This window comes from Martes martes, assembly GCF_963455335.1.
Source record: "Martes martes genome assembly, chromosome: 16".
NCBI lineage: Eukaryota > Metazoa > Chordata > Mammalia > Carnivora > Mustelidae > Martes > Martes martes.
The window spans coordinates 6,503,150-6,647,328 of NC_137904.1; the positions used below are offsets into that span (position 1 = coordinate 6,503,150).

The following is a 144,179-nucleotide window of genomic DNA, read 5'->3' on the forward strand; positions in this document are numbered from 1 at the left end:
TCTTTTAGTTTAATTTTCATTCCTCCAAACCAGCCTTTGTATTGAATAGTTATTTTCATGTCTTCAAAGCCTCTGTTTTCCTATATTTCCATATCTACATCATAATAATCGGGCTTCTTGGGCACCTGGGTAGCCCAGTCATTAGGCGTCTGCCTTCAGCTAGGGTCATGATCCCAGGTCCCTGGGATCGAGCCCTGCATTGGTGGGAAAACTGCTTCTCTCTCTCCCACTCCCCCTGCTTGTGCTCTCTTTCACTGTATCTTTCTCTATCAAATAAATAAAATCCTTTTTTTTTTAAAAAGTAATAATCAGGCTTCTTCACTTTAGAGAATTTGAAATTTTGATATTTGTCAATGATATGTCCATTTTGCCTCAGATAGGATTCTCTTCAATGATGATTTCTCCTTAATATTTATGATTAAATAAACTAGGGTAAATTTATTGAATAGTCATAGTGATTGTAAAGTCTTATTTTTCAGAAAGGAAATAGGAACAAGTATGTGCTTTTACTTTCTTGTTTGCATGTTTGTATAATAAAGTCAGCACTTTCATACTTGTAAAGATAATATTCGTAATTCAATACTCTTGTCATAAAATAAATCAAGCCTTCTCTCTCAAGTTTTTTCCTGCTGCAACTTATATTAAACCTCTGTTCTACCTAGGTGAGCCTCCTGAATCATTTAAAACTTCAAATGCCTTTCTCACTTGGGTCTTTAACTCAAACATTCTCTCTCATTACAAAGTAACCTCCTCCCCTCTCCTTCTAGCTTCCTTTAACACTTCGAGTTTACAAACGCCTACTAACACACTACTAATCTTCCATATTGACACTGCCTCTTCCAAAATGTGTTTTTCATTTTTTTAAAAGATTTCATTTATTTATTTGATAGGCAGATCACAAGTAGGCAGAGAGGCAGGCAGAGAGAGAGAGGAGGAAGCAGGCTCCCTGCTGAGCAGAGAGACCGATGCAGAGCTCGATCCCAGGACTCCAGGATCATGACCTGAGCCGAAGGCAGAGGCTTTAACCCACTGAGCCACCCAGGCACCTCATGTTTTTCATTTTTTAACTGTTTACTGAGACTAGTTTTAAAACACTTCGAGGTCATGGAACTGATGCCTAATGGGATGATTTGTAAATATGTATTTGTTGATTTTTTTAAATTTGTTTTTTCTTCAAATGCCAATTTAAATTTGTATATGCTTTTTTGAAGAGTTATCTATGCAAAGGCATGCTTCATATTTCAAATTTCACAAGAGAATCACAATTAAAAGTTTCCATGTGTATCTTATTATGAAGAAAAAAAAACTATGCTAAGCTTTTGGGCAGAGAAATGATAGATGATAAATATATAAATAATCACTCCATGTACTTTAAACCCTACAATTTCATTGTATTCACAGAGGAGTTTGTGCGCATATCACTTCATGTTGTATGCATGTGTGTGTATTTGGTGTGTGTTAATGAATATATACACGTGATTTTTTCTTATGAACAACATAAAGGAGTGTATGGAAGAGTTAAAATGATAGTTACACTCATTTCAAGACTGAATCAGAGGAATTAACTATTATAGTGCTGCCGTGTCTTATAAATAATTCTGAGAAGTATAAAATGAGTTGCATTAAGAAGAATATAAGAATTCTTTAAAGTCAGAAGAGAGGAGGAGGTTTCAGCAAAGAAAAACAGTTTTAGCTCATGACCCAAGACAGAGGTAAACAAGGTGTGCCCTCAGTGAGCAAAACACTGTGTGGCTCACACACAGAGTTTAAAGAATAAATGATGGTTGGGAAGCATATTAACATAAGACCAAGGTGGACCATACATTGTATGCTACAGTTTTGTTTAGGGCAATGGCAGCAAAGTACTGATGTTTTAGGAAGACGTATTTTCTTTGCAATGTGGATTGTATGATGAATCCTTGAAAGCAGGAGGACCACTTGAGAAGCTCTTGCAATAACCTCTCATGGAACAAAATAAGAAAAATGGACTGGAAAGGATGACCCTAACATATCTTATTAAAAATCGATAACATGTGTGCAGATATTTAGAGACAAGTATAAACCTTATAAGCCATAGTTATATTATTTTTCCTTATTATTATTATTGTTTTATACCTCTTAAGATTAGCCTTCTTAAATATATATGTATATGTATCAGGCTCTAAGATTCCTCAGTACATTTGTTTAAAGTGCATAAATTTAAATAATTGTGATGAAATTCATTTCTTTGGATTTCTAGTCAGTCATCAGTCAGTTGGAAGGGAAATATCTTTGTAAATATTCAGGAATAAGAACTCATCCAGGCAACTTAACTATAGATTTTTATTTATTTATTATTTATGAGAGAGGGAGAGAGACCACAATCACAAACACACACCTGTGTGTGTGCACTGGTGGGAGGGGAAGAACAGAGGGAGAGAGAATCTCAAGCAGACTCCCTGCTGTGTGCAGGGCCTCATGCTGGGCTCGATCCCAGGATCCCAAGATCATGACCTGAACCTAAACCAAGAGCCAAAGGCTTGACCAGCTGAGCCACCCAGGTGCCCCTGGGCAACTTAATTATAATGATAAAAAGAAAACCTCATAAAAATAAATTATTTGCTGCCAGAACCTACTCTGGAAGGTCATTTTGGTTCTTTTACTCAGAATTTAAGATGTAGTTATCTGCTGGCCAGAGAGTTATTTTGAGGTGTTTCTTGGCAATTATAATTAATATATGAGTAGAGATTACATAAAAGTATAATTAGATAAGATCAACCTTATAATATTCTTTCAATAAGGTATTTTCACTTGGAAATCAAGTGACAATGTAGAGGCAAATACTGTCAGATGAAACTTTCTTTTCTTGTAGTCACATATTTATCTAATTCTCTGTTTCTATCATCAAGGGCAGCAGTTTCATTCAGGCCTCTGACCCTGAAAATGTGGACTCCACTCACATTTCTGTTCCTTATCATCACTCAGATAATCAGTCTGCATGGCATTTTTTGAAATTTATCTCCTTAAACACCTGTGCTTTCTATGCTAAACCCCACTTGTGGACACCATAATTGAGTTGGGACTTTCTTGCCAAGTGCCATGATTCCGGCATTTTATCTGGCTTTCAGTGATTTTTCTTTTAAACTCCTTTTTTTCTAGGCCACTACTGTTTTTAAATTTGTGACAGTATGAAATAAAAATCATTTTACTTACTATTTAAGGATGTCCCTGTGCTGTGTTCACTCTAAATAACCCAAAATCGACCCTAAGTCACCAGTTCCTTCTTTATTCTCTGGATAATATTTTCTTCTTCCCCATGACAGTGCACATGCCTCTCTCTTTGTTGGCTATACCCTTTCTCTAACTTATTATTTTTAAGATTTTATTTACCGAGATAGAGAGATACAGAGAAAGAGCATAAGCAGGGGGAGAGGCAGAGGAGGAAGGAGAAGACTCCCCACTGAGCGGGAAGCCTGATGTGGGTCTCCATCCCAGGAACTAGAGATCATGAATTGAGCTGAAGGTAGATGCTTAATCACCTGAGACACCCAGCACCCCAGCTCCAACTTATTTAAAATAACATTTTAGCAAGGTGCACATGAAGAACAATTCAATTCAGTATATCTCCCCACATTCTTTGCATCCTATAGACCATCTTACAAAATAAAACTCTTAATTGACCTTGAAATCATGGTATGAAAAAATCTTTAAATACTGAAAAGGGGATAGTACAATAGAAACATATTCCATAAATTGTTTGTTCATGTAAAAAAAAATCAAAACGGGGGGCCCGCGTGGCTCAGTTGGTTAACTGTGTGCCTTCAGCTCAGGTCATCATCTCGAGGCCCTGGATGGAGCCCCACATCTGGCTCCCTGTTCATCAGTGAGCCTGCTTCTCCCTCCCATCCCTGTTCATGCTCTCTCTCGCTATCTCCATCTCTCTCTCTCTTGAATAAATAAATAAAATCTTTTAAAAACCAATTCAAGGTTAATTGTTTCAAGTGTAGCCTCACATGCTTGGTTTGCTGCTGCATCATTTTGAGATGTGCTGCTTTTTTGGATCCATAAATATCCCAGTAGATCTGGTAGGTGAAAACATTCTTTCTTTAAAGAAGTATTAGGTGTATGATTTTTAATTATTTTGTATTCCCTGGGATTTAAGACTCATTATTTAAAGTTTTCTGTCAGGCTGGATTTAGCACTGTGTAAAAACACTGCTAATGACCAATTTGAAGAGTCCTGTTTCTTTACTTATTTTGTCAAGTTTTTATTTGAAGTCTAGTTAACATACAATGTAATATCAGTCTCAGGTGCACAATTTAGTGATTCCACACTTACATACCACACCCAGTGCTCATCACAAGTCCCCTCCTCAATACCCATCACCCATCTAGCCCATCGCCCACTCATCTCCCTCCAGCAGCCCTCAGTTTATTCTTCATTAAGACTCTGTTTTATGGTTTGCCTTGAAGAGTCCTGTCTCAAACTTGAACCAGTGAAACACATCATCCAAATCATTCTTCAGTTTCACTAAGTCATCAAAAATCTCAACACAAACAGCATGTGAACACATTACAGAAGTACTAGTGAGAATCACTGGAGATCCATGAGGACTTGTGTAACTTACCTACTTAAATGAGAGTTATATTGGTAATCACATCATGTTTAATTAAAAGATGAAGGGGCGCCTGAGCAGCTCATTGTTTAAGCATCCGACTCGATTTCAGCTCAGGTCATGATCTCAGGGTTGTGAGATCAAGCTGGGCTCTGTGCTGGGTGTGGAACCTTCTTAGGATTCTCCCTCTCCCCCTCCCCCCGCCCCTGCTCATGCTCTCTCGCTCTCTTTCTCTCTCTGCCTCTCTATTAAAAAAAAAAAATAGAAGATGAAGATTATGGAACTGAAGTCACTAAAATATGATATAAAAATGAATAGCCAGCCTCAGGTTTAAGGAAAGACTATAAAGAAAACACCTGCAATAAAACCCCTCTCATGACTAAAATGAGGGGGGAAATGCCAGTTTTCAACCTGAGTTAGAAAAATGACAGAAACATTGATTCAAGCTTCATTTTTTTTTTACAAGTTATGAACAGAAGTAGGGTAAAACTCCAAAAGTTAAATAGTTACATATCACAATGTTAAAATAATAAAATAAATCTGAACACAGAAAAGTTTCTCAGGTCCTCTGTTTCCTTTAAAAACAAAGGCTAATGGGGTGCCTGGGTGGCTCAGTGGGTTAAGGCCTCTGCCTTCGGCCCCAGTCGTGATCCCAGGGTCCTGGGATCAAGCCCCGCATCGGGCTCTCTGCTCCGCAGGGAGCCTGCTTCCCTTCCTCTCTCTGCCAACTTGTGATCTTTGTCTGTCAAATTAAAAACAAAAAATCTAAAAACAAAGGCTAATGGTGTAGGCAGCGTGAATGTTTGGGGACATGGAGTGTGGATGGGGAAGAGTCAAACAATGTGCCCCCCTGTCATTGTTTTCTAAGGAAGCACCTGGTAAAGGGGAGCCCTGAACAGAGTTTGAACAAAAAAGGCATGCACAGCTCTTCCTTACAAAGCTGTTGAAAATAAATTTTTAAAGAGCAAATGTACTCAAAAATATTTTCCCTGATATGCTGAGGTCAAAGTACTTATTACATTAAGCTAATAACTTTGTAAAAGAAGTATTCTTATATTCATAAGAATAAGATTATAACATGATTCTACAGGATACTGAATCAAAAAGGGAGCAATATCTGAGCAAGTTATCCCATGAGATGTACATAGGAGTTACAGGCTAACAGTTAATAAGATCAGGAAGTAAGGGAGGAAATAACTGAATAGGGAAGATATGTTTCACAGAAATATATTGCTTGAATATGTTGAAATTATGAATAACAAGTGCATTCTGGTGGACAAACACGAATGAAACAAGATTTAGAAAGTTTACAAAGTTTATTGGAAAATATGCTCAGCATTATCACAGAAGAGATAAAGAAGGAAGCTTCATGTCAATAACACAACAGGAGCAAAGAGAGTTAGCCTGGGTGGTGAATTCTGGATCGGGGAAATCGATCATTGCAGATGAACAGCGTTTTCAGTAAAATCCACAGGACCAGGATCTTCCATAGAAATAGGGACAAGTAGCCACAGCCATAACCATAGCCACCAAGGCCATGGTTGGAACCATAACCAAGACCATAGCCAAGACCACAGTAGTTGCCGTAGTAGAAACTCATTGTGTCAGGACTTGAGGATTTGGTTGAAGGTTGAAGGTGACTTTCCAGAGAATGAATATCACCACCTGTGCCTGGACTTTTATACTCCCTCAGTGTGGGTGTGGTAAACCATAATACATGAGCTTCATTCTCTTTAAAAGCCCATCTTTGGTGAAAAACTGTATGATTAAGCCAAACCTTTCTTATAAGGGGTAGCTTCAAAAATGCATGGAATGTTTTATTTTTTCCCCTGAAAATATTTCAGTGTTCATTTTCCTTTCATCAGAATTTAAAATTACACATATTTCTACAGTTAAAATATAATTATTAAGCTCCCTTGCAACACATGGGCCATTTCTGGCATTTTTCTAAGATTTTTGTCATTGCCAGATATCTTCTTCATGTTTCCTTAAACTCAATTTCTGTCTATTTTAAGTATTATATTTTCTGTCTCTCTTCCTCTTTGACTTTTAAAAAACCAGGGTACTGAATATTAAATAATCATCAATGATTGAATTAATCCAAATTAATCCAAAAATTAAAGACAGCTTATTCAGAAAAAAAAAGTAGAAAATATTTACCAGTCTTTGTTGTTTGTATTTTCTCTGTGATCACATTTCAATCTCTTTAATTTATAAAGACAAACTCTATAGGAGGATATCAAAGTCACAATATAAGTAATACTTCTTGTATTAGTTTCTTAGGACTGCTGTAAAAAATTACCACAAATTGGGTGTCTTAAAACAAGAGAAATTTATGTTTTCACAGTTCTAGAGGTTAGAGGTCCAAAACCAAGATATTGGCAGTGCCATGCTCGATAAGAAGGCTCTAAGAGAGATCATCCCTTGCCTCTGCCCAGCTTCTCATGGTGCTGTCAGTTCTCGTCTTGCTGCTACATCACTTGATCTCTGCCTAGATCATCACATGCCTTTCATCCTCGTGTGTGTGTGTGTGTGTGTGTGTGTGTGTGTGTGTACATCTCTGTCCTCTTATAAGGACACCACACACTGAATTCTAACCTGAATTCCTGATTCTAATCCTAATCCAGTATGACCTCATGTTAACTTCATTATGTCTATAAAAACCCTATTTCCAAATTAATTCCCATATACAGGCACCCAAGGTTAAGACTTCAAGGTTACATTTTAGCGGATGTAACTCAATCCTTCAACACTGCCTTTCCTATGAAACACGCCTCTTCCATCAGAAGGTATTCTAACAATTTAGGTAAATTGAGTTTTTAAGAAGTGCCCTTCCTGTATAGTTCTAGGTTAGTCCTAGGTTTGAAAGAAATATTTTGCATTAGATTTGGAAGACAGAAATTTAACAAAAGCTTAACTTCTCAGCCCTACCTCTTGTGAGGCAGGAAAGCCAGAGGTTGTTCAGTAAGAGGAATCCCCTTCCCCCAGGGCTCTGGTAGTCCCTTGCCCTTGGTCTAGATGTCTACCTTTAAGGGGAAGGCTCTGGATGTATTTCACAAGGATTACTCTTCTTCTTCTCCCCCAGTCAGAGGAAAGAGTGTACCTTTCTCAAATGTTCATTGGAATTACCATAGATAAAGTCCATAAAAGTGTGGTTCCCTCTGAGACTGAAGCCCCTAGGAATTTCTCACTTTTACACTAACCCACACGTAACCTCCAGCCATTTATCACAATCACAGTTTAAGTATTTACACCAGTTTATTACTTCTGTTGGTAAGCAGATCTCAGCTGTAACTCTGGATTCTCTCATCTCTCTGGATTTTTAGGGGTGGTTTGTCCTGCAAACTCAGTTCTCTGTTAGATTCTAGAAAAGTCATTGCTTTTCGGTATGGCCAGCCATTTCTTGTTGTAAGGATTAGAGTGACAAGTTCCAGGCTCTTGCTAGTCAGAGCTAAAATGGGAAGTTACAAATGTTTATTTACAGAAAATAGAGGAGTGAGTTATAGTTATTTATAGAATGGAAGACACAAGGAAAGGATTACAAGCGAAATGAAGATTCAGTCAAACGGTAAATTATATTCAATATATGGAATATGAAAGTTATTTCACTCGGCTTTGGAAAAAGTAGATAATAAAAGGGAAAGATATAAATGACCATTCGTGGTCTTAGAAAGCCTGCCTTTTGGCTGTGATCTCAAAATATGTCCGTCTGGGGTGCCCACGGTTTTCTGAGTATTTTAGGCTGGATGGAGGGCGTGGGTGGTGTGGGGTGGAGATTGAGTCACAGGAGTAAGTCTGGAGAAATGGAGATAGAGACCCCTATTTCAAAAGCAGTTGAAAAGAGCTTAAGATTTCCACAGGCTAGCTTCACTCATCGGAGAATTCTATAGAAGGTGGGATACACTGAATAAGAAGGATGTGAAAGACTCAACAAAACATCAAAGGGAGGCGGAGAAACCAGAAGGAGGCAGTGACTTCAGCTAATGGTCTGAGGCAAGATTAGGCTCTGTGTAGCCTCCATGAGCGAGGAGCAAAGCTGATATAAACACTATTAAATGTGTTTAATGTTAAATATGTAAACAGGTTCCCATACAAGAAGGGAGTGGGCAGCGAAAGACAAATAATGATCTCATCTGTATGTAGAATCATGGACCAGAGAATAGAACGGTGGTTACTAGGAGCTTCTGGCTAGGGAAAATGGGGAGATGTTGGTTAGAGGCCATAAAGTTCCAGTTATAAGATGAATAAGTTCTGGGATCTAATGTACACCACGGATGCAGTTACAGTACTGTATACTTAGACGTCTCTAAGACAGTAGGTCTTAAATGTTCTCACCCCACACCCCCAGCACACACGCACACTCAAGGTAATTATATGTGGTGATATAAGTGTTAATGAACCCCATTGTGGTATTGTTCCTCCATATGTAGTGTATTAAATCAGCATGTTGTTCACCTCAAACTTACACATTATTATATGTCAATTATTTCAATAAAGCTGGGAAAAATATAAATGAAATGGTAAAAAAAAAAAAAGGTTGGGTTAGGATTTGGGGTTGGAAAATTTGCTGTTTATGGAAAATCATCCATTAACTTTTGTTCAAATATATGTTCACCTTTTTTATGTGTGAAATTGATGACCACTACCAATACCTTGTGGCAATATACTCCAAATGTTTGAAGTGATTATATTTTTTGCTAGAAGTATTACCTATTAGATAAATAGCACATTTGGAGCAATGAAGTAATGATGTCTCAGGCAGTGTCACCAAGTCCTGAAGGTCATGTATCTTCAATATATCAAGTAATTGAAAACTGTGGATATCATTTTTACAAAGAAAATTATACACAACATTTTAAATACGATCTAAAAAAGGGCATCTGGTGCACCTGGGTGGCTCAGTGGGTTAAGCCTCTGCTTTCGGCTCGGGTCATGATCTTGGGGTCCTGGGATTGAGTCCCACATCGGGCTCTCTGCTTGGCAGGGAGCCTGCTTCCTCTTCTCTCTCTCTCTCTGCCTGCCTCTCTTCCTACTTGTGATCTTTGTCTGTCAAATAAATAAATAAATAAATCTTTAAAGAGGGGCATCTGGGTGGTTCCATTGGTTAAGGATCTGCCCCTTACTTTCAGCTCAGGTCATGATCTCAGTCAGGGTCCTCAAATTGAGCCCTGTTTAGGGTTCCACACGGAGTGGGGTGTCTGCTTCCCCCCTCTCCCCTTCCCCTTGACTCATGCACCCTTTCCTTTTCCCAATAAATATGATCTGAAGAGATGTATGGACAGCCAGTAGTTCAAGGCACATGAATTTAGATGATTTCATAAGCCAGGCACCTTGGATCCTAGTGCAGGGCACTCAAATTACTGAAGTATTGAGATACTGCAGTATTTCTTTTCAAATGACAAAAAGCATTAATCTTGCTATTTCTAATTTCCCTTCACTCATAGACCTAGGAAGATAGTCATTCTCCTACACATTTGTTACAAATGTTTAAATTATGTAATTACTTTCAGAAAGGGCTAACTAGATCAACCACTTGAAAACCAAAGTTATGGTTTTAGAAGGGAAATTTATCTCATTTTTTGAAGAAGTTAGTCCTAGAGTCGTATTCTAGTAATAACTACGTTTTTCCTCCACGGCACACTTCTTTGGACCAGACATGACCCTAACATGTCTGGAAATTTATTCCACTCACCAGGTACGAAGACTGAAACTGGAGCGACTTCCAGCTCTTTTTCTAAAGTCATCATGTGGGAGCGCCTGGGTGGCTCAGTCATTAAGCGTCTGCCTTCAGCTCAGGTCATGATCTCAGGGTTCTGGGATCGAGCCCCACATCAGGCTCCCTGCTCAGCGGGAAGCCTGGTTCTCCCTCTCTCACTTGCCCTGCTTGTGTTCGCTCTCTCGCTGTGTCTCTCTCTCTGTCAAGTAAATAAATAAGTAAATCTTAAAAAATAAAAATAAAGTCATCATGTGAAGGCACACTAAAAGTCACCTTTAAAAAAGGATGTACCACTCTAAGCATGAATAAACAAGCAAGCTGACCAGCCATAAATACGAGACCCACTGCTTGGTCTTTCAGATCTTCTCCAAATGAGCTGAGGAACAATAGCCAAAGAAATCAAAGTAGAAAAAGTAGATTATGGTCATCACAAAGCTCAACATTAAGAAGTGCAGCAGAACTGCAGACTGATAGAAAAGATCCAAAGGCCGAGAACCCAGGTGTATGAAGGAGAACAGAGCTTCTGTTTTGGACAATAGCATTGGTTTTGCTATGACTAGATGAGACTGAAAGCTCGTCATGATTAGAAATAATTAATGTCAATCATTGCAGTGCCATGCAGAACCTGGTTCTTAATGCATCTTCTGTGGAAAACAACTTTTGCGCATTCACTGTTATTTTTAGCTGCATCATCATCATTTACGTATATAAAAATAAAAATTATATTTTGTATTTTAAAATCTTGTGTATAAACTATATATATAATATATAATTTACATTGACTTGTTAATTCACTTATTCATCTGGAAGTCAAATTTCTGTTACAGAAACTCAGCTAAGTGCTGAGAACACAAAAATCAAGAAGGCAAGACAAATTAAAGAATTTATAGTTACTCCGTATCTCTTGAAAAACAGTGTTGTTTAGTAAATACATGCCTTTCTATATGCTGTGCCCTCTACCTGGAATAACCTCCTGCCTTGTTATCTGAGGACCATCGCTGTCATAGAAAACTCAGGCCATGTGTTGCTACTTTTTAGATGGTTCACCTGCCCATCAGTCTAGCGTCTCTTTCTAATGCCCCGTGATAATCCTCATGGCTACCTCTCTCTGAGCACTTCCCTGTAGTGCACTCACCTGTCCGTTTAACTCACTTGGCTGTAAGCTCCTAAAGGATTATGTCTTATTTCTCTTTTCATGATAGGTGTTCAGTTTACATTATGTGTGTGAATTACTGAATGAATTTATTAATGAATTAATTAATCCTTTGAAGTAGACCTAAAATAAGCAACTATAATACAAATGTTAAGTTCTGTCGTAAAGGAAGTTTAGGGTTTTGTGGATGATGGCTGAAGAAATTAACTGGGTCTACTGATGTGACTAAGTCGATTATGGGTGAGGCAGACAAAAAAATCTCCCTCAGATGATGTGATGCTCAAGCTGAGACTTACCAGTTGATTCAGATATCGGCCGGCAGACAGATGGGAAGAGGCATTACCCCAGATGGCATGTTATCCATAGACAGGAAGGTCTATGAATGCTGTCACGATCAGCAAATTCTAAGTAGGAGAAACAGGATGAAACAGGTATTGGCATATGAAGGAGTAGTTGGGAATGACATTAGATACTAACCCAGGGGCTGCAGCAAAATGGAATTTACGTCCTGCTTATGATATTGCATTTTGTATATTTAGTGATGGAACCATGGCCCAAGAGTAGACCTCCAGCTGACAGAGGAAGAACAGCAAGTAAGTAGATTGGTAAGAAACATTATAAAAGCAAGAGAATGAAATTAGAAAAAAGCATAAAATAGAAGCCAAGGAAAGAAGTGGCCATCAGCACCAAATGCCACAAAACAAAGAGGACAAACATTGAGATGAGTCAAGGAGACGGAGTACTCAATAGGCTGTTGGTGACCCAAGGGAGAACAATGCTTGGGTTATAGAGGGCAGGTGAGGATGCAGTTTCTGCATCGGCGGAAACTATTAAAACCCTTGGATAAAAAAGAAGTTGAGGACAAGCTAGCCAGGGGTGATCTGGCGTTGAGACGGGCTTTTTACTATCAAAAGACTTGAGCATGTTTATAGACTAAAGGGAAGGTGTCAGTGGGAAAAAAAGAGCTGGAAATATAGTAGATGGAGAGGATAATTTATCAAGCAATGCGCTGAAGGAGATGGCATTTAAAGCAAAGTGGGAGAATGATTTTTTGGACAGGAGGGAGGATATGCTTTCCTCTGAGACTAAGATAAAAGGCTAAGACATAGGTGCAAATGTAGAGAAGTGTGTGGGAAGAGAGTTGATAGAGGTTTCCCCTGATAGATTCTCTTTTCTCCATGAAATATGAACCGAGAGTTACAGACGGAGGAGGGTGGAGGCAGAAGTGAGCATTGAACAAGAGGCTTTAGGGATAATGGTGAAGGGCAGAATAGCTTCAGGGGAGGAAAGAAAGAAGGAAGCCTGAGAAAAGGTGAAAAGACGATCGAGCAGCACTGTGGACTCAGCCAAAAAGAAGAATGCTGTGAAGGCACATGGCGTCCCTCCGTGTGGGACTGGGGTTACCTCCAGCAGCAGATGGGAGCCCGAGTTGGGAATAGAGAAGACTTGCATTAGTGCACAGGTGAAAGTTTACAAGGCAGGGGAACAGAAGGAGCAGAGAGCTTGCTGAAAGAAGAGTAATTGATGAAACAAACTGTAGGTAGAAGACCATATGGCTTATCCTCCAAACTAGTACACTTGAATATGAAAGATGGCATTATTAATAATCACCTCGGGATGATAGATGTAAACCATAGCACATATAAGGCATTATGTGAAAAACATAACATTAAAAAGAGGCGATTCAGGAAAACAATTATACTGATAGTGTAGATACAATGGCATGGCCATAAGCCAGGTGTGAAGAATTAGAAAAATAAGTGATTCAGGAATACTGGCCTCACTTCTAGAAAAGGAGCACCTTGAGATATTGACAAGAGGGGATCTGGGAGTGGTTTGCTAGTAGAGCAAATGTGAGAGGGGATCAAGGAATTTTGAGGCAAGAGTGCTTAAATGGGTGTCTGTATAAACACGTAATTTGATGCATTAAGTGTAAGAAAAGGACTCAGTGCCAGGTGCCATGGTCTTCCAAGCTTTCGAGATAGAGATTGTGATGGTGGTGAATGACAAATATCAGAAAGTGTGATAAGACGCTGGATCAAGAAAAGTAAGGAGTCAGGGACATAGAAGAGAAGTCTGATGGTACCCAACAGGAGAAAAGTCATCTCTATTATCCTCCAGGAGATGCAGGCAGAGATGCCAGCTATAACCATCTGCTAAGCACAGAGAACACAAAGGCACCCAGACGGATAAAATCATTCTATCCTCTTATGCTCTTCCTTCCCTACCCTTTGATTCAGTATGGGGGGTGAAAAGGCAGCAGGTACTAAGGGACTAAAGAGGTTAGCTTTAAATACTGCAGAGAGAAAACCATCACGTTCCATCTCCTTTTCCTACCATGGGTTACTCATCTTCTTCAACTGGACTTTTGTTTTGTACACTTGCATCTTGGCTTTTTCTTATCTATAAAATGAAAATGACATTTGAAATTGCTTCATAAGGTTATATAAAGTATGAAATGAATTTATGTATTTCAAACACTTAGAGAGATTTGCATAGCACTAATGGGGGTTAACATTCATCATCATCATGATCATCACCATGCCATTAGAAGTTGAATGTGGAGCCTAAAAGCCTTTCCCTCTCACTAAACTACAATTTGGCATTGGAATTCTGCATGCTACTCACTTAGGGGATTGTATTCGAATGTGCTGTGAAAACTGAAAGTCAACGTAGAAAGGGCTAGAAGAAAGGGCAGCCACAGGAGAATACACATTAGAGGGAAAGAAGCAGAGAACAGACTGACAAGCACTAGGGGCTCACCCAACTGGAAGGTTTCTTGTTTAAGCGGACACTAATGAAGCTTCTACATAAACGGCTCAGCACAGTGCAAGTGCTTCTGGTCAAAACTTTCACCAGAGTGACATCTGTAACAGCAAAGGTACGGTGTTGTCAACTGTATTATTGTTCCCATTAAAATATCCCTATTCTTCTTGGTAAAGTGATTATATGCTCCTAATTCCACTAACGCTGGGTTTGGTATGTGATACATCTGGTTGAGGACTATGAGCCACTATGATTGGATCACATATGAACACACCCTTTCAGAATCATCACAAGTTTTGCCAATAATCCCACTTTTCCTCTTTGCAACAAAAGTGTCCTTAAGGGAGCTGTTCCTTCTGCATAGAACCCAGAATGAGAAAGCATGAGGATCAGACCAGTAGCAATTGATCCAAACTTGTAGCATGAATGAGAAACATTCTGTTTTGGTAATCTGCTGTGAAGAAATTGCCACCTCCATGACACTGGCTAAAACAGAACTTGTTCTAAGAAGGGAAATGTTAATGTATGAGAAAAGAAACCACATGTCAGAGTTTTCAGGTTTTGGTTTTGGACAAATGGAAAAGCTCTTAACAGAGGATGGAAAAACTAACCCACATTACGTTGTGCAAAATATTTGGTTAAATTATTATTTGTGACCACTTGGAAAACAGAAAATAAATCTTTGGCTTCAGATGATGTTGTGAAACGGAATGCATTATGGTGCCTTGTTTTGTTTCTGTTTTCTTTTCAAATTAATTAACTTCTTTTTAATGTGTCAGAGGTAAATATGCTATAACTTTCTAGAAATGCCATAAGTAAGAATTACTAAGAATTAAATTTTTTAAAACTTCACATAATTAATTTCATTTTTAGCTCATCAAATAAAATTTCTTATTTTCTCCATTATTTTCATATGAAATAGGGAAGGAAAAAGAATAAATAGAATATATATATTTTAGTATCTAAATTTATAGAACTTAAAATTCCAAAGGAACATGATTTTAAGAAAAATAAATGAGTAAAAGCTGACATCCATTTTGCTCAGGTTGGATTATGCAGGGTTAGAAATAGATGCAAGATCAATATTATCTTATTGAGGTAATAAGACCATAGTTCTTCTTTCTCATATGGACTGTTTTATTTGTAGTTCAAATAAACATTTAAGGTTGATTTACAACTTACTTGTTTTAAATAGATAAAGTATACAATTAATAAAATACTAGATTTTTTTTAGAAAAATTCTAAACACAAAGGAAGTAAAACCTTTACACATTTACATCACCTTATAAGAATCAATGCTGCTGTTATTATGTATATCCTTCCTATAGTTTTCTATTTTTAACATTTTTTGGAAATTATGATATTTTGAAAAATATTACACACATTTTTTTAAAATTTCTTTCAGCGTAACAGTATTCATTGTTTTTGCACCACACCCAGTGCTCCATGCAATACGTGCCTCCTTAATACCCATCACCTGGCTCTCCCAACCTCCCACCCCCCACCCCTTCAAAACCCTCAGGTTGTTTTTCAGAGTCCATAGTCTCTCATGGTTCACCTCCCCTTCCAATTTCCCTCAATTCCCTTCTCCTCTCCATCTCCCCATGTCCTCCATGTTATTTGTTATGCTCCACAAATAAGTGAAACCATATGATAATTGACTCTCTCTGCTTGACTTATTTCACTCAGCATAATCTCTTCCAGTCCTGTCCATGTTGATACAAAAGTTGGGTATTCATCCTTTCTGATGGAGGCATAATACTCCATAGTGTATATGCACACATTTTTAGGCTGGCTTTCCACTTGGTATTATTTAGGTAATATTTTCTGATGGCATCAATATTTTCCAAATGTTCATTTAAATGACTGTATACGATTTCCAAAATATTTCATGATTTTCAGAACAATTCTATATTGTAGAGTATCTTTATGTCTCAGACCATAGGGAATATCCCTCTGGAAACAAAGACTTACTGTCATCACATTGAACCATGTTTTTCGGCTTCATTTAAATAGATGAACATCTGTGACAATTTTGTGTTGATTAGCATGCTGCTCCAAGATGGGTATGTCCTTCTCCCAGAAGACAGATAAGTTAACACTTATCAATTAACTGTTTTTGTTCTATTAGAGAATATTTAAAAAAAATTTTTTTTTTTTTTTTTTTAGAATGCCACATGTAACAAAAGTGTTGAAATTGGATGTCAACTAGGGCACAAAACATCTGTTCTGAGAGAAGTTGTAATGAAGAGGATCTGACAAATGCCCCTCTATAGGACATGCACTCACTTAACTTACAAAGACTTACAGACAAGTGGATGATAAATCCTGCTTCTGCTCTAGACACATTTGGAAAAGCCAATCTTCATGCAGAGTTCTGGATATAAAGACAAAACAGGCTGAATATTGATAAGAAATTACATATTAAAGAAAAACTTTTTTTTTTTTTACTTTCCCATTTTTGTTTTAGGAATTGCATCTCATTTCCGCTGAAGAAATCAATCATATCATATTTCTGTCTCAATAAATGCCACATTTTACATATTTTTCTTGATGGTATCATGGTACCATTGGATATATTACTATTCAATTTGCTTTTTCACTTAAAGCATAATGTTATTTTTTAAAAAATATTATAAGTTTATCTCACTCTTTTGAAATGTGCATTGAAGAGAAACAATTACTTTCAGTGATGTCAGAGTAGCTAATACTGCACTTGTACTCCCCTCATGTTAAACTGGACACAACAAATGAAATAAATAACTGTTTTTGGAAATTGCCCAACTGGGACCTCAGAACTACAATGCTTTTCCAAAGGGAAACAAACTATTTAAACCCTGCTATCACTTTAGCTTTCTGCCTGTAATTCTCTCAGGCCCACATTTCAAGAAGGGGAACCCAAGAAGAGCATGATGTTAATATCGAAGAAAGATCAAATTTCAGGAGTGATTGTAAGTTTTGAATAATCATTGTAAAGAAATGAGAGCTACACAGAAAAAGGAGTTTAGATACTCACATAGGGGCCTCTTCTGCCTGCTCTGTTGAATGCTAAGACACTCAAATGTATGGCTTAATTCCATAAGAAAGGTAAAAAATTTTTTTAAAAACCACACCACACGTCTATTAGCTAACTAATCCTGAGATCATGCAGAACGGAGAAAGACTTGAGATCCATCAGCCATAGCAAAGAGACTTTACTAAAAAGTAGATCCAAAAGAGAGATACCTGAGTACTTGGGCAAACTAGCACTAGTGGTTGCATTAGATCCAACAAATTGTGCAGAGTTTAAGGGATGTACAAGTAACTTGGCTCAAAACCAACTTCCACACTATTTAGAGAAAGACAACAATATCCACATTGTAAACAACATATTAACATTCTCTGGTATCTTTTTAAAGATTACTAGACAAGCAAAGAAGCAGAAAAAAACTGTCACTATAAAACAAAATCAGTTACAAAATCAGTTTGGTTTACAACAAACCAAAGAATCAAAGACGTAATGAAAACCACACATCATGATCTTAAAAGAAGTGTTATAAATGTGCTCAAGAATATTTTAAAAAAAAGAATATGTGAAGGTAAATGAAAGATAAAAAATTGAAAATATACATCTCAAAATACAATGTCTGAAATAAAAAAAAAATGGGTGGTATTCAAATCAAATATAAGGGATGCCTGGGTGGCTCACTTGGTTAAGTGTCCAACTCTTGATTTCGGCTCCATTCATGATCTCAGGGTCATGAGACTGAGCTCTGCCTAAGGCTCCATACTCAGCTTGGAGTCAGCTTGCAATTCTCTCTCTATGCCCTTCCTTCCACTACAGCTCCCTCTCTCTCTTTCCCGAAAAAAAAAAAAAAAAAAAAAAAAAAAAAAAAAAAAAAAAAGATAAATAAAATACTTAAAAAAAAATTAACTCTAACCATGAGAATGAGGGGGGGAAAGCCATTACTGGGAGAAGATATTCGCAAAAGACACACTTGATACACTAAATCAGATCTTCTTTGCCTCACCTGACTCTTGCTTCAGCCACCACTACTGTGGCCATTCTACCTGGACTTCATCCAGTCCACCATCTTGCATTATAACGTAAGAAAGCTTCACCTTATGTCCCTGCTGTTTGCTTCCCCCTACCAGCCCAGGTGCTTTCTTGTTGATATTGCAACTCCTGGTGCCCACACAGGTGTACCTGATGTACATGAGAATTAATGCTCCCTGGAATGAAAACCTGAATTAGGTTTAATTACATCCTATAAGACATGTTCAATGTGGGGCGCCTGGGTGGCTCAGTGGATTAAGCCTCCGCCCCCAGCTCGGGTCATGATCTCAGGGTCCTGGGATTGAGCCCCACATCGGGATCTCTGCTCAGCGGGGAGCCTGCTTCCCCCTCTCTCTCTGCCTCTCTGCCAACTTGTGGTCTCTGTCTGTCAAGTAAATAAATAAAATCTTTGAAAAAAAAAAAGACATGTTCAATGTATAGATTATGTCTGTTTCCTTATAATTCTCTGGACTAGCTAGGGGGAAATCTTGGACATGGCCACCTGAAAAAAATTATTGTCCTTAGAATGTTGAGGGTTTTCTCTTTTGTTTTAATGAAAATTGCTGTGGTAATGAGACCAGTGAGTCTATGTTGTGTGTTTCACCCACATTGGTAGTATATAAAGGTCTCAGGATGGGACATGACATTCAGACTCCAAAAACCTCTACCTGCTTCACTACTGAACTACTGAACCCCAATTTCTAGACACCGTGTGTTACAACTACAACAGAAACTCGTGTAGCTGTTGCAATGGCTGTGGCTATGACTGTGGCTATGGTTCTAGATATGGCTATGGATTTGGCTCTGAATACAGTTCTGGATATCACTGTCTTTGTGGTTATGGATATAGGTCTGGCTATGCCTGTCTGCCTGGCTGTCAGCCATTTTTCTATAGAAGATATTATACTCCTGGGTTAAAGAATTTGACCACAGTGCACCATTTCCTCTAAAGTGATCATTCCAAGATCATTTCTGTTTCAATGTCTTATAATCACATTAGAGCACACTGAAGAAATAGTAGTCAGAACCAGCATCTTCTTAAAAGTCCCATTTGCTATTGATGGGGCTGGCAGGCAGAAAACCTTATTTTGATCATACTCCAAGGATAAACCCTCTATCCTCTTATTCTGTTTTTCTGTGTTGTGACAGTTTCCAAATAACTGTTTTATTGTCCCTAACAAGCTTGTATGCCTTTTATAACTGACATGTTACTGACTTCAGAAATAGGCAGGGCTAATGCTCAGCTGTTTATTTTAATTGTGTATGTCTGGCTTTCATGTTAACAGGCCAATATCCATGTCATATTAATGTTACGTATCTTGAATTTTGTCCCTGAAGAAAAAAGCTTTTCATTGGCTGAGCCTTGTGTTCTTAATTCATTGTACTCAAGGGTTTGTCTTAAATGTTTGTGTTTTGTGATCCTACGTCTACCCATTTCTTTCTTCCCCTATTAATAAACACTTAGCCACTCATCAACACATGCACACATATACACACACATGAACAAAGGCCACAGAAAACCTATTTTGGAAAATGCTAATGATGAAAAGCAAGTTGGAAGAAGAGACACAAGACTCAATAATTGGTGGGGCGCCTGGGTGGCTCAGTGGGTTAAAGCCGCTGCCTTCGGCTCAGGTCATGATCCCAGCGTCCTGGGATCGAGCCCCACGTCGGGCTCTCTGCTCAGCAGGGAGCCTGCTTCCTCCCTTCTCTCTCTGCCTGCCTCTCTGCCTACTTGTGATCTGTCTGTTAAATAAATAAAATCTTTAAAAAAAATAATTGGTATATAAATGACCTAGAGATTGGCTGGATTTGGATGGTGGCATAGATAATAAAAGGGAATAGATGAGCATCAGGAACTCTCTGAAGGTAGAACCTATAAGATTTCAAACATCAACAATGAAGGAGAAGGAAGAAAAACCTAGAAAAGTTAAGTACTAAAAAAGTGTATATTTCTTCTTAGCACTTAGAATTGTGGGGCATTTAGGGTGGTTTACACAGATAAATATCTGAAAGATTGGTATTGCAAAATTATTGAACTATTATTACAGATGTGCCCTGTGTCTTTCTAGAGACACTGAACTGGCTAAGGTGATGATCATGATGATCATGACATACAAATTTCTTGACATGAGAGTTTTTTTCTAATATCTGACACCATCTGAAACAAGAGTGACTTCTCATTAGGAGCTCTATCACTGGACAGGTCTACACCCAGGCAGGATCAGCCATTGTGACAGTTAATTCAGGATAAAATTATAAATTCAGGAAGAGGGATGGAATTAGATGATCTTACACATCCATTTTCTATCCTCTTCCTACTCTAAAATACTATAAGTTAGGAGTAAATTTGAACTTTGAAGACTGATTATGAAAATAGTGATGCTGATACCTGGAAAATACAAAAAGAAAACCCTTTATGTCACCATATACAAAAGGAGAAGCCAAATATAATATAGTTTGGCTTTACAAATCCTATCTTTATTTGGGATGTAGAAAGACCGTCAGAATGGGAGTCTGACACTCATGTTAAGTAAACTTGACCACTCATGTTAATTAAATTCAGTGTTCCTAATATCCCTTGAAGCCTGAAAGAAACTGCAGGCTTAAGCAGAGGAAAGGCCAAAAAACGACAAATGGGTAGATTGCTATTCTTGAAAAAATACAAATCTAAACATTGGAATAAGCTTGTCAATATCTATAAATATATTCTGCTGATATTTTTATTGAGATTGAGTTAGATCTATACATCAATTTTGAGAAGATGGGAATCGTAACAATACTGAGCCTTCTAATTCATGAACATGGTATATCACTGCATATATTTAGGTCTTATTTGATTTCTTTTGTGGTGAATGATAATGTAATATAGATCAATAATGATTACCTTTGTACTCACAGAGGGCATATTCTAGTAAGATAGACAAAAATTTAAAGAACAACCAGCCATCTAAGTGACTGAATAAAAGTATTAAATTACAGAATTATAAAGTTTTTATAGTGATTAGTAAAATAAATAGTGACTTGCTATAAAAAGTATCATATGGCCTGCCAAAACTCATACAAGAAGAAACAGACAATCTTAATAGGCCTATGTCTATGAAAGAAATTGAGTCAATAATTATCAATCTTCTAAAAGAGAAACACTAGACCCAAATGGGTCACTGGAAAATTCTACAAAACATTTAAAGAATGATATATACCAGTTACCTACAATTACTTCCAGAAGATACAGGGGAAATAGTTGATAACTCATTCTATGGGGCCAGTATTATTACCTTAATATCAAAACCAAATAAATACATTATAAGAAAAGAAAACTACAGATCAACACCTAAATGAACATAGATGCAAAGATTTTCAATGAAATATTAGTTTATGAATCTAGCATTGTATAAAAAGAATTATACCCCATGACCAAGTTGTATTATCTCAATTATGCAAGACAGGTTCAATACTCAAAAATGAATTAATATAACCCATCACACCAACAGCCTAGAGAAGTGAAATCACATGATTATCTCAAAAGATTTAGGAAAAAACATGTGACAAAATCCAATAACCTTTCATTTTTAGTAACCAGGGATAGGGGAGAACTTCCTTGACTTGATAAAGAATGTCTGAAAATATATATGTATATGCAATAAGCAAGAAAAGAAGATTTACACTGATAAGAAAAGAAAAATATGAAAGTGTCTTTTCCACAGATGACACAGTTGTTTAGAAATACTGTAGAAAATCTAAACAAAATTATTAAAAAAAACCCTCCTGGAACTAATTTATAGTAAGCTTGCAGGTTAACATGTGAAAGTCAATTGTTTTTTACAGATCAACAATGAACAAGTGAAATTTGAAATTAAAAATGTAATACCACTGACATTAGCAGTTTATATATATGTACAAAACTCTGATGAAAAAAATCAAGGCACAACTAAATTAAAAGAAGAGATATTCCATGTTCATGGATAAAATGTTGCCATTGTCAAGATGTCAGTTCTTCCCAACTTGATCTACAGATTCAGTGGAACCTCAGACAAGATCCCAGCATGTTCTTTTGTGGATATCAACAAACTGATTATAAAGTTTATATGGAGAGGCAAAAGACCCAGAAGAGCCAACACATTATTGAAGGAAAAGACCAAAGTTAGAGGATGGACACTCTCTAACTTTGAGGCTTACTGTAAAGCTTCATCAAAACAGTGCAGTATTGGTGAAATAATAGACAAATGAAATAGATCAATGAAACAGAATAGAGAGACCATAAATAGGCTCACGTAAATATAGTCAACTGATGTTTGAGGAAAAAATACAGAGGAAATAGGATGAAGAAAAGATAGTCTTTTCAACAAGTAATAGTGGAACAACCATCAGATGGAAAAAAAAAATCTAGAAACAGACCTTGTACTATTCAAAATAATTAACTTAAAATGGATCATAAAACTAAACCTAAAATGCAAGAATATGAAACTTCTAAAATATAACATAGGAGAAAATCTAGATAAACTTCATATGGTCATGATTTAGATATAACACCAAAGGAAAAATCCATGAAAGAATTGATAAGCTGGATTACATTAATATTAAAATTAATATTCAAAATTTTTGTTCTATGAAAGACAATGTCAAGAGAATGAGAGGACAATCTACAAACTGGGAAAACATATGTAAATGACATATCTGATAAAGAACAATTATTCAAAATATACAAAGAATTCTTAAAACTCAGTGATAAGAAAAACAATAACCCAACTAAAGATGGGCCAAAGATCTTATCAAAAACCTCACTAAAGATGACATATAAATGACAAATTGGCATAGGAAAGATGCTTCACATCGTATGTCCTCAGGGAAATGCAAATCACATAACAGTGTGTTACCACTACACACCTATTAGAATGGCCAAAATCTGGAACACTGACAACACCAATGGCTGACAAGGATGTAAGGCAATACACTCATTCATGGCTGGTAGAAATATAAAATGGTACAGCCAGTTGGGGAAGACATTTTGGTGGTTTCTTACAAAGCTAAACATACTTTTACATGATTTAATGTATCCACTTATGTACACACAAAAGGCTGCACAGGGATTTTTACAGCAGCTATATTCATAACTGCCAAAACTTAGAAGCAAACAAGATTTTTTTTAGTGAAAGAATGGGTAAATAAACTGTGGTGCATTTAGACAGTGCAATATTATTCCCTGATACAATGAAATGAGCTCTCCTGCCACTAGAAGACATGGAGGAACCTTAAACACACGTTGCTAAGTGAAAGAAAGCAATCTGAAAAAGTCACATTCTGTATGATCCCAAATATATGACATTCTGAAAAAGGCAAAACTGAACACAGTAAAAACATCACCGGCTGCCAGGAGTTAGTGGTAGCCAAGGGATGGAGGAGTTTGTAACAGTATAATAAAGTCTATATATCATTATACATCTGTCTAAACCCATAGAGTAGACAATACCAAGAGTGCACCCTAGTTGACCCCAATGTAAACTATGGGCTTTGGATGATTATGGCATATCCATGTAGCTTCCTTAATTATAACAAATATTAGAGAGTACTGGTAATGAGGGAGGCAATGTATGTCAGGGGACAGAGAGTATATGGGAAATCTTTATTCACTCCTTTTAAATTTCTATGTGAACTTAAAACTTCTCCAAAAAATTGTCTTAAAAAATCAAGTATTTCTAAGAAAGGATCAGTGAGTTTGAAGATAGAACAATAGCAACAACTAAAACCTAAATACAAAGGAAAAAAAAAACTTAAAAGATGAACAGATGCTTTGTTATCTGTGGTACAGAATTGAGTGATCTGATATACATATACATACACATGTAGAAATGCACACAGTCTGGATACTTCTATATCCAGAGAGGGCTCAGAAGAAGTATTTGAATAATGAATGGATGAAATATTTCTAAGATTGGGGCACCTGGGTGGCTCAGTGGGTTAAACCCTCTGCCTTCGGCTCAGGTCATGATCCCAGGGTCCTGGTCCTGCATCGGGCTCTCTGCTCAGCAGGAAGCCTGCTTCCTCCCTCTCTCTCTGCCTACCTCTCTGCCTACTTGTGATCTCTCTCTGTCAAATAAATTTAAAAAAATTAAAAAAAATTAAAAAAAAATATTTCTAAAATTAATTTTTAAGAAAAGATAATTTAAACAAAGACTGAAGAAATCAACAAGCACCAAGTAATAAGAACAAAAAGAAAATGAGGACAGTTATTATCATAATCAATATTTGGGTAAACTGAAATATTTTTTCATTTTTTTAATGATGATTAACCTTAAACATAATAAACATGATCAGTGAGTTTATGGCATATATAAAATTAAAATTTATAATAACAAAAGGTGGGAGGAAGGAAGTAAACTGCTATAAGGTCAGTATATATGCATAAAATGGTATAATATAACTTTAGCACAGGGCACCTGGGTGACTCAGTAAGCACCTGTGTTTGGCTCAGGTCATGAATCCAGGATCCTGGGATCCATTCCAGCACTGGGCTCCCTGCTCAGCAGAGAGTCTGCTTCTCCCTCTTCCCGCTCCCCCACCGCTACTTGCACTCATCCTCTCCCTCTCTCGCTCTCTTTCTCTCTCTCTCTCCTCCTCACACATAAAAACAATTAAATAAAATCGTTAAAAAATATATTACTTCCGGCACACTGTGGCAAATTAAGATACATACTGTAATCCTTAGAACAGCCATTAAAATCATAAATATATCAAGTAAATCTATGAAGGAATAAAATGGAACACTAAAAAAGTGCAAAAGAAGGCAAGAAAATAAGGTAAGAACAGGAAATAACAGCCGTAGCAAGCAGAAAACAAATAACAAGATATAGACTCTTGTACAACCATGACAGCAATTACATTAATTGAAATGGTCTGAACATTGTCATTAAAAATAAGACCCACATCTATGCTTCAAAAGAAACCCGCAACAAATATACAAATGCGGAGGAGTTAAAAAGAAAAGAATAAATAAATAAATATATACTATGCACGCAAATTAATATATAATAAACACTAGTTTAAGAAAGGTAGAATGGTGATATTAATATCAAAGTAAGCTTCAAAACAAAAAATAATATGAAAACTAAATTCCTCAATTAAACATAAAATCTCTAAAAAGCCTGGCAATAGCATTAAGAATGGGATGAAAGAAAAATGTGTGCTGCTCTCAGTTGAATTTATGTGAAGTGGTATAATATTATTTGAAAAAAAACTGATAAATTAAGATTGTAATATTTGTAGCAACCAATAAATAACAATATATCTAATAAGCCAAAAGAGAAGATAAAATGGAATTAAAAAAATAAAATAAACCAATAAAATGTAAAATTATGGGGGGAAAGGACAGGTTAGGAAATAGAAAACAAATAATGAGATGATATAGAGTTAAATAAAACTGTGTCAAAAGGACATTGAACTTGAAAGTCAAAATAGATTCATTATAAATAAGAATATTTATTTATTGTGGCTTATCCATAATAAACCTACATTAAAGGTAAAGACACAGACAGACTAAATAATAATAAAGCTGGAGTGGATCTATCATGATCAATCAAGCAAACCTCAGACACTGTGTGTCAGTCACTTGGGAAATGAACAGTTTAGGGGTCAAATTCCTACTGTGTAATAAATATACAATCTAATAAAGGGGAAAGAGTGATACCGATATGTTTTTTGCATTGGAAACTGGAAAGTGGCTCATTTAGAGGAAGAGTGCTCTGCAATCAGCGTGGGAAAGATTCATCTGACTGAGGGGGTTAGATGCACCTTTATGGAGGATGATTACTTTGAAGTGGGCAGGGTTGTGTTTTAGGGGCAGCGAGGAGAAAGGTGTTGAATATAGAGAAAACAGTATGGCAAAAGCAAAAAGCTTGGAGATGAGAGTTTAATTTCTGTGATTGCCCTAAGAAATGATGAATAAGCCAGCATTCATATAGAGCAGGATTCCTGAAGGTAAATAGAGAATCAGTTGCTTCCATGATGAATTAGGGCCATGTTGGCAAAGGCCTCAAATGATTATCTAAAATATTTGGTCCTATTTGGCCACTGGTAATTTTCCTTTGAGGCAAGTGACACCCTCAGTGTTACAATCGGTAAAATTGCTCTGACTGCAATATATAGTATAGGCTGTTGGCATGAAGCTTGGGTTCAAATACGCAGGGGAGACACACTAGTGTAGACATTGTGAATAACAAGGTGGGCCTGAGTGAGGCAGTATCAGTATGTTAAAAATTTTGTGACAATTTATCCAAACTTGTAGCTAGTTAATATCTGGGAGGAGGTAGAAGGAAGAATTTAAGATGATGCTATGGTTTTTAGCTTGGAAATAGGACAGTCAGAAGAGTGCATGGGTCCAGCATGATAATTTGTGTTTTATGTTGTTTGCAATGCTAGTATGAAAACTATAAATCTAACAGTTGATGGTTGATTTTAGAGCTCAAGGGAATTCTGTGGCAGAGAAAGACATAGGGGACTTCCAGATATAAATGATATTTGATACCCTGGGTATGGAAGAAAAGCAGTAATTAAGAACTCATTCTGTCCTGGTCTGTTTAAAACTTATGCGACAAGCCTAATATCATAAAATATACTTTTTTATGGGCAGGATTTCTTTTGAAACTAACTTCGAATTCTATAAGAATCACCATAAAATGTCAGGTATATAATCCTGTGTATTAAATAGCTCTTGTCCAGTAAACCAACATGTTTACCTCTATCTTTGAGTGAAGACTGACTATTAATATTCAACCTATCAAGATGTGTTTTGAATGAAAGGAAAGAAATTTGCAAAAAGTATTACCTTTCCTGTGTTGCAGGTTAAAGCTCGAGCTACTACTAGAGAAGTGATGGTTAGTTACACCATTGAGGACATAGTTATTGAACTTATAATACAGCTGCCTTCCAATTACCCCTTGGGTTCAATAACCGTGGAGAGTGGGAAGAGAGTAGGTGTGGCTGTTCAGCAGTGGCGGAACTGGATGTGCAGTTAAGCACTTACCTCACCCATCAGGTAAGTTTCTGTGTGTACATTCGGCTTTCCAGATAGCCCTACCAACCTCCTCTTTGAAAGGGCAGTAAGACTTAAAATATATCACTTCTGATTGAGGTTGAGTTACTGTATTTCCTTGGGTCAACACAGATGTATGCCTGAATGACCTGAACCTACTTACTGAGCCGTTTTCCTTTTTAAAGTTCTGTATTTCTGTCTTTCTTTCTTTCTTTTTTTTTCTTTTTTTTTTTTTTTTGGTGTTTGACAGGAGTTGACTTTACTCCACTGACATTGTGGATGACACAGAACTATACATGGTGTTAAAGAAATTGTTTGAGAGGGAATCTTTTTGTAAGATACTGGATCGATGAATATCTTTGGAGCTACTTTTAGTCTAACATTTCAACTCTCCTTTTGTGATTAGAGAAATCCCAGTACTCTCAAAGTTCTTTGACTTTTAAACATACTGTAGTTGTTTGCACATTGAAACTATAAAACTTGATGTATTGGTGCAAAACCTTTCTTTCAGGTCTTTCTTTAGTGGAGAAAAATTGTATCTGGTTTCTAAAACTTAGCAGGTCATTTTAAAAACCAACATTCAGAAAACTTAGGAGATGTGAATATAGCCAGGCAGATTCTCTCTTTCTAAATTAAAATTTAGGGGCACCTGTGTGGCTCAGTTGGTTAAGTGTCTGCCTTCAGCTCAAGTCATGATCTCAGGATCCTGGGATCGAGCCCCACGTCGTCGGACTCACTCTCTCTCTTGTGCTCACTCTCCTTCTCTCTGTGTCAAATAAATAAATAAAATCTTTTAAAAAATTAATTAGTTAATTAAAATTCAACTTTAACATTTATGAAATTGAATAAAAATAACTTTGGTCTTCAGAGTATATTTACTCTATTTTTTTCCTTTTTGTTAACAGAATGGAAGTATTATGGAAGACCTAGCTTTACGGAAAAATAATGTAGGCAAACGTTTTGAGGGTGTTGAAGATTGCATGATATGTTTCCCAGTCATTTGTGGTTTCTCTTCCCAAAAAAGCCTGTAGAACATGCAAGAAAAAGTTCCATTCAGCCTGCTTGGTAAGCCCAAAGAGAAATTAACTTATTTATATTTTATGTATATTTATATGTATGATATCTAAAAAACGAAATGATGTTAAACTCGTAATTGTAGTTAATAAAAGGCATATTAAAATGATTTTTCAAAATCTGTAAAAAATAATTATTAATTTACGGAGACTGGTAGCATCAAAGCACTTTAATAAGTGGGTGTTTTATTATAGCTCTCTCAAACAGTAGATGTTCCTGTAAGATCTAGACCATAAAGGAGGCTAAAAAAACTAGGGGCCATCTGGCCTTAGAGCTCTTTACTCGTTTTAAACATCATAGTGAAAAGCAAGCTGCCCAGTATACAGTCGCTTCATAAGGAGGTCTTCCTGACATGTCTTAGTGGTTGGGTGGTGTGGGAGCCTAGGGAGAAAGAGTCGTACTGTAGCCTTTGGAAGTAATACTGAGTTGTGTTGATTTTGGAGATGAATGGGGGAAGCTAAAATGTTGGTATTCTCCCTTTTCCACTTAATCATTGTTAAGCTTACCTTGGATGCATATTTAAACTGACAGCTTTAAAAGGTTCTTTTAACATTTAAAAAAGCATTTTTTTTCCCAGTACAAATGGTTTACGTCTAGCAACAAATCCACTTGTCCACTCTGTCGTAAGACCTTTTTCTGAAAATTTTTCCTTCCATTGGAAGTGATCCCTGAAGAAAATCAAACAAGGACTGTGGATCTGGAGCCATCTTAAAGTGTTGATGGGAGGAGGCCAGTGAGCATTACTTTTAAATAGGACCTTCTCTGGAAAATTATTTTGGTTAATGTAATGATCCTAAAATCAGGTTTACTTATCTTTAGGTTGCTTTGTAAATGTTTGGAAACCTTTTCTTTTACATAAGGATATTACATATTTGAGAGAAAATATTTATATTAATAGTTTAATCTTTTTGTATATTTTTAAAAATAAATATGGAAATACCCTAAATTACAGAATTGGAATTTGTGAAAGCACTGTACAACTATGTTATACTAAAAAGCCCATTAGGTTTGTTGACCTATGTTCTAGAAGAGTCCAAGTGAGGCAAATGAATTGAGAGGGTTGATTTATATCTACAGATATTTTAAGATTTATTTATTAGTTATTACAACAAAATTAATTAGTATTCTGATATTTGTAGGTTATTTTAATGGTAAAAATGAGGCTAAGCTATTAATATAGCTTATCATAAGCTATTTGAAGCATGCTCTGAAATCCTATGTAAAAGAGTGTAAACTGAAATTTAAGGTGTCTCCATTAATCAAGGGTTATGAAATTCAGAAAATTAAATTCATGGCACTGACCTTTTGCTGTGGAAGAATTTCCGTTTGTTAGTGAAATTTGCATTGCAGTCTTGTCAGTGAGCTTATTACTCCATTTGAGTGAGTCTCTAGAGGGTATGAAGTTGAGAGAAACAGAATTAGATTATCTCGTGCATGAAGCAGAGTGGTAGTTATCCCTCTATTGAGAGGGAAGGAATAAGTATTTCTGAAACTTAAGACTGGTGGAAAAAATAAAAATTTTAAAATGTTGTAGGAGGCTTTCAACTTTGTAAGCAAATTTTGCTATTCTTCCTGGCCAAAGTTACACTAAATTAGAGATTTGGGGGAGCTTATTTTTTCCAGCCTTTAGAAGTATAAGTTAATAATTTTAGTACTAAGTAAAATTCAGTATAATGGGCTGAAGTGGAATAGGTGAATACGTTCCGTTTGCCACAGCACTGTTACCTTTAAAAAACTGTATCCAAGTTCTAAAAGTATGGAAGTTTGGAACTTGGAATAATTTTATTGCAGTCTTCCACTACATGGGAAATATTAGCATATCTGACAGCAAGTTTACTTGAAAGATCAGCTGATCATCTCTGTTGCAAATGTTTAATTGGCAAAAAGAAGTCATATTAAATAAAAATCACTGCTTACCATCACCTGGGTAAAACGGTTATTACTGAAATAGGATGAATGTGGTCCGAGTATCATAGTCGAGAGTGAAGTATTATGTGTGAATTATAGATCTCTTGAGTTGAATATGTAGAGCAGTGTCCTACCCAGTTTTGTCTGTCTCTTGGATTTTTCTCCCTAATATTTATTATCTTATAGCCTTGAGACTCAAGGAGTCAGTGAGAACAGATAGCAAAATTCTACCACCTCTTCTTAACCCCTTTCTTAAAATATTCTCTGTGTCTCTCTCTGACATAGTAATCCCAAAGATTGTGTTACTCCTCTGTGAAAGTTGCACACTTTTCCTTTAAAAATGGTTTTAAAATAAGACCTTGTTTATATCTTTTCCAATAGTGGTACTTCTTGGCTTCTGACCCAAACCTCAAGTAGAACAGAAAAGGGAATAATGGAGCATTGTTTTTCCATGTTAGCATCTAGGGCATCAGGTTCTTGGTGAAACACTATAATTCAGTGGAATACTTACTCTTCATACTTAGGACTCTTAACACATTTCTTTGAGACTTGTAAATATAAGTGTAAAGTTTGTTACTGTTTATATGCTTAAGAAAAAACTTTCCAGAATAAGACTGAAATTCATATCATTGATTAAAGTTTTATTTATATAGCTTTAACAACTGCAGAGCATCCCTTACAATTTTAGCATAAGGACATTAAAAATTGCATGAGATTCAAAGCCCATTAGCAAAATTATTAACTTAAAATCCTAATGTAAATTGCAAAGTTTAGAATTTATTTTTAACTCTTATTTATCCCATGTTCTAATGTATGTCCATAAGTTTCTGTGGCTTAAACAATGTTATTATTTGATAAGTTTTTGTGGTGTGGATGATTGTTATTATTTGATTGTTATACCATATGTGCCCATTAAGATTCTATTTAATTATAAAATATTTCAAATATACAGAGTAATAATAACAATAATATAAATGCCCTTGTACTCCTCACAAACTATTTTGCCATATTTGCTTCGGATTTTTAAGTAGGCTCCATGCCCCATATGGGCCTTGAACTCACCACCCTGAGATCAAGAGTTGGATGCTCTACTGACTGAGCCACCCAGGTGCTCTGCTTCGGATTTTTAAAGAAATAAAATCTTCCTCTTTTGTACTTCTCCCTGATGCCATCTCCTCTTTCCCTCCCTAGAGCCAACCTACTCCCTCCCAGATGTAATCAAAATGGCTGAAGGAGGTTTAGAGAGGAAAGAGCTTTTACATCATGTGATTCAAAGTTATTTAACACTCAGTCATACCATCTCAATACTGGGCACATCACTGGGCTATTTACACACAGTGTGAAACACTGCCTTACAACTTCCATTTTATCCCGGTTTCTAAAAGCATTTCTGTTTGTCGTCTTAATAGGCCTGTTAACTGGGGTGCCTGGGGGGCTCAGTGGGTTAAAGCCTCTGCCTTCAGCTCAAGTCATGATCCCAGGGTCCTGGGATCGAGCCCCCCTCTCTCTGCCTGCCTCTCTGCCTACTTGTGATCTCTGTCTGTCAAATAAGTGAATAAAATCTTTAAAAAAAAATGGGCCTGTTAACTATAAAGTTCAAAGAGAACACATGAATAGTATCTTTGAGGAGGTGTTACAGAGGTACCTCTTCTTTCTCTACTCATTTAAAAAGTGAAAAGTAACATTTTTGAGGGAAGTGATTCAGGAATACCTTTGTCTGCAAGTAGGAAGATGACTAGTTATCTGCTGTTCCTTTCGGTAGTGATACTGCAGAATGAGGAAATACATTTGAAATAACCAATTTTCAATTACATAAAGAAATTTTCTCACATTGTTAAAAAAAAAAAAAAAGTCCAGAAGGTAATTTTCCAGAAATGTTGAGAAGGGAAACTAAAAAAGAATTTGCTTTGTAATTGTTTATAATGGCTCTGAGGTGGGGATGCCTGGGTGGCTCAGTCATTATGCAGCTGCCTTGGACTCAGGTCATGATCCCAGGGTCCTGGGAATGAGCCCCACGTCGGGCTCCCTGCTCAACAGAGAGCCTGCTTCTCCTTCTCCCTCTGCCTGCTGCTCTGCCTACTTGTGCTCTCTATCTCTCTGTCAAATAAATAAATAAAATCTTTTAAAAAATGGTTCTGAGTTACTATATATTAATAATCATTTCAGTATGGGTTTTAAATAAAGGAAAAATTGATCTTAAAATACAGAAAATTATGTAGTTTAAAAAGGAAATGGATTTAAATGAGAAAGTCACCGTAGACTGGATATAAGGTCTAATCACACACACTCCTCACCCATCCACATTCAGCTTTTGGGTGGTCTCAGAACATTAGAACAGATCTAAAAATGGGGAAGGAAGCAAAAAAGGCCTCTGACAAGAAGTTTTAAATTCAAATAGCAAAATGTACTTTATTTATACGAGAGGCTCTTATTTAGAACCCCTGAACTCTTAGCTTAAATACAAGTTTAACTAAATCACTTGTTTGGTATTCTAGCAAACAGCACATGGAAAGAGAGAGTGGAAATGCCACTAACAGGTAACAGCAAAATAAGACAACGTAAAGCAAGAGAAAAGAGACAGAGAGGAGAGGAAATGAAAACTCAAAATCACTGCAGGCTCTAGCTACTCAGTATAAGGCAGAAAGCCCTGAGTAATCCTCATCACAGCTAGCACAGAATAGTAACTAATGCTCATTTTAATGACCCTGAATCAATCAAAGATAAAGTTATTATTATTATTATTAGTTTACTTTAGGAATGTAAGGAAAGCCATATGACATATCTGAAAAAAGTCTTTTTTCTAAAACTAAAAAAGAAGCAAAATAAAAGTACTACTTTGTAAACAGGTAAGCTTAGTTATCTAAAACAATGATTTTGATCAAGGCTGTGATAATCTATGCCTAGTGTTCTGAATATTAAACAAACACAGAGTTTTCTAAGTGGATCATAATACCTATGCTAATGCCTCCTTCTTCCTTCTTTCTTTGTCAGCATTCAGAGTCACCATCACCTCGAACCCCCAAAAGAGCTGACTGGCATGGACTACCATGAGCCATGTCCTGAAACAGCCGTGAGACTTCTAGATTTAGACTCAATGGTCTGGGCTTAAATTCTGTATTTATCACTCTATTAGCTACATGACTTTAAAAAATGAACCTCACCTCAGTTTCTACCTCTGTTAAAAAAAAGATATTCTGAATTTCTTATTTATCTAAAGTTTTATTACTATACCAAAACCATATATTTAACACTAATCATGGACACAATAAAGAAATAAGTTAAAAATTTAAAGGGCAAAACCTTCACAGTGAACCCATGTAAATCACATGAGTACCTTTCTGGATAATCTAGTTTTTAATAGCAGTAACAAGTCCTAATAGGTAAGAATTTCTTACATCTTTGGCTTAATTCCTTCTAAGCTGAAAAATCACTTCTGAGTTTAAAAAAGCAGAAAAGCTAAATACTCTTAACACTAAGAATACACGTCAAGAAGCACGGAAAACATTTTTATTTCTTATCCCTATCTGGTGTTAAGACTTTTTGCTTACAAAAAAGCACTTAAAACAACAACAAATATCCAAAATTACCCAAGTCTTACCAATTAAAATAGTAAAGGAACACTGCGACTGGGAAATAGATGTGTAAGTTAAAATGATGGTTCTGTAATTGTGACATGTTTTTTTACCTGTCAAGGTCTCATTCCCCTCTTTCTTTTGATTTCATCTCCTTGATCTCTAATGGGTAAATTCTCTATCCTCTCATTTTCAATCCATTTAGCTCGGGTAGGGCTTATCCCAATGCAGCTGTCCTGGGTGAGACTATTACTCAAGCCTAAACCCCTTTGGCCACAGTGAGAGATTTTGAGATGGCATATGATCCAAGATGATCCAAGCAATACTCATTCTGGGGCTTGTAAGACTAACTAAATAGAAAGAGTTTCTTTCCATGGAAGGATAAGGGAGATGTTTGCTGAGAAGTGCGAAATAGACATGCACGTATCTTCTTACCAAGAAGAAAAAGACTACCTAGAAATAGAGCCAACAGAGAAGTTCAGAGCTAAGAAAAAGATGCCTGTTATAGCATTTGAGTTCCTGGAGCCAGCTATGCCTGAAGCCACACACTTTACTTAAGCCAGTTTAAACTGGATTCTCCGTCACTTCTGACCCAAAGATGACTGATCCTTCCAAGACAGTAGAAATTTCCTTTGAATTTTGGACAAGATGAATTACATCAGTTAAGAATTTACTTCGTGGGGCACCTGGGTGGCTCAGTGGATTGGGCCTTTGCATTCAGCTCAGGTCATGATCTCAGGGTCCTGGGATCAAGCCCCACATCGGGCTCTCTGCTCAGCGGGAAGCCTGCTTCTCCCTCTCTCTCTGCCTGCCTCTCTGCCTACTTGTGATCTCTGTCTGTCAAATAAATAAATAAAATCTTTAAAAAAAAAAAAAAAAAAGAATTTACTTCGTAGGGGCGCCTGGGTGGCTCAGTGGGTTAAAGCCTCTGCCTTCGGCTCAGGTCATGATCCCAGGGTCCTGGGATCGAGCCCCACATCGGGCTGTCTGCTCCACAGAGAGCCTGCTTCCTCTTCTCTCTCTCTCTCTGCCTGCCTCTCTGCCTACTTGTGATCTCTGTCTGTCAAATAAATAAATAAAATCTTAAAAAATAATAATAAAAAAAAGAATTTACTTCATAAATTATGGGGTATACTATTTAGTGGATTAAAAGTTAATTAATTTATCACTCAAGCTTCTTTGACCTAATCATCTTAACCTTAACTTATTTGAAAAGGAAATTAACTATTATTGGACAAGGATGAATAGCTCACCAAGTCTGTAATTACTGGCTGAATGTGGACTTTGTCACAGTGTGCTGTCTCCAGAGTGCAAGCTGCTGCTTCAGGGTTGGTATCAGTGCACCTAGAAACAGAAGAGAAAGAAAACTGTATTTTACGACCATGAGGCAACCTATTACTGAAAAAATTTTAAATGTTCCACTGCTTTTTTACAAAGCAGATTTAGAAAAAAATGAAAATGCTTTAATAATGGTGAAGGAAAAAGCAATAAATGTTATATTAATGAAAAAGATTGTTATATTGATATAATGTGCAAGAGTAGAAACTACACATACATGCATACACATCTGAAGGAATTAAATTATGAATCTAATGAAGACTATGCCACCACAAAAATGAAATTTAAAAGGAATTTTTGAAAAATAGTCATGATACAATATTAAAAACATAGGAAGTGGGGAAAAAAAGAAAGAAACACACTTGGACCATGTGTGGTAGAATTGGAAGTGATTTTTATTTTCTTCTTTAAACTTTCCACATTCTCAAATTTTCTTAAAAATTTAATTTTCAATTTTTTCTGGTAATCAGACTATTTGCCTAAAAAATTTCAAATTTAGAAATACCCTAAAATCATTTTGTTGCTTCTATAATTATGTAGTATGATGGAACGGTTTTGGACATGCAGTTAAAATGTTTAGGGAAGAATAATTTATAATCTGAGTCCTTCCTACACTTAGGTAGACCCTTTCATTTCATTTACAAAAATGATTTCATTCAGGCAGTCATACCCCTAGTGAATTTCTTAGTGGAAGATGTGGATGAATTTGATATACTTATACTTACATGTACAAAGCTTGAGGACCCATCATAGAGGCTAGGAATGCAGACACCACTCCAGACCCTGATCCTACTTCAAGGCATATTTCCACTCTAAAAAAGCAAAATAAAATAAATGAGTATAGTAGGATAAAAATATACATCACAGAAAATGACGCTCAATCTAGTTTTAATGTGTATTTCTCCAGCATCACTCATCTGCAAATACATGGAAATACAAAAGAAATTTATAAACACACTATAAACCACTTTGTGCTCATTTAATACTGTTTAATTACACACTGGGGTGTGTAATTAAAGTTCATAAAATAGATAGCTTCCAATTCATTACTATAAAACATTACATAAAACTATGGAATTAGGTTGAGGGTTGAAAATATTAATATGAAAAACATCACCCCTTCTCACAAGGGTTTAGTAGTTTAGTACTTCCCTAAAATGATAGGGTTAGTTATTATACTATTTATTTATGATGTTTTCTCTATCATCTAAAAGTACATAACATTCACAAATCCATTAGTATATCCTAGAGAAAAAAAATTCCCCCTTTCTCTTAATAGATTTAGAGCAGGAAAAGAAATTCGTTATTTGTACAGCTGTACACTGAACTGAGAAAATCTCACAGAATCTGATCTTACAATATTAGTATAACTTTAAAATGCTTTTGAATAAATTCTTTATTACACTCTATTTTATCCTTCAATTAAATTTACTTCCCTGCCTATAGTCTACATATGCATCAAAAGCACCAGTTTTCTCCATCACAGAAATGGGTTTAATGGGATTTAGGTCTTGCTGGCTACTAGCCTCAAACTCTAGCAGCTTCTAACTTTTGGAATCAACCCACATTATCTGACAAAACTTTATTATTCTGTGGGAAGGTCTGTTGAACCTTACCAGGAGGCTTTTATTTGAAAATAACTATCATGCTTTCATAAACAGAATCCCAAGAACAGAAATAATCTGACTTTATAACAAAATCAGCTCCTTTCACAGCATACTTTGCAATGCAATTGGTGCTTGTAAATCTTTCTGGGGTCTCTTGAGACTAAAAGACAAATTACAAAAAGAAATATAGGGTTCTACATTCCAGTAAATCCCAAAGTTCCATCATTTACAATGAAAAGCTGGCTTCATAAGCGTTGGGGCATTTTATATATGGAAAAATCTGACCAGGTTTAAGAGAGAGAAACACAATACAGAAATACAGATCTATGAAGCCTGACTGCTATTTTATCTTGAGATAACCAATTTCAAGTCTTGATCTTTAAATAAATCTAATTACTCAAATTCCTCTCATTAAAACAATAACAATACAGGTATTCATTCTTTTAATGTCATTTAAAATTTAGGAGGGGGGCACTTCAACAAGTCAGTTTTATTACTTACAAAGTGCTAGGGAAAATTCCACAGGCTGCTAGCTCTGTAGCTATTTAAAATTTTAAGTTAAATGAAAAATTACGCTCTGCAGTCGCACTAGCCACGTTTCAAGGGCTGGGTAGCCACACGCGGCTAACTGGCTTGTTGTTCAGGGCAGAGTATGCTGTTCAGTGGGTTTCAAAATACTTCTCCGCGCCATGATCTCACAACCTCACTTCATTTTTGTGCCCCTCCCTTACCATAGGGTGCCTTTATATACTGAGTAAATTAAATGCCACGCAACTTTTAATATTTTATATTAAAATATTAATATATTTCGGAATATTTGGTTTTTGAACGTGTTAGCACATCACTGCTCTCGGGGGCTGTGGAAAAGATACACGCTGGCGTAGTAAGGAGCTGTGGAGCTCCCGAGACCAAAGCAACACCTTGGCAAAAGTAAAGAGATCCCTGGCCCGCCCATTACAGGTATCTAAAGGAGGATCGTCGGTGACGGCGTTCTGGTATCCACGGTCGCCGAGTCTGCGGACACCGCCTCCTCTCGGGGCAGACAGCATCCCCTCTTTCCCGGGCTCTCCCTCGCCGCCGCCTCTCCAGGACGCCCGAGCCCTCTCCCGCCGGGACCCTCGTCCTCCTCGCACCCTGTCAGCTCGGCCGCTGCTGCCTGGAGCGCGTCCAGCAGCAGGAACGTATCCTCCGCGGGCTCGTACACGTTGGTGAAGGCGCCGCGGCCCGCGCCCAGGCAGCGGTGCGGGGAAGCTCGGAGCTGCCATCTTTCTTCCCTCCGTCCCACGCGCAGACGCCAAAATTCCGCGCGCGCAGGCCGGGCAGTGGAGGGCGGGGCAATGGGGGCAGAGCAGTAGGGCCGGGGCGCCGGAGGCGGAGAGAGGAATCCGGGCTTGTTATTTCTAACAGTTTGTAAGTAAATGTTCTTGGAATTTCTAAGTAAACGGTTCTGTAGTCTGCAAATGCTGACCTTTGCTTTCTTATTTAGAATATTTAAATTTATTTTATTTTATAGATTAGCCCTTGATGCAGGGCATCCTCGATTGTTTTTGACTAAGGGCAGTGTTTTTCCTTTATATTCAAAAGTTTTCTTCTATTTCTTGTTTGCAAAGAATCGAAAAAATACATATGGTCACTAAATTTTACGTTTTTAAATATCAATTGAACTTCAAGTTTTGAGCTTTGAGATTTAAACTTTTTCTCACTTTATTTTTTACTGTAGTATATTATAAAAATTACCTTCCTTATGTTGAATCATGAAGGCACTTTTTATAAGTCTCACTCAAGCAAGATGATTTTTCTTTTAATATCCTGCTGAATTTGGAGTGCTGATAATCTAGCTCTGTTTTGATTATGCTGTCATTACAGGATGAGTTAGGACATTGTTTCTGGCACATCTGGTAGAACTCACACATAAAATTGGATGGATTTAGTGCTTTTTTTTTTAGTGGATGATTCTCTGCTGTTTTGGGGCATCTTCTATAGATTGTTAGATTCTTCAGGCACTTGCACTCTTTTCGAGTCCATTTTTGTACTTTTGCAATAAAACATTTTTACATCTAGTTTTTAAAATTTGAGTAATAAAAATACAGGTAAATACCTAGATACCATTTTTTAAAAACCTGAGTACCTATCACCCAGAATTGATAATTAATAGTACTTTCTCATATTTCCTTAAGAGTATTTATTTTATTTTTAAAATACATATTATACTACATATTACTATTTAATAATTGTGTTAAATGTAATATTTATTTTTTAAAAAAGATTTTATTTATCTGACAGACAGAGATCACAAGTAGGCAGAGAGGCAGGCAGAGAGAGAGAGGGGGATGCAGGCTCCCCGCTGAGCAAAGAGCCCAATGTGGGGCTTGATCCTAGGACCCTGGGGTCATGACCTGAGCCGAAGGCAGAGGCTTTAACCCACTGAGCCACCCAGGTGCCCCAAATGTAATATTTATTATAACGAATTATCTCACATGGTTATGGAGACTCACAGACCCAAAATCTGTAGAACCAATTTCCTATCCTTAAGAGTTTTTAAATATAAGAACTAACATAAGACAGATGAAGTGGATGTTTTTTCTGTATTCACCCTCAGTTGCATTCTGTAAACCTCTCTCCAACCCGACTTCTCTCATGAAGTTAGTGTGTATCCCTCCAATCACTGTTTTTATGTTTTTACATTCAGATATTCATGACAGTGAATGGCTAGTATGTTTTCAAATTTGTTTCGCTGGTAATAGGTTGGACAAACTGTTCTTCCCATTTCTTTTTCACTGAAAATTCTCACTCCGTGTCTTCGTATATATAGTTAGTTTACTCCTTTTCATTGCCAGATAGCATTATATGTAAATATAAAATATCCTATCTGGAATGGTTAAATATCTATTGGTAAACATTTAATCCTCTCCGGATTTTCATTATTTTAAACAATACTGTGATTAACTTTCTCAAACAAGCTTTTTTCTGATCCTGTACAAAAGTTCCTTGGGATCCAAGCCAGAATGGATTAGCAGTGTTGTATACACATTTTCAATTTTACTAAACATTTTCAAATTTCTTTCCAAACTAATTGTGCTTAGTTGGTGGGAGGCTTAATATTTGATTTATTATTATTAGACTTATTTTTAAAATTTATTTTAAACTGAATTGGCCTGGTGGTCATTGAGTTTAGGCACGTGTTCATATGTTCTTCATTTGAAGTTCTTCCTTTGTGAACTGTCTGTTCATTTTTGCCTATTTATTCCTTTTGAATTTTGTTTTTATTTCCATTAAAGTTGATACATGCATAATTTAATAGGCCAAATAGTGCTACATGAGTTATGAAAAGCAATCCAGTCTAGTACACCAAGATCTAATTTCTCATGTCTCATTCTCCAGAAATGACCATTTTCAACTTTTATCTGCTTCTTTGGCCATTTATCCATATCTCTATATACGAAGCTTATAACAATATTACTTCATTTCTCAATTTTCACATAATCTATGAGTTCTTATGATAGAAGGTAAATTACGTTCATGTGATAGAAGGCAAGAATTTGATTCTCCTGCCGCCCATAAACAAATGTAATTGCCAGGCCCCCTCTCCCTCTAGTCCCTATACGGTTATATTGTGATTGATTGATTGACTTTTACATAATTCTGTCTATAGAAATGGTATCTGGACCTGATTTCTGTATTATACCTGTTACTTCCTTGCACAACTCTTTGCTTTTCCTTAAAGTTAATAATCATCTGTTGTTTTATTTTCCTAGGTCTGCCATAACAAATTATTTCAAACTAGATGGCTTAAAAGAACAGAAGTTTATCCTCTCTGTTTTGGAAGTCTGAAGTCAAGGTGGTAGAAGGGCCATGGCTCCCTATGAAGGCTATAGGGAAGAATCCTTCCTTGCCTCTTCTAACCTCTGCTGGTTGACAGCAATCTCTGGCCTTCCTTGTCTTGCATCAGCAGCGTAACTCCCATTTCTGCCCTGGTCTTCATGTGGACTTCTTTCCAGTGTATCTTTTCTTCCTCCAAACCTCTTTCCTTATAAGGACACCAGTCATGGGGTTTGGGGCCCACCTTAATCCAGTATGACCTCATTTTAACTTGATTATATTTCCAAAGACACTTTGTAAATAAAGATACATGTATATGTGTGGGTGTGTTTGTATGTGCACATATATATGTATGTATATGTACATATGTACATACATATATACATATACATATATGTATATTCAGAATTTCAGCATATCGTTTTGGAGAATGTGATTGAACCCACAACACCTAGTAATAATTGCCCTTTCATTTGCATAGTTATCTATATATCACAGTTCAGCCTCAAAGTCTTTTCTAGTTGTTTACCCCCTGCCTGACTCTACCCCATCCCAATACATTTAAAGACATTGAGCATCCTGGTTATTTCTGTCTAATCTATTTAGGCACCACTGTATGTCTCTGGGACTCATTCCTGGGCTCTGTTTCTTCAGCTCTGCCTCAGGCTAGCCCTCGCTCTGATGCCAGGATGGCTGCATCTTATAGCTTCACTCCCTAAATTCAGTGGCAGAGTCTTTTTCAGTCACTTGCACTCAAGTCCTGTCATTCACTCCTTCTTACTGGCCCCAAATGGGTCCTATGCTCATGCTTGAATTGATCCTGTGGCCAGGTATGTGGTGAATTGATTTCCTCACACCTGTCTTGGGGCCTGGAGGGAGGTCTCATCACCACCAGATAGCCAGAATGGTACCCTAAGAGCAAAACCATAGTGCTGATATAGGCGCTGGGCAAAAACACAAAACACACTGAAGCGTGTTGGTGATTACTTTACTCTGGCTTGCTATTGTCTTTTGTTTTGTTTATAATATCTCTTACTCTGCAGATATTTAAAAATGATTAAATCTGTTTTGTTTTTTTTTTTAGTTTCTGATTTATGTGTTGTGCTAAGAAAATACTCTGTAAGAAAAGTTCATTTTCTCATTTCAAAGTATAGATGTCACTATATTAATTGGATCTACCTTATTAACTAGGTCGTTAGATTTTTTTTTAAGGTTTTATTTATTCACTTGTCAGAGACACAAGCTGGGGCAGCTGCAGGCAGAGGGAGAAGCAGGCTCCCCACTGAGCAAGGAGTCTGATGCAGGACCCCATCCCAGGACCCTTGGATCATGACCTGAGCCGAAGGCAGATGCTTAACTGACTGAGCCACCAAGGTGGCCCCAGGCAAGTCAACATATATAATATATAACATATATTTTATATATATAAATTTTCTTTTCATCTTGTTGGTGGACTTTTTCAATATGATCGGTATCTTTCTTTCATCAATTCTGGGAAATCTATTTATATGTTCTTTGTTTTTTTCTTCCCTTCCATTCTCTGTTCTTGTCTGCTGGAATTGCAATCATATAGATGGAGATGCACTCGATGTCTTCAGGTCTCTTTGTTTTTGTTCTTTCTATCTGCCTTAGATGGGGCTACCTGGAAATGGATGCTGGGATGGAGATCTGCAGATAGGAGGCTTATTGCTTAAGTTCCCTCGGAGACAATGTCTGGGAGGGAAAGATAAGGAGGGTAGGGTGAAAGGAGAGTTGAACTGTGCTGCAGTTGTAAGAAAGGCCTCGCCTGACTGTTCAGGGAGCTTCAGGGCTGGGATGACCCTTCAGATTGTCCTGAATCCAAGCAAGGGGGCCTGTGTGCCTTTGGGGAAAGGACATAAACGGGCAAAGCAATTCTTTCCCAAGGGTAATTCCTGGAGAGGGACTTGGCTGTGAGCTGCCAGCCGCCAGCAGGTGGCAGAACGTGTGGGTCCCTGGCAGGGATCTGGGTGGTGGACCACAGCACCTATGACACCATCTCTGTCATTCTGAGCACAATTTAGGCTTCCAGCGAGCATGAATATATTCTGCTTTTTGGCTTACTATTAAGATTTTTATTTGGTAAGCATTTTCTCTTTTTCTAATCTGGGGTTCTTAAAAACAGTATTTTGTTTCATGGATACAGTGTCCATTCTCATCTCTCTGTGGTTTTCAGTTGTACTATTTTCAAAGTTTCCATTTGTTTGCTGCATAAATTCTCCCTTAGTGACATTCCTTAGCTTGTATGTTTTTCATGGTGTTTGCTTACTTTAGACGTTTACTTTCTGCTTGCATGGCTATCTTTGTAGTTCAGGTTGGGTCAGCCTGCCTGTGAAGGTATTATGTACACCAGAGTCAGCAACAGGGATTGTAGAAGACGGGGTGTTTAGCTGCCAGACAGGGCATCCCAGTAAGCTTCTCTTAGGGAAGTAGAGCTCCCTCCTCCTCCTGAGCTTGGCTTCTGGCCCAACATTTAGAGCATATCTGTGTTTTCTACTCCAGATGGCAATCAACCGCTCTGGTGGTTGCTCCATGATTCTTTCCAATAAACTGTGTCCGTAGCCTCGACACTTATTCTTCTGGAATTGCCCCGGTTTTCCTTGAACAATTATATGCTTTCTACTCTCTTTTCAGGATGGGTGGGATGGTGTATCACCTGAGTATCCTTTCCATCTTTCTTCTAGAAGGCCTTCTTGAAATACTGAGGCTGGAACCCTCCAAACTACATTTTTTTAAAAAAGATTTTATTTATTTATTTGACACAGAGAGAGAGATCACAAGTAGGCAGAGAGGCAGGCAGAGAGAGAGAAAGAGAAGCAGGCTCCCTGCCAAGCAGAGAGCCCGATGCGGGACTCGATCCCATGACCCTGGGATCATGACCTGAGCCGAAGGCAGAGGCCTTAACCCGCTGAGCCACCCGGGCACCCCAAAACTACATTTTTTAGACTCCTTTGATGCTCTAGTGTTGGATGGGATCTAGGTTCCACTGATACACTTAAACACGTGAGCTTTAGAAGGCGCAAGTGGTACAGTCTGAAGCAGAGGCTGACTTCTCTTGTCTGTTACTTCGGCAGGCAAGCTGAGTTGTAGGGGAGCTTGATTTCCTGCAACAATTGTGGTGAGGGTCTCAGCATTAGGGCTGTAGCTTTGTAGGTGTTGAGAGGCAGGGCACATCTTTATTTTGCTGCTGTGGGTGGTGGCGTGAGTGGTCTGGGTCTGGAGCCAGCAACAGCAGCCAATTCCTTCTGGCAGGTCCAGAAGTTCAGTTCTGTAATGTGGCTTTATGACGTGTTCCCAGAAGTCCAGCCCAGAGCTGATCTTCTTCAGCCCTCCCAACTGCTCTGATACCCATTAGCCATCCTGTAATGGATCCCCTTTAGCTGACCCAAACTAGAGTGAGTTTCGTATGCAGTAAAACTGTCACTGATCCATGGGGATTCCAGGCATTTTCTGGTATATTACAGTACTGCTCTCTTATTTCAGAGGTGTTTTAGATTTGTTATTTTAGGGGTAGTGCTAGTGGTTTTGCTGGTATGGTAGTAGGATCAAATGCTTTGATATTTTGATTTCATCTTCCTAGTGAGAATTAATTTTTCTCAGAGACAACAGATTTAATAGCACATTGTAACAAGAGATATATTTAATCTTAAAAAGGCTTTGGTCCGGGGCGCCTGGGTGGCTCAGTGGGTTAAAGCCTCTGCCTTTGGCTCAGGTCATGATCCCAGGGTCCTGGGGTCGAGCCCCGCATCGGGCTCTCTGCTCAGCAGGGAGCCTGCTTCCTCCTCTCTCTCTGCCTGCCTCTCTGCCTACTTGCGATCTCTGTCAAATAAATAAATAAAATCTTATTTTTTTAAAAAAAGGCTTTGGTCCAAGTCTCTTGCACTATAAAAGATAATATCCTTGCTTTTTTTTGTTTGTTTGTTTTCTTTTTGGAAAGTTATTTTAACAGGTTCTTGTCCCATCTAAGCCTGGGTGCATTTTAACAGAAACCACAAGTTGCTGCTGGCGTTCTCCATGAATCCAAGACTGGCACCAATCTTAACTAGATTCCAATCTCCTCTGGATATAAGGGGACTCTTTGGGAGATTTCAGTTAATTCCACCATAGTTTAGTAGTCAGTGAGATAGCCCATAAACCTAACATAGTCCATTTTCAGTGCATCTTTAAAAATGAGTCTAAATTTTTAAAAAAATTTTTTAAAGATTTTATTTATTTATTTCACAGACAGAGATCACAAGTCACACAGAGATTACAAGTAGGCAGAGAGGCAGGCAGAGAGAGAGGAGGAAGCAGGCTCCCTGCCGAGCAGAGAGCCCGATGCGGGGCTCGATCCCAGGACCCTGGGATCATGACCTGAGCCGAAGGCAGAGGCTTTAACCCACTGAGCCACCCAGGCGCCCCATAAATGAGTCTAAATTTTTACAACCAAAGAATTCTTTCTAAATTTTTGTTTGTTTGTTTGTTTCCATAAAGCATCCATCCTTCAGGGTTGATCATTACACTTAAAATACTATGACACAAGCTGGGAGAGAGTATTTGAAAAAGACAAATCTGATAAAGGATTGTTACCCAACACATATAAAGAACTCTTAAAACTCAAAAAAAGAAAATAAAAAAACAGATTTAAATATTCGGCAAAAGTTCCGAACAGACATCTCACCAAATAAATAATACAGATTGCAAATAAGGATATGAAAATACGCTCAACATTATATGTCATTAGGAAATCTCAAAACAATACGATGCAATGGTTTACCTATTAGAATGGCCCAAATCCAGAACACTGACAACACCAAATGTTGGTGAGCATGTAGACAATAGGAACCTCATAGACTGCCTGGAAATGCAAAGTGGAATCGCCATTGGGGAAGACAGGTTGGTGATGTCTTACAAAATTAAATACACTCTTGCCATACAACCCAATAATTATGCTCCGTGGTATTTACTTAAATGAGTTGAAAAGCAGTGACAGATGCTGGCGACACTGTTGGTGGGAATGCAAGCTGGTGCAACCACTCTGGAAAACAATGTGGAGGTTCCTCAAAAAACTGAAAATAGAGCTACCCTATGACCCAGCGATTGCACTACTGGGTATATATCCTAAAGATACAAACGTGGTGCTCCGAAGGGGCACGTGCACCCAAATGTTTAAAGCAGCAATGTCCACAACAGCCAAACTATGGAAAGAGCCTAGATGTCCATCAACAGATGAATGGACAAAGAAGATGTGGTATATATACACAATGGAATACTATGCAGCCATCAAAAGACATGAAATCTTGCCATTTGCGACGATGTGGATGGAACTAGAGGGTATTATGCTTAGCGAAATAAGTCAATCGGAGAAAGACAATCATATGATCTCTTTGATATGAGGAAGTGGAGATGCAATGTGGGGGGGTTGGGGGCAGGTAGGAAAAGAAAAAATGAAAGAAGATGGGATTGCGAGGGAGACAAACCATAAAAGACTCAATCTCAAAAAACAGACTGTGGGTTGCTGGGGGGAGGGGGGACGGGAGAGGGTGGTGGGGATATGGACATTGGGGAGGGTATGTGCTATGATGAGTGCTGTGAAATGTGTAAACCTGGCGATTCACAGACCTGTACCCCTGGGGATATAAATACATTATATGTTTATTAAAATAAATAAATAAATTTTTAAAAAATGAGTTGAAAAGCTATATCCATGTAAAAACCTGCACAAAGATGTTTGTAGCAGCTTTTTTCATAATTGCCAAAACTTGGAAGCAACCAAGATTATTGGGTCCTTCAGTAGGTGAATGGATAAATAAAACAGTGACACATCCAGACAATAGATTTTCTTTTAAAGATTTTATTAATTTATTTGAGGGAGAGAGAGAGAAAAAATGAGTGAGGGAAGGGGCAGAGGGAGAAGCAGACTCCCCACTGAGCAGGGAGCCCAGTGTGGGGCTTGATCTCAGAACCCTGAGATTATGACCTGAGCCCAAGGCAGATGCTTTAACTAACTGAGCCACACAGGTGCCCCCAGATAATAGAATATTTTTGAGCCCTAAAAAGAAATGAACTATCAAGCCATGAAAAGATATGGAGGAAACTTACATATATATTATTAAGTGAAAGAAGCCAACCTGAAAAGGCTATGTATGTTATGATTCTAATTATATGACATTGTTGAAAATGAAAAACTATAGAGACAGGAAAAAGATCAGTAGCTGCCAGGGGTTAGTGAGAAGGAAGGGATGAATAGGTGAAGCACAGAAGATTTATAGGGCAGTGAAATTATCCCATATAATACTGCTATGGTGGAGAATATGAAATATATACATGAGAAATATATATATATGAAAAAAGTATATATTTTTCATATATATTTACTTATACATATATAATATGTATCTATATATATATTTGTTAGTTTTTTACAAAATCTAGAACGCACAACACCAAGGGTGAGCCTTAATGTAACCAAAGGACTTCAGGTGATAATAATGTGTCACTATAGGTTCTCTGATAGTAACAAACGTATGTCTTTGGTGTGTGTGTAATGTTGATAGTGGAAGAAGCTTGGTGTGCGTATGTGTTAGGAGGTATATGAGAACTTCTCACTTTCCACTCAGTTTTGCTGTAAATCAAAAACTGCTTCAAAAAATAAAGTCTATTTAAAAGAAACTTTATGTGGGGCGCCTGGGTGGCTCCGTCGGTCATGTGTCTACCTTTGGCTCAGGTCACAATCTCAGGGTCCTGGGATCAAGCCCCACATCAGGTTCCTTGCTCAGCAGGGAGCCTTCTTCTCCCTCTGCCCCTTATGACACATTAATAAACAATATTTTTAGGGACACCTGGCTCATTCAGGAGTGCATGCAACTATTGATCTTGGGGTTGTGAGCTCAAGCCCCACATTGGGTATAGAGGTTACTTAAAAATAAAATCTTTAAAAATTATATATTTTTATTATTTGTTTAGACTTAGAAGGTAATTTTAAGTACTTTTACTAAAGTAGAGTTAAAAGATAAGCATGTTTTAGTTAACAAAATGCCTCCTGTTATTATCGTCATAATCATTATTATTTGACTTCCAAAATCCTCAATAGGCTTTAGAAATTTAGTGATCAGTGATGTTCATGTTGAGAAAAAACATATCTACACAATATTGCTTTTGTACTTCTGATGTTGCTATTGCTTTTTTTTTTTTTTTTTTTTTAGATTTTATTTGTTTATTTGACAGAGAGCGTGAGCGAGCACAAGCAGGGCAGCACAGGGAGAGGGAGAAGCAGGCTCCCTGCTGAGCGAGTGCCCCCCCCCATCCCCCGGTGTGGGGCTTGATCCCGGGACTCTGAGATCATGACCTGAGCCTAAGGCAGATGCTGAACTGACTGAGCCACCCAGGCGCCCAAGATGTTGCTATTGTTAATATTCTTATGCTATAATGATCTCAGTTAAAAGCATAGGAAAGATTCCCTCTAATACAGCATGGTCAGTACAGTAAGCGGGATGCTTCCTAACCGGACACCTTTGCTTGCCTCAGCCAGTTGAACTGTCAGGATGGTTACTCATCCACTGGATGATTTCACAACCCTCTTCTTAAATGTGGTTGCTTTTGGACACATTTTATCCTGGAAACAAAATCTGGGCTCCATAATACATTCAGAAATAGGAGATTCTTGTCTTTTTTCCAGCTGGTACTGGTAGGGTTTACACATTTACTCCTGTACCACAGGAACAGCTGTTCGAGAAGCCGAGGGAGGGTGCGTTCAATTCCATTACTTTGGCACGATAGAAGGTCACCTGAAAGAGGGAGACTCTCCCAGCTTGTCCATAGTTGGAAAATTAACTCTTTTAAGTGCTCTAAAAAAAATCTCTATAGGTGGTCAGATCTTATGAACTTAGGACCAGCAATGACCTCATCACCTTCAGCTGGTTTAAAAGTTACCTTTGGCTGCTGAGCACTTTATGAGATCTTGTTAATTATGATTGTTTTTCCTAGTTATAAGTCCTTCTGAATAAATTTTTACAAAACATTTGTTTTTATTGCTTACATAACTACATAAAATATTTTCATTGGTGTCAAAATGCCATGTTATTGCCAAAGTTCCATTTTAATTTCTAGAAATTGTTGGAAAGTTAATATTCACATTTTCATGGCACCCTTGCTGTAGTATTAAATCATGTTTACTGAAATTTACAACAGAAGTCATAATTACATTGCATTTTATACAGAATAAAGCACAGAACAGACAACCTTTCCAGTTAATCTCTATGGTTAATAATTATATTTTCCTTTCTTTAAAGGATAAATCATGAATGAAATTCAGTGTCTTTCTGAAACTGAGTTTTCACAGAAATGATTTGCCTGGATACTCATAATTCACTTCTCTTTTCAACACAGTAGGGTTTTAGTTTAGAAAACAGTCAAATCATAAGAACAGTCAAATCATAAGAACCACAGGCTTAAATGAACTTATTGTCATAGTAAAGAAAGCACCAAAATGGCCTCGAGACCCACAACGATCTTCGAACATCTATAAAATGAAGATAATAAGACTATTGATCCCAGACACAGTCTTGCAGGCAAAGAACTATACATTTCTCAAGATACTACTAGTACTGTTTTTAATATCAACAACAAAAATTCATGGCATATTCCCTGAGATACATTAATTCCCATAACCTAGTATAATGGGTACTCCATTTTTTATTGTTTCTATTTTAAAGGTTATATTTTTCTGTTTACTGAGCTTATAAGTAGGCTTAATAAGTTCCAGTTAAGCTGATTATTCTGCACAAGAAGATATGATACAATTTCCCGAATAAACAGATATCAATCAACAAATATTTACTGAGCATCTTCCATGTTCCAGGAATCTTGCCATGTACCGAAAGAAAATATTTTTAAGTATGGTCAAATCATTCCCTAGATCATATACGAGACAAGGAATTTATTCCCCCAAATTTAGTCTAGTAATGACTACTGAATATTTATAAGTATGAATAATTAGCTAACCCTTATAAAATTCTCGTTAGTTTATTCTCTAACTGGAACCATTTTATTACTTTATAATACCATTTTAGTAAGTTTTGCTTTTGTTATTGTAAAATATACATAACATAAAAATTTACCTTTTTGCCATTTTTAGATATACAGTTCAGTTGTGTTAAATACATTCACATTATTGTACTACCACTACCACGATCCATCTCCAGAACTTTTTGATCTTCTCAAACCAAAATTCTGTACCATTAAACAATTATTCCCTATTCTCTGCCCCCATCCCACCCAGCTCTTGGCAACTACTATTCTATTTTCTGTTTCTATGAATCTGACCACCTAAATACCTCATGTAAGTGAAATCATACAACAGTTGTCCTCTTATGTCTGGCTACTTTCAGTTAGCAAAATGTCTTCAGTGTTAATCCATGCTGCAGCATGTGTCAGAATTTCATTTCTTTTATTACAGTGAGTAATATGCATTGCACGTATACATCTCACTTTATCCATTTATCCATCAATGGGCATTTGGGTTATTTCCACATTTTGACTATTGCAAATAATGCTGTTATGTACACTGGTGTACAAGTAACTATTCAAGTCCCTGATTTCAAATCCTTTGAGAATATACACAGAAGTGGAATTGCTAGATAAGTTTTGCTTTCAAAAATTCCAACTTGCAATAACATATCTTTTTATTTTTTTCTAAAGATTTTATTTATTTCTAAAGATTTTATTTAAGATTTTATTTAAGATTTTATTTAAGAGAGCGGGGGTGGGGGGCAGGGAGCAAAAGGTGAGGGAGAGGGAGGGGGCGGAGATTCCACACTGCGCAGGGAGCCTGAGGCAGGGCTGGATCCCAGAACCCTGAGATCATGACCTCAGCCGAAACCAAGAGAGGGAGGCTTGAACAACTGAGCCACCCAGGGGCCCCTATCTTTTGACTTAAAAAAAAAAAAGTGTCATCAAATTCAGTCTCTAGACTGATTTTCTTTTTTTTAAAGTAGGCTCCACACTGGGCCTGATCGCCCTGATCTCCCTGAGATCAAGACCTGATCTGGGTCAGAGTCAGACACTTAGCTGACTGAACCACCCAGATGCCCCTCTATACTGAATTTTAAACTGCAAAATAGCTATTTTATTCTCTTCTATTCTCTTTCATGGTATAACTTAAAAACCCAGATTAAAATAAAAGTACTTTTCATACTTAGGACTTAAAGGTAAATCTCCTGATAATACCAATGTTAGCCAACTTTTCTCCAGCAAAATGCATCGTGCTTTGGTGATATCATCCATAAAGACCCTTCCTACTGCCCCACACCTTGTATCCTCTGCCTTTCGGTGTCAACCATCCGTGTACTTAAGCACCAAGCCTTTCTGTTCTTGTAGCTGATATGTTCCCCTCCAACTCTTAACACATTCTTATCTCCTACTTCCAAATAACACATACATTTTTTTAAAGATATTTGAAAAACTAATGATGTTCTGTATGTTGGCTACCTGAACATATTTTTTTAAAAAAAGACTTTATTTATTTGAGAGAGAGCACGCACCTAAGAGAAAGAAAGCAGGAGCAGTGGGGAATGGCAGAGGGAGAGGGAGACACAGACTCCCCTCAAAGCAGGGAGCCCAATGGAAGACTTGATCCCAGGACCCCGGGATCATGACCTGAGTTGAAGGCAAACCCTAACCAACTGAGCCACGCAGGTACCCCTAACACATATGTATTTTAATAATGCCACCACAATGCTCACAGTTTTGCTGTTAAACTTAGAGTTACTTAATGGGAAGAATTCCAGCCAAATGGAGTAAGAACAAAATAGTATGTTTCAGATCAAATTGTGATTCTCCCTCAACACAGTATTTCATTTCATACCACCATAAAAACCAGATGTACCACAGCTGGTCCATAATACAAATATTACTATCTGTTATTCAGTGGTGTTACAGAAGGATTCCACGACACTTTAAAAAATTAATAGGCAAGAATTCTATTCACATTATTATGTGAGTAGTTTTTAAAACTATGAAAATATAAGTAAGGCATTTCATCACTATTGTGAGTGGAAATATAACTTAGAGATACGAAGCCATTTTCGAATTCCTGTGAATTACTGACCACTTGAGAAGAGAAATGTAGTTTCTATCAAAAAGAAAGAGAGTTATTATGCCTTGCATACAATCCATAATTTTAAGACACTGGTGGCATGATGAAGTTATCAAAGTCTTTCTGACAAGGTAAAGACCATCATAACTCACTGCCACCTTCATCAAAGTTGGTGAATTATGGAGTACATGAAGGGTAATTACCCTTCAAGTAAAGTAGGTGGGCAGTTTCTTATTATAAATTTTTATCTTTAATACATAAATTGTCATACTTTGTTAACAAACAATTTGAAGCAAGCTGAATTATGTGATTAAGTTATAAAAGAAAATTACTTCTTATCTGCTCATTTCTCATCCAAGACATCAAATACATGATTTTTGTTACTAAAGTCCAGTGATTGGTACCGAAACCAGTCAGAGCTGTGGAAATACAAATTAACTGAATAGGATAAGACTTTCCTCAATTATTTTTATAGCAAGGAAGGACAAAATATTTTCAAAGATGTGATACAATTTTAATTCTTAAATCAACAATTAAAGAATCTATTTTGCCAATCAGTCAACAATGATAGTAATAACCTTGAAATATCTATAATATATCCATCATTTAATAAACCCAACTACGCACTATGCATGCTAAATCATGACTTGGAGAACTCTAATTCCTTAGATAGATATATAAATACAGGAAATAACAAATATATCCTGAGAATATCCAACTAGTTTTTACTGCAAAGCTCTATATGTTTCCACCCATTCACCAAAGAATCCACACTTCCACTAGCCCCTCAAGAATACCATGAATTTGGATTTCCTTGCTTAGAGTTGCACAAGAGTTTCCTCCCAGAAGTAAAGGTGACTGGGATCTTGTCCAGTCTGACTTTAGGCGCTCAGACCATAACATGGCATATTTCCCATATCTTTAACTGAGCCCAGGAAGTTTGTCCAACCACAGGCCACTCCCAGAACACAAGAACTCCAAGTAGCACAGGATGGTGAGAGCTATATTTAGAGCCTGCCCGGGCATATGGCCAAGTTACAAAAGCCCTGTGGGTCTGACAGGGCCTGGACATACAAATCCCCAGAACTATATCTAGTCCTCTTCTACCAGCTTCCCACCTCAAATGGAATGGGTTGAAAAATGTGGATTGTCGGGGCACCTGGGTGGCTCAGTGGATTAAAGCCTCTGCCTTCGGCTCAGGTCATGATCCCAGGGTCCTGGGATCGAGCCCCACATCGGGCTCTCTGCTCAGCGGGGAGCCTGCTTCTCCCTCTCTCTCTGCCTGCCTCTCTGCCTACTTGTGATCGCTCTCTGTCAAATAAATAAATAAAATCTTTAAAAAAAAAAGAAAAGAAAAATGTGGATTGTAAAACTATTTTTGAGGAAGATAAGTACAATGTTAAAGATAAAGCATTTCTCCCTGGCCTTTACATCAGCATAATGATTTCCAAACTAAGGGATGACTTTAAGTGAAATTCAGATCATTATATTTCAAGAGTGGTGATGAACAGCCTTAATTTACAAATCTCAGATGGAAGAGTAAAATGATTTTCTACTTCCAGAGGTGCTACCTTCTTCTCACTGCACCGTAAGGGTCAAATGTTGAGGCTGGAATTATCATTATTATACCTAATTATAATCACACTTTGCTTGGTAGTTTTCTTTCACATAACTTTTGATGTAGAAATTGTTATGATATATTCTTGACCTTCATATTATGCATCAAAAGAGTAGTCATTTACTTATTCCTGTTTAGAGTAAATTATTGATTTGCTACTGACTACTCAGAATGAAGATCAACGAAACAGATTTAAAATTGTAAAGAATGTGGAGCCTAGTTCCATCTGACCCTCAACTTTTTGCTAACAAACTTGAGATGTGTCTGAACTGAAAGGCACGTTTTAGTTTCCATATATATAGAAACTGGGAAGCTTCTACATTTTCTCCATGAATGATTCAAAATTTAATTGCTAGAAATCTGTCAGTTTGTAATCATTTTCCTTCAATGTTCAGAAGTTCATAAAACTGACAGAAATAAGACTCAGAAACTGTTCATAGCAACAATCTAGAAAGACTAAGTAGAAAGTGAGAAAATTTGCTTCCAAGATTAGTAAGAGCTTATATTGAATGGTTGCTAGCTAAGTGCTAGGCACTTTCCAAAGTACTTTTAGAAGTACGAACTCATTAAGTGCTTACAATAACCCTATAAAATGGGTACTATCAACCAACTAAGCCATTTGTAGATGAGGACACTGAAGCACAGGGAAGTTTAAGTCATGTGTCCTCCTGTCAGTGGTAGAACTCGGTCTGGCTCCGGAATCTATGGGCACAATCAAAACACAAACTACCTCCTTTAATTAGGAGCTGGAATAAGAATTTTGTTTTCCTATCATCTCAGTTCCTTTTCTGAAAATGAATGTGTTTCGGACCATCTGGGTGGCTCAGTTGTTAAGCGTCTGCCTTCAGCTCAGGTCACGATCCCAGGGTCCTAGAATCGAGCCTCACATCGGGCTCTCTGTTCGGCAGGGAGCCTGCTTCTCCCTCTCCCACTCCCCCTGCTTGTGTTCTCTCTCTCACTGTGTCTCTCTCTGTCAAAGAAATAAACAAAATCTTTAAAAAAAGTGAAGGAAGGAAGGAAGGAAAGAAGGAAGGAGTGAAGAAAATGAATGTGTTTTGTGTATGCTTGGCCCAAGAATGGAACAATGTAAACTTACAAAAATTAACTTTTGTTTTACTATGATCTGGCAATGTACCTACAGATTCATTTTTTTAAGGATTGTTTATGTATTTAGAGAAAGAGCACATGTGTGATGGGGGGAGGGGGTGTGCAGAGGGAGAGAATCTCAAGCAGACTACCTGCTGAGTGCAGAGCCCAACACAGGGCTGAATCCCAGGACCCTGATATCATGACCTGAGCAGAAATCTAGAGCCAGACCCTTAATGACTGAACCACCCAGGTGCCCCTGTATTCTAAATCATTAAAAACAACTTCATATAAATGATCCAAATACAAGAGTTTGTAGATGTGTTTAAAGCTTATCATCTTTGGTTCAATATGAAATGAAATGGACATGTTTAAAAATAATTTAGTATGTATCTAACCATTTCAAGGAATGATTTCAAAAATGTAAATACCATGGTAAAAACTCCCAATGCCACCCTAATCCCCATTGGCTTTCAGTGTTCTGGAGTCAAATTTTCAGCCAGGCAAGACATCTCTTGGATGGTTAAGGTCCCCTCATATTCAACAGTTTCATCTCTTCCCCCAAGCTTACATTTCTAAACACATTTCTACCTTGTTTACTTACACCATGTAATCAACACAAAAAGAAACTTCATTTTTCACTCTATATTTGCCTTCAGTCCCCTCAGTGCAATAATTCATCACAAAACTCCACTAATTCTGTCCCTGACACGTCTCCTGAATCTGTCACCTGCCTTCATTCCTATATTCACTACTCCAGTTCTTAGCCCCATTTTCTTACCCCATGAACCTGTAAAGGTAACAGTTTCTAACAGGCTGCCCCATCCTCTGGTTTGTTCTTCAATCAGTCCTTCATAAATATGTACCAGATTTCTCTTCTAAAATAAAAAATAAAAATAAAAATAAAAAATAAAATTAAAAATTTATTTTCTTCTAAAATTAAAAAAAAAAAAAGTTAAGCTTTTAAGTTTCCGATTGTTTACAGCAGAAGAGTATATTACACTCACCTGAAGGGCTTGCTAAACTAGATTGCCAAAGGGCCCCCTCTGCCTTTACGATTCAAAAGGACTGGGAGAGGACCTAAGAACCTGCATTTCCTACAAGTCCCTAGGTGGTGCTAATGCTGCTGGGCCAGAGACCACACTAGTTTTTCAACCTAGTGCTGTGCACTAAAACTACATGGGAAGTCTTACAAAATACCCTTCCTTGCACACCCTAAACCAAATAGATACAGGACTTGATTGTGTTGGGTTATTTTTTAATCCTCCAGGTGATTCTGATTTGCAGAGTACTGTGACCTGTACTGTATACATGAAACTTGCTGAGAGGATAGATCTTAAGTGTTCTCGCCACACACACACACACACACACAAATGGCAACTATATGACCTGATAGATACCTTAATTAGCTTGATTGTGGTAATCATTTCACAATGTATACATATAGTAAAACTTCAGTTTGTACATTTTAAACTTGAAATTTTCCAAACGTTTAGCTCCTAAGAATACCAATTTCACAAGCAGGATGTAACAGTCATCTATCCTTCACCGGTTCAATGTTTAAGGCTTGCCCCAAGCCGACTGGAGTGGGTAGTGACAAGAGCACGGACGCGGGCAGCAGACTGCCTGGCTTCAGATCCCAGCTCTGCCTCTTATGAACCGTCTGACCTTGTGCAGGCTTCTTGGGCCCTTGGTGCCTCACTCACATAATGGGGGTGATAATAGCGCTATCTATTTCATAGGGCTGCTGTAAGCATCAAAAGGTATAGTTCTTGGAAGAAGCCCTTGTCCACAAAATCATCTCCGAAGTGTTACTAACATTAGTATTAAAAATCTTTCTGTTCAGTCTAGGAAAACAAGTCCCTTGTATATAATAGCTAACCTTCTTATTTTTCCTGGCATGCATGATGGATATATCGAGGTTTTAAAGAAAAGTACTGTTTTGTCTTTTATTTTTGAAGAGTCAGACCTTGCAAAGAGCTGAAACTGTTTTACAAATATCTCCTGGTTGAGAGACACTGTAATGTACAAAGAGCAGCGGGGAGACACCCAAGAGATTTATTAAAGTCCTGGTTCAACTTAAACTGTGACTGCACTTTAGCTTTTAGTCCTTTTCTTGTCTGTAAAATGAGTAGGTACCCATACAATTTCTAATATTTCTTGCAGAACTAAAATTCTAGTTTTGCAACCTTTAACATCAATGTCAAACTTGTCAGAAAGGAATTCCGTGAACTCCTACTTATCAAAGGGCCTTTTCCGGAAGGCTTTTCTTGAGATTTTCATTCTCTCATACTGTGAAATTGATCATTCTATCCTGCTCATTCTTCCCACCCTTCCAAAGCCCGGTAACAAAATAATCCCACTGTTAAGTGACCCGAAAAACAAGAATGAGAAATTGGTAAAAGCCTCCCTTACTACCTGAACCTGACAGAAAAATCAATAATACCTATTAGTGTGGTATGCAATGTTTTTTATCCATATTAATGTATATTATGTTATTCTAATGGCAGATTTTAGAGTAGTGCTTCTCAGTGTGGAGGAGTTTCACCCCTCAAGAGACATCTGGCAACGTCAGAAGTCATTTTTGGTTATCACGACTAGCGGAGTGCACTGGCATCAAGTGGGTAGAAGCCAGGGATGTTGCTAAACACCCTCTGATACAAAGACAGCCCCGCACAACAAATAATTACCTGACCCAAATGTTGAAGTGTGAAGGTTAAGAAACTGGGTCCTTGAGCAATGATTTTCCATGTGTCCCCTAGAGGGCGATGCAGATACCTGGTCATCGGGTTAGGGTGACAAGAGGGCTTCCTAGCATTGGGGGGGAGGGGGGAAGGGGGGTCTCCAGAAATACATTATGCAATGTGCAAGACAGTCCTTTTTTTTTTTTAAGATTTTATTTATTTGACAGAGAGAGAGATCACAAGTAGGCACAAAGGCAGGCAAAGAGAGGAGGGAAGGAGGCTCCCTGCTGAGCAGAGAGCCCGATGTGGGGCTCGATCCCAGGACCCTGAGATCATGACCTGAGCTGAAGGCAGAGGCTTAACCCACTGAGTCACCCAGGCGCCCGCAAGACTTTCCTTCTTAATGAAGTACTGTACCATATCCTCCTCAGCTTTCAAATGTCTCATGAACCGCAATGGTGATAAATTTGTTGATGATTATCTGAGCCTAGAATCTGATTCCATTTTACACACAATCACACAAAATTTTTTGTATGGCTTAAAAACTTCTATGTTTAGAAATGAAACTACATAAACCAAGAGAAGACAACGTTTTGTTTGATTTGGAACTCTGCCAAGAGTTGCTCATCATTCTGGAAAAATAACATCACCAACAACATCATTCATAGTATCTGAGTGGCCCATACAACAAAAACAATCTTTGTGTATAGCTGCCACATACCCTGTTATTCTACATATAGGCACAAGCTTCTGAATACTTCATACTTCTTCCTATGTAACTGAAACTAAGCATTTACATATTAAAATATATATTATTTCATTATAAATCACTTCATTTGCATTGTTGTTTCATAGTCGTTAGGGATTACATACATATACATATATATGCTATATAGTTTTTAATTATGCATGCAGTCAGGTTATATTATATATGAATTTCATTTCATGGTACTAAAGAGGGTACGATAAAGCGTATGTTATAAAAAAAGAGGCATTAGATATTACAGGGTTCAGGATCTCTGCTTTATAGATGACCTCATTCAACTCCTTCATTTTCTTATTTTTTTTATTAAGATATAATGTCTTATTTGTTTCAGGGGTACAGGTCTGTGAATCATCAATTTTACACAATTCACAGCACTCACCATAGCACATCCCCTCCCCAATGTCCATAACCCAGCCACCCTGTCCCTCCCCACCCCAACCCCCAGCAACCCTCAGTTTGTTTCGTAAGATTAAGAGTCTCTACGGTTCGTCTCCCTCCCTGGCCTGGAAGTCAAGCTGGAGGCCCAGAAAGGAGCCCAGGTTCTTTTCATGGCAAGTCCACAACACGTCGTTCTGGTCTTAGATCCACGCTATCAAAAGATCTCTGAGTAGTAGGGACTGCCTGATTCAAACTCACACAAACTACTCCTTCCAAATATACAACATAAACTTGACCGACCTCTACAGCATCCACATGTAAAATATTACCATGGGAACCAGCACAAGGACAAACTGTGAAAACGGTCAATGCCGACCCATCAGAAAGCAAAGCTGCCTTCCGTTGGTTGGTTGTGCGATCGTCCATGTAAAAACAAAGTGAATGAAAGTGAGAATGACTCATTTCAGGGGTTTATCATTTGGCAAGATTAAATCACCACAGGTCTAGAATTTCCTCTGGAACAAAATGCCACAGACCAGGATTTGGGAGGAAACAATAACAGTGATCTACTTGAGCAGTCCCCAAGCTCATTGTATCCATTCAAGTGGAGTCCAGTTTTCATCTCACTCTAAATGCCAGAGAGACCAAATGCCTGTTTTGATTACTGTGACTCCTTAATATAATTTTTGGTAATATTACAATCTCCTTCCTGAAACCTTAATTTTCCCTCTTGTTTACTTGTGAGGCAAACATTAATTGAGTGCTTCTTGTTTAAAACACTGTACAGAATGCTCTAGGGAATTATAAAGAAGACAAACTGTCTGCCACTGACAATGTTCCACCTAAAAGAGGAGACAGAACAAACATAAACATATAAACACAAGTATAGGGCAAAACCAAGGAGACTGCAGAAGAGGGATATGCAAATATTAAAGGGGAAGACAAATCGAATCTTAAAAAACAAACAATCATAAACACATGTGGGGAGCTGAAAGGCGATCCTCCCGAGTCTCCTTTCTCATTTTCTGTGATGCACACTTTCTCCCTTGAACTTCTTCTATCTAGTGGGGAGTCCAAGAGGTGCTTCTGAATGCTTGATGAAATCTTCTTGCTTAATTGTAACTGAGCATTTATATACTAAAATGTTACTTTATTATAAACCACTTTATTTGTATTGCCATTTTTTAAAAGATTTTATTTATTTGACAGGCAGAGATCACAAGTAGGCAGACGGGGGGGGAGCAGGCCCCCTGCTGAGCAGAGAGCCCGATGTGGGGCTCGATCCCAAAACGTTGGGATCATGACCTGAGCCGAAGGCAGAGGCTTTAATCCCACTGAGCCACCCAGTCGCCCGTTGCCATTTTATATTACCGTGAGTGATCACACACACACACACACACACACACACAGAGCAGATATCCAGTTTGCTTACCCAAAGATGGCACGGTGCACAATGCCATTGAAGTGTTAAGTCAAAATTAACACAGTTCCTCCTACAGAAGAAAGAACTGCAGGTCTCTCAAGGGCAGAGAGAAATTTGACAGAAGACTTTTCATTTGTAGCACCACAGAAGACATAAATGGAACTATCCCATATTAATCTCTATTCTAGCAAAACAACTTATCTCTCTCATTTTTATTTTCACCTTTAAAAATGGAGGAAGGTAACTTCAATGACCTCTCTTTTGTAGGGGAAATAAAAGAGCTAAGCCAGTTTGCAGTTTCTGCAAGAAAAAGGCCTCCACATAGTCAACAGGGCCCTGGGCGTGAACAGCAACATCTCCTGTTCCTCACATACTCAAATATAAATCACTGACCTCTTAGCTGAAAGGCTGCTTTCTTAATGCATATTTTACCTACAGATTCCTTTGGCAATGAAAAAGCCTCATTGGGCTAATTTTTAAACTCCCTAGCAGAACAGATTTCTCACCCTTACTCAGACAACGAGGTCACTATTTTCAGAAACCCTTACTTAAATTCTCGATTTTACTCCAACTAAAACTGTATTCATTCAGCTAAAATTTATGGAACGTTTGCCATGTTCCAGGCACTGTTCTAAAAATCCCAACGCAATGAAGCTTCAGCTCTGGTGGGGACAGACAATAAGGGGAAAACATTTAAGTAAATAATATAAAGTGTTAGACAATAACAAGTTCTATGGGGGAAAAAAGAGCAGGGCAAAGGATCAAGAATTATAGGTGAAGATCTGCAAATTTAGACAGCGAAGTCAAGGCAGGTTTCAATGAGAAAGTAACTTGAACAGTCTTCAATTCGCAGAAAAATCCCCTTTCTCTCTACATTTCAAGTCAATTCATATGTTGCCTCACTTTTTCCATTTTCGTATTACTGTTTTTTATTGCTACATGGTGATTTTGAAAAAGATCCATTTCAACTAAGATAAATTTCTGGAAACTTTGTAAAGAACACCGCCCTACCGTTTAAACATTCCCTCCCTCTCCCTGACAAAAACTTTTCTGTATGCCCACAAAAACAAATAAAATATGAGGGAGTAAAAAGGAAGCCACACGCATTCACAAAGCAAAAGAAAACAACCCTAAATAAGTAGGGATAATTCTAATAAAAAAATGTGTAGGATCGGGGCGCCTGGGTGGCTCAGTGGGTTAAAGGCTCTGCCTTCAGCTCGGGTCATGATCCCAGGGTCTTGGGATCGAGCCCCGCGTCGGGCTCTCTACTCAGCAGGGAGACTGCTTCCCTTCCTCTCTCTCTGCCTGCCTCTCTGCCTACTTGTGATCTCTGTCAAATAAATAAATAAAATCTTTTTTAAAAAAATGTGTAGGATCCACAGGGTTAATGGGAATCTAAATTGTACAGCCACTGTGGAAACCAGTATGGTGATTCCTCAAAAAATTAATGATAGAACTACCATATAATCTAGCTATTCCACTTCTGGATATTTATCCAAAAAACACAAAAATGCTGATTCAAAAAGATGTATGTACCCCTATGTTCACTGCAGCATTATTTATGATAACCAAGAAATGGAAATAACCTAAAACCCCACAGATGGATAAATGGATAAAGAAGATGTGGGACGCCTGGGTGGCTCCGTTGGTTAAGCAGCTGCCTTTGGCTCAGGTAATGATCCCAGCGTCCTGGGATGGAGTCCCACATTGGGCTCCTTGCTCCGCAGGGAGCCTGCTTCTCCCTCTGCCACTCTGTCTGCCTGTGCTCTCTCTCTCTCTCTCTCTCTCTCTGACAAATAAATAAATAAAATCTAAAAAAAAAAAAAGAAGAAGATGTTGTATGTACACACAATGAAATACCACTCAGTCTTAAAAAAAAGAGGGAAATTTCGCCATTTGCAACAACATGGATGGACCTTGAAGGTATCATGCAAAGTGAAATAAATCAAAGACAAATATCATGTAATTTCACTAATATATTGAATCTCTAAAAACAAAACAAACGAACAAACGTAAGAAAACATAAACAAAGCTACAGATGCAAAGAACAAATGTGTATAAGAGGGGAAGGGGTGGTAAGAGGCAGGCGAAATGGATACCTGCAAAGAAAGGACGGTAACTAGACTTTTAGTGGTGATCACTTTGTAGTATAGACAGAGATTAAATTACAATGTACATCTGGACAAAAAATTTAAATTATTTTAACCATACCAAACTGAACCAAATACCCTAAAGCTGGGGGATGGGAGAGAGTAAAATAAATTAATTGGAAAAGAAAAAAGAAGAAAATTTAGATCATTTTTACTGCATCACTTGAAAGGAAGAAAAAGGCACAAAAGACTGATCCACAAGTTAGATCAGAATACAAAGAATGATAAACAGATAAGAGGTTACAAAACAGTAAGCAGAGTATAATTCTATTCTGTATTTACCAACACATATATTTGTAAGGCTATCTACTCATAAGTTAATAGTAGTTGACTCTGGCTGATTTTTTTCCCTTTTAGTTTCAGTTTCTTAATGTTATACCATGTTCACTTTCTTAATGTTATACAATGAATTTCTATGTTTTAATTTTTTTTAAATGTTACCTATTTTTAAAAGCTATGAGTTAATATGCTCACTGATTTTTTTTTTCATATAATGCAAACTGGGCACATAAGAAGATAGGTTTAAAACTCTTTATGTGTTTTTAAATGTTTTGCTTGTCTTAAAAAGTGTTTTGTCCTTCAGCGCCGGGGTGGCTCAGTCGTTAGATGTCTGCCTTTGGCTCAGGTCATGATCCCAGGGTCTTGGGATGGAGCCCCACATCAGGCTCCCTGCTCAGCGGGGAGTCTGCTTCTCCCTCTCTCACTCTCCCTGCTTGTGTTCCCTCTCTTGCTGTCTCTTTCTCTGTCAATTAAATAAATAAGTAAAATCTTAAAAAAGAAAAAAAAGTGTTTTGTCCTAATTATTGTTTTGCTTTTTCTTACTAATTTCAATCTGCTAAAAATTCCTGCTGTGGGAGGTCACAATTTTTTTTTCTCCAAAAGTTGGAATAACTAAATATCTAATCATAGCAATAAGTTGTAACAAGTATTTGATAAAAGTGGTATATTAGACCAAACCAAATTTTGATAACAGGGGATGATCAGATTTGGTAATCTGTTTGGTACAGAAAAAAAGACCTGGTAAGCAACTATCTATCAAAGAGATAGAAGAGGGGTCCTACCACAAGAGATCAGCAGAAACAGCCTCAATGTCCAACAGAATTCTTGCAGCAATTTTTTCCTACAAAATGTATGCATGCTCATTAAGATAAATCTAAAAGCTATAAGACATAAAGGACAACCATAATCTCATCAGATCAGAGACTAGATTTTAAAACATTTCAGTATCATCCAGAATTAGCAAGATTCCAAAAAAAAAAAAAAGGAAAAAGTGTTTTTAAGGCGTTCTAAAGACAGGATATTATGCTAAGTTAAACAAGTCAATCACAAAAAGACAAATACAGTGTGATTCCACTTATATGAGTTAGTTAAAGTGTCAAATTCATAGAAACATAAGGTAGAATGGTAGAGCAAGAAGAGGAGGAAGTGAAAAGTTGTTGTCTAATGGGTACAGAGTTTCTGTTTTGTAAGATGAAAAAGTTCTGGAGATCTGTTACACAACATATGAATATACTTAACACTACTAAACTATACACTTAAAAACGGTTAAGGTGATAAGCTTTGTGCTGTGTTTTTTGCCACAATTAAAAGGTAGATAAAAATTCTTACAGTAATATAAAATGCTTTGTACTGCACCAAATTACTAATAGTGAAGACCAGAGGACAGTGCCATATTGATAGCCTTGTTTAAAAACAAATCTTTTTAAAGACTTTATTTTTAAGTAAACTCTGCTCCCAACAGGGAGCTCAAAGTCACAACCCCAAGATCAAGAGTTACGCGCTCTACCAAGTGAGCCAGCCGGGTGCTCCTAAAAAATGTTTCTGAGCCCCAATTCCATTGAACCAAATTACCTAGAGTCTGATAAAAATGGCACTTGAGGGGCACCTGGGTGGCTCAGTGGGTTATGCCTCTGCCTTTGGCTCCAGTCAGGATCTCAGGGTCCTGGGATGGAGCCCCACATCGGGGGAAGCCTGCTTCCCTTCCTCTCTCTCTGCCTGCCTCTCTGCCTACTTGTGATCTCTTGTCAAATAAATAAATAAAATCTTTTTTAAAAATGGCACTCGAGATGAGTAGGAAGGAAAGAACTACTCAATTAATGATGTGGAACTAACTCGTAAAAATCTATATTAAAAAATTCATTTAGAGGGGCACCTGGGTGGCTCAGTGGATTAAAGCCTCTGCCTTCAGTTCGGGTCGTGATCTCAGGGTCCTGGGATGGAGCCCCGCGTCGGGCTCTCTGCTCAGCAGGGAGCCTGCTTCTTCCTCTCTGCCTGCCTCTCTGCCTACTTGTCATCTCTGTCTATCAAATAAATAAATAAAATCTTTAAAAAAAATTCATTTAGATGTTTATATCATGACATACAAAAATTTAATTCCAGAATTAAATAGTTAAGATGGGAAGTTACAAAACAACCAGAATAAAAATATAAGTAAATATTACTGACCTTAGTGTGAGAATATTTTTATAAAAATAAAAATGGAGAACATAAACTTCTTGAATTTATCTTCAATAACTGAAATAATTGAAATAATTTCTCCAAAAACTGAAATACATAAAACTGAAGATCACATTGTTTTTTAAAATAGCCACCGCTACATTGGGGCACCTGGGTTGTTCAGTTGTTGGGTGTCTGCGTTCGGGTCTGGTCATGATCCCAAGGTCCAGGGGTTGGGCCCCACGTGGGGCTCCCTGCTAGGCAGGAAGCCTGCTTCTCCCTCTCCTTCTCCCCTTCTTGTATTCCCTTGGTTACTGTCTCTTTCTGTCAAATAAATAAATAAAATCATAAAAAAACCCACTATAAAATCAGAAGGCAAACAAACAAACAAATTAATTCACTAACTATCTGACAGTGGGTTGATAAACTTAATATATAAGTAAATTATTGTATCAAAATATAAAAAATAATAAATACAACTGTAGAAGTCATAAAAGAACAAACAAAACATTAAACTGGCCAATAAGCACAAGAAAAACTGATCTCAACAGTAATTAAAGAAATAACAAGAGCTAAAAGCTACAGACTGTATACTCTGTTGCATGTTACATGCCTCGTTTCCTATTTCATCTCCTGCAACTAGGGACAAAAAAAAAATTCCCCTATTTTCAGATGAGGAAACTGAGTCAACAAGAAGATCATATTCCAAGAACAAGTAGTCTCAGTTCCACGCTGCTGTGTTAATCACCATACTCTACAGCCTCCATAAATAAAAGAAAAAAAAAAGAGATCGCTTTTTATTCTACCAAATGTCATCTATCGCAGGCCTGGACAAAGTAGGCTCTCAAGTCAGATGTCCTGCCGCCCATTTTTGAATGGTCCGTGCGCTAACAATGAATGAGTGGTTTTTTGCATTTTTCCATAGTTGGGGAAAAACATTCTGTGACGTGTAAAAATTCTGTGACGTGAAAATTGTATGAAGTTTCATGTCAATGTCCACCAATAGCAGAGCTAAGCAGTTGCAACAGAGTCTGCACGTGGCCTGCAGAGCCTAAGACGGGACCTCATTCGGCCCTTCACAGAAAGCGTGTGTTGTCTCCTGATGCGGTGAACTGGGGGCCCTCTTCCACGCTGTCACTGTAAATGGCAATCAAGTACAATACAAAGCAAAATACGTAAATCTTCATAGTAGCTGACCTGGCAATTTTAGTTTATCACAAAGAAATGTAAAATCCACCTCAACTTCTATGTAAAAAAAAAACCCCGCTGAAGCAATGTGAACCCAGGAAGTCTGACTCCGGGCCTGACCTCAGGGCCAGGACTAGGGTGAAGGCTACACTTAGACACTGACTCTGAAGGGAAGAAAACAGCCAAGTAACACCCATGAAAACTGGTATTCCTGACGTCCTATTAATCCGAACCGTCAAATAACACCTTGACATTGCTACCAAATCATAAAACATTCATTTTAAACATTCTTTTTAAAGACATCATTTTTTGAGCTGGGGCACATGAAACTGCAGATATTCAAAGGTTTATGATACATTAATAGTACGAAATCAAAAGGTAGACCTAGATTAAACATAAAATCCATCTTGAGTATGGATAAACCCAAAACTGACAGTTTACTTTCAGCAGAATAACACATCTGTCACATAAATTAAGGTCATCCCTTGAATTTTATTGGATTTGGAGTTTGTTGGCACTTAATTTATAAATTTGCTTTATTTTATAACTGTATAAATGCTGCAAGCTAAGACATTTCTTCCATGCTGGGATATATTTATTATGACAAACATAATTAAGTTGAACAGGAAGTAAAGATGTTTTCCTTTGAAAGAGGCCTTTATATTTCACAAGTTTGTGCTGTCTCCTGTCAATTCCACAGTCAACCTAGCACACAATTTTGAGAAAACAACCATCGCAATCCCCTCCTGCTCTATCTCACATATTGATGGGCAACCGTAGAGCAGAGCCATCAGGATGAAAAGGACGGCAAAGGAAAGACCGTTTTCACGTGACTTCATATTCGAAACAAAACACATCACCTTTGTGAGCTTCTCATCTGTTTTCTCGTCCTTTAAGTAGCGATAATGGTTTGGACTACAAGGTTATAGAAAGAAAGCATGAGAGGTACACTAGGTGACTTATACAAAATAATAATAATAATAATAATAATAATAGTAGGTAAAATTTACTAAGCAGTTAACCATGTGCCAGGCATTTTGTGTGCATTGTATAGGCACATAACATTTTATATGCATCACCTCAAAGAATAATTACAACCACTACACTCTACGTAATAGGTACCAGCACATCTCTGTTTTAAAGACAATAAGGCTGCGGGAGACCCTGACAGGTCTGTTTTGTCCAAGGTCACGTAGCTGGTAAAAGGCTGAGCCAAGACCTGATCAAAATGTTTAACGCCAGGAAGCTGGTTTTCTTCTCCTTTACACAAAAACTACCCCCAGTAAATGGGAGCAATTATTATGATACTTAAGTCCATAGTTTACCAGAATGAGAACGCATAAACATTTCTTCTTTGAAACCCAGCCATGGACCTTCCAGTGAGCGAAGGCCTCCGAAGGGGCTTCCGAGCCACTCGGGTCATAAACCTTCCCTGAATGCTATTTTCCAGTTGGCTTTAGTCTGCTTTCTACAAAATTTGGGACATACAGTGCAACTTTATTTTTGAAAGTCTTCAAGATTCTAGCCAACAGCAGTGTCAACATCAATTTCCTCTTCTTGCCGGGACTCTCCAGGGTCCCTTCCCCAGTCTTTCCTTCCTTTGTGTTCCTGTGGTTGAAAACTCTAGACTAAGCCACTAGGCCTAAGTACACAGTGCTTGTGGGAAGGAGCCAAAATCACTGTCACCACCAAGTTTTTCATACAGATTAAAAAAAAGCCTTGGTTAACATTGCAAAATTGATGAGCTTAAACTCCAGAAAGGGTTATACTTTGAAAAATAAAACTACTTTTTTTTTAAGATTTTATTTTTATTTATTTGACAGAACGAGAGATCACAAGTAGGCAGAGAGGCAGGGGGAGTGGGGTTGGGGGGGTGGGGGGTGGGGGAGCGGGAAGCAGGGTCCCCACTGAGCAGTGAGCCCAATGCGGGGCTCGATTCCAGGACCCTGAGATCATGACCTGAGCCGAAGGCAGAGGCTTAACGCACTGCACCACCGAGGCGCCCCTAAAAAATAAAACTACTTTCTTACCATTTTCTGTGTTTCCCCTGCTTAGAACATACCACTAATAACAAAGATCTTCAATTTTATTCCCAACTGGTAAATGGGTTTTATTTTCATTTATAGGCATCCTGGGGGCACCTGGCTGGGTCAGTCAGGAGAGCATGCGACTCTTGATCTCAGAGTCCTAAGTCTGAGCTCCACATTGAAGGTAGAGATTACTTAAGAAAATAAAAGGCATCCTAAATGATTATAACAGAATAGTTTTTAGAAATGGGGAGGAAAAAAAGGTTATTACGAGATTTAGTTCCCAATGACCCTCAGATCTTCCCCTCACCCCGGCCGAATCAAGTATACATTATACCGAAATATAAAGGTTTTAAATGGCTACAGGGCCTAACTTCTTTGAAGAGAATCTAAAACGGCTATCGAGAGTTTATAACTCCCAAGGCTTAAACAAAACCCTGTGGCTTTTTTTTTCTTTTCCCTGCATAGCCCTCAATCTTCAAATGGTTCCACCATTAAAAACAAAACAAAACAAAACAAAACAAAACAAAAAAAAAACAGAAGCTTTTATTATATGGACATGTTAAATATTAGGTCTAAAAACAAATACAAACCGTTTTGAGAATGAATGCCCTGAAAATAACCAAAAAAGGAAAAAACAAAAATAACTGAGAGATCCACCGCTGAAGCCATTTTTCTGGGTCTGTCGAGTGTTTGGGAGAACAATTATTACTGAAATGCAGTCAGGTCCAAATCCGAGCGGGCAGCACAGAGAGCAGAGGTGCTGGGGGCAAGAGCAGGAGCGGGGAGAGGAGATCAGAGCTCGCAGCTTGCTGGACTCCACACTCAGTGAGCGCAGGAGCAGCCCGTTGGTTCCACAGGGACACAGGCCGCCAAGCCGGGCTCCCTGGACTCAAATAGTGGCCCTGCCACTGAATATCTATGTAACCTTGGACAAATCATGTTGACCTCTGTGTCCTTCATGTTCCTTATTTGTCATTGGAGATAATAATGACCCCATCTCATAAGGTTGCTATGAGAATTAAATATGTTAAAAATATGTGACGTGTTTAGAGCCATGTGTGGCACACAGTCAAAATCACAAGGGCTACCTGTGAATCACTGTTGTTATTATTATTGTTATCATTTCATTTCAGAAATGAGGAAACTGAGGCAGAAATAAGAGACGTTATTTGTCTGAAGTCACACGTCTGGGGAATGTCAGACCTGGGGTCTGAACATAAGGCATTGTGACTCTCAAGTCCATCCGCTTAACCACCCCGAAACAAACAAAAAACTGTTTTCAAATGTAAAGAATTCATTAAATGAGACAAGGATGTCAGTGAAGTTGAGGTTGCTCTGGAATGATGGCCCTACAAGCTACTGACTAAGTACCCTTTGGGTCAAATATGTCTACTGGATACTGAGATTACATGAAAGGTCAGATGGTCCCAGGCATGGCTTAAAGCTCATCCTTTAAGGAGAAAGATACACATATAAATATTTTAAAATTGGAATGACAATGGAAAACTGCAAAAACAAAAGTAGAAAAAAGGTTTTTTTTTTAAGATTTTGTTTATTTGAGTGAGAGAGCGAGACAGCACAAGCTGCGTGAGGGGCAGAGGCAGAAGCAGGCTCTCTGCTGAGCAGGGAACCCGATGCAGAGGACCCCAGGATCATGACCTGAGCTGAAGGCAGACGCTTAAGTAACTGAGACTCCCAGGCGCCCCCCGCAAAAAATGTTTTAAAAATAAAATAAAATGACCAGAAACAAGATCTTTCCTAACTCCAGGAACAAATCACTTTTTTAAAATGTCCTGCCCGACCTGCCCCACTCCTCAACCCATGAAATTTTCTATCCAACATGTTCTCTCCAACACATTTTCGGTTGATGTTATCGCTTTAGTCACTGGTTTGACCTTCCAGTATTTAAGTTTAGGAAGGAAAATATAGGCCAAAAAGTTTACTTATGAACAAGGAAAAAATCAAAATTTCCAGATGATGAAGATTAAAGTAGTAGTAAATTTGATCTCCTGCAATTACTTTATCCTTCTCATATGATTTTTCAATCCTTTCCAGCTTCAGAAAGAAAATATTCGATTAGATTTTGAAGATTAAGATCAAACAGCTTTTTCTCCTGTTAACATCTACTTGATCGGATGCCAGGAGGAAATTTATTTCTACAATACCAGTGAAATCTGAAATTCATTGTCTGTCTTTTCCTTTAAAAAATTTTTACAGAAAACTATAATCAGAAATAACCAATGGTTGCTTTTCCTTTAGTGAAAATCTTAATGCAGCATTAATAGTGAAAACAGATTGATTAAGGTGCAACAATTAAAACCTTTCTCTATCACGTAATTATTTGGAATGTAAAAGCTTTGCTAAGAAAGTTCTTCTGGTTGACTGAAAAACAGCCACTTTTGTAGGTAAAGGTCAAGTGTTCAATTTCTTTTCACTAAGTCTGAATGGCTTCCTCTAAGAGTCTTCATGGATGGGATCTACATGTTAGACTATTAGAAAATTAAAAATGGTTAGATTTTTAAACTGGTCAGCCAGGTACACAGGAAAATACCACCATACCAGTTTCATGTACCATCCCTTCACGTCCCTAAAACAAACCTGAACACCAGAAAAGGCCAAATGAAGGTTAACACATAAAATGGAACACATTAATGCCAAATCTGATAAAATTCGACAAGAGTAACACTTAGGTATTCTCCAACATCAACAGGTAGAAATGTATCAAACTCTTCTCTGTACTGTCAAATAAATAAATAAATAAATAACAGCAAACAAAAAGAGAAACTGGTGAGAAAAACAAATATATGAGATTTTTAAGTATAAGAGAAGAGTGAGTTTTTAATCAACCAAGGCTGAGGCATCTAGTAAGATAAAAACCACAGACCCTTCTGGGCATTAAGCACAGAGTGGTTAGTCTGTGTCACAGGACCACGTGTAGTCTTCCAGAAAGTCAAAGGAAGCATGCTGGGTCCAAAAAACAAAAAACAAAAACAAAAAACCTGAAACAATAAAACTTTTCACACACAAAAAGAGTCCACATAAAGATTAAATGAGTAAGTATAAGAATTATATATTTTTTCCATTCACATCAGTATAATATCTGAATGTACTATTAAAAGAAAAAGAATGTACTATTAAAAAGAAAAGTGACTGGGTTCTTTTGCTCCTTCTTTCATCTGGCCCTTTCTGTCCTGATTTACACTAATTGGAAATTAACAGGACCTGCAAGAATTCTAAAGTTAAGTATATATGTACAATCAGAATTTCACATGTAACTTTCACCAGGTACTTCATCGATTTTGCTCTCTGTCCTACAGAAGATCAGCTCTTACAGACCTAACCCACGTCCTCTATGAGTCATTCTAGAAATTCATGTTTGTGATTGCCATTTCTGGATGTGTATTGAATCATGCCGATATGAACTGAACCTCATCCCCCCAAAAGATGGTTCAACTCTTCACTTCTAGTACCTGTGGATGTTATTTTATTTGGAAATAGGACCTTTGCAATTAATAGGTTAAGATTAGGACATTAGGGTGAGCTGTAACCCAATGATTGTGTCCTTATAAAAAGGGGAAACTTGGACACAGTGACAGAGAGGAATGGGGACGTAAAGTCACAAAGAGAATTCCATCCATAAGCAAAGAAACACCAGGGGCTACCAGATTTTAAAACAGAGTCATGGGACAGTTGCTCTCTCACAGCCCTCAGAGGGAATCAACGTTACCAATACACTGATCTCAGAGCCTCCAGAACCCTGAGACAATGTATTTCTGTTGTTCTAAGCCCCCCAGTTTATGGTATTTTGTTACAGCAGTCCCAGAAATCGATCACACAGGCCATAGACTGACCTGAGTTGTCCCAAGCTTAGTAGTGTGGCTAGAAGCTCAAGAAGCCTCACACAACTCTTGTAGCCCAGGAGAGTCCACAGTGGGAACTGGTGTGAAAAACCTGCGATTGAGATGATGGAATGAAATACAACCCATCTAAAATCTTTAAAATAAGGACGCATTTACTTAAAAGACGTTTCCTGGGTCTTACTTCATTTACTCCTCACGACCACACTGTGAGTGATTTAGGGAGGCTTATGAGCGTCATCTTAACTGACAAGGAACCTGAACCACACGGGGTTGAATGTTTTGGTCAAAGTCATGTATGCACATGGCAGAGCTAGTATTGGTGCCCAATCTTTTCTAGGATGAAAGAACAAATCATAAATATTTTAACTTGGAATAACAGCAGCCCATTAAAGTCGTGCCTCTTCCAAAGACTCAAGGAAGAAAGGAAAAAACAGGATCATTCCGACCGGGTAGGCTGAGGGGCTCAGCGATCCACGAAACATGGAGTACATCAGGAAAAAAATGGTAGAAAAGGTAACTGCTGACTTGTGAACCTGGCCTTGAAGGAAGAGATGGAAACAGACCAACAAAAGGAAAGAAGGGCCACGGTGAAGAGATGTAACACCGAGGAGAACAAACATAAGTTACCTGTACAGCCTACCTACACTGGAGAAAGCCGTTCACCCGGCTAATTGGAGAAGTCTGGAGTGCGTTGTAATGGAAAATGCAGTTAAAGAGAGAAAGGACCCTTCCATGGAGCCAATCCAAGGGTTATCGTGGACATGATGGATAAGCAGTTACTACCGTCTGGCTTTCAGCCAGGGTGTGATGTGATACAGGCAGCTGTCCCACCGGCATTCTGAACAACAGTTTAGCGGCAAAGCAATCTGGGATTGTGATCGGTACAGTGTACGACTTTGAAAAAAATGGTCGTGACTAAAGAGAATATGATGAATCTATCCTGATGTTTCCAGTTTCGGTTTCTAGCACAACATCCTTGACAGCTGCCTTTCTTCCCTCCCTTCCATATTTCTAGACAAACCGGCCTTCTCGGTATTCTGTGAGGGTGCGAGGGTTCTTGGTCCAGCCTTGAGACCTTATTCTTGTTGTTCCCTCCAGCTGGTAGAGGATTTTTGCATAGTTAGCTCTCTTACTTCATTTGGGTCTTTGTTCAGATGTTACCTCTTCAGAAAGTTCTTTCTTGATCACTCTGTATAAGAAGACAATCCCCACTCATTCTCCATTTCCTTACATGGCTTCATTCTTTTTCTTCTTTTTTTTTTAAGATTTTATTTATTATTTGACAGACAGAGATCACAAGTAGGCAGAGAGGCAGGCAGAGAGAGGAAGGGAAGCAGGCTCCCTGCTGAGCAGAGAGCCTGATTAGGGGCTCAATCCCAGGACCTCGGGATCACGACCCACGTTGAAGACAGAGGCTTTAACCTACTGAGCCATCCACGCGCTCCCTGAGCCACCCAGGCATGTCCCATTATTCTTTATAAGACTTCTCATTACCTGAAATTGTATTTATTTTACTTACTGATTAGCCATTACTCTCATTAATACATAAACTCCACAAGTACAGGGATCGTGCATGTCTCATTCACATTTGCATTCCCAGAGCCGGCACAAACCTTGGCGTAAGGTAGGGACTCACTAAATATTTGTTGAATGAATAAAAAATCTTATTCCCAAATAAAGTTGATGCTATCCTCTAAAACACTTTTTTAATCCTTCCTCCCTGCCACGTCACTACCAGTAGACACCACAGGCCTGGGACACACCGTTGTTTCTACTTAGATTGAGGCAGGAACCACCCAACTTCTCACGGCCACCCTGTGTCCTCCTCCAATTCATTCCCCCATGGATGATTTTATCAAAACACAAATCTCATGGAGTCACTAGCCCCTACTTAATGCATTCTCCATGGTTCTTAAGATAAAGACCAAATTCTTAATGTGGCCAGTAAGACCCTATATGGACTGGCTTCAGCCTAGGTGTGCAGTCTCATCTTGTTCCACTGGCCCCTTGATTTTCCTCCATTGCTCCATTTCACTCTGTTCCCTCCTGTCACAGGGCATCTGCACATACTGCCCTCTGCAGTCTGGACCACTCTTACCCCCACCCTCTCTCAAATTCTCCACCTCATGCTTCAGGTATCAGACAAGCGTCACTTCCTCGGGTTCCTGTTACACAAGCCCACAAAACTGTGCTGCTCTATTCAGAGCATCTACCTCTATTTGTAATTACAGAATTATTAGTTGTTGTGGGTTGTTAAAAATCAATGACCGTCTTCATCTTGGACTCTTCGCTCCATGATAGCACAGAGCATGAATATCTCGTGCACTATCAAATCTCTAGGGTCAAGAACAATGCTTGGTACATGGCTGGCACTGAGTAAGTATTTGTTGAGTCAGTGAAAGAAGGCACCTTGCTAAGAACCAAAGAGCTAGAAGCCAGTATCAGAGACACATATGAAAAATTTTCCACAAATACTGAAGAAGAGCGGAAGTAAAAGATACTGGTGGAAATCTACAATATGATAAGCTGCCATTTAAGCCGAAGGAACCAGGGGAAGCCTAGGGCAATGCAAACTCTGAAACAGCACCGCCTACGGACTAGAAAAGAATGGGACCAGGAGAGTCCGTTTCACTAAGGAACTAGTCAAGAGCCAGTTCAAACAATTTGCTCAAACTGCATAGTTACGACTTAGGTAATGCCAGTGACTAGGTGAAAGGTTACATCTACATATCCTATAAAGGACTCCTTGACTCATGGGTCTCTCTGGAAACATTTGCCTCTGCAAAGAAACTATTCAAACTTTCCTTCTTCTTGGCATTTTCTTCTATAAAAATTCTCCCAAAAAGTCCTTAGTCCCCTGGAAAATGTTTTAAAGACGTTTTACCGTGGTCGATTAGGCATACAGTAATAGCTAAGTGAGGCAAGGGCCATGGAGGAAATGGCATATAATGGAAAGAACCCGCTTTTGCTCCTGATTAAAGTCACTCATGTATGACTTCGGGAACTATACACACTAAAGTTTTTTGAATACCACGGGAAAACCAGGGTTAAAGGACAAGGCTGAATTTGTAACCCTCAACTGTTGTTGTTTTAGTCACCTAAAGCTAGAATCCATATAATTCTAAATTCTCTGAGGGAAAGGAAGAGCTTATTAGTTTATTTTTCGTTATTTCAGCCTTCTTTCAAAATAAGATGTAACGCGGACGTGCATGAAAAGCAACCTAGTATCATCTCCTTTCATTTGAACCCATCAGCGACTCATGCTATAAACGGCAAATCTCCTCCGTTTGTTTCTGAGTAGGGCACAGCAGTTTCAACTACACAGTTTTACTGGAGCCAGTTTTCCAAAGACGATGTACCACACCCTGCCTGAGAAAGGGCAGCATGAAACTGGTGAGAATTCCGATCTTCAGAAATACAACAGACGGTGATTATTTCCAATTTCCTGCTGCTTAGATGAAGAGAATGGAGGCACAAGGAAAAGCAAGCCTGGAGCGTGGGTAAGAAGTGCGGCAAACAAAACAGAAAGGGGAAAATGAAACCATGCTAAAAAACTGACAGTAACAGATCCAGGCAAGGAGCGGCAGGAAGAATGCAGGGAGGATAACCAACCATTCCATCCCTACAGAATTAAGATTTCAAAATTCTCAATTAAAAAAAAAAAGACATTTAGCAAAGTAACACTGAAACACCAAACTGAGTAAAGTCTCACCATGTGGGAAATTTTATGCAGGAGACTACATTGGTTAAAAACCCTAAAAGCAAATGACCCAGCTCTCCCAAAGTTCACTTTATAAAATTTGAAAACTATCTGTGAAAATAACGTTTGTCGATGTAACTAGTAGCATAAACAAGAGGTATATGTCTAGCTTACACACAAATTTTCTTTAAACCGTACAGAAGACTTCCAGTTACATGCTAACAATCATCCAAGCATCATGCTACTTCAAAATTAACATGTCTCTTTATAAAAGTTTTCTTCAAAAGAGTTCTAATAGCACATTCTAGGTTATGTATGTAAGCACTTGCAAATAATACATTCAATTCGTAAAACATTCTAAATTAAAAGTCTTATAAAAATTTGAATTAGCCTCCGTGTAAGTATAATCATATTACATTAGAAATATTTGATATTTTAAAGTACATTTCTTCTGGCACAGGTAGGTGAAATTCCCAATATCGGAAAGGTTTCATAAGAGTATTTTGACCCAGAGACAAAGCAGGTGGTAATGCGGTTCTTTTAAGAACTACCACCAGGGGGGCGCCTGGGTGGCTCAGTGGTTTAAGCCTCTGCCTTCAGCTCAGGTCATGATCTCAGGGTCCTGGGATCGAGCCCGCATCAGGCTCTCTGCTCAGCAGGAGCCTGCTTCCCCCTCTCTCTGTCTGCCTCTCTGCCTAGCAATGGTTTCTCTCTGTCAAATAAATAAAAAAAATCTTTAAAAAAAAAAAAAAAGCAAGATTAAAAAAAAAAAAAAAAGAACTACCACCAGGGGTACCTGAGGGCTCAGTGGGTTAAGCCTCTGCCAAAAAAGAACTACCACCAGGGGTACCTGAGGGCTCAGTGGGTTAAGCCTCTGCCTTTGGCTCAGGTCATGACCTCAGGGTTCTGGGATCTAACCCTGCATCAGGCTCTCTGCTCAGCAGGGAGTCTGCTTCCCCCTTTCTTTCTGCCTGCCTCTCTGCATACTTGTGATCTCTGTCTGTCAAATAAATAAAAATAAAATCTTCAAAAAAAAAAAAAAAGATTTCTACCACCATCCTTTGTTTTGCTCACGTTGTCCCTACGTGGCTAGCAGTCAACTGCCTTCTCGGGCACGTAAAAAGCACTGTTCTTTGGGGCTGCAGCTGCTGGTGGCTGGGACCACAGAATGACAGAAAGAATGAGAGAAATAAGGTTGTGCTTTCACTTCCCAGTACTTGTGGTCCATGACCTCCTCAAAATGAACCTCCTCCATAGACAGAGAAGGGCATCTGCTGTTTTCGTTGTTTCCTGGCTTTTTCCCCCAGCCCCCCCACCACCCGCCACGGCTGTGTCCTTTAAAGTTGCACTTGCACTGTAAAGTACTACTTTTTTTTTTTCTTTTGGAGTCTAGCTCCCTCTTTTCTCAAAGCTGATCCTCTTAAATTCCCTGAACCGCTGAGAAATCTTGTTCCTGTCCTCCGCCCTCTCTGTGAGCTCAGGCAGCTGGGTGGCAGCAGGCACTGCCCGGGTGCTGGGGGCCTGGCTGTGCTCCAGAACCGCCCTGCCAATGAGCAGCTCTTGTCTTCCCATGTTAAACATGGCTAGTAGATGAAGCTGAAGACAGCGTTCTGAAGTTCAAGCTCCTTTGGGCGCAGATCCTAATCTTCATGTGGTATGAAGACAGGCCACATAAACGTAGAATTTCTATTGCCACATGGCCCTAGTCTGTCCAGTCTCCAAAGCGACACTGCAGATAACTTTAATTTTCCCGAGACGCTGAAGGAAATACTTGATTGATCATCCAAACTGAAATATTCCCTTTACGTAAAGGAACTCTTATGAACCTAACATAATATAAGCATCATTTTTATGCCGTCAAAATCAACAGCTTCTGGCCTCTACTCACCCAGGAACACACACACACAAATCTGAAGCAACTCCTGATAGAACTTTCTGCACCAATGGAAATGTTCTCTATCTGTTCTTCCCACAACGGTAGCCACTACCCACGTATGGCTATTAAACACTTAAAATGTGGCTAGTGTGACTGAGGAATTAACATTTTTTATTTTAATTAATTAAAATTAAAAAGTAAACAATGTAGCTAGTGGCCTTAAAGAACTGTAAAGGATCTCGGATTTTGCCCTGCTTGCGAGCTAACAAAAAAGCACGCCACAGTTTCATGGATGCTGGGAGAAGACCTGAGATATCTAAGTCTGGACAAGGGGCTACACTACTCACAGAACTAGCAGTAGTAGGAGTATCCGTTCTTTGAAGCCTAGCTCCCATATTATGATGCAAACAGGTAAGTGATACCCATAGGCTTAATGATTTGCATTACAGAAGGGGAGCCCGGAGTTCAGAATATCCAAATCTCTTACATTAGACAGTAAGCTTTCCTTTAAAAACCAGGACATCTGGCAATACAGGGCCTGCATCCTAACCTGACAACACTTGGCTGGAACTGAGTATCACTGTTCCCTTTAAAACAAAGCCTGGGGGGGCGCCTGGGGCGCTCAGTGGGTTAAAGCCCCTGTCTTTGGCTCAGGTCCTGTCTCAGGGTCCTGGGATCAAGCCCACATCTGGCTCTCTCTGCTCAGCAGGGAGCCTGCTCCCCACCCCCCTAACCCCACCCTCCTGCTGCTCTGCCTACTTGTGATCTCTCCCTCTCTCTGTCAAATAAATAAATAAAATCTTTAAAATAAAATAAAAAATAAAATAAAACAAAGCCTGGATTCTCCATGTTCCACACCTCTCATTCCTGCTCTCATTTGTTAATTCTTTTACAATAACTACCCGACTTCTATTATAATGCATCAAGCTCTGCTCCCCTTGGTCTGGAACATTCCTCAGTCCCCAACTTCTGCAGTTGCTAACTATCACTCATTCTTCAGATCACCACCGACCCTAGTTACAATGAGGGGATGCACTGTAGGATACCCACCAACCCAGGCTCCCCACCATCCCATCTTCTGTGGTTCCCTGCATTACCTCTATCATTGCATGAATGACATGAGATTATAATTTTCTGTTTTTAAAAGTCTGGATCCCTTCCCAGTTTTTTAAGGTCATAAGAGAGTGACTATGACTATTTTGTATGCCAGTGCCTAGGAAAAGGTCCAACACATAGAAGTTCAATAAACATTGTTGACTCAATAAATTAAACAAACATTAGCTGAGGAATGGCTAATTCAAAATATTGGGGGAGTGATGTATACAGTTTTGTTTGTTTGGGTTTTTTTATTTTTAAAAATTGGACCCTGGAAATGCCATCCCCTGCTGCCAAGAAACTAAATAACTACTTGAGTAGTAGTAGTAGTGTAGTAGGTATGTGCTAAATAATAGGCAATGTGCTAAGCTCTTCTCACTTAATACTTATAATGGTCTTCTGAGCTAGATAACTCTATCATTCCCATTTTCGAGATGAGGAAACTGAGGACTTGGGAGGTTAAGTAATTTACCCACTGTTACATGACTACTAAACACCTGGGCCAGATTCAAATCCAGGCCTATCAGAACCCAAATCCAAAAGTTTTAACCATATACAATTTACAAATCTGAGACTTTTAATATGCCCTAGATGATAAGAGACTACACAGGGTAAAGGGAAAAAAAAAAACCCACAAAACTATTTATTCAGGCCATCTGAATTGGACTAGCTGTCCAATCCTGGGGAAATGAAGGTCTTACTCTCTACAGGAGTGCAGTAAATGGAAGGAGATAAAGAGGACCAAAACTTCTCCCAGGAGACTTGGGAGCACATGACCCCACCAAAAAACAGCTTTATTCAGAGCCTTTTTTAAAAAGCTATTTGTATGTAGTTTTAACAACTAGCTTTTACTGGTTAAAGGAATTAAAAGGGTAAGGGAAGTTCTTACCTAAGAAGCTTTCTGGCTTGAGACTCATGACTATTTACCAAACCACACAGTTTCCAGGGCTGTGATGGATCCTTAATCTCAGTTCACATACACAAAAACAAAGGTACTAAGCAAAAAGGCCAAGCATAAAGTTAACTTCATTTATCTCCAGGATGCCCCTCAACCTGGCTTGCCTTACTAACTGAGCTCCCAGAGCCCAGGACAGTGTATGCAAAGCCTAAGAAATTCTACACATATCCAGCAGATGGATGCATTCTTCCTAGGAGCAAGAAAAGAGTCAGAGATGCCACTGATGTGCCACCAAATAGATACAGCCTAGTCTCATGAGTCTTTTCCAGATGGAATTCTTGTCCATCCTTTGTGCCAAGCCAAAATTTTTTAAATGGTTTAAAAAAAAAAAAGACTCTCACTAAGAATCTTGTAACTGTTTAAGTCAAATTTCCAGAGTTAATCAGAGGCCCATCAGGTTTGAAGTGTTCAAGTTCCAACTTATTAAAAATATTACATTCAATCTCTGTACTTTCTTCTAGGCATTATAATATAACTTCCTTTCTCAAAGAGTTGAGAAAAAAAATGTATGTGGGCACCACAAATTGACTTCTTCACTGAAGAAAACTGAATTAGAATTGAAATTTCTATAGCTTTTAACATTTGATTACCAAATCATACATGTATGGATGCTCCTCTGAGTTTTCATTCTAAAAACACATAATTTTATTACCAAGAATGGCTCCCAAATGGCTCCAAATGATGAAGCAGCATTTGAAATTTCATTTCAGAAAACACTTGCTTAGCTAAAATTTTTATTCCAATCTAGTAGGTAGATTCACCAAATAATGATCTTAATGGGTCTTCAATAATGTATTCTTGACCTCGTTCTACTTGCCATATGGAGTCATGAGAATATATTTAATGTCCATATAAAAATATGAAATAAAAACATTATTCTCTCATTTAGATTGGAAGCCTCTTTAGGACAAGGAATATATTCTGTATTTATCTTTGAAAGCTCATAGCACATGAGGAACTCATGAAACGTCTATTAAGTCAGGAACCATTGAATACCAAGTCTAAAGCTGACTTTCTTAGGCCATTTACTTGCTTTCTTCATACTGTAATTAGAATGGTGCTAACAATCCTTCTTGTGACTGCGATTTTAAACTGAAAACTTGCCAACGCTAGGGCATGTATCGTTTTTCCGAGCTAAATGTCTGGACTGACTTACTAAAATAAAGGTCTATTTCCTGGATTGTTAAAATTAGAAGCAAATTTAAATTTCAGTTAGGATTGGAAAAGAGCTCATAAAGATTGGCAAACATCGGAAGCACACACAATTGTTATTTACCTAAAGAACGGGGCCAATAACGATCTTTCACTATCTGAATTCCTAGGACCACAGAAATATGTAAGATCTATAGCTTGCTTGATACTCTGGGGTTCGATGGGGGAAGACACGACTTCAACTCTGAATACTAATGACCAGATCCGGAAACGCGAGCCTTCTATCCCAACAAAGCTACAACCCAAGTCACCTGGAGACATAATTACATCGCAGCCCGAAGGTCCTAACTCAGAGGACTGGAACACAGGACCCGCCATCGGGCAGCTCCCCGAGACGGGAGACGTGGCTCAAAGTCCAGTAACTCCCCTAAGTCATCCCACCGAACCTCCACGACGACCCTCAGCAGTGGGCAGGGCGGACGCACCTTTTGCAGACGCGAATACGGTGCCCAAAGGGTCGCGTCCCCAGGCCACACACAGAGCGAGAGGACTGAAACCAGACTTAAATCCCGACTGAACTCCAAGCGGTGGATACTCTCCATCCCGCCTCTGAGATCACCCTTCGAGGGCGTATTACATACACTCTCTGGCCGGCAAAATGGCAGGAAGGAGAGCAGGAAGGAGAGCAGAGCCAGGCCAGCACCCGAGAAAAGGGAAGGTATTTCCACCGCTTCCCGGCACTTCCCCGCGGACACTCGAGCACCCCAGGTCGCTCCCCAGCTCCAGCCCCACTCCCTGCGCGGCGGCCCCAGCTTCCCCCACCCCCCATTCACTAGTCCTCAGGGGCCAGCCGGGAACCCAGGAGGCTTTCTCGCCGGTTCCGAGAGTTCCCCAAGTTGGGGGCAGAAAGAGCGAATGAGCCAATGTGCCCACAGGGCGAGGGCGCAAGAAGTGCGGAGGTGAAAGAGGCAGGAGGGGCTGGGTGACCCCTCCCGGGGCGGCCGAGGCCGCGATTGCGGCGGAGCGGGGTGGTCAGAGAGAGATCAGGGGAGGGCGAGGAAGGCTCGGTCCCGGCGACGCCCCCCGGCCGAGGTGCTGGGTTCCCCGGGACTCGCAGCCCGGGAGGAAATCAACTACCGCCTCGGGCGCCGGGAAGCGGAGGGAGCCGAGGGAGCAGTGTCCCCGCCCCGGCCCAGCATCTGCCCAACTTCCCGAGCCCCCTCGGCGCTCCCACCCCCAGCCTTGCCCTGTCCGCCCCCGCGCAGTGGCGGCGGCGGCGGCGGCGGCACCCACCTGCGCGGCCGCGGGCACAGTCCGAGACCTAAGCCGGAGCCTACGGGCGGCGAAGCGGCGGGCGCGCCGGGCGGAGTTAGTTGAGAGGCTCCGGCTCCCTGGGCGGGGACAGGCTGAGCCCGCGGCGGCCGCGGCGGGGATTCCTTCCTCCAGGCGCGCGCTGGGCCCAGCCGGGTCCGCCGCTCGCCCTCTCCTCCCGGGCACGGCTCGCAGTCGGTCCCTCCCCCGGCGCGGCTCCGCGGCTCCCGACCGCCCCCGGGCCGGCCTGGCGCTTGCCGCCTGCGCTCCGCCCCTGCCCCCCTCGGGCGCGGGGACCGCGGGCATTGGGAACGAGGTCCGCGCAGAGTCTCCTCCGGGTCGCGCGCAGCTTCCCGGGGTTTCCCTGCGGGGATCGCTTGTCCTGGGTGTGTGGACCCACGTGCGGGCAGGAGGTGACCAAGAGCTGGAACTCGCTCAGGAGCCTGGGCAAGGGGGTGAAGGCTGGGCCTGAAAGTCTCCTTTTGCTCCGCCCGAGTCCCGTGTCCCTAAAAGCAGCCCTGCTAGGTGGCCACGCCGGCCGCCGGGAAAGAGGCCGAGGAAAGTGTCCGACTCTCCCTCCGCCCAGTGCGGGGCTGGGAGGACATTTCCCTGGGAGAACCAAGGACCCCACCCCAGCCCCCTACCCCCTGCTCGGGCCGGGGTTGGGAACTCCCGAAAAGAGAGTGTACGGAGCTGGTAGACAGGCCACCGGGGTTGAACCTGTGGAAAAGGTACAGTTTCTATTCACATACGCACCCCAGCTCGGTCACTGCATCCAGGCTCCCTGGCTCAGGTCTTCGCAGTGCTTTCCTGTCCGCACCCCCGGCCCGAGGGGGACCCCTTCTCCTAGCCTAGCTTCTCACCTCTGTCTGCACATCCTCCACCGCGCCCAAAGCTTCTTAAGCCCACAGCGCGCTCAGGGCGCACCCTCTGACTACTTTGCCCCTAAAATGTCTGGATGGAACTCAGGAGCCAATTCCCTCCATGCCTCACCCCAAAGCAGCAGAAAACGGAGTGCCCGGAATCTGGGAAGTTTCAGCTGGAAGGTTCTATACCCATGATGTATAGATCCCACTGGTCCCACGCACAAATCGATACGCATTTACTTCGAGGGCAGTGTTTGCCACTGTCTGTACCCCACTATAGGTGACTTGGGTGTGTTCATTGCGTTTTTTCTCTCCCCAGCGCCAGCCACTTCTCTTCTCCCTAAATTCCACCCTCCTTTCCCCTAACCTCTCCCATCCCAGCTAACATCATGGATCCCTAGCACAGGACTCTGGTTTCTTCAAAGAGCTGAACGTCGGGTGGTCTTCGGGCTGAGGGGTTAGGGAGCAGAAGAGCAAGCTGGGAGAAGAAACAATGAAGGAGATGAAGAAGCAGCAGCCCTTGTAGGAAAGGAAGCAAGGAAGGAAAGTGGAACCCGAGTGAATATGCTGGAGAAATGCTGTAATGCATGAGAGGCAAAGCCCTCCAAGGAGAGGGGAGCTCCCAGACAGAAAAATCCGTTTCACCATTGGGAAACCGCCAATGCTTGCAGTGGATAGATTGGAAAATTTGGACTACTCCCCACCACAGTTCCCAGAGAGCAGTGAAGACTCACCGATAAACTTCAGGACCTAGAGCATGCCTTCACCAGGCCCACTTCCCAGCCTGACTTCCTGGGAAGGTTGATGACCCCAAGCTGTTGGCCAGTGATGAGAAATTCATCCTGGAAAGGGATAATCATTGAGGAGATGCAAGAAAGTACAGTGGGGTCAGTTTACAGCTGGCCTGGCAGTTCTTTGGCTTTAGGCATCCTTTAACTCATTTCCCCCTCCTTCCTGGCCTGGGCTATTAACTAAGACAAGCTTGTACTTGGGACCCTTCCTTAAATTAAGAAGTCACTTTTGACGAGAGAAGAAGGAAGTGGGGAGGGACGACGGTCCTAAGATGGTGACGGTTGTTATTTTTAAGTTAAATTTGGTGTATTTTTATGTCAAGATGATTTTCCTGTTCAGTGAGTGGCCACATTTTTACCAGAAAATGTGGGAGAATTGGCTGGGACCAGGCTTTCAATATTGCCAGACGGCAACGTTCTTTCAGACTCTCGAGGTCCTGGTGGGCACAGCCACGGCTTCACCTTCACTGACATAGAACCTGTCTGCCTGAGGAAGCCCCCACCAAGCCCAGAAGTCAGACATTACAGCCACAGGGCGTTCCAGTCTGTGTACGGTCCAGCCACCCAGAACACACTCATTAAAAGAAAAATCATCTGTGAAATGGAAACTTATTGAACTTAAATCCTTTCTGAAAATGTTAATCCCTCTATGTGTATTAGTATTTTAATTTTAAATAAATGGTACAATCTCATGGTGAAACGTGTCCACATAACTGGTGGGGATAAAGGGTCCAGTTTTTTTCCTGGGAAAGCTCTTACAGCTAAAAAGAATGGGAGAGTTTATTTGCAGGAAGCAGAATTGGTCTCAGGTACTATTACAAAGTAGATGGAGATTGGCATTCCTCTATAAACCTCCCTTATTTTCAATTTGCCTTCACAGCAGCTTCATCCACCTAATATTGCCGGTTTCCAAGCCAATTCACCTCACACAAAAGTGTTAGGGATTTCAGATGCCATAGCCTACTAGTGTTCGTCTTGGAAAAGAGTGACATTTTGAGCAGAAGTGGCAGAGTAAAGGGAGATCCATGGAGAATCTTTCCTATACTCTTTTAGAGCTTTCTGATAGTCGTTTCATTGTAAAGATGGGTCCAAGGGACAGAACTTATCCTGGATGAATGGGGAAGAGCAGGCCTATGCACTTCACTGAAAAGAAGGAAAACTATCCTTCCATGTTCTGCAGCACTTCGGGTAGGATCTGAGGGCACTCAGCCTTGATTGAGAACAGAAGGTTACATTCAATAATAGAATAAGCTTCAAATTGGTTATATCAAAGAGTCAAATTTGCTTATGCATATACCGAATGGTAAGAGAAAATATTAATTTCGATTTACAAGTCATCAAAAAGCACCTTGTGGACCACGTAATGAATAGAGCCACGTTAAAGTAATATATGTGTGTTCGTTCACAAATTTTCCTCTGAAATACAGACATCTGTCATGGAGTCAATTATCTTGCACAGCGTGTGCTATAAAAACACATGAAAGAAATGATATACTGCATTGCTTATTTGAAAGTGATCAGGAATATGCAGCTTCATGCTGGCATGTCTTTAATTTCATGGTGTTAAGAAAAAACTATAGGAGTATGAAATAGCAAACCCTTTCCTACTGGAGTACTAATTCAATTACCTATCATGATACATGAAGGAGGAACAATTTTCCCCATTAAGTGGCAGAAACGCTATGGAACTATTTTCTAGTCTTCCTCTATTAACCCCTGTAGAGGGAAGGTGAACACAGTTTCCTTTGAAAACAAAGGGATCACAGCACTCTGATCAGCTCCAGGGCTGTGCAGAAGAACAAGGCTGGAAATGGCATTCTAAGGACATACATTATCATTTAAATGAGGCTAGATTTTTATGAAATTTATGCATCAAATAGACCTCAAGATTTGAAAAGTGCAATAAGAGATAGTGAGGCCAAGTCAAACTTCGGTGATGTAATGCAAATGTGAAACCTCTTTGTCCTTTTTGTTTCTCTAGCAAACTCCCATTCTCCCCTCTTTCACTGCATTTGCTTACATATGAAAAGCAGATATATCTGAAATAAATGTCTGTACTTGCAGATGCCAAACCTAGTTATACAGTGTATGTAAGTGATTTGCAGAGACCTGCTGGAACAAATCAGAAAGTTGAGTAAGGTCACAAGGGTGAAATAAAATATATGAGTATTCGAGCCATAAGCAATCGGAAAACAAGATATAATTTCATGTATATTAGCATCACACAATGTTACACATTTTAGAATAAATGTAACAGACTAAGTACAAGGCCTCTCCCGAAATCAACAGAATATTTATACAAAGAGATGATAGGCTGGGTCGGCAAGCCTCAGTACTGATTGGCTGTCACTTGTCTACAAATTAATCTACAGATTCAAGGCAATCACAGTGAAAAACAGCAACGGGCTTGTACAGAAATTGGCAAGATTATTCCTAAATTTATACAGAAATTCAAATGACCTAAAATAGTGAAAGCAATTTAAAAAAAAAAAGAACAAATTAAGAGAATTTAAATATCCTGATTTGAAGACTTGTGAAGATTCCAGAAATCAGGAAGTGGTGTCCTGACTTACAGAAAGATGCAGATCAATGAAACAGATTACTGATTGAAGAAATAAGTTTACAGCATTGGGTAATTTTCATCAAGGAAAGAAAAGTCTTTTCGAAAAAATGGTGGGAGTTCAAATCAAGGCAAAATTGTTTCTAGACTTAAATATAAACATCTATAAATCCTCTGGAGGAAAATATAGGAGAAAAATCTTTGCAACACCAGCAAAGATTTTTCAAACGCTGTTAAAAAAAAAAAAAAAGCATGAACTAGTAAAAAAACCTTCAGTTTACCAAAATTAAAAATGTTCTTCTATAAATCACCATGAAGAAAACAAAAGTCAAACCATATTATGGGATACATTTTCAAAATACATATTATCTGACAAAAAACCCTTTATGTGGTACTCTTACAACTCAATATTATGAAAATAGGAAATTAAAATAAATGGGCAAAAATTTGAGCACTGTATCAAAGAAGATATATGAATGGCAAATAATCATATCACGCATGTTCATTATGTTATCTGAAAAATGCAGATTGCAACCTCCAAAAAATACTTCTTGACATACATTAGAGTGTCGCATATTAAAAAGACCAACAATATCAAGGTTTTACAAGAATGCAGAACATACACTACTGATAAGAATTTAAACTACAACAGGTCTGATAGTTCAGTGGTTTCTTTAGAAGTTAAACACGTACTTACTGTTTGTCCTCACGATTAATTTTTATGCATTTACCCAAGAGAAATAAAGACACATGCCTACAAAATACTTGTGCAGAAGTGATTGTTCATGAGAAGCCCAACCTGGGAACAAAGACAATATGTGCCAATCTGTGAACGGATAGAAGAATGTGGTGTATCCATACAAAAAATACCACATAGTAGTAAAAAGAATGAATTGCTAATACATGGAAACGGCATTGTCCAATCTCAGAATCAGTCTGCTTAATAAATGAAGCCACTCGAGTATCTATGACAAGACCATTTACATAAAATACTAGAGAAATACAAAGTAACTGGTAATGACAGGCAGCAGCTCCCTGGTTGCCTGGGGTGAGGTGGGGAGAGCAACAACCAGTCCAAGGGCTCAAGGAATCTTTCAGGTTGAGAGAAATGCTGGTGATGATATCTGGTGTGTGCACATCTCTTAAACTCATTAACTGTGTCCTTTTAATTAATGCAACTTATGGTGCATAAATCATATTTCAATAAAGGTGAAGTTTAAAAAGCAAAGTTATTGTGTTATCCAGATCAATTGTATCGGTATGTTTGCACAACTGTGAAATGGTTTCATGAATGCAGAATGAACCAGATGTGCCAGCTGAGCACTTACAGACTGGGGTAGGGAGGAGGGGGTGGCAAAATTAAAGTGGGGCTATTGCTCATCTCTTGCCAAACTTTCTTCTGTTTTGTTTGGTTTCCATTGAGATTCAGGGATGGACAGAAGACATATCACCTGTTGCCTGTGAGACAGATTCCTCCCACTTTTCCTTTACTCACATCATGCTTAAGCAAATGGATTGTGAAAACACAACTGTAAGTAGTTTTAACAAGAACTTGGATAGATAGTTCTCTGTTAAAACTCACGCACACTATTTTTAACAAATGATTTGCAAAGGCATTTTACTTGAATAACTTATGATTTGGTTGTTACACTTACAATACGGTCAATGGCTACTTGCTTATGGCTTATTCAGAAATTGTGTAGTGATCCCAGTCTACAAAGGAAAAGGGCTATGGGTATATATACTCAAATCATGCTATTTCTACTTACGAATTTATGTTTGATGTTCGTATAATTAATTTTTCTAGCTCCTTATCCAACAAAAATCTTTTCCTGATTACATTCCATTCATCTCAGAGATGTGTAAAAGGAGCTCAGGGAACCCAAGAGACTGGGAGTCACAGGCTTTGCCAAATGATAATCACGTCTGATTTTTTATTTGTTTTTAATTAATTCACTTTTTTAAAATTTATTTTTAAAGTAATCTCTACACCCAATGTGGGACTTGAACTCACAACCCTGAGATCAAGAGTCATGGGATGCTCCAACTGAACCCACCAGGCATGCATACATCTGATTCTGTTAAAATCTCCCTCCAGGATAGTCTCTGTTTATACCGGTTTGGGAGAAATCATTTTTATGGTGTTGAAAAAAGATGAACCAATTCGAAGTTTATATATATTCTGTACTACAACTTCCATGGGCAAATAAGTTAGCTCTTTCTACAAAGACATTTGTAGAATGTCTTTGTTCATTGTTATAATAAATGAGAATGTGCTAACGGTATTTTCCATTAACTGCCACGGATATTGACCCTCTCCTTAACTACTCTGTATGGCCTCCCTGAGCCTGTTTTGATGAGGTACCATCCTTGGGCATGTCCTCAAGAGACCAAGTTTGGCAAGTTTCCTGCTAAGTCAGTTTATGCAGAATCCTTCCTATCTGTGATATTTCCTTTTAGTAATTTTCCGAGCACCCATCACACCCTGCTCCTTGGCTTTGACCACCCCTGCCTTCCCTTGCTTTCAGAGTAGAGCCCAAGCTCCCTCCCACACTGCAAAACCCCATTGCTGCGGTCCTTACACCTACAGTGGCAGTCCAGAATGAAACCCGTTTTCCAAGTGTCATGAAGATTTTTTTCCTTGATAATTACTTCTGCTTAATGCACTTTTGCATGCTGCATGTGGGTATAAAACTGAAATTTAGCAAATCGATAGACAGAAGCCCAAAGTTACTTTTTTTGATGTAACATTTCTCTGTCAATTATTTTCTAGACCACTTACAAAGGGTACCAAATATCATTTTAAGAATGTAAAGTTTCTTCCAAATGATCTGGGGGAGGACAAAATCATGTATTTCTTCAGTGAGTACTTATTAATCGCTTACGCTAGGGGCTGTGAATGCCGTAGTAAAAACAGCACACGGTCCCTGCTTGCAGAAGGCCTGAGATTGGTCATTTAGCCGGATATAACAGGAGGTGATAAACTATATTAAGGTGTTGTTAGAGTGATATTCGGGGTTTAGTGGGAGTAGAGAATGGGACAGAACCCAACTCAGACTGAGGAATGGGCAGTAAGGGAAACACTTCTGGAAATGGTGCCAGGGCCAAGTCTTCAGAAACAGGATGAGTAGGTGATGGACAGACCAAAGACACATGAGCTGGCATTCCAACAAGAGGGAACCCAATGGTGGGTCCTTTATGATCAGACAGGAAAGTATATATCATTGGTTAATGTAAAGGGGATCGGTGACCGGACGGCCCAGGTCCTGCTATGTCATGCGAAGGCACATGGCCTTTAAATTTAAAAAGAAATCATTGTTTTATCTTATATAACTTTGACAGTGATACAGACACGTTTTTTAGGTAGGTTTTCTCATGGTTATGTAGAAAGCAAGACTGGAGGCTCCGAGTCTAACCATTCCTACGCGAGTACTTCAGCAGAACAAAAATCAAGGAGGAGAAGCTGGCCATGGGCACTGAAAGTGAAGGTGAAGAGCAAAGGGCGGAGCTGAGAGTTTGAATGTGCAGAATCCAAGAACTGACGAAATCTGGTGCTCAGGCGGGGCAGGTGTCCAGAAGGGAAAAATACTAAAGCTAGTGACCTCATCAAAGTTAGGAAGCGGCATGTGGGGAACGCAGTCCCTTCTGAGGTTTACTATACATTCTGCTAATGGAAAACTGACGAAGACAAGAGCGTATGGACATTCGATGAGGAATTACTGATTCTTGATATTAAACATCTAGTATGTATGCTGATTCCTCTGATGGGGTAATGGGTAGCTTATGGACAGGATCTAAGCTAAGAATGTTTTGAGTCAGTCCAAGACAAATTCGATTAATCCTTTCAGTCTTCATGGCATAACTCAAAGGGGTCTACGGATAATCAGCCAAGCCCTGGAAGCGTAAAGGGAGAGTATGATTCGGCCAACATCACGCATCCTGTATCATGAAGAGCATCACTCACGTTCTGATAGAGTCAAGTCATGTGCTCTTTCCATATTGTCACCATGGCAGCTGTTGTAACTCCACAGTGTCCCAAATTTTGACCACATGTTTATGTCTTTCACAAAGCGTGATGTAATCCTTTCTTTCATCATTTTATTCTTTTCTCTTCTCAAGGAAAAACAATCCTTACTGTTTGCTTCATGAGACTGCTACCATTCAGTTTTCAAACTTTCTCCAAATGTCTTATCACATTTCATGCAGCCAAAAGTCAACTCTCTGAATCATGGTTCTGGTTTCTTTAAATGATTTCTGGAGTCATCTATTTTCTTCTCTACGAAACAACCCCTACTTAGTTTTTTAAATGATTTATTTACTTGAGAGAGAGAGAACATGAGCAGAGGGGGAGAAGGAGAGGGAAATGATCTCAAGCAGACTCTGTGTTGAGCTCTGAGCCCCACCTGGGGCCTGTTTCATGATCCTGAGATCATGACCTGAGCTGAAACCAAGAGTGGGATGCTTATCCAACTGAGCTACCCAGGCACCCCTTCGCTACTTAGTTTTTAATAACCACGTTGCATGCAAAGTGTATATTTATATTTTGGAAAATTTTAAAAATCTGTAATTGGAAATAAGTGAAAAATTAGTTTTATGATTTAAATATATTGACTCAGCACGTCTTCCTTATATGAACATGATATGTTGATTTTATTTATTTTTTTTTACCAAATAAATATTTTATCATGCACCTTGGCAGTCATTCAGTCTGCTAGATTGAATATTCTGAATTATGTCAAGGGCAGGCCAAAGTATAAAACCACACAAAAAGATTAGAATGGAGAATTGATCATAGGATTTTGTATTTTTTAAGACTTAATTTTTAGAAAAATTTTAGGTTCAAAGCAAGACTGAGAGGCAGATACAGTCCCACATGTCCCCCTGCCCCTCACCTGAGCAGCCTCTCCCGCTGTCAGTATCCTTCACCATATGGTACATTTGTTATGACTGATGAACCCACAGTGATACCTGATTATCAGCCAGAGTCAATAAGTTTATACCACGGTCACTCTTGTGTTGTCCATTATAATATGGACTTGGATTAATGAATAATGACATGTGCCCATCACTATAGTGGAGCACTCTCTCTACCTTAAAAAGTGTTTTTGTATTTTTATTTCTTAAATCTCCCTAAAATACAGTAATCAGCTATTTTGAAAGGAAAACAATTCAACAAAAACATGCAGTTTGAGAGGAAACACAGTAAGAAAAACAGTAATATGGAAAGGAGATGATAGATTAATAACTGATTCAGTAGATCCTAAAAAGCCAAATGACATTAGGAAAGGCTGGGAAGCCACTGCATTTTTGTTGAAGAACTCCTAATTCCCTGGAAGTTAGTAAGAAGGCCGGGCTATAAACAGAAAGATCTGGTGAAAATTTGGAAAGCAGTTAGCTGGCCCTCCCCTTCCTTAGCTCATCATGCCAGCTTCTGTCCTCTCTTTCGGCAGAAGAACAGATAATTATCTTATGGACAAGGCAAATTCTAGGAACCCTAGAGTTTAATGTTTCAGGACTAACTGAGGGTGGTACATTCATCTTGAAAGTAGAGGACTTAAGTAAATGTTTACACATAAGAAGGTGAGACTCACAATCTTCTCCCTCTCATCAAATCCTAAAACTCAATCCTCATATTTTTAAATTATTACTTTAAGAGTAGTGGAGCCTTTCATTCACATCAAAATGATACCATATTGTGAGGGGACAGACAGCAAAATGAAAAGTCCCAGCATTTACATTATTTAATTTAATTCCATATGTAAGACAGTTTTCATTCAGTACAACTCAATATACCCATCTGCATCCACTTTCATGACTGCACTAAATTATTTGACAAGTATTCAAAAGAAATAACTTCTTTGCGACTGCTGGAATTTGGAAGCAGTTTCCAAAGAGTCGAAGAAGCTCTTGGGTTTTGAAGGAGTTCTAAGTGATCTCAGTGAGGACTTGTAAATAACCTTAGTGGGTGTCCAGGAGTGCCTCGGGTAATCAAGTGTGAAGAAACCTTGAGTGTCGTCTGGAATTCTTTGAGCTTGACAGCAACTCCACAGCAAAGCTGTGTCTATAAAGATTCTCAACAGGGACAGCCAGTGACAGTACCCACTTTTACCACTTTTTTCAGAGGTGGATGGAGTAATGAGGATCATTATTCTCTGATCTAATCAGAGGGAAATATGGTCATGACATTATACACAATTGTCTGTCTAAGATGAAACTAGCTCTGTGTTTGAGCAACAAAGTCACAGAATGAACGGATGCCTTAGTTTTTAAAGGTCAATCCTAACATGCAACTTATTATTTATAGCAAACTACTAATTCATGAGGATATTCAATTTGTAGGGTTTGACTTCAAAGCAAGGGTACCAGGGCACCTGGGTGGCTCTGTGGGTTAAGCCTGTGCCTTCAGCTGGGATCATGATCTCAGGGTCGTGGGATCGAGCCCCACACCAGTCTCTCTGCTCAGCGGGGAGCCTGCTTCCCCCCCTCTCTCTGCCTGCTTCTCTGCCTACTTGCGATCCCTCTCCCTCTGTCCAATAAATAAATAAAATCTTTTTAAAAAAAGAGCACCGATCTGATGGTCCAGTGTAACCCCATATTTGCAGTATAAACATTTTTCCCCCCAAAATTGACTTAGGACAAAAAGGAAAGGCAGAAATGATGTACATCATTAGACTGCATCAGTATGGAAAGCTGTGTTGATAAACCTGACTTTACACCTGTGGCTGGGAGGGAAGGCCCGCATCTCATCCTCATCCTATTTCCATCACAGTGAGAGATCTTAAATTTGTCTTGCATGTATACAAGTAGGCTGTAAAGACAATTACCTCAGTATCTGAAAACGGCACTGGAACATACCTGATTCAATACCGAGGTGCATGTGTGTGTGGTGTGTGTATGCACACACACACATGTGGTGGGCATTGTTTCCTTTTTGAATTAGCTGCAATAATGCTCCGTCTGTCCACTTTCAAGCAGCACCCTGGGAGACTGTGTATTCCAAAGATGGCCAGGACCACAACTCAAGCCCCTCATGCTCTTCTGAGCCCCTAGCTCTGCCTTTTGAATCTGGGCAGGTCCTGTGATCCAAAGAGAATGATGGAAGTGGTCCTGTGCCAAATACAGGGATAGTCCTCTGGACCATCCTGGACATTTCTTCTTATTCCGGCCCCACACCTGCTCTTCACTTGTGTTCTCCTAAAATCAGCCATCATGATGATGACATTCCCAGATGACTGCTCGGCAGATAGGCATCTCCAACTGACATCAATGGGAGTGACCTTCTTGCACATCCAGTCTCGTCCAGCCTTCAGATGGGCACAGCCCCAACCACTTCTGAGTATAAATGCACAACAGACTTTAAGCATGAACCACCTAGCTCAAACCAGCTTAGCCACAGAAACATGAAAGATATCTCATCGTTGTCTTAACACATTAGGTCTGGCACCATTCGTAACATACCATAAATCAGAACAACCACTGAGAAGGTCATCTGACATTTTTGGAACATGTCCATACATTTGGATAGGCCCCTCACATTCTAAGTTATGCCTTTCCAAGGTAGAGTCAAAAACATGTATTTCTTAGTTCACTTTTGGTTAGGATACAGGTTTGTGACCCAGGGTTACATGGACCCACAGACCTCAGTGCAGACGTGAGCAACTTTAGGAAAAAGGCTCCGTGGGGAGATTCTACTCTCTAGTGGGAATGGCAGCTGTGGACACACTAAAGATTTCAAAGGCAGGCTCATAGTGCCATATGGCCTTGGGAATGAGGATGGTTTGCAAGTTCAGCCACACCAGTAGGACACAGATTAGGCCAGTTTGGTGTTATGGTTTTGAACATTATCCCTGCCATTTTATCATTAAGTATAAATCTTTGGCCATCCTAACAATTCTGTCGTTCACTTGGGTATCATTGGGAAATTTATTTTCTACCTAAACCACTTAGAGTGAATTCCACTTTTCTGAAGTTAGAGAAAAGGGTGCATGCATGACGCAACTGGACACCTTGAAAAGAGCTAGGGTGCCCCAAGGCTTCCTCTGGTCACCGACAGCACAGTTAACATAAGCTCAGTTGAAAGAAGTTGTTGGATCAGTTGGGGCTGGAGATGACAGAAGCAATGCGGCCTGACAGTGTCCTTACGTCACACCCAGGCTTCCCCAGATGGCTGCAGAGAAGACAATGTCAAACGGTTATGCGAGTGTCGGGCACCATGACTAACCCAGGGGTTCTCGATGTGTGGCTGCTGGAAGAGCGCAGCAGCGGCAGCACCTCACAGTGTGGGAAACACATTCTTAAGTCCCCATCCAGACCTCCCGACCCTCCTGAACGGAAGCCCAACACTCTGCTTTGTCTTGTTTGCAACCAGCCCACCAGGTGATTTTGATGCATGCTTAATTTAACAACCCCGTTATATGGATACTTTCCTTATACCCTCTGTAAAGGAAAAACAAAATCCGTGAGTCCAATAGGGCTCACTCTGGGAGAATCCACATTGAATGAAGCACAGGGTGATACTTCACCTGCGTTCTCACAGACTCACCAATCGCGGTTCCTTGGAGGTCACTGACAATATCTCAACAACCTAATTTGCAAATGGCTAACTCCCTGTCCCGTAAATTACCTGGATTAAGTGCACTCTCAGCAATCCTTCAGCTGTCTTGGGTTTCTCTTTCTCTATCACAGCTAATCTACTAGTTTTGGTTCAGAGTACATCGATCCCAGAGTACAACTTGGAAGCTGCTTTTATAATCTTTGTGAATTTATAAGCTCTCCTTTTACACTTAACAGTCTATAAATATTTCTGCTTCATAACAGAGGTTGTTTAGTCATGTTACAGCTAATCACAGTAAAATAAAAGACATTTAAGCTGGATGAAAAGAAAATTCATGTGCCCGACATCCTCCATGTACGAGGCTGATCTGTTAGACAGCAATATGGGGTCCATAGAGGAAAGGAAGTCACAGACCCCGAATCCAAAATGAATCACTGCAAATCACTCAACACTTCACACTCATGTATAATCTTCACAATACTGTTTCAAATTTCGGTAAAGAAAAACAGTGAAAATATATGTATCTCCTGCTTTTATGGACATGTCTTATAATGATTGTAGAAGCAATAGTACCTTAGATCACATGAAGATCTTAGGTAGGAGAGGGGCAGTATTTCTGACATTGGAAGGGACCCTGTCATATTATAGGATACTCATTTTTCAAGTTAAAAAAAAAAACCATGAGGTAATAAATCTAATAGCACACTAAAAATACTTGCTTGTTATAGGTAATATATAGAAAACAAATTATTATCATGACTACTTACATCCATAGTCCCCTATATTTGTACTAACAAATCACAATTTAAAATCATGTTACAGAGACCATCTTACTTTAATACAAAATTTGTATGAAACATTTGTGAGTAGGTAGAACACATAGAAATATGTTCATTTTTTAAAATGTAAAAACATATCATAGTAAATTTTTCATGTATATATATACAGTAGTTAGCAATGGTGTATTCCAATGACTTGTGACTTCTAACCCAATCTACACTTCTGGTAAAGACTTCAGTAAGTCTTTTTAAAAATAAGTGTATGGTCACTGGTTAAGCATTTGCCTTCAGCTCAGGTTCTGATCTCAGGGTCCTGGGCATGAGACCCATGCTGGGCTCCCTGCTCAGTGGGAGTCTGATTCTTCCTCCTACTCTCTACCGCTCTCCCCTGCTCCTGTGCTCTCTCTCTCAAATAAATAAATAAATAAAATCTTTTTAAAAAAGTATGTTTATGATATGTTAGAAATACTAAGCTAGAGAAAGCACACACGAAGTATGACATAAGACCAGTGGAGGTAAGTGGATGTGAAGAACACCTTCATTTGCACACAACAGAGTCTGAGACAAGGAGCTGGATTTACACGATTTCTTCTTGAGGTGACTGCAAGGGGCAAATGTGAGGGAGTAGAGAAAAGGAAATTCAGAAAAGGTAGTATATGTAAGCATTGCCAATCCCAGGAGGATTTTCTTATGGACATGGAAAGATGATCTAAAATATATATTAAGAAACACACACACAGGGACTTGGAACCAAAACCAAAACTCAGAGCAAGCTTGGGGGGGAAAAAAAAAGAATAAATAGCTAGAGGTTTCATACTATCTAACTTCAAGATTTACTCTAGAACTACAGAAACTAAAACAGAGGGAAGTTGGCATAGGAAGTGACAAATTGATTTATGGACTAGGACCAAGCACCCAGAAATAGACCCATACATGCAATTTTGGACAAAAGTGCCAAATATAACCTTACAGAGAAAGGAAATATTTTTAACAAATGATGCTGGATTACGTGGATATCCACCAAAAAGAAGAAGAAGGAGGAGGAAGAGAAGGAGAAGAAGAAAAGAAACTTTATCCCTAACTCACACCTTACACACAAATTAAGTCAAAGTGGATCAAAGACCTAATGTAAAAGATAAAATAATGAAGCTTTAGAGAAATAATATAGGAGTAAACATTCATAATTTGCTAGCCAGCCAAGTTCTCCTAGACAAATTGTAGGGATTAATTATAATAAAAAATGTTAAATTAGACTTTACACATATTTTTAAAAATGCAAAACTTCTATTTATCAAAGGGCACTATTAAGAAAATGAATAAGCAAGTCCCAGAGTTGGAGAAAATAATTAAATCATTATAAAATATGTATTTGACAAAGAGCTGGTACCTTAGATAGACATAAAGTCCTTAACAGCACAGTATTTTAAAAACTCACAAGAAAAAATAGAATAAAGTTGTGAAATATTTAAACTGACATTGTCCATAAGGAAAGTACACAAATGCCCATAAACACATATGTTCTCTGCATCATTAGTAATCTGAGAAATGCCTACTAAAACCACAGTAAAACACACACCATTAGAACATGTAAAAAGAAAGACCAGATCTCCTGCACAAGATGTTAACAAGGATGTAGAGCTAAGAGGACACTCAAGCATTGTTGGTGGGAGTGTATGATGGTATCGATGGTATTCTATTCTTGTTGGTGGAAGTGTACAATGGTATTCTATTCTGAAAAAGGCTGGATATGCTCTTACAAAAAAAAAAAAAGATACACCTAACATATAACCCAGAAAGTCAACTCCTAGGTATTCACATAAGAGAAAGAAAACATAGAAACATACACACACGCACACACTCACGCACGCGCGCGCGCGCACACACACACACACACACCCCTTGTTCTAAAATGCACTCAGTAACTTTGTCCATAAGAATTCTGATTACTCTTCCAGGGTAATACTAATCAGTGATAGAAAGCATTACGGCTGATACCCACAACATGAATGGACATCCATTGGTCTTGGTTCATTGTTTCATGCTGACTTTTGACAGAGCAGATTTAACATTTACAAATCTATCCATCTTGTGCTCCTTAGAAGCCTTTTTCTCATCCCTCGTGCAGATAAATACTCCTTCAATTGCTTCTAGTCCTTATGGCTTCATTTTTCACATTCCCAGACCCATTTACCTTTAAGAATGGGGGATGGTCTGAAGAAAGATTCTAGTTGCCTGCTTTCCCAAATAATTAGCTATTATTCTTAGCATCATTACCGAATAAGTCTTGCCCTCCTTCTATGTAAAAATGTTATCATCATTTACAAAATTTTCAGATACACTTTGTTGGTCTTTTTCTGTTGTAGTCATCATTTTTGCATGACAATAATGCAGTCTTTAACCACCCTGACTTTGTAGCTCACTCAGCTTCAGGGTGCTTACTTAGGGCTGAGTCCTCGTACTCAGTCCTAAGCTTTGTGTACATTAGGATGAATCGGCCAGTCTTTCCTTCCACACACTGTGTTTGAGTGTCTATTTTCTCGTCACCACTGTTTAAAAGATGCCTGCTTTGTTAAAATTGCTGAAGTCTAAGAAAAGAAAAAGAAAGGAAGTCTAAACTGTAGTAGCATGATCCTAAGGATATTTTTACCTCACTGAAACTGCCTATTATAGATTTGGGTTTATATTTATCTAATCATGCAGAAGTTTCGTAGAATAGAATCTAAAAACGTATACAGCAGGGCAAGTTTTGTAGTCAGAGTTGAGAATGGACAGATTCTAATTTTCTAAAGGCTTTGCAATAAAAGAAAAAGTTACTTTGATTTGAAAGCTAACATGGATCTCAGAACTACCTCATTCAAAATCTTCCTTTTGCTAATAGGGAAATAGAAGTTTAGAGGCAAAGCGATTTGTTCGTTATGCCTCTCGCATGGCTGAACTAGGGTAAGAGCACAGGTCTTCTCATGCCCTCGTGCCCTTTTCTCGCTACCCATCAGGCTACCTCCAAGAAAGCACTATGGCTCGGTATGGCTTTGTATGGGGATCTTCTACGCAGGGCTGCGCAAGTTTGAAATCCTGTTAGAAGAAAGGCGACAGGAGAAAGCCTAAGCCATCAAGGAGAGCAATTAGAATGCATACAGGTTTGCTCTGTCCAAAGGCAGGCACTCTAATGGGAGCATGTGCTCATGAACCAAATCATCCGCTGGCCAGGCGACAGAGCAGAGTTCCCGCCACACCAGCCCCAAGCTCACTGCCAAAAGCGGCCACTCTGATGATGAAAGCGGCTGGGCCCCCGGTGACCTCTCCGCTGTCTCATTGTCTTGTATGAGGAGATGGAAGAAGGAGACAGACATTCCATCATCTTAAAATGCATTTTGAATATTTCTGAGAAACAATTGTTCAGGAGCTGAACTTCTAAATCTCTGAGGCTGTACCACAGAGGAGAACTTTTCCATCAAAGAAAAGTGCACATGAAGGGGATCAGAAATGGCCAGCTGGGAGAAAATTACAGCATTTGCTGAGATGAGTCTTCAAGAAAGTAACTTCCACGGAGAGGGCTTTGCCACATGGGAAGATCTGTCATTTCAAAATGCAAGATTTACCATGTGGTTTTAAAAACTTTGGAATGTGTACTCGAAGTTTGCAATGCTACCTGCGGAATGACTGTTACTTCTGCGGGGGAGGGGGGACTGTTTTTGTTTTTTTCCTGCTGCCATAAATAGAAATATTTTAGCTTAGCTACTAAAACCACAGGTACCTTCATATAAATATATGTGTAATTTTATTAAATAATATGTATAATTACATATACACACATATATAAGCAATTAACAACAAACTTTTTAGTTTGTTTTTCTTAAAATACTTTTACTTTTGCTTTTTCAAATTTTATTTAGATTCTAGTTAGTTTGTAATGTGATGAGCACTGGGTGTTACATGCAACTGATGAATTTTTAACATCTACATCTGAAACTAATGTTGCACTATATGTTGGCTTATTGAATTCAAATAAAATATTTAAATAAATTCTAGTAAGTTAACGCGTAGTGCAATATTGGTTTCAGGAGGACTGTTACTTTTATAATCGAATTTAATCTATATTCTACAGTAATTGTTGCAGTCTTAAGTTTACAGATGACAGAACTGAGGCCAATCAAATCCTATTTGTTTTCGAAACCTCATGTGATGGTTAATCTTTAAACTGTTCAACATACAAGATAAAATTTGGGTTCTAAAAACAAATTATCAAGATTTTCAGTGCTGCAGGGATACATGGATGCATCCAGGTTATTTTAAGTAATTACATAACTGAATGAATTCGGTAAGTCCTTATAATGAGATAGAATTTTCAAGCTAAGGGAAATTTGGAGAAAATGACTTCTAACTTTATATTCTATCCACTTCACAATTTTGACTTCAAGCTGATTCTGTGTGGGGCTGGCTTAATTTGTTGTTGATTCTCCAGTTCTTTAAGGTATAAAGAGAGTGGATGTATTCTGGATTTTTCTATTTTTTTGAGGGAGACCTGGATGGCTATGTATTTCCCCCTTAGGACTGCCTTTGCTGTATCCCATAGGTTTGGGACCGAAGTGTCTTCATTCTCATTGGTTTCCATGTTTAAGTTCTTCTTTGATTTCCTGGTTGATCCAAACATTCTTGAGCTAGATGGTCTTCAGCGTCCAGGTGTTTGAATTTCTTCTAGACTTTTTCTTGTGGTTGAGCTCCAGTTTCAAAGCACTGTGGTCTGAGAATATGCAGGGAATAATCTCAATCTTTTGGTGTCGGTTGAGCCCTGATTTGTGACCCAGTATGTGGTCTATTCTGGAGAAGGTTCCATGTGCACTCAAGAAGAATGAGTATTCTGTTATTTTAGGGTGGAATGTTCTGTATACATCTATGAGGTCCATCTGGTCCAATGCATCATTCAATGCTCTTGTTTCTTTGTTGATTTTCTGCTTGGATGATCTATTACTGTGAGTGGCGTGTTAAGATCCCCTACTATTAATGAATACTTGTCTTTTGTGGGTGAGAAAACTAAGCAGAAGTGGAAACTGAATTTATAACCCCCAGATTCGCTTTACCCTCAGCACAGATTCCCCCTGTCCACAAGATATTCTAGAAGAATCCGGGATCTACACATGATTAGCTTTAGGAAGGCAGATTTGCAAAGAGCCAAAGCCTTTTAAGAAAATGCACACAGTATCACATGTAAAAAATATGTATTGCTAACTCACTACATCTTCGGTGAGGGCACTGGGGGATGAGGTGAAAGTTCTTTAGGACTCTAACACCAAGAGATTCATAGTTTCTGAGAGTAAACTTTCTGCAGGCGCAATTTTGACCCTCAGACCTTTTAAGCATTGACCTCCCAGAAACGAATATTTGTGTACTACTGACGATCTCTGCCTGATCTGACCCACAGCATACAGTCACGCCACTGTCCTCAAGCTTCCCACTGACCAAACACCTTGCAAAACCATTCAGAGCCCACCCAGGAGAGGACAGTATTTATGTCATTAGCTGACCCATATTGATAGTAGCCACAGATTGGCTATTCAGCTTGGAGAGTGATCTGGTGCTTGGGACATGCATACTAATGCTTAACGGGAGATCTTTTTTTTTTTTAAGATTTTATTCATTTATTTGACACAGAGAGAGAGATCACAAGTAGGCAGAGAGGCAGGCAGAGAGAGAGGAGGAAACAGGCTCCCTGCTGAGCAGAGAGCCCAATGTGGGGCTTGATCCCACATTGGATCACGACCCAAGCTGAAGGCAGAGGCTTTTAACCCACTGAGACATCCAGGTGCAATTCTAAATTTTTTTTTAACCTTTAAAATTTTTAAGAACTTTTAAGTTGGTAAGATTTATGAGCTAAGATGTTGGTAATAATACTATATAACTTTTCTAGCCTTTTTTTCCAACAAAATATTCACTTTGTTGAAAGAACTCATAGTTTTTTTCTTAGTTCAGTTGTTAAATTTTCAAAACAACATATATAATTAAAAATGCATGTTCTTGGACTAAAATATCTGGAGAGTTAATACAATATTTAAACTAATATTGTCGGAATATCCCTGTGTTTTAAATATCACTGATAGCCAAATGAGATTATATTTACGTTTATAATATGTTATAAGCATGCTACAAAAAGAAAGTTATTGAAAACTAAGAAAAATACATCAAGTTTATTCACTGATCTGGGGTTTTTTCTTACATTCCTTAGATTATTCCTTTGCTTTCTATTTCTCTGAAATAGAAATATAATGGAACTATTGGTTCTGTGTCTCATTTCAGGCACAAAACCTCTGTAATTTCCAATGAGGATAGCAATAAAGGTTTCTTTTGTTATGTTAATGAGGTGGCTTTTGGACCTCACCTAGGAACTGGGGCTGGTTGGCAGTGGGGTCAACTTGTGATTAGAGGCATGGACCCTTGAGCCCCACCAGCCAGACCTCTGCGGAAAGAAGACAGCTGGACATGACGATCAATGGGCAATAGTCAATTATGTAATCATTCATGCCTGTGAAATGAAACCTTCATAAAACAACATTTCTCATATCATCGTGCATTTGTAAACCAGGCTTTGATTTTAGACTCTCTGTTTTAGCTAAATAAGCAAAAAGTGTGAGGTTTTTGTTTTGTTTTTGTACATTCTCATATTTGGAATCAAAAGGGTTCTGTGCCCAATTCCACCACGGGTGTGGGAGGGGGTGTTCCACTCACCAACAATTCTCTGACACCAGCTAGGTGTGCTACAATGTAACTCAAATCTGACACTATCTATGTGGACGTAGATGCCTGGAGATAGCAGGGGCTCAGTCCCACAAAACTGTCCCCCCAACCTCTGCCCCACCACACACATATCACACACTTCAGACAAGAATCACAAATCCGGGTTGTCACCTGTGCCTCCGACCGAACTATTCTAGGAATTATAGCCATTCCTGTTACGGCTACCACTGCGGGAATGGCCTTGCATCAGGCCGTACAAACCACCCAATTTGTGCAAAAATGGCACGAGAATGCTAGCAAGGCTTGGCATCCACAAACAGTCCTAGATCAAAGATTTCATGAAAGAGTCTCTGATTTAGAAGAAGCCGTGATATATATAGGAGAGAAGATCTTCCAAATATAAGGCTTCACCTTCTGTGTGATTAGAATGTTTCTTCCTTCTGTGTTACTCCCTAAACCTATAATGAATGAGAAATACCGTGGAACAAGATTTCGCCATATTACTAGTCATTATGCTGGTAATTTAACTGTGGATATTAAACAGCTTCAAGATACTATTCAGGGCATTCCTCACAATCCTTAAAATCAGTTCCAAGAGTCAGTTTTGCCCAAAGGATTAATGATATTCTGTCTGATGTAAACCCCTTTGCTTGCATCCAAAAACTGGTCTTGGCATTATAGGTGGAATGATGACACTTTTTATTGCTATAATCTTTTTACACTTAGTCCTCAGATGCTCACGGAAATCTTTCTGAGGACAAATGGTTCAAGAACTTGCAAAACGGATTTTGCTGCTTCTGCATTAACAAAAAGGGGGAAACGTAACCATCCCTCAGAATGACAGACTGCTTGAAATATCACTAATGAGGAATTGTACTGGTCACGCAAGCGTGCTTGGTGATGACCTTGAGAAAACCTGTACTAGCAGCAGGCCTCCGGTGGAGAGGAGGATACACGTCCTTGAAGCCCAGCAGCTGGGGATGCCCTGGTCACTGACCCCTGCCAGGGTCGTTAAAGCCTGGTGTTAGAATAATCCCTTTACCTGCGCTTGCTCAACTATCAATTCCATGCTGCTGGGCCAGGCACACCCTCCTCTGTTTACCTACAAGACTATGGTCGACAGAGGACTCCCATTCCCTCTGGTTGACCTACAAGACCCCTGACTAATGTATAACCTCCTCCTTTGTTGGTTGTTATCTTATCTCTAAAAAATACGGGACTGAGGAGTTTTTTGGGGTGACAGACCTTTCAGCTGTCATCCTTGCACCTTCCCTCTCACAAATGAGTTGTTTGCACCTCATTCTTCTCCCCAGGGCCATCAGGAAGCAGCACCCCAAATGCCTGGTAGAGGGAAGAGATGCACTGAGGGAGGCTGGTGCTTGTGTGAAGTGGGATGTCACTCAGCGTTCAGGAGGCTGCCACACCCTCAAGGCAAAGCTGTCCTCCTTTGCCTGAGCCACAATCTTTGATGCTACACCCATACTCTAGGCCAGGAGTGTCTTTCCATTGCCCCAGGGTTGTGAAGCAAAAAGATTCCGTGGGGTCCCCAGTGGGAGAGAAGCAGCGCTTCCAATAGGCAAGGGTGAGTCTCCCCATTTTGCCCTCCCCAGGCCAGTGTTCTCCCAGGCCCATCCCCGAAACTGAAAATCTACTCTCACTCTTCAAGGGTCCATCCTTCTAGCCCTACCCGCTCTGCTGGGCCACGGGAACCTGGAAACGATGGCGTCTGGCTTCCCATTCTAGCACCCAACTCCCATTCGAGTCCCAACTTTTGCACACTTGACCCACAAAGGAGACTCAGGACAGCTATGCAAAGAAACTAGAACAAGGCTTTAATTAATAAAATAAATACTATCTAAAGGTTCTGGGAAGAACATGGGGGGAGGGGAGGGGAAACCTGTGGGCAGCGGCAGGAGTCCCGGGTGCTGTGGGACTGGAGGCCAAAGGGACACGGATCTCCGTGTATTGTCCCAAGGCCCGTGGCCCCTGGGATCACGGACAAGGGCTCAAGCCCCCACCTTCCTTCAAAATGGTGGGTCAGGGATTGGGAAGTTTCCCCAATGTTGGCTGGCTGGCTGGGAGCCCGGTTTTGCTCTAGGCCCGCCACGGTCGGGGCTCATTTTGTGTCTCCCATTCCACACTCTTCTGGCACCGGTGTCACCTGGGAGGAAGTGCAACACCGGCTGCTTCTCCCGGAAGCGATTGGCTCAGCCGAGCCTCTGCCTCTTGGGCCCCCAGGGAGTGGGATCTGATGTGGAGGAAGATGGCTTGTTCCACGGCGCAGCTCTTTTGCGTCTCACCAAGTGCTGGGCAATGGATGAGGGGGTCTTGGTGGCAAGGCTGCTCTGGGCCGTGCTGACCAGCGAGGTGGGGCCGCTAGGAGGAGAGGCCAGGACACCCCCGCCCCCGCCGGCGGCCTTGCTGGCAGTGCTGCAGCCATCTGAGCTGGACCTCTGCTTGGTCGGGTGCCTGGGGATGTGACTGGAGGGAGGGGCCCTCGGGGCTCCTGGCACAGCGTGGTTCGTCGTGCTGGCTCTAGCGATCCCCGACAGGGTGCTCTGGAATGGGCGGCCGCCTGTGTTTGGGCCCAGGCTTGCCCTGGAGCCCTGCGGGCCGCTTGGGACCCTGCTCGTTCCTGCTGTGATGCTGAGAGCCCCAAAGCTGGAGCACAGATCTCCAACATCATCTCCTCTCCGCAAACCTGGGGGTGCTGCCGAAAGCCCCATGCTGTTGGGGGCCGGCATTGTGCTGCCAGCTGGGGGGCGGGGCTGCTGGCTGTTGGGCCCAGCATGGAACACGGCGCCGGGCACCTGGGGGGCAGCTGCCAAGCCAGGGGCAGCGGCTGCACCAGGGGCGAGTATAGCAGTGGAGGTAACTGCACCTGGATGGGCACTGGCACGGGTGCCCCGGGAGGCAGATGCGGGTAAGGGAACCACATAACCCGCCTGGGGGCCGCTGCCCAAGGATAGCTGGGCTAGAGCTGCGCTCAGGGCCTGGAGTGGGTCTGGAGCCTGAGCTGCCGGCTGTCCATGCTGGGGAGAGCTGTGAAGGGTGCCGGCTCCGGGCCACTGCCCACCAACAGCCCCGAATGGGGCCTGGGCAGTGGGTCCCGGGTTACCACTACTCCCGGGCAGTGCTGGCAGGCCTGGGGGGACGGTGACTGAGGCCCTGCGCTTTCTGGAGAACATGGAGAGGGCCTGGGTAGGTGGCAAGGAGCTCCCACTGCAGCCAGGGTGAGACCCCAAGAGGAGAGGCTGCGAAGGTGGGGAGCAGCCCATGGGGGTGACCTGGGTGTCAGAGGCTGGCAGGGGAGCAGCCACTGCAGCAGACGGGGCCAAGGCACTGGATGGCGAAGTTGGGCCACAGCTGCAGGTGGCCTCTGTGTCCCCTCGGAGAGCATCTTGGATGCGCTGGAGAGCAGCTCTCTTTTCCTGGTCCAGGTCCTCAGCGGTCACTCGAAACCCCGGATCAGGGGGTGAAGGCAGCCTCAGAGGCTCCCCTCGCCTGTGTGGCAGCAGACAAACCCTGCGTTTTCGGGGCCTGGAACAGTCAGCTGGGGACGAGCAGTTCCTCTGCGTTGCCTTCTGCCGGGTGGTGGTATCGGCATCCTTCTCCAGCTGGTTCTTCTTGTGACAAAGTGCAGGCACTCCGGCGGGACACAAGGGGCTCTCTTGGCTGACTTTTTTGGAGGACCTTGGGGGCCGCGAGGCCTGACTTGTGGCGGGACACAAGGGGCTCTCTTGGCTGCCTTTTTTGGGGGACCTCGGGGGCCGCGAGGCCTGACTTGTGGCCAGACGCCTCCTCCTCTGCACCGGGTGGCAGTCCCTGGTGGAACTATAGGAACTGGTGATGGCATTTCGAGTGGGGCAGGAGCTCCGATGGGAGCTGGGGGACTTCTTCCTGCATGGGTCTTCCGAGCTCTCTTGCCGGGGGAAGGCTGTCTGCAGAGGCCCAGGCCTGGGCACAAAGGAAGAGAGGCCTCCCTGGACCCCCAGCGGCCTAAATGCCCCCTGTGGGGCCCCAGCTCCTTTAGGATCCTTTCTGTGAGTCTCTTGCCCCTCTGGATGTGCAGGGTTTTCCTCTACCTGTGCCGTGCCTTTGCCGCTCTCTCTGGGGTCTCTGCATACCCTCTCCCCCGTGGGGACATCGTGGACATTCCTGGGTTCTGAGGGCAGCAGTCTGGTGATGACCCGCTTCTGCAGCACACAGGGGGGGACCGTGTCCACGATGGACTCGCAGCGGTGGTGGCAGGACACCTGTGATCCAGGAGCCGAGAGCATCGCCTTCACCCGGGAGCCCCACCTGCAGAAAGAGGCGAGGAGCCCCAGAAGAAAGCGCCGGGTCTCCAGGATCAAGGAGTACCTTCTGCAACCTCCTAGGACTGAGCGCGGTTGCCACCTCGCAGGGTACTTGGAGGACCGCCTGCGAGTGGACCCCCGGTTGTGGGCCGCCAGACGAGCCCTGGGCGCCAAGAGTAGTCTGCGGCCACAGTGAGCGGGGTGGGGGCGGACCAGCCCTCCTGGCAGGTGGGAACCCCGCACAGCCGGGGGCTGGGGGGGAGGGGCACGTCCTGCTCAAGGAGGTGCCCATAGAGCAGTCCGGTAAGGCCAGATGCTGAGGATAGCGAACTAGGCTCGCAGCGCTCTCCTTCAGCTGCCAAGTCGCGGCAGAAGGCCTAGAGCACAATCCGGGGCCTGTTGCCAGGACACAGCTTTGGAACCTGGAACCTGAGGAATGAGCGCGTGTGCAGGAACCCCTGTGCACGTGCACAGCTTCTGTTGGGCCGCCGCCCAGTGCATGAATCAGGCCTGCAGGAAGGGTCGACTCCCTCGTTCCCCACCCTCGGGGGGTTCACAGATCTCTTGGGCTTGAGGGCTGAACTGAGGAAGAGGAATGGGGGTGCAGTGGGTGCCAGCCATCTCCCCAGCCAGGCCCCCAGCCCTCAGGGACAGGAGTCTGTCCCATAGCCGCCCCCTGCAGACCCGTCAGGCAGGCATTGCAGGGCTGCATGCATCCTCTCTTCCCTCGGCATGTGCGTGCATTGCTTTCTTCTCTGGGTGTCAGGCCCTTTGGTTCTGGGTGACATCCTGGACAGTGTACTCACAGTGTTGTGCGGCTCTGGCCTCTAGGAGATGCTCTGAAGACCTTTAGGGTTCTTTCCCCATTTTGATCAATCAAGCAACAGAGTGGAGGTCCAAGTGGGCTTTCCGTCTTGCCTTTCGTCCACCATTCTTGTTCCAGTGCCCTTGGCCTGCCCTTGCCATGCTCTCCGTGTACACTTGGCACACCCACGTCTGGGGTTACATCTACAGCTGAGTCTCTCCTCTACTTTCCCTGACGATCCCACAGGCTGGATTCCATTGACAGAACTTTCCTTACTTTCTGACAGCACCCGGTGTGGAGTCTCCTTGGACCATCCCCACAAGCACCCACTGAAACCCAAAGGGCAATCGGTTCTGGTAACAGCCTCTCACAGAGACCCCGGCGGTCCCCTGGCGCGTGTGGGTCTGCACAGCAATGGGTGGTAAGCTCCCTGGTCAGCTACAGCTGCGATCCTGGTGGTCTCTGGGCTTTTCTCTCTTGCTGCTGCTGCCACTCAGAACTGAATTCTCACCACTGACTGCGGCAACCGCCGTCCCAAATTCTTCGTGTCTGTTCATCCCTATCCAGTCCTCAGAGGCACACTAAGAAGGAGGGAGTCTTCTCTTCCCTGTTCCGTAGTTGGGGACGCTGAGACACGCAGATGACTCACCGCCTGTCCCAGGTCACCCAGCGGGTCGGCTGGTGCCAGCCTGAGTCCATGCTGAGAGCTGGGTCCTAGAGGCTTGCAGGCCTGGCTAGAACTCGGGCCCTGACCTTCCCTCATCCGTATAGGCCTTAGAGCTTGCTGGAGAAGGGTGGTAAGGGGGAGAAGGTGCTGAGAAGTCCCCACACTGGGACTGGGGCCTGAGCGGGGCCCGTTCCCTGCACCCTGGCCCCGACCCCGACAGCTACCTTTGCAGTTGGCCCATAGGCCAGGTGGACCCCTGTCCCCCACAGGGCCCCCTTTTGCCACTCTCCCAGGAAGTACGGCTTGGGCTTTAAGGAGGCTGGCCTGAGCATGCAAGAAAGGTGGCCTGGGGCCTGAGAGATGACGCTGACTGCCCTGGACACAGTGGCAGGTAGTTGGGAAAGATGGGGCAGCAGACAGAGAAGCAGAGAAGGGACAGCACTGCAGGGGGAGGTGGGAGGGGAGAGGAACAGAGGGGACTGACAACACACACACACACACACACACACACACATGCACACGCACGTGCACACACAGAGACACAAGGTAGATAGGAAAGAGGGGAGGAGCAGCGACCCAGGGATACAGCGAGGCCATCCTGCCCTAGATCCTGCCCTTCCTCCCGGCTGCATGTCAGGTCCCCAGTGGGCAGGTCACCCCCGCTGTGTCCTAGTCGGTCCCTTCCTCATCTGCATAGCTGTTTGGTGGGATCCTGTTCCTGCTTGCACGAGTGGGTGGCATCTACCGTCCCCAGTGTCCAGGGCTGGCCTAGTACCATAGCTTTCATCTGCTCAGGCCCCAACCCACACCAGGGGCACACAGAGAAACTTCAAGCAAGGACTTCCCCCGAGGCCGCAGACATGCTGCTGGGGGCTCAGGAGGCTGAAAACTTGGCCTGGGAAGAGAATTTCTTTCCCTCGCGCTTTGCTGCTGAAAACGATTTCCCCCAGGCCAGGAGCCAGCTGTTTTCCTGGATAGTCTGTGGCCATGGAGCAGCAGGACGACCCCCCACCCTGTACGGGAAGCCTGGGAGGTGGGTTTCTGAAATCCTGAACTGTGATCCCATCGGTAACAGTCCAACAGTTTGCTTTGACCAAAGATCCTCTGTATTTGCACATGCTTTCCAATTGTTCAGTAATGGGAGCCCCAACATAACATGGCTCACATGTTTTTATATGTGGGCATAGATTTTTATCTTTCTGTAAAGAAAAATGACAAAATTCTTTGTTTTTAGAGGTTATTTCTCATACCTGAATTCATCTCTACACCCAGGGTGGGACTCAAACTCACAACCCCGAGACCAAGCATCACAAACTCCACCGAATGAGCCTTCCAGGCAGCTTGTCTTTTTAGAGGTTACTTCCAAAATTCTGCCCTAAAATTTTTTAAAGATTTTATTTACTTATTTGTCAGAGAGAGATGGAGAGCACAGGCAGCGGGGAGGGACCGAGGCAGAGGGAGAAGCAGAGTCCCCTTCGAGCAGCGAACCCAATGCGGGACTCCCTTCCAGGACGCCGGCCTCAGGACCTGAGAAGGCAGATGCTTAACACACTGAACCAGTCGGGTGTCCTGAAAATTCTGCTTTGAAATGTAACCTGGGCAATTATCAATTTATTTATTTTATTATTAGTTTTATGATTATAATTATTGTTAATTTTTAATATTTTATTTGTAAATTAATTTTCTTTTATTTTATTAATTTTATTTTTAATTTATTTATTTATCATTCATTTTATTATTTATTTACTTATTTAAGACTTTTGACATTTATTTGACACAGAGAGGGAGAGAGGTCACAAGTAGGCAAAGAGGCAGGCAGAGGGAGATGGGGAAGCAGGCTCCCTGCTGAGCAGGGAGACCAATATGGGGCTCGATCCCAGGATCCTGGGATCACGACCTGAGCCAAAGGCAGAGGATTAACCCCCTGAGCCACCCAGGTGTCCTAGATTCATTAACAAGTTACCTTACAATAAAAAGGTCACCTTTTAGAGTGCAGTCTGGAGGATAGTTTGATTTTGCGGTGGGGGGAGCTGTTGGGGTCCTTATGGAGCTTGGAAAACGACAGGGTCCTTATGGAGCTCAGCCTGAAGTTGCTCTACCAGGTAACAGTGGACAGGGTCTGATCATAGAACTTAATGTCACCTCTATGATCACCTGTGACAATATAGCTGAAATGGGGAAAAACATCTGTTTGGGAATTAACAGTGGTAAGTACCATCTCCTGAACAGCTCATTTTGTGTCTGGCTCTGGATTCCAGGTGTTGTACAAATTTCACTTTAATACTGTCCTACGAGGCTGATTTTACAGTTGTTCCACTTTACATCTGGGAAACTAAGGCTCAGAGAAGTTGAGAAATTTGCTCAAGGCCTGCGGTTGCCAGATTTAGCAAATAAAAAATGCAGGATGCCCAGTGAAATTTGAATTTCAGTGAAACAAGCACTAATCGTTCAGTAGAAGTATGTCCCAAATACCACTGGGGACTGATCCACAAGGCAGCCCCATCAGGCCCTGTGGCTAGACTGTGCAGGGACCCAGGTGTATCTAATGCAAAGCACACACTCTGTCTCACTCTCCTATCAGCCACGTGCAGTGGCAGGGGGCGTTGATTGACATTCTCTGCCACGAGACCACAGAGGACACCAGAGTCCGTCCACCAGCCCTCTGAAATCACACAGCTTGGCAAAAGCACACAATCCACTTGACAGGAGGGCACTGCTCTCAGAGCCATATAAAACCCTGCCCAGTGGTCACAGCCAAAGGCAGTGTCCTGTGACAAAATGGCTTTTATTTCCAGTTCTCAGATCCATCCCAAATGGTTTTTTTTTAAGCTTCTGGCATAAGTCTAATCACGGTGGGGGGGGCAGGATGGGGGATGAATTTTCTCTTACAGATGCAAAGTGATTAAATGCAGTTTCTGATTGATCAGCAAGGCAGGTGGGCAGAGTAATTGGCGAGAACATCTTTCACTGCCCTCTGCTGGAAAGAAATGGCAAAACAGGCCAAGTGTTTCCAAGATCCTTGGTGGGCTCCCTGGAACTGGCTGGGATTTATTTACCATGGAGAGAGGGGAGCACAGGCCTGGTCTTCACTGGGCCCTAGCCCCCCAACTAATTAAAGGCTGATTCATCATCAGCTGCAATTCTTCTACTGTATTTTCTGCACCCCTGAGTGAGGAAAATTTGCATTTCTCTTTGTAAAGACATGCCAGGACCTCACCGCTCTCTGTATTAAAAGAAATGAAAAAAAAAAAAAAAAAAAAAAAGCAGGGCTTTTGGAAAGCAGATGGCACAGTGACTCCAAACACATGTGCATGGTCCCTGTCATGAGGCAGAGTCCTCCGTCCCTATCGGGAACTTCTCAAGCATACTGATAACAACGATTTCATCTAGAGCTCCCCTGTGCCAGACAAGGTGCTAGAGTTTTATGTGGCTTGTCTCACAAAAATTCCCATAAAATCACTCTGAGAGAGAGTGTCGTCATGCCCATTTTGCACGTGGAAAAATGGAGGCTCAGCCAAGTTAAGTCCCTTGCCCCGAGTCATTCAGCAAGGAAGGGATGCGTCTGGAATGTGAACCCCTTTCCGTCTGAGACTAAGGCCTTTAATGACCCTCTCTGAGCCCCCACAGCCTCTCTAGTCAGCAAACTTTATAAAGTTCTGTTCTATTTCATCTTTTCATAATGGGTAAGGGTTGTTTTGTAATCACAAGAAACAATATAGTTATTTATGTCATTTCCTTAAAATTAAAGTACATAATAATTATGGTTAAAATGACTCTAATTACTGTGGAAGGAAAAAACTCCAGGCAGGGCCGTGTGCCAGAGACAGAGAAGCTTGGTCACAGGTTGGAGGCAAGGGAAACGGGAGTGATTGAGCGCTTTTCTCCGAGGGCGCACTGAGGAGTAGGGCCCCGAGCTCTTGGCTCCTCTGGGCCAGAGATTGGGAGGCCATCATTTTCATTGCTGACCTCTGGAACTCTATGGAAAGCATTCAAGGATAGTGAACCTGAGCGGATTACTTAGCCTGGCCCCTGGTAAGGGCCGTGCATTTCCGCCTTGGGCAAAGACACTTGAGAATCACTATAATATGCCCCTCCCCCAGAAGGCCAACAAGAAATCCAGCCAAGACCAAGTTCATGTACCAAGAGAACAGCGGAATTCCAGAGGAGGAGAAAGCAAAGCATGGAATTCATGGCTTTCTCCAAATGATTCTTTAGTCTTGCAAAGTTAATACATTTTTTAAATTTTTTTTCCTCTAATTGTTTTTAACTTTTAGCCTTTCCTCTTTTAATGTTTTTAACTAGTTTCTCTTAACAATACCTTTCATTAAAATAAATATTTTTTGGAAACTTCATTATTAAAGTCATATTTTATCCTTCATTGTATCTAACTTTATTTTTTGTTTACACATAGGGTTTTTTCTTCTAAAAAAAAATTTGGGTTACAACTTCTTCTAATAGATCAAAATACACCCTAAATCTAGCACAGGGCTTTGTTATAGTCTCCAGCCTGAGCAAATTGTCTCCAATTTCTTTTTCCTTTTTCTCCCAACCAATTTATCCTTATCAACTCCTTTTATAGAAATTAAAAAAAAAGTTTCATCTTTATAATCATATTCCATCTCTTCATTGTGTTTACCCTTATATATGTTTTTCACTCTTTAAAATTTTGGGAGGTAGTTTCTTCTAAGAGACCAAAATACTCCCAAAATTAAGTGGGTGACCCTTTTCTATTCAACAGTCTAATATATATTTTTATTCTTTGTTTACTTTTTAATTTTTTTCTGAACTTTTTACCCCCTTTCTTCCCCCCCATGATTTGGGGTCTCTGCTGATTTGGTTAAAGCACATTTTCCTGGGGTCTTTGTCACCCTTTTAGTATTTTATTCGCTCCTTCATATATTCTTATCTGGATAAAATGACAAGGCAGAAAAACTCACCACAATAAAAAGAACAAGAGGCAGTACTGGAGGCTAGGGACCTAATCAATACGGACATTGTTAATATGTCAGATCTAGAGTTCAGAATGATGATTCTCAAGGTGCTAGCCAGGCTTGAAAAGGCATGGAAGATACGAGAGAAACCCTGTCTGGAGAAATAAAAGTCCTTTCTGGAGAAATAAAAACTAAAATCTAACCAAGTTGAAATTTAAAAAGCTGTTAATGAGGTGCAATAAAAAAATGGAGGAACACTGCTAGGATAAATGAGGCAGAAGAGAGAATTAGTGATATAGAAGACCAAATGACAGAGAATAAAGAAGCTAAGCAAAAGAGAGACAAACAACTACTGGACCACGAGGGGAGAAATTGAGAGATAAGTGATACCGTAAGATGAAACAACATCAGAATAGTTGGGATTCCAGAAGAAGAAGAAAGAGAGAGGGGAGCAGAAGGTATATTGGAGAGAATTATTGTAGAGAATTTCCCTAATATGGCAAAGGGAAAAAGCATCAAAATCCAGGAGGTGCAGAGAACCCCCCTCAAAATCAGTAAGAATAGGTCCACACCCTGTCATCTAATAGTAAAATTTACAAGTCTTAGAGAAAGTCTAGAGTCTTAGAGTCAAAGAGAAAATCCTTAAAGCATCACGGGACAAGAAGTCTGTAACATACAATGGTAAAAATATTAGATTGGCAGCAGACTTATCCACAGAGACCTGGCAGGCCAGAAAGAACTGGCATGATATATTCAGAGCACTAGACGACAAAAACATGCAGCCAAGAATCCTATATCCAGCTAGGCTATCATTGAAAATAGAAGGAGAGATAAAAACCTTCCAGGACAAACAAAAACAAAGAATTTGTAAACACCAAAGCAGCTCTACAGAAAATATTGAAAGGGGTCCTCTAAGCAATGAGAGAGCCTAAAAGTAGTAGACCAGAAAGGAACACAGACAATATATAGTAATAGTCACTGTAGAGGCAATACAATGGCACTAAATTCATATCTCTCAATAGTTACTCAGAATGTAAATGAGCTAAATACCCCAATCAAAAGACACAGGGGAAAAAAAAAAAGACACAGGGTATCAGAATGGATTAAAAAAAAAAAATCAGGGCACCTGGGTGGCTCAGTGGGTTAAAGCCTCTGCCTTCGGCTCAGGTCATAATCCCAGGGTCCTGGAATCAAGCCCCACATTAGGCTCTCTGCTCAGTGGGGAGCCTGCTTCCCTTCCTCTCTCTCTCTGTATGCCTCTCTGCCTACTTGTGATCTCTGTCAAGTAAATAAATAAAAATCTTTAAAAATAAAATTAAAAAAAAATCAATAGGTTGTCTATGAGAAACTCATTTTAGACCCAAAGTCACCTCCAGATTTAAAGTGAGGGGGTGGAAAACAATGTACCATGCTAATGGACATCAAAAGAAAGCTGGGGCGGCAATCCTTATATCAGATCAATTAGATTTTAAGCCAGAGACTATAGTAAGAGATGAGGAAGGAAACTATATCATACTCAAAGGGTCTGTCCAGCAAAAAGATCTAACAATTTTAAATATCTATGCCTCTATCATGGGAGCAGCCAACTATCTAAACTAATTAAGAACAAAATCAAAGAAACACATTGACCATAATACAAAAATAGTAGGGGACTTTAACCCTCCCCACACTGAAATGGGCAGGTTATCCAAGCAAAAGATCAACAAGGAAATAAAGGCCTGAATGACCACTGGACCAGATAGACATCACAGATCTATTCAGAACATTCCATCCCAAAGCAACAGAAAACACATTCTTCTCTAGTGCACATGGAACATTCTCCAGAATGGATCACATCCTGGGCCATAAATCAGGTCTCAACTGGTATCAAAAGATTGGGATCAATTTCCTGCCTATTTTCAGACCACAATGCTCTGAAGCTAGAACTCAATCTCAAGAGGAAATTTGGAAAGAACCCAAATACATGGAGACTAAAGAGCATCCTTCTAAAGAATGAATGGGTCAACCAGGAAATTAAAGAAGAATTGAAAAAACTCATGGAAACAAGTGATAATGAAAACACAATGGTTCAAAATCTGTGGGACACAGCAAAAGCAGTCCTGAGAGGAAAATATTTAGCGATACAAGCCTTTCTCAAGAAACAAGAAAGATCTCCAATGCACAACCTAACCCTACACCTAAAGGAGCTGGACAAAGAACAGCAAGGAAAGCCTAAACCCATCAGGAGAAGAGAAATCACAAAGATCAGAGCAGAAATCAATGAAATAGAAACCAGAAAAACAATAGAACAAATCAATGAAACTAGGAGCTGGTTCTTTGAAAGAGTTAATAAGATTGATAAAACCCTGGCCAGACTTGTCAAAAAGAAAAGTGAAAGGACCCAAATAAATGAAATCATGAATGAAAGAGGAGAGATCACAACCAACACCAAAGATATACAAACAATTATAGAACATATTATGAGCAACTCTATGCCAGCAAATTTGACAATCTGGAAGAAATCGATGCATTCCCAGAGACATATAAACTACCACAAGCAAACCAGAAGAAATAGTAAACCTGAACAGACCCATAAACAGTAAGGAGATTGAAACAGTCATCAAAAATCTCCAAACAAACAAGAGTCCAGGGCCAGACAGTTTCCCAGGGGAATTCTACCAAACATTTAAAGAAGAATTAATTCCTATTCTCCTGAAACCGTTCCCCCCCAAAAAAAAATAAAAATAAAAATAGAAATGGAAGGAAAACTTCCAAAGTCATTTTATGAGGCCAGCATTAACTTGATCCCCAAACCAGACAAGGATTCCATCAAAAAAGAGAATTACAGACCAATATCCTTGAACACAGATGTGAAAAGTCTCACCAAAATACTAGCCAATAGGCTCCAACAGTACATTCAAAGGATTATTCACCATGACCAAGTGGGATTTATTCCAGGGCTGCAAGTTCGGTTCAACATCCGCAAATCAATCAATGTGATACAATACCTTAATAAAAGAAAGAACAAGAACCATATGATACTCTCAATAGATGCTGAAAAAGCATTTGACAAAGTACAGCATCCCTTCCTGATCCAAACTCTTCAAAGTGTAGGGATAGAGGGCACATACCTCAATATCATCAAAGCCATCTATGAAAAACCCACCGCAAATATCATTCTCGATGGAGAAAAACTGAAAGCTTTTCCGCTAAGGTCAGGAACACAGCAGGGATGTCCATTATCACCACTGCTATTCAACATAGTACTAGAAGTCCTAACCTCAGCCATCAGACAACAAAAAGAAATTAAAGGCATCCAAATCAGAAAGAAGAATTCAAACTATCACTCTTTGCACATGATATGATACTATATGTGGAAAACCCAAAAGACTCCCTCCAAATCTGCTAGAACTTGTACAGGAATTCAGTAAAGTGTCAGGATATAAAATCAATGCACAGAAATCAGTTACATTTCTTTACACCAACAACAAGACAGAAGAAAGAGAAATTAAAGAGTCAATCCCATTTATAATTGCACCCAAAACCATAAGATACCTAGGAATAAGCCGAACCAAAGAGGCAAGGATCTATACTCAGAAAACTATAAAGAATTCATGAAAGAAATTGAGGAAGACACAAGGAATGGAAAAATGTTCCATGTTCATGGATTGGAAGAACAAATATTGTGAAAATGTCTATGCTACCTAAAGCAATCTACACATTTAATGCAATCCCTATCAAAATCCCATCCATTTTTTTTCAAAGAAATGGAACAAATAATCCTAAAATTTATATGGAACCAGGAAAGGCTTGAATAGCCAGAGGAATATTGAAAAAGAAAGCCAAAGTTGGGGGCATCACAATTCGAGACTTCAAGCTCTGTGACAAAGCTGTCATCATCAAGACAGTATGGTACTGGCACAAAAACAGACACATAGATCAATGGAACAGAATAGAGAGCCCATAAATAGACGCTCAACTCTATGGTCAACTAATCTTGGACAAAGCAGGAAAGAATGTCCAATGGAAAAAAGACAGCCTCTTCAACAAATGGTGTTGGGAAAATTGGACAGCCACATGCAGAAAAATGAAACTAGACCATTTCCTTATACAACACATGAAAATAGACTAAAAATGGATGGAGGACCTCAATGTGAGAAAGGAATCCATCAAAATCCTTGAGGAGAACACAGGTAGCAACCTCTTCGACCTAAGCCACAGCAACTTCTTCCTAGGAACATCGCCAAAGGCAAGGGAAGCAAGGGCAAAAATGAACTATTGGGACTTCATCAAGATCGAAAGCTTTGGCACAGCAAAGGAAACAGTTAACAAAACCAAAAGACAACTGACAGAACGGGAGAAGATATTTGCAAACGACATATCAGATAAAGGGCTAGTATCCAAAATCTATAAAGAGCTTAGCAAACTCCACACCCAAAGAACAAATAATCCAATCAAGAAATGGGCAGAGCACATGAACAGACATTTCCGCAAAGAAGACATCCAGATGGCCAGCAGACACATGATAACGTGCTCCACATCACTCAGCATCAGGGAAATACAAATCAAAACCACAATGAGATAGTACCTCACACCAGTCAGGATGGCTAAAATTAACAAGTCAGGGAATGACAGATGCCGGCGAGGATGTGGAGAAAGGGGAACCCTCCTACACTGTTGGTGGGAATGCATGCAGGTGCAACCACGCTGGAAAACAGCATGGAGGTTTCTCAAAAAGTTGAAAATAGAGCTACCCTATGACCCAGCAATTGCACTACTGGGTATATATCCTAAAGATACAAATGTAGTGATCTGAAGGGGCACATGCATGCGAATGTTTATAAGCAGCAATGTCCACAATAGCCAAACTATGGAAAGAACCTAGATGTCCATCAACAGATGAATGGATAAAGAAGATGTGGCATATATATACAATGGAATACTATGCAGCCACCAAAAGAAATGAATTCTTGCAATTTGTGACGACATGGATGGAACTAAATTGTATTATGCTTAGCGAAATAAATCAGTTGGATAAAGACAACTCTCATATGATCTACCTGATATGAGGAAGTGGAGATGCAACGTTGGGGGTTTGGGGGTAGGAAAGAAAAAATGACACAAGATGGGATCGGGAGGGAGACAAACCATAAGAGACTCTTAATCTCAAAAAACAAACTGAGAGTTGCTGGGGGAGGGGGATAGGGAGAGGGTGGTGGGGTTTTAGACATTGGGGAGGGTATGTGCTATGGTGAGTGCTGTGAAGTGTGTAAACCTGGCGATTCACAGACCTGTACCCCTGGGGCTAATAATGCATTATATGTTCATAAAGATAAAAAATTTTTTAAAAAGCAAACCAATTAGTACAAATGAGATCATAAGAAGAGGTGAAGCCACCCGCATCCTTGACCCCGCTTCTCTGATCTTTTCCTCAGAGGCACCAAACATTCCCAGTTAATAAGGAATTTCTCCAGAAATATTCACTGCATATACAAAATACGTGTATACTTCCAAAAGGGTTGTAATATACTTTGGTAATTACTGATAGCTGCTTTTTTATTAAGTTAATTACAGATCAACTATAGTGAGCACAGTGATGCCCTCTTTCTGAAAATGAACCAATTTACAAGGTTTGATTTGAGGAAAGCCCACAGAGGCGGAGGTAGGCTATGGTAGGCGGTGGATGTCCCAGACAACCAGCTTCCCTTCCATTGTTGTGGAAAGTATTTGTGTTCAATTCAAATGAAAGACTGACTGGCTAAATTTTCCCATGAGCTTGTTGAATGTCTGCATTTCAGAAGACAGATTACACATGACGTTGATGATAAATAGAAAACAAAGCATTTGTCAGTATGGCATATTTTATAATATTATACCGATTTACAGTAGGAAAAAAGATAAAATCAAAAAACCAATCACTAAGAAATCTCTTCCCCATGAATTGCCATGGTGCAGGCCGTTCTGAACCTCTGAAGGTTTGCTAGGAGCAAGTGAAGGGCTGTGTACGGGGTTCAGTAAACTGTTTGCTTCAAGCAAATGAAAAAGTGTTTAACCACTTGTTTATACCTGTTCAATTTCTCTTACCGAGGTTTCAGAGACTGATAAAAGAAACTAATGCCTTTCTTGTGCAAAAGCGTGCTCCAGTTGTAAGATATCACAAAATAATTATCCCAGTCTTATAACTACAAACTTTTCCCATAAACTATTTTCCCATCAGTAGAAATTAAGTACTGTATACAGACATGCCCCTGACACCTCATGAAATCTGTGCTACATAAAATAAGGCACGAGAGCCATCTTTCTTAGGCAACGTCCTGGAGACGAAGTGTAGAAAGAACCCAGAGCGGTGAGTGGAGCCCCACAGTGAATGTACAGCGAATGAATGAATCAAAGAAATGCCTTCATTTGTCACGTGATACAGAAAGTTTGCTGCCCCCTTCTCTAACGACACAGAGAAGACCCTAGGGCTCACCTCTTCTGCCCTGAACACAGGAGGGTCAGAAAAACAAGAACTGGTCAAGGGAAGGCATCAAGTTCTTCCTAAGAGCTGCTCTACTTCCATACAAGGCATTGTCATGGCTTGTGGGTTGTGTATTTGCAAACTCACCTACTCGCTAAAATTTATAACCCCCAAATCAATCCTTGTGGCCCTTTCATGATGGTTTGCAGACACGTGCAAATGCGGAGTGGCAAACATCTGACTCTCCCTGTGCACACGTTCCTAGCTGAGTCCAGTGAGGACATGCTCTGCCTTCTATTCCAGCTTTCAAACTGTAAACAAGTGTCTTTCCAGGGGCTGCTGAGTGCCACATGGGTCACGTTTTTGAGGTGCTTTTTGTCGGTGAGGGCAGTGTTTAAACTAACGCAAACACGGTACTGAAAGGCAGTCTAGTGATGGACCTTCCAGAGAATATACCTGAGTTAGACAAACATCATTCAGGCATGTGTTTCAGAGCTGCTGGCTGTGAGTCGGCGCTAATGCATCAACATTATGTATTAAATACGGTGTCTTCAAATGAAAACACACATAAGACAAGGTTATGTATCTATCTGTCCCGGAAACTGTTATGACCCGAGGCTGGCAGGAACCTAATCCTGTCCTTCTCCTAGGAGCAATGATTTTGTACTCGCTGAGGTCTGCAGAGACTTTGTGAAACTTAACTGCCACACATAATGAGAATTGACTTTATTGTTTGATAATTTTGATTTATGAAAGAGAGGTTTGGACAGAATCATCTTTATATGCATCCATCTCAATTTTTTCTTTTGCATGCCCTCTTAAAAATAAATTTCTATAAATCCTACCAAGAGTAAAGAAAGGAAGCAGAAGAAACACCCTAAGGTGCTCACTGAGGGCAGATTACATGGGTGACAAATGCAGAAATTGTGGCAGGAGACGGGACCCGAGGTCCACCTCAGATGTGACGATGGCTCCAGGTGAGCAGGCAGGCAAGATAACCTGTTTCCTCCAACACCTGCCGCACCACCTTTATACTGGCTCTAAAACATCTAAATACCTAAGATCATGTTTTATTATTCTGAAAACCCGGTAGCCTAAAAATGAGCCACTCACGTTCAACTCATTATATCACTACGAAATAACTTTTCATTCTTTGGCATATGCACACATATATTAGTGAAGCCATCACTTTTGGGGGGGTATTTTCTCAGGGTAGTCAAATTTCTTTTCCATAATATTTTATTTTGAACAATGGTTCCATTATTTTCAGCTGACAATTCAATACGGTAAAGGACCCAAGTAAAAATGTCAAATGATTTGCCCATGGTGTACTATCAACACAAACAAAGAGTAGCCCGAAGTGACTAAGCTTACACATATTTACTCTCCACAACTCTGACATATAAAAATGCAGGAAGCATACTCACTTTTTCTGTTCAACGTGGGGCACTGTGAGCAACTATATCTCCCTCTTCATACTGAGGGGTACAAAAAAAAAGAATCACTACTACAAAAAGACCTGGTTTCCAAAAGAAAGAACTACTATAACCACAAAAATCAAAAGGAATGCATCTAAACAGGGTCAGAGCTTTGCAACCTCCTCAGATAAGAGAACCTGCCTCAAGGAACATCTGAAAGCATTCTGAAAGAAAAGCAAATACGTAAAAAAAAAAAAAAAAAAAAAAAAGCCACAAACGATTGTGACCTTAAATGGTACTAAATGAAAATCTGAATGCTACATTTCTAAGGCATTAAAGCTACAATAAGAACCAGAAGTAACAACTAGCCCTGAAAATTGGTGATTGAATCAGTGTTTTTGTTTTTGTTTTGCATTTCCAATTGAGGTAAAGTTCACATAACATAAAATTAACCATTAATCATTTTATTATTTTTTAAAAGATTTTATGCCTTAAATATTTTTAAAATTTAAATTCAATTAATTATAAAGATTTTATTTTGAGGGGTGCCTGGGTGGCTCAGTGGGTTAAGCCTCTGCCTTCGGCTCAGGTCATGATCCCAGGGTCCTGCGTTTGAGCCCCACATCGGGCTCCCTGCTCAGCAAGGAGCCTGCTTCCCCCTCTGCCTCTTGTGACTACTTGTGATCTCTGTCAAATAAATAAATAAATTCTTAATAAATAAATAAATAAATAGCGATTTTATTTTGAAGTAATCTCTACACCAAACAACTCCAAGATGAAGAGCCACGTGCTCCACTGACGGAACCAGCCAGGCATTCCAACCATTAGTCATTTTAAAGTGTACAATTCAGGGACACTTAGTACGCTAACAATGCTGGGCACCATTCCCTCTGTCTAGTTCAGGACATTTTCATCACCCCAAAAGGAAGAACCCCTCCATTAAGTTATCATGCACGCCCCTCCCCCAGGCCCAACAACCACCATTCTGTACTTTGTCTCAATGGACTCTTCTCTTCCGGACATTTCACATCGATGGACTCATACAGCACCTGGCTTGTTGTATATGGCTTCTTTCCTTTACCATGATGTATACGAGGTTCATCCATGTCGTAGTGGGAGTCAGTGCCTCGTTCCTCTGCGTGGCCAAATCATAGTCCATTGTACGGATGGACCACATTTTGTTTATGCATTCATTAGCTGAGGGACAGGTGGTTTGCTTCTACCTTTTGGTTACTGACAATCATACTGCTGCTATGAACATTTGTATGTTTGTATTTGTCTGAATGCCTGTTTTAAATTCTTTTGGATTTAGGAATTGCTGGGTCATGTGGTAATTCTATGTTTAACTTTAATGTTTCTTTAATCTCACGATTCTGCCCTGTGTCAGTAGATACATTGCTGATCTGTTTGCTAATTCCTTTCTAAAAGGGGGTAAAAACCAAGGTCTTGAAAAACCCTGTATTTTTTAAACATGTTAAATACATTCAAATAAATATTCACCTCATTATTTTAAAAATTAAATGAAATTTAAATTATCTGCTTCTGATTTAATACACTAGTTTCCAATGAGACTAAAGTCAATGCTAGAATTAAATCAAAACATTTTAATACATATTTATTGCTTCCTAAGTAGGTACTGTACTGTTACATTACCAAAACATCTGTACTTGGGGAATGAACATATACTTGTCCCTACATTTAAGACAAATCAAAATATTTCTACTTACCCACAAATAATATATTGCCTGTGTTTTACTGTTGCTCACCAATTCTTGATTATTTGTTGGATTAAAAGTAAGATGGTTCTGAAATACAAAATATGGAAATATATTACATTATGACAAATTTTCTGTTTTTCTCTGGTTAAGCTAAACGTTAAAAATAAATAATATTTATATTATATTAAATTGCTGAGTAGGAATATAAAACAGAAAAGACAACAGCACTTTGTAAGCAATAGGAGTAGAATGGAAACCCTGAGCATTAAAATTAATGGTCTCAATTGCGTCCCCATTTCTTATTTAGTCTTATTTATTATAATTCATCATCTGTAAATTGGAACAAGCAAAAGTAGCACAATATTCACTAATAACCTTTACCCTGTGTCCTTGTGGACAAAAACTGCTGCATACACATATCTCAATTTGACAAGGCCACAAGGTAACTTGGAGTGATGCCAAATACCGGAAAGAGTTTCTGATTCCTGCCAACACGGTGAATAGCATGGACCGCCCGGCTCCCTTCCCATAAATCAACCCTGTGGTAACTATGCAAGTGAGGAAACCACAAAGTGCAGAAGCTGAGAGAGTGCACACATTTCTGTGCACAGAAGAGTCTAAAGGAACAGATTCTAAACTAAACAAGGGTGACTCTGGAGACGTGTCTGGGTAAGGAAGGACTCACTTTTCCTTCCCTCATTCACTACTATACTGTGTCCCTGACAAGACTGTAGAACCCTAAGAAGCAGGAAAATCTTTGTCACATGCAGAATTAAATGAGATACTTAAATATCTAAGCGAGCCAGAGAAACACAACAGAAGCAAGGCTGTGAGTGATGTGAGTGAGCGGCAGCACGGGGGTCGGGGGAGTGAAGGCCGGGTGGTAGGACGTCCTGATCCAGGACCACGGGCTGGTGGTTCTCCGTTGTTTTTCATTGCCGAGCCCTTGTTATAGGAAATATCGGCAGGCCTCGAAGGTCACTCCAGTGCCCCAACTGGCTGGGACCAAGTCTGTGCCCCAGCTGAGGACCTGGCTGTTTCTCTGTCACCGGAGAAGACTTCATCCCCCTGGGAACTAGCCCCCAAAATCATTTGAGAGAAGGTGGTCCTAACATTGCTGTGAATGCCACCGTGATGTCCTTAGTGGGGAAAAGCATCTTATCCCTGTGGCTTTCCAGAATTAAACAGAGAGCCAGTGATGTCAGCCGGGCCTGGTCTGTAAGCATAATGGTGGGAAGAGAATCTGTTTATTTTGCTTAGGAATGGGTGATGTTTCAAAGAATTTAACATATCAGAGCCTCTGATGGATTAAATCTGTGACTCTAATTTAAAGCCCGTCATTGGTTCAGACTTGTGATCTTCCATTCAAATCACACTGGTTTATAAACAATATTAGAATACTTGTGAGAATTTAAGATTTGCCATAGTTAGGTCTAATTTATTAGGTTTACAAGAATTCCCTAAGTATGTGTGAAGGGTTTATCTTTTAATCAGACTACTAAAGAACTTAGAGATAAAACCAAATATATTCGATTTCTAAGTGCAGTTTAAAAATGTTTAAAAGGAATTAATATTCAAATTTGTGAGTTGGGTCAAACATTAATCTAAACACCCTTAAAGGCAACTGTAAAAATCTGCTAGATTTATAAAAGGAGTAAGATTTTTAAGTTGAATGAGAAGCTTAAGGAAAAACTATGGTTCTTAGTTTATAACTTTAATAAAGTGAATATTAATTCTAAAACCAAATAACCTTTTCCGGGTCCCAAAGTCATCATTTACTATATCATAAAACTTGTATTGACATATTGAATTGTTAACCACAGATACACTCTACTTTGCAGCTAAAAAGAAGAAAAAAATCGCTGCCAGAGTCACCCCTAGTCTAGTCGGGGAGACAGCTTTACAAGCAAGAGAAAAGCAAAGAGGGGCACCTGGGTGGCTCAGTCACTTAAGCCTTCAGCTCTGCTCATGATCCCAGTGTCCTGGGATTGAGCCCCACATCAGGCTCCCTACTCGGCAGGGACTCTGCTTCCCCCCTCTCTCTCTGCCTGCCTCTCTGCCTACTTTTGCTCTCTATTTTGTCAAATAAAAAAATAAAATCTTAGAAAAAAAGAAAAGAAAAGAAAAAAAGAAAAGAATAAAGCCTTTTTAGGGGGCCAGCCACACCTGGGGAAGGGGAGCTATCTATCGGCAACAGTTTCAGAGAAGAGACACACGTGACGGGCCCACCCTTCCTCCTGTGGACTCTGTCACCAGATAGAACAACTTTCCCTCATGTGTAAGTCGGATATCCCACTACTTGCAGCTGGAAGCATGTGACAGCCCCAGGGGACAGCCAGGCACACGGAAGGGGAATTCCACTTGCTGGGGGACGAGTTCCCGTGACTAGGATGCAAGATGCGTTTTTCCCTCTATCCCAGGCTGGGTCGGCAAGAGGCAGCCTCTGAAGGATGTTCAGCAGGGGAGTAACACAAACGGATTTTGCCTTTGGGAAAAGGTCACACTCAAAATGCTGTGGAAAACAACCACACGATGCTACACGCTGATGTCCATGTATCTGTATTTAGGACAACAGCAAATGTTCTGGAAGGAAACACACCAAATGGACTCCCTCCAGGAAGAGGGCAAAGATTGGAGATGGTGGCCAGAGGAGACGTTAGCTTTCAATTAAAAGATTATTAAAGATCAACAGATGAGTAGATAAGCAGAATCAGTATATCCATGTGATAGAATCTTGAAAACTGATGCCACACCATGGGAGAACTCTGAAAACGTTATGCTGAGAGAAAAACCAGACATAAAAAGCCACGTATGATTCACGGACATAAAATGATGACAGGCAACCCTATAGAGACAGAAAGTTGATGAGGGGTCGAGAGGAAGGAGAATGGGGAGCTCACTGTCACAGAGTTTCTGTTTGGGGTGATGAAAATGTTCCGGAAATAGTGCCGGTGGTCGCACAACATTGTGAATGTAATTAATGCCACCAAATTAGACGTTTACAAATCATATTTTGGGGCGCCTGGGTGGCTTAGTGGGTTAAAGCCTCTGCCTCCAGCAGATAATAAAACCTTTAAATTAAAGAAATATATATTTTTTACAATGGGGGGCCTGCATGTCTCAGTTGGTAGAGCGGCTGGCTCTTGGTTTTGGTGCAGGTCATGATCTCAGGGTCCCGGGATCGAGCCCCATGTTGGGCTCTGCACTCAGCGAGGAGTCTGCTTGAGGATTCTCCTTCCCTCTCCCTCTGCCCTTCCCCAACTCATACTCTCTTGCTCTTAAATAAATGATAAGGAAATCTTTTCTAAAAACGTGAAGATGGTCAATTTCATGTTATGTGTATTCTAAATCGCCATCCTGGAGGTTGGGTTGCAGAGTGAAGCTGCAGAGCAGGAGGCTGGCCAGGCGGGAGTGGGTGGGCAGGGCCAGCAGAGGCGGATTCAGAAGGCCTCCGGGAGGAGGTGCAACAGGGCTTGGGGACATTTTAGCAGGAGATGTCCCCGGGACATCCCGGTGGAATGTTCTCCAGCAGCTTCCTCATCCATGAAAAGAGGAATGATGAGGTGGTTAGGGAGATGACGATGGTGTGGTTACCACCCCAGGTCTGTTCCCTCCTGGCTGGAGAAAAGGACCAGCCGCGTCCTCCTCACCATCTTGGGCCAGAGGAAGCAGAGTCTCAGAACGCAGATGAAAACCAAGAGGATGTGGTATTAGAGAAGCCAAGGAAATGACAAGTGTCAAATGCCACTGAGACGTCTAGTAAGATGAGGACCAGGATTAAGTAACAGGGCCCTAGGAGGTCACCAGTCATCTGGGGGACCTGTATATTAAAACGTTCAACCTAACATTCCAGAACACCCTAGAGCTTTAAACAACTTCTTCCTAATCGTCCCCAACTGGACTCATCCACCCCCATGTCACCACCCCCACAAGCCAACCAGGGCCTCACAATCTTATCAATTAATCTAGCACTGCACTCTGCCTCTAGGACCAGGAATGAAGAAAGAAAACGCACATGAACATCTATCATGGGCCATGTACTGTGCGCTACTGGGCTTCCTGACAGTCCTGTAAGGTAAGTGCAGTGTGTTGAGGGCCTCCTCAGAAGTCAGGTCCACCCAGAGCCTCAGGATGTGAGCGTTATATGGGAATAGGGTCCTTGCCCATGTGTTAGTTCAGATGAGGGTGGATTAGGATGGATCCTAAAACCAATGACTGCTGAGCTCAGAGAAGTGCAGACACAAACAGACACACAGGGGACAACGCCACGTGAAGACAGAGGCAGAGATTAGAGTGATTAGTCTACCAGCCAAGGAACACCACGGGCTGCCAGCCACTACCAGCACCTGAGAGAGAGGCCTGGAGCAGGTTCTCCCTCAGAGCCCCAGAAGGAACCACCCCTTTGGGCACCCTAATTTCAGACTTCCAGCCTCGTGAACTGTGAGGGAATAACTTTCTGTTATTTTAAGCCCCTCAGCATGTGGTAATTTTTTTTAACATTTTAATTATTTATTTGATGGACAGAGAACACACAAGTAGGCAGAGAGGCAGGCAGAGAGAGAGAGGAAAGCAGGATCCCTGCTGAGCAGAGAGCCAATTGCGGGGCTGGATCCCAGGACTCTGGGGTCATGACCTGAGCCAAAGGCAGAGGCTTTAACCTGTTCAGCCCTCAGGTGCCCCAGCGTGTGGTAATTTCTTAGAGCAGCCCAAGGAAACTAAAACAGTGGGTATGATCAGCCTCTTTTTTTGTAGATGGGGAAAATCACTTCACTTCTCTGGGCCTCCAAGCTGGGTTAGTGTTAACCTCCCTCATCTACTCTGGGACATCACCACACCAAGTTTCTAGGCCTAAAGAGCCAAGAATTGTAACTGGGGAAATTCACGAGGTAATGTCACTTGACCGGGCCTCAAGGCAACAGGACGGCCAGCCTCCCCAGGCCGCTTCACCCTCACCCGGCATCCCACCACTGGCTTCTGCATGCCCAGACCGGCATTTCCCCTTTGCTGCAGATACGCTACACTGAGTAGGGAAAAAGAGGCTTGCGCCACGCCTACCCTGTGATGGAGTCCCAGATGATTATCAGGCAGTGGGGCCCTTTGTTGGCCATGGCAATCCACCGCCTGTCTTCACTGATGCAGAGGCAGGAGATCACATTAGCGTGGCCTGCAGAAATGCAGAGAAAATGCTCGGAAACATTCAGGATGGCCAGAGAGGCTGGAGCCCCACAGAGAACTAAGCTCCTCTTCCAGGTTCATTGGGCTGACAATTCCACTCCTACGGCCTTTCCCTGGCATTTCTCCATAACCAGTGGTTTTCCGATTTTCTCTCCCCCAAAACCCCCGAAGGGTAAGCCACACTCCCCCAAGGACAGGGGCTCCCTACAGATCTAGGCATGTGCCCAACTCTGAACCCAGGTGGGGAATAAATGTTGCGGTTCTATCCCACCTCCAGCCCCCTTGAAGCCCTGCTGGCCTCATCTCCCTTAAACAGTGTCCACTCAGGCCACTGAGCAGATCTGGAGCAAAAGCCTCTCCGCTGGTCTCTCTGCTTTCATTCCCATCCCCCCACAATCCTTTCCCAGTAACTCGGGAACCTTCTGGAAACAAGCAAGATGCTAGTGCTCCCTGCCAGGGAGTAGCCCACTTCTTTCCTCCTTCCTCTTCCCTTGCTCACTCCGTGTCAGTCATACCAGCCTGCAAACCGGAGCTCCCTGGGTCTGGACTGCTTCTCCCCAAACTGCCCCTGGTTGGTTCATTCTCCTCAGTCAGTCAGATCTCAGCACCAAGGGTATGTTTGCCGGCGCAACCAACTGGAGGGCCATCTCTCACTCCTGATCTCTCTCCTGCAGCAGCCCACATTTCCTTTGGAGTGCTTCTTGTAATTCGTAGTTGTGTATTTATGAGACTATAAGCTCCATGGGGGGGGGTAGATCTGTTTTGTTCATGACTACAGACCCAGAATCTGAAACAAAGAGGTTCTGATAAATACCTGTGGAATCAATGAACAAATGGATGGACGGATGGATGGGTGGTCAAGGCCACCCCCAGCCACCTGACTCTGCAGGAGGCTGGACAGCTGCCTGGCATGGTCCCTATTTCTCAGCCCGTCTGCCTGCTGCTCCTTCCTCGCTCTGCAGACACAAACTGCCCCCTCTCCCTCCCATCAGCACTGTGCTCAGGGCCGCACATTCAACTGAGCTCCAAGAAGGGCTGCTTGCTGGGCTTGTGTGTTTCTGGACATCTAGAGAGCAAATTCTGCACCTACATGGCATGGATCCCTGAGTATGGACTAGGCTTTTGGGAAACCCTCTGTGATGTTTTTGACCTAGGCATTGACTTAAGGAAGGTCCTTATTAAAATATGTGTCTGGGGGCTCTTGGGTGGCTCAGTCAGTTAAGCGTCTGCCTTCAGCTAAGTCTTTGATCTCAGGGTCCTGGGATCCAGCCCCATGTCAGGTCCCCGCTGAACAGGGGCGTCTGCTTCTCCCTATTGCTCTCTCTTGCTTGCTCTCTTAAATAAATAAATAAATAAATAAATAAATAAATAAAATCTTAAAAAGCAACAAAAACTTGCGTATCTGAAGATGGTGCTGAGTATTCTTGAAGACATCGTAGATGACCTCAGTGTGAGCACAGACGTACAGAAGGACTCGCTGGTTTTCATCCTGAATGTAGGAAACGGGAAGAGAACTGTTCCTTCCGAAAGACCAAGTCATGGACTGGAAGACAAAGGCAAGACCAGCAAGACACTGAGTGCACGGAGCCCAGAACTGTGACGCCAGGCACTCCTGGCACCGTCTCTGGAGGGGAAGGATTTCACATCATCAGTCCAAAGTGAGGGAAATCACTTTGAGAACGTCCTCAACCACATGCTAGGGTGTGGAGGACCCTCAAATCCATGACGCTGAGTGAAAGGGGCCACACGCAGTGCAGGGTCCGTCTAATCCATAGAGATGGAATGGAGCCCAGTGGCTGCTGGGGACCTGGGGGAGGTGGTCGGGGAGTGACGGTTAGGGGATATGGATTTCTTTCGTGGGGGATGAAAATGTTCTGGAATTAGACAGTGGTGACAGCTGCACATCCTTGTGAACATGCTAAAAAGCAATGGATGGTACGCTTTAAAGGGGTCAATTTTACCAGGATGAGGAGAAATTGGAACCACGGGGCACTCTTGGTGGGAATGTGAAATGGTGCAGCGGCTGTGGAAAACCCCAGGGAGAGCTCCCCAAACCCTGAAAGCAGAGTTAGCGTATCACGCAGCAATGACACTTCTGGACACCTAGCTCAAAGAACTGGAAGCAGGGTCTCAAAGAGGCATTCACACGCCCGTGTTCAGAGCAGCATACTTCACAGAAACCAGAAGGTAAAAGGAAGCCAAGTGTCCCGTGACAGACAAATGGATGAACAACATGTGAGTGTTGTTCAGGCTTCCACAGGAAGGAGACCGGACACTCTACGATATGGATGGGCCTTGGGGACATCATGTAAGTAAAATCCACCGGTCACAGAAAGACAAATATGTTAGGATTCCATGACATGGTCGCAAGAGGAGTCAGATCCGTAGAGACAGAAAGTGAAATGATGGTTCCCAGGGGCAGGGCTGGGGAATGGGGAGTTGTTCAATGGGTAGGGAGTTTCCTTTTCACGAGATGAGTTCCAGGCGTTGGTTGCACCACAGTGTGAATGTACCTATGACGACGCTGTACACTTCAAAATGGTTAAGATGGTAACAGTCAGTCAGCAACTGACTCTTGGCTTTGGCTTAGGTCATGATCTCAGGGCTGTGGCATCCAGCCCGACATTGGGCTCCAGGAATAGTCTGCTTAAGACTCTCCGCTGCCCTTCCCCACACCCTCCCCTCTCAAATGAATAAATAAATAATTAAAAGAAAGATGAGGGGTGCCCGGGGGGCTCAGTCATTGGGTTTCTGCCTTCGGTTCAGGTCGTGATCCCAGGATCCTGGGATCGAGCCCCTGCCAGGCTCCCTGCTCCTTGGGAAGCCTGCTTCTCCCTCTCCCACTCCCCTTGCTTGTGTTCCCTCTCTCGCTGTGTCTCTCTCTGTCAAATAAACAAATAAAATCTTTTTTTAAAAGATGGTAAATTTTACTTTATGTGTATTTTACCACAATTTTAAATTTTAAGAAGGTAAATTTAACGGTACGTGAATTATACCTTGCTTAAAAAAGAAAAGAAAGTCAACAGTAAACACAAAGAACGTCCTATCCTCCTCATCCCCAGAACCTAGACTGCTCAGTAACTGACACACAGTGAGCACTTAATATTGCGAAATTCAATTTACTTCATGAAATTATATGGAAGGGTCAAGTTACAGTATAGTCACTAAGGAACTCCTTAAGAAAGGCAATTATTCAGCTGGGACTATTTGTATTTGGTCCTCATATACCATTTTCCCAGGAAGAATAAAGCACAGAGAGACAAAATTCCCTAAGCATGATTAAAAATTCCATATTCAGGGCGCCTGGGTGGTCAGTGGATTAAAGCCTCTGCCATCGGCTCAGGTCATGATCCCAGGGTTCTGGGATCGAGCCCCACATCGGGCTCTCTGCTCAGCAGGGAGCCTGCTTCCCTTCCTCTCTCTCTGTCTGCCTCTCTGCCTACTGGTGATCTCCATCTGTCAAATAAATAAATAAAATCTTTAAAAAAATCCATATTCCCAGGAATAAATCCAAGATAGAAATTTTCTGAAATGAAAAATTTGAGGTATTATAAATCTGACTACTACTTTTAATTCAACAGGAGTTTACTTATGCATATTTTTTGTGTGCAAATCTTTTATAAAAATCAAGGATGTGATTAAAACAGTTTATAAAAACTGGATTCATACAAAAAGAGTATTATTCAGAAATAAAATGTAATGAACTAGCAAGCCAGGAAAAGACATGGAGAAATCTGAAATGCATTTTGCAAAGTGAAAGGAGCCAACCTAAGGAGACTTCACAGTGGGGACACCTGGGTGGCTCAGTTGGTTAAGTGTCTCCCTTCGGCTCAGGTCATGATCCCAGAGTCCTAGGATCGAGCCTTGCATTGGGCCCCCTGCTCAGCCAGGATTCTGCTTCTCTCTCTCTTTCTCTGCCCTTCCCCCGACAGGTGTTTTTTTCTCCTTCTCTCTCTCTGACAAATAAATACATAAAATATTAAAAAAAAAAGGACTTCACATTGTATGGTTCCAACTACATGATATTCTGGAAAAGCAAAACTATGAAGACGGGGGAAAAAATGGTTGCCGGGGAGCGAGGGGGTGAAGGCAGGGATGGAGAGTGGGGCATGAGGGATTTGAAGGCAATGACACAAGTCTATAGGACACTACAATGGTGGATATACCTCATCATACCTTAGTCAAAGCCCAGAGAATGTCACACCATCAGTTGTGAACCCTAAAGTAAAATATGGATGTTAGTTAATAGTAACAGTCAACATGGGCTCATCATCTCTAACAAACATCCCCAACTAATGAAGATATTAACAAAAGGGGAACCTGGTGGGGGGCACAAGGGAGTATATGGGAACTCTGCACTTGTCATTTCATTTGCTATCAATCTAAACTGCTCCAAAAAACAGTCCTATTAGGGGCGTGTGGCTGGCTCAGTCAGTAAAGCCTATGCCTCTTGATCTCAGAGTGTTCCAGTCCCATGCTGGGTGTAGACATTCCTTAAAATAAAAACATTCTGTTTAAAAAGTTAACTGAGGCCAATTAATAGAATGTGGTAGCATCTAAAGGGATGGCTAAGTGATTAGAGACTTTTAGCAACTGACTCACTCAGTATTAATAGGACCTCCTTCCTCCAGCAGCGCTCACACTCATTGAAAGCACACGGTATCAGCTGATGCTGGGCATTAGTGTTACCATTCGTGGTGAATGATCATGGAGCTAGCTGGCTCTTACAGCAACCTTCCAAACGTGAACAGAAAACGCTAGGGTCCAAAGCAGATTTCACTGCATTTGACAATCATCAAAGATTCCTTCTCATAAATGCATGACACCTTGTTTTCTTGGTGGAAGTCGGTATCCAGGGTTATGCCTACTTACCAGGAGTACTCTGAATTATTCCAGGCCTCTGGGTTAAGGCAGGGACCCCAAAGGAAAAGGGGGATGCCGCAGGCAGAGAGAGAGGCAGGAACATACTTGTTGAAGCCCCTTGGGTGAGAACAAATCAGAAGTAATGAAAATGGCCATCCATGACAGGGCACCGGTTGAATTTAAAGTGAGGAAGTGGTTCTACACACCCTGATACAGAAAACCCTCTGAGACATATTAAGTGGTCATGCAGAAGATCTGACTGGTAAAGAAAACAAAACCTAGCGTGTGTCGTGTGTGTACACACACACAGACATGTCCGTAGGTGTCCAGGAAAAGGTCTGGAAAGATATACAGTAATACCAAACTGGAACGGTAGTCACTTCCAGGAAATGGATTTGGCGTGGTCTGTGCGAGAAGAGGAATCTGCCTGAATTTTTATTTTTTTTATTTTAACTTATTTATTTTTAGAGGGGGAAGAGCCAGAGGGAGAGAGGCAGAGAGAATCCCAAGCAGGCTCCATGCCCAGTGCAGAGTCCCATGCGGGGCTCAAGCTCACAACCCTGAGATCACAATCATAGCCCCAGCTGGAATCAAGACTCAGACACTTCACCAACTGAGACACCCAGGTGCCCCTGCTTTAATTTCTTTTTTTTTTAAGAGCTCTTATTAATTTTAACAGGAAGAAAAAAAGGGGGGGTACCTGGGGGGCTCAGTCGGTTAAGCCTCTGCCTTTGGCTCAGGTCATGACGTCAGGGTCCTATAATCGAGCCCCGCATCGGGCTCTCCACTCAGCTGGGAGCCTGCTTCCCCCTCTCTCCCTGCCTGCCTCTTTGCTTACTTGTGATCTCTCTCTCTCTCTCTGTCAAATAAATAAAATCTTTAAAAAAAGAGAGAGAAAAAAACCAATACAGGAATGGAAACAGAAAGGAACAGAAAGGGTGTCCCCAAGGAGCTAAACAAATTTGCGGAGGGAGGTGGTCTAGAAGAGTTGAGTTGTGCAGTGAGCCCAAGGCTAACGGGGGACCCAAACCCCTGGCACACAGGACACTTGCTCTCATTAGCGACACCCCCGGATGTCGTGCTAGCTGGCTAAACAAGCCAAAAGTCTTCATGGGCTCTAAAACTGGTTCTGTCTTTCAGACTGGGCAAGCCCAAGTTTTGACCTTGAACTCCACTGTTCAAAGTAAACCCAGTCTACAGAAACGAGGCTGTCAGTTGTCTGCATCTCCCACTAGGAGTTTCCCACCATCCTCATCATCACTACCATCCTTGCCACCACCACCGCTATCATCATCTAGATGTGAACAGCCGTCCAGGGCTCACTATGTGTCAGAACTACATCAAACACTTTACGTGCATCCGATCGCTTACAAATCTTCCAAAGGCTGAATCTACAGGGAAAAAGGGAGCTGATTCACTGGCACATGGAGGGAGAAGGGAAAAACTCTCCTCCTCGTCCTTCTCTTGGTCAATGGTAACATTTGTGTGGCAAAGGCAGATGCCAGTCGACCCCCTGGTGCCTTTCTCAGTGGCTTTCACTTTTTCATACCTTTTGCTTTCTGATCCATCTCCGAACGCGCAGTTTTAGGAGCCCAGAATGGCTTTAGTAGCTTGTGAAGAGGCATCAAGCCATCTAAGGCAGAAGAGGTGAGGAGAGGAGGGAAAGGGGAAAGGAATGGAGGAGCAGGAGGAGGAAGTGAGAAAGAAGGGGGATGGGGAGGAGAGGGAGAGATTGACCTTGAGTCTCCCACAAGAAAGGGCACCCTATGTAACAGACAAGCCACGTCCGGAATTTCCTGCCTGGGGAGCAACACTGTCCGACCCGGATGTCAGGCCCAGAGGCAGCACTCCTGTCGCACATGTCCCTCCAGAGCGCTGAACTGAACTTTAAAACATACGAGTCTATTATTAGTTCCAAAGAATATTCCTGGTGGTATTTTTTCTTCCATATGCATAAAATCCCTTATTTAACAATGCCTTTAATGCACTAGAGGACACTAAAAACCATGTTACACTCCCTTACCAAAGGATACACGTTGGCGCGGTCATCCTTTCGAAACAACATGTCCTCGCTGGTAGACACCAGTGCTTTCTCGCGGATCTCTGCTTTGGACTGGAATTCTTCCTCTCGTCGCTCACTTAAGTCTGATCATCTTTTTTCCTCTCTCCTTTCCCGTCCCGGTTCATCCTGGGGCATCTGGTCGATTTTCTCCCCAAGCTCGCTTGAGGGCTGTGTTTCAGGGAAACTAATCTCTGGTTCCTGGGAACCCGTTTGATCCAAATCAAGAAATTCTCCTTGTGAGCTCAAGTCTCTTAAAGGCTCATTTGTTTCCAAATGCTCTGATCCTAAGGCATCCTTTGACTCGCTAAGGGTTCTCTTAAAAAAGAAATAAAAGATTGGGATTCCAAATACAGTGTATAGCTGCTTCATTCCCTCCTTTACTTTTCTTTCTGTTCCGACTCAGCCAGCCTTAGTGTTTGCCTCACACTGGAACTGTGATCTGTTTCAAAAAGGTGCCTGGGGGGCACCTGGCAGGCTCAGTCGGTTAAGTGTTTGCCTTTGGCTCAGGTCATGATCCTGGGGCCTAGAATCGAGCCCCACATTGGGCTGCCTCCTCAGTGGGGCGTCTGCTTCTCCCTCTCCCGCTCTCCCCCTGCTTGTGCTCTCTCTCCCTCTCTCTGTCAAATAAATAAGTAAAATCTTAAAAATAATAATAATTTAAAAAAATAAAAAGGAGCCTGGGACATTTTGTACTTAAATAACATGAATCATGCATGTGCCAGGTTTATTCTTGGCCTATGAGCAGAACCACACAGCAAAACCATTCTTCTAAGTGGCCCTGGTCATCTCCAAGGATGGGCGAGTCACAGTCACTTCTCCTTGGACCTCAGCTGAGTTCTCCTTCGGGGGGAGAGCCTACACTACTGTGATTATGCTGACTCTGTTCTAAGACAAGTGCATTCCAACTAACCCCTAGGAACCCTTTCTGGCAGCTCCCCTGCACACCTCTTCCAGGAGGCCTTCCCTGACCATCCTCCTACCTGGGCTAAGTGTCCTTCATTTTTGTTTTTTAAATATCTCCCACGCATCACTCAATCACTGCACTTAGGATACTGTTTTATGGTGTTCAGGTATCAGTCTGCCTCCCTAACCACCCTAGAGCTCCTTAAGAGAATGGACTGTATCTTATTTGTATTTTCCCCGAAGCCTGGCAAATGGTAAGCATTCCATGATTCTGAATGAATGAATGAATGAATGAAAGGAAGAATAGATGAATGACTTAAAATTACTACTTATTAGGGAAGTTCCTGACGTGCCTGACTGGGAATCAGTCAGTGTAAGTATCTCCAAACTGGTCACGGACTTGGTGATTTCTTGAGGCTTCGCTGTGGTTTCTCCTGAATGGCAGCCTCCTCCCTCTCTGCTTCTCCAGCCTTTTCCTCTGTTTCTTCTCTGGCAGCCTCCTCCTCTTGGCCATCTTCTTCCCCCTCTTCCTCCTCTTCTTCCTCTTTCCTTTCCTCCCCGTCTTCCTCCTCCCCTTTCTCTTCCCCTCTTTCCCCTTTCTCCCATTCCTCCTCTTCCTCCCCCTCTTCTCCTTTCTTCTCTACTCCTCCCCCCCAACTCCTCTTCCTCCTCCACCACCTCCACTTTCTCCTCTACTCCTCCCTCCTCCCCTTCCTCCTCAACTCCTCCCTCCTTCCTCTTCCTCTACGTCTCCCTCCCCCTCTTCCTCCTCCACTTCTCCTTCCTCTCCTTCTTCCTCTTCTCCCTCCTCCCCTTTCTCCTCCACTCCTTCCTCCTCTTCTCCTTCCTCTTCCTTCTCCTGATCCCCTCCTGCTGAGCCTTTCTCTGTACTAACATGTCATCTTCTTTTAATTCCTGTTGCATACTTTCCAGCTCTCTATCATATTGATTACACCCTTCTTCCACTTCTGTTTCTTCATCTTTTTCTGCTTCTTCTAGCGGGTATTCCCCTGCATCTGACATTCTTCTTTGTGGAGTTTCCTTTAGAGAAATATTGACCATAGCCATCAGCAGTTCACTGTTTCCCATTTTAATTTCCTAGTGCATGAACCTATCAATGAACTGTGCAATACCAGCTCTGGTTCCTTTCCACAGGAAAAAAAGAATTCCATACTTCTGGGAAAGCCCGTACCAAATCGGAAGCATATTGATGCCAGGGCCTCTCATCTTTCCAGGAATAATTTTAGAGCCCTGTAACTCACTTTGTATATATCCATATTCCCACAAGCAAGCAAAATGATAACCCAGGCATTAACAACAATTCTTATAATGTAAATAAGGACAGAAGTAGCAGCTTAGTGGATCAAAGCGTGGGCTTTGCAATCAACCTCTCCTAGCACCCAATCCTGGTTCCACCACTCACTTGCTCTGAGACCTTGGGCAAGTCGCTGTACTCTCAGAGTGCATATTTGCTCACAGGCAGGATAAAAGTGAGAACCCTAAATTCTGGGGTTGAGATGACCTATGTAAAATATTCAATGCAGCTGCCGCAGAGGGCTTGAGAAAGGCGGCAATCGTTTACAAGTTTAACAGCCTTCTAACATAGTCTCTCATTCATTTTTTCTGACAAAATGGAGTTTCAGGCTCTGGGAGTTGAAATGACTTAGCGGGCTCACACCGCTGGAAAGAGGCAGACCTCTCTAACGATTGGTTCCTCCAGGCGGAAAAAGCATTGCTAAGATTTCAAGCCCAGGGCCTTGAGTGTGGGGCCTGCTCTGACTGTAAACTTTGCCAGCACATCTTGATGCGGGGGCCCAGGGGAGGAGTGGAAAGTGTGGGGGTCTGTGGGGGAGGGGAGGGGGACACAACGCAGAGGTGCTGCCTCCTTCCTCCAGCTTAGGTCTCTCTGAGGCCGCCCGGGCCCCTTTCCGGGTGGGGTGAGTGCCCCCAACCCCTGGGGGGCACCAGGCCCTCCCACACCTGGACCCCCGCCCCTGGCTCACAGAGTGCTCCCTCTGATGGCCTCAAAGGCCCAGCCCTCCCACCGCCTGGACCCCTCAGTCACCTCCCCAGCCTCCAGCGGCCACTGCTTTCTCCTCCCTGTGCTCCCAACCTATGGTAGTCACCCAAGCCCCGCCCCAAGTTAACTGCCAAGAGGGTGAGCTGCCAAAAAGCGGGAGGGCCAGCCAGTGGTCAGGTGTCCAAGGCTCTGCGGCGCAGGGGAGGGGGGGCACGCCCCCTGGCGGTCTGCCAGGGAGAAGCGACTCTGGGGCCCTCGTGGTGAAATTAGCCTTCCTCAGTCCCAACCACTATCTTCAGCTGGGGGCCTTCAGTATGGGCCTGCTCCAACTGCAAACTTTGCCAGCACATCTGATGCCGGGGCCCAGGGGAGGGGAGGAACGTGTGGGGGTCTGTGGGGGAGGGGAAGGGGACACAACACGGAGGCGCGGCTCCTTCCTCCACCTTAGGTCTCTCTGAGGCCGCCCGGGCCTCGGGCCCCTTCCTGGGTGTGGCCAGCGCTCCCAACCCCCCGCGGGGCACCAGGCCCTCCCACACCAGGACCCCCAACCCCGACTCACAGAGTGCGCCCTCAGACGCCTCAAAGGCCCTGCCCTCCCACGGCCTGGACTCCTCTGGCAGTCACTGCTTTCTCCTCCACGTGCTCCCTGCCCGCCCTTGTCACCCAAGCCCCGCCCCAAGGTAACCGCCGCCAGGGCCAGCGGTCTTAAAGGCGGCCGGTGGTCACGTGTCCAAGGCTCTGCTCCCGCCAGCCGGCACGCCCCCTGGCGGTCAGCGGGGGAGAGGCGCCGCTGGGTCCTCCTGGTGAAATTAGCCTTCCTTGTCCCAACCACTGTCGTCAGCTCCTTTCCCCAAGGCGCCAGGGCCTGAGAAGCCGGCTGGTGGCACCGGCAATTCTCCCTTTGTGAAGATTAGATAGGAGCGGCCGCGCCTCCACAGGTCCCGCCCTCCTGGCCAAAGTACGCGGCGCCTTTGCCCTGGAGCTCCTGCTGCAGGCGCGTGCAGTGTGGCAGCGCGAACTCCGGCAGGTCCGCAGGCTGGTGCCTCGCCACCTCCACGGTGAAGCCCTGCAGCAGCTCCGTCAGTCCCGCGGGGATCTCCGTGCACATCCTGCCTAACCCGCGGTGGGCGCCTGGGCGCCGCCCTCGCCGCCTCCCTGGACTGGCCTGCAGCCCCGCGGCCCCCAAGGGAGCGCGCTCCGAGGGCGCTGGAGGCGCTACTCGCTGCTAGCGCGGCGCTCTGGGCCCCGGAGGCCCTGCTGGCACGCGCTGCCGCTCCTGGCGCTCCCCTGCTCGCTGCAGCGGCGCCGGCTGTGCGAGCGCTGCCCCGGAGGGCGGGCAGCATCTCGGGCTCCTCCCGCTCGCCAGGGCCCGCTTCTCTCCCCACCCCTCCCACTCTCAACCATTGTTCATTTTTTTAAAAAATTTTAATAATATATTTTATTTTTAAAAATACATATTTTTATTTAATGCAGTATATCAAAATATTTTCCTTTCCATATAAAACTATTAAAATTTTAAGCTATTTTAACCTCTTTTTAATATGAAGTCTTTTGAAATCCAGTGTATATTTTATTCTGACAGCACATCTCTATTCCAACTAGCTAAGTCTCAAGTGTTCGAAGCCACTTCGAGTGGCTAGTGACTTCCATACTGGATGGTGTAGCCTTAACTCCTCTTTAACTCCTTGTCGTCGTTGATCAGCTTTACTTGCTAATAATTCTTTACGTTACATTTTCCCTGTTCCTAAAGCTTCTGTGGTTTCTGTTTCCTGACTGAACCCTGACTGATTCAGTCAGCAAAGCCAAAAGCTGGGTCTTCCAAAAGATTAAATTGATAAACTGCTAGCAATATTGATCAGGATAAAAGAGGGGAAAAATCACTTTTATCCAGAATAAAAAGGGGGATATTACTAGAGAGTCTCTAAATTTTTAAAAGCGTAATAAAGGATGTTATAAATATAATGCTAATAAATTATTCAACTAAAATGAAAATTTTCTTAAGTACAAGTTATAAAATTATCAGAAGAAAAGAAAAATGTGAATAGCCCTATATCTCTTAAAGAAATTGAATTTATGATGGAAAACCTTCCTATAAATAAAACTCCAGGCCCAAGAAGGCTTGAGTTGTGAATTCTATCACATATTTGAGAGAGAAATCATACCAGTTTTGTAACAGTTTTCAGAAAACATAGGCAAATGTTGGGACCACTTCTAATTTCAATTTGTTAATGTATGTTAAGGGTATCTGAGTCTGTTTCTGGAGGGACATTTGGCTATTTTTTTTTTCCTTAAAATTTCTTCACCAGTTTTGCTAGTAGAGTATGGTATTAGAGTTAAGTTGGCCTCATTGTTCATTTTTGTTAAGGATTTTTTTTGTTTTAGGGAAAGAGCACGCGTGAGTGGGGGAGGCGGGAAGGGCAGGGCAAAGAGAGGGTCCGAGTGGACTCTGCCCGGAGCACAGAGCTTGCCTCAGGGCTCAATCCCAAGAGCCTGAGATCAGGACCTGAGCCAGAACCAGGAGATGGGCCCTTCACTGAGGGTGCCGCCCAGGTGCCCCCAAGCTGTTTTTTTAAAAAATTTCTGGAGACAGGCACCTGTGTGGCTCAGTTGGTTGAGCGACTGCCTTGGGCTCAGGTCATGACCCCGGACTTCCAGGATCTCGTCCCGCATGGGGCTCCCAGCTCCTTGGGGAGGCCGCTTCTCCCTCTGACCTTCTCCTCTTTCATGCTCTCTCTCCCTCATTCTCTCTCAAATAAATAAAACCTTTTAAAGAAAATTTCTTGAGACTTGTTTTATGGGCTTGAATGTGTATTTCCTGTGTCCTTGGGCATTCTGCATTTGTTGGGCGTTGTGTTCCAGTGCCAAACAGGTCAAGTAGGTTGAATGGATTTTTAGGTCTATGGACTTCCCATTTTTCTATCTGCTTGTTCTATGAGTTATTGACAGATGGGTGTTGAATTCTCCCAACTGAATTGTGGATTTGTCAATTTCTTTTTTTTTCAGGATGTTTTTGCTTCATGGACTTTGAAGCTTTCTAATAGGATCCAGACACCTTTACGATGGCAGTGTCTTTCTAAATGGATCCTTTGTTGTTCTGAATTGTCTTTCTCTGTTCATTATACGTGTTGTCTTTCTACTGTCTATTGTCAAGACCTATTAAATTCAGCCTTTTAGGATTAGTATGTGTACGGTACAGCCCTGTTCATAATTTTTCTTTTCACAAAATCTATATTATCCTCTGCATCCTTCTATTTAAAGTTTATTTTTCACTGACATATTTAGGTCTTTTATTTAAATAGAATATTAATAGCTAATTCTTAAGGTAATTGTTGAAATGTTTCAGTTGAAGTCTACCACCTCGCTAGTCGTGTTTTCTTTTTCCCGTCTGTTCCTTCTTCCCTTTTCAACTGCCTTCCTTTCCATGAACGGAGTTCTTTGTAGGATGCTATCTATCTTCCTTCTATTATTGGCTGTCACATGGGCAGTGAGATATAAGGAGGTCATTCTGACTCTTTCTAAAATTGTTCTTCAACTTGTTTAAGGAATCTGTAGAGTCACCTTTATTTTAGGGATCATTGAGTCCCGCTACTAACTCATGATCCTTACTGGGTCTCTACTGAATATTCTGACTTATCCCGAAGAACTCTTCACTCTGGCTGGTTGGAACTCCAATGACCTCTAGCCTTGTATGAGTCTTGGGAACCATCCGGTTCAGTTCCCTTTACTCTTTGTTGGAATCTGGGGCATTTTCTTATACACACACGGCTTCCTATTGAGCACGGACTCAAGAGGACTCCAGTGTGTATTTCCACACTGTGTGTATTTCCACAGTGTGTATTTTCTACTTGACTTCCTTCTTTCTGGAACCCATGACCTTGTCATCACTCCAGCCTTCCTGAATTCCAATTTCTCTTTCCTCACACCAGGGAGACTCCCATCGTTGCATTGGAATCTCCTCCATACTCCCACCATCCAGAACTCCTCCAGGTGCAAAGCTGAGTGAATCCTGGGGCTCAGTTTGTTTGTTTGCTTGTTTTCCTTTTCACAGGGTTCACAAATGTGTGTTCCTTTTCAATGTTTTAAACAGTTAGATATATATATATATATATATTTTTTTTTTTTTTCAATTCCCCATGTGCTTATGGTTGGTTTCTTTTCCTCTAACGAGGTTTGTATTAGTTTTCTAGGGCTGCTATAACAAGATACCACAAACCTAGTGGCTTAAACAACAGAAATGGACAGTCTCACAGTTCTAGAGGCTACAGTGTTGGTAGGCCATGCTCCTTTGGAAGGTATTAAGGAAGGATCTCTTCCAGGCCTCTCTCCCAGCTTGAAGTGTTGCCCTGGCTTTGGGCTTCTTCACATGGCATTCTCCCTCAGTGCATATCTGTGTATCCCAAGTTTCCCTTCGTAGAAGGACACAAGTCCTACTGAATTAGGGGCCCACCCTACTCAAATATGACCTTATCCTAGCTAGTTACATCGACAGGGACCCTATTTCCAAATAAGGTCATGCTCCCAGGTGCTGGGGTTTAGGACTGGGGTAGTTTTTATGTTTTATATATATATATATTTTTTTTTCCTAATAAAACATTTTTGCTTAGAATCTCAGTCTTCCTTCCTTTCATTACAAGGTTATTCGCATGCTTTTGGTGCCTACTGAACAACTCTACCGCCTCTACCTCCTAAATCTCCATGAAAGTTATTGTTGCCTAAAGTCATCTGCCATCTTTTGGAAAACAGTTCGCATCTTTTTGGAGTTTACAGGTCTTTTTGCTTTTTAATATCTGTTTATGTGGTGATGAAGGTGACTTTCATCCTACTCCTTCCTTCTGAATTTGTTTCATTTTTTGAATGTCAATTCTCTAGTGTTTTAAAAGAAGGATCTATAAAAACTAAATGGTTATTCTTTGTAAATCTACATTCTCATCTCTCATTTTGTATGTACTTTAAGTGACCAGAGATTTAGAGGCTGATAGCATTTATCAGCATTTTAAAGATACAAAGGGAAAAAATGTATTTTTTAAAAAGGGACATAAAAAGTGATGAAGCAAAAAAATTGCAAGACAATGGACAAAAATTTAGGGGCTCAGTAATTTCACGAAATGTAAATGGGTTGTATACTCTAATTAAAAGATTAAATCTGGGGGCACCTGGGTGGCTCAGTGGGTTAAGCCTCTGCCTTCGGCTCAGGCCATGATCTCAGGGTCCTGGGATCAAGCCCCGCATGGGGCTCTCTGCTCAGTAGGGAGCCTGCTTCCCCCCCCCTCTGCCTGCCTCTCTGTCTACTTGTGATCTTTGTCAGTCAAATAAATAAAATCTTTTAAAAAAAAGATTAAATCTGTTAGATTGCATCAATACACACACACACACATAATGATGTGCTGCTTTTAAGAGAAAAATAATAAGCTCACCAAGCAGACATAAAATTTTGTAATACTGAAGACCTAAAATTGAACAAATAATCTACAAACCTAGAAGTGGACATCCTAGGCAGTATAATAAGTTATGGAGGAAACATTAAAGGTATAACAACTGGATACAATGAGTGAAATTTGAATAGAAAGATATTCTAAAAGAATGTACAAAGTATTAGAATCAGGAAGTGAATTAATCAAGGTCATAGGATATAAGTTATAAATTAAGAAATATTCACTGGAATTCTGTGAAATACAAACAAACTTTGAAAATCATATTTATGAGAGCACCAAAACTAGGACTTAAATCTCTCCAAAGACTTTATACAATCTCTACACAGAAAGTCTCCACACAGAAAACCATAAAATATCACTAAGGGGAATTTATGATCTAAATAAATGGGATGTCAAATACGGTAATATGTTACATATGTTCATAGAACAGGTTCATAGATTTGATCATCGGTATTGTAAAGTTCCAATTTACCCCATCTTGATTTAGAGATGCAATGCAATCCCAGTTTCATATCTAGCAAGTGCCTGTGTACATTGAGAAGCCAGTTCTTATATTTCCATGGACATGAAAAGGACTAGTAATTACCCAGGAAATTTGAAGAATAAAGTGAGAGCAAGAGTGAGGGAGAAAGAGAGTGAGAGGAAAATCTGATGGGATTGGATTTACTACAAAAAGTCTATTGTAATGACCAGAGAAAACAGACAAACAAAAAAGGGCCGACGTTGACAAAGCAGTGCTAAACCAGTTGAGTATCCACATGGAACAAAATTGCCTAAAACTCAATTCCAGACTGATGTAGACTAAATATGAAAGATGACATCACAAATTTTCTAGAAGGTAAAATAGGAAAATATTTTTACGATCTGGGGGAGGTGGCAAAGATTAGTTGAACAAGACACCAAAAACATGAAGCATAAGAAAGGTTGGCAAGTTGTACTCTACTCATTAAAAGGTTAAAAAAAAAAACCAACTTCTTGGCCACCAAATGACAAGACTAAAACTATGAAAGGCTATACCGATATACCAACTAAGTAACTGTACACAAAAATATATAGGATAACTATGAATCAATAAATAGAGAAGGGTAGGTAACTTAAAAACAATGAAAATACTTGAACAGAAATATCCCAAAGAGAAAAAAAAAATCAGCCAATAAACACATGAAAAGATTCATAACATCCTCAGTGATCACGAAAGAGCAAAAGAAAGCACAATGTGTTCGTGTTAACACACAGAAGGCAGACCCCAAAACGTGTTGATTAATAAAACTTACTTAATAGGTTAGGTAGTGGGGCACCTGGGTGGCTCCATGGTTAAGCATCTGCTTTCTGCTGGGGTCCTGATGCCAGGGTCTTGGGATCAAGCCCTGCATGGGGCTCCCTGCTCAGCAGGAAATTTGCTTTGCCCTCTCCCACTTTCCCTGCTTGTGCTCCCTCTCTCACGGTCTCTCTCTCTCTGTCAAATCAATCAATCAATCAATCAATTCTTTAAATTAAATAAGTAAAAATAAAATGGAGACGCATGGGGTACTAATGAACACCAAGAATATTTAGGGTTTTTAAAAAAGATTTTATTTACTTATTTCTTTGACAGAGATCAGAAGTAGGCAGAGAGGCAGGCAGAGAGAGGGAGGAAAACAGGCTCCCTGCTGAGCAGAGAGCCAGATGCAGGGCTGGGTCCCAGGACCAGGGGATCAGGACCTGGGCCAAAGGCAGGAGGCTTTAAACCACGGAGCCAACAAGGCGCCCCGGTGA

The 144,179-nt window shown here is 41.1% G+C and overlaps 1 protein-coding gene and 1 long non-coding RNA gene across 2 annotated transcripts; both read right to left on the bottom strand.

Moving 5' to 3' along the window:
- Nucleotides 1-16,537: 16,537 nt before the first annotated feature.
- Nucleotides 16,538-76,603, bottom strand: LOC308356554 (uncharacterized protein; the record flags this gene model as incomplete). The annotated part of the gene is made up of 5 exons (XM_080825609.1): nt 16,538-16,606; nt 35,101-35,191; nt 35,911-35,997; nt 37,926-38,192; nt 76,458-76,603. The coding sequence occupies 5 exons, from the start codon at nt 76,601-76,603 to the stop codon at nt 16,595-16,597; spliced, it is 603 nt and encodes a 200-aa protein (XP_080681735.1). The 3' UTR covers nt 16,538-16,594.
- A 44,366-nt stretch (nt 76,604-120,969) lies between these two features.
- Nucleotides 120,970-128,490, bottom strand: LOC308356426. The gene is made up of 4 exons (XR_013968082.1): nt 127,660-128,490; nt 127,025-127,133; nt 121,979-122,056; nt 120,970-121,386 (listed from the first exon to the last, which is right to left on the bottom strand). It is a non-coding gene; the product is annotated as an uncharacterized lncRNA (long non-coding RNA).
- Nucleotides 128,491-144,179: the final 15,689 nt, after the last annotated feature.